Raw genomic sequence first — 144179 nt, 5'->3', positions numbered from 1 at the left:
AGCACGATGAAACCCTCTCCCAGTCAAGATGCAATGAGTTTGCAAAATTCTTTGAAGATAAAGTATCCTCCATCCGGCTGGAATCCCCACAGTGCCATCAAAGAAGTGCCAAACTACCAAGCCTGCCAAGGTAAGCCACCTGTCTCCCTGGAACAGCTTTGACATAATGGATGCAAAAGACATTGCTAAAATTATCAGAATGTTGCAACCCACCACCTGTGATCTGGACCCTGCCTCAACCAAGCTTCTCATAGGGTGTATAGACATTATTGGCCCTGTAATTGCAAAAATAGTTCAATGCTCTTTGCAAACAGCCATTTTTCCAGAACCACTAAAGGAAGCAATTGTTAGACCACTTCTTAAAAAACCTAATTTAGACCCCGACTGCATAACCAACTATAGACCAGTATCAAACCTTCCTTTTCTAGGAAAGGTCATTGAGAAAGTGGTGGCAATGCACCTGGAAATCCACCTGTCTACCCATGATATTTATGATCCATTCCAGTCAGGATTCAGGAGAAGACATAGCGCTGAAACAGCTCTGGTACAGTATGTGTGCTTAATGATCTTCTGATGGCAAGAGACAGAGTTGATTGTTCAATCTTAATCCTTCTGGATCTCTCAGCAGCATTTGATACTGTGGACCATGGAATTCTAATTGATACTGTGGACCATGGAATTCTAAATGGCACAGTCCTTAGATGGTTCAAATCATTTCTCACTGGCAGGTCAGAGAGAGTTTCTTCTGGAGTAAACTCTTCATCACCAGTGTCACTTCCATGCGGTGTCCCACAGGGTTCTATACTATCTCCCATGCTTTTTGCAGTATACATGCTGCCACTGGGTGAAATAATCAGAAGTCATGGCCTGGTTTACCACTGCTATGCAGATGATACACAACTGTACCTGTCCTTTGCTCCAGGTACAAATGACCCAATAACAACCCTAAATGGCTGCCTAGCTGAGCTTCAGGAGTGGATGAGTGCCAGTTGGCTGCGACTGAACCCTGATAAAACAGAGGTTCTTATGATAGGTCACAGGACAGGGCTACAGCATAGCCAACCAACAGAACTTACGCTTGGGGGTTCAGAATTACAAAACACTAAACATGTGCGGAATCTTGGTGTTGTCCTGGATAGTGGCCTCTGACACTTAAACATCAGGTATCAGCCACAATCAAATCCTCATTCAATCATCTGAGGAACATAGCCAGAATCAAGCACTTAATAACCCCCCAGAAGATCTGCCTAAAGTCATACATGCATTTATATCATCACGCCTAGACTACTGCAACGCCCTATACCTCGGTCTCCCAGCAAAAGAATTACACCACTTGCAGATGGTACAAAACGCAGCTGCCAGGCTATTAACCAAACAGCCCCGTTCCAGCCACATAACACCCATTCTCTACTCCCTTCACTGGCTGCCTGTCAGATGGCGAATTGCTTTCAAGATTGGATTAATAACTTACAAAGCCCTTCATGACCATGGCCCAGGGTACCTGAAGCAGCTTCTGATTCCCTACTGTCCCACTCGATTACTGCGATCCGTTGACGGAGGACTATTAACAGTACCTAGAATCTCACGGAATTCGTCTGGGGGTCGAGCTTTCAGTTTTGTGGCTCCAACCTTATGGAACTCACTTCCCCGCACAGTTCGAGAGGCCTCCACTCTAGAATCCTTCAAAAATAGACTCAAGACTCACTTATTCACCCAAGCATTTCACTAATGTCCCTTGTTTAAGCATGTTTTGTATTTTGTACTGTAAATGTAAAGCACTTTGAGTCCTTTAGGAGAAAAGCGCTATATAAATAAAATTATTATTATTATTATTATTAACCCAATGTGCCACAACTGCCTGGTGCCTGTAGGACAGTGTAGTCGCTGTGTAAAAGGAGAAGGATGCATAGAACCTATGTATTAATGCATGGCTCATTTATTAGCATTGTAAGAACTACATAAACATTTGTGTGATAAGACTGAGCAGACTATAATAATCTGTTACACAGTCTGTGTGTGAGGAAATGTTTGGCCACAGGACTCTCACCAGAGAATATTATCAGGGGCGGAGCTACCATTAGGCAGCTGCGCAGGGCATCGGGACCAGGGGGCGCTGCTGAGGCCGCCTAACACTACAATGAAGGATCTGCATGTAGACTGCAGATAAATCACTTGGATTAATGATAATAAAAATATATTTGGAACATAGGGATCATCACAACTTTGATTCCATCCTCTGAGCAGCTGCCAAGTACAGACTGAGGGGCATTAATTTATATTTCCTTGTCGGCTGCTCCTCTCTGCTATCCTCCGATTAGCAGTGATCGGCAGCACGGCAGACACCGGGGGAGGGTGCAGGAATGGCCGGGGGGTCCCTCTGCTATTGGCGGCTGCTGAAACATTACAGGTTGTTTGCGACCATGTCAGTTAATGCACAGCCTGGCGTGGTCGCAAAAGATGCGACCATGCCAGGCAATGGCTAATTATAATAATAGAAGTAAGCATTAATGTATTTAAAATAAATTATACTTTATTCTCTAAACAAACTTATATATATTATTTTTTTCAATATTATGTTTTCATTGTATCTGCACCTGGAAGCCCAAGACCGGGTCACACCTGCACCAAAGGGTCCACAACTGTCCGGCAATGCAGTAAGTTGCTGGTTACGGCTCCTAGCCAGTATCACCGGGAAACGGAGCATTGCTCACCTGCCCTGGTGACCTGATAAAGAAACTTTGCACCAGCCCTGCCTGTTTGTGACAATGAGGCCCCTTTATCAAGCAAAATTCTCTTAATGTAGTAGAAATAGTATGTAAATAAATAATACGATTTGTGTGATACATTTTTTATAACTTGGGCAACTTTTCTTGCAGTTTCTACTAAGTATTTTTGTCCATTGTATATAAGTATCATGTGCCATTATTACACTTTCACCTAGGGGCATTTTTACGCAGCCATTAAGAGGTATCACTTTTATGTATAATTCATTTCAGTATTAAGCACTGAGAATCTTGTCGTTTGCAATTTGGCAGAATCTCCTTTAGTGACATGATATAATCAGCGTGTAACAGAAAAATATGTTTCCATGTCACATGATGCTACTACACGAGCGTTTTACAGCTTCAGAACACAGAGAGGTTTATTCACAAAGAGGAGTCATTGTGTAAGAAAAACCAAAAAACAAAAACAAGCTGCCATCAGGGCACTCCCTAAGTTACCCTCCTTACATGCTCTATCGACAATTGAACACAAAGGTAATGCCATTACCTTACTGTTGCAGATTATATTTGTGCATACCCTTGTAGTGATCTTGAACACAAAACCACTTCAATCATAGCGTCCTTTTAATCTTCTCCACAATTTTTTTTTGCCAATTCTCTAATATTATTTTTGGCTCTCCATCTGCAGCAGATCTATATGCCCCACCATGCTTTGTCAGCTATGTGCAGAATTACTTATTTGGATACATCCTCCTGGAAATCTACGGTACAAGTGCAATGGGGGTGGGGGGTGATGACACAATACACCACTAGAGAAATCGCACACCTGGGCCTGCCCGCCACTGCACAATTACTTTAATTGCTGGAGGGTGGGGCCTGATGATCCAATTTGCATCCTCATTAGCCCTGTTTCCGCCCACTTCACAAGACAAACAAGCAGGATCCTGGAGGGTGGTACTAATTCTGGTGTCTACCGGACATTCTGGGAGAGTAGGCATGTTTGGCTACAGGAGGAGGCAAGTTTTAAAAGGGGGCAGTCAGTGCCATAACATTACGCCAGGCTCCGCCCTCTAAGCATATGATGTCATGCTGAGGGGGCGTGGCCACAAGCAGCTGGAAGTAAAGCACTGTATGGAGTGTCTCTAGGAAGCTCTGTGCAGCTGTACAGGCTGCAAGAAGTATGTCTGGAGGGTCCAAAGGTCACTCCGGGAGCAGTACAGTAGCAATACTGCCTTTAGGTTGCCATTCCAGGCACCCTGCTAGCTAGATGCAAACAACCTAAGGCCACACCCCTAAAGCAATTGGCCACACCCCTTTGTGGGAAACGGAAGTCTTGCATGATGCAATTCTGTTTTCCCTATCATTTATATGTGTTGTTTAAATTCAAATGTGTTTTTCTTATTACATAAGTTACATAACTTTAAGGATATCTCAGAAAGTGGATCTCCTATGCATTACGCTGGTGCTTCTTCCAGACCTCATTCATACAATCTAAGCTTGGAGAAATAACAACTGAATGACAGACGCCACTTTGTGTGTTAGTCCAGAAGAACAGAATCCTGTCACTTAGTGACACAGACAGTTGTGTCCACAGCTGGGAATAAGGGAAATTGCAGAACGATTGCAAGTTTAAAGAACGGTGATGAATATAAGCTGATTATATGCCATGTGCCTGCTCTGTGCACAAATATAACCAGTAGCCAGTAATCAGATATTTGTTTTATATTGTAAATTAACTAGATAATGTCAGAAGACCTGACTGGGGACTGTCTTTGTTGCATGCAGTGATTTATGTGTTCAAAGTTTTCTTTTAAATGGCTTGGTTATAAATGCTCCTCCCAACTCCCACCGGCGTATATATGCTTCTCCGCCAAAGCTGCCCTCTTGCTCGGGTTCCATTCAAAAAGTCGACAATGAAAAGGTTGGCAATTATTTGGCCGACACCAGAAGGTCGACATGCCAAAAAGGTAGACAGTGCAGAAGGTGGACAGGTTGAACAGATCAACATGAAAATGGTCGACACAGAAATGGTACTTACCAATGGGTTAATGTTAATCTGACGAGGGCGGTTAGGTTTAGGCACCAAGGGGATGGTTTGGTTTAGGCACCAAGGGTAGGGTTAGATTTAGGCACCAAGGGGAGGGTTAGGGTGAAGATTAGGGTTAGAAATTTAAACACATCGACTATTTCCATGTCGACCTTTTGTACTTGTCGATCTGTTGTACTCTATAACTTTTGTCATGTCAACCTTTTTCCATGTTTTGTATCACACCCCTCTGCAAACCAATGCACTTAGGGTCTTATTCTAAGTCGGATGCAACCGCATCGGTGTCTGCGACTATTGCTGCAGTCATGCCTGCAACTTATTGTTAACGCGGCTTCAAAGCCCTTCCCCGGGTCCGGTTGCTGGAGGGGCACGGCGGGGACCCGGGCCTGATGCCGCAACCCCCCCACACCCCCCGCCTGTCTCTCCTCTGGCTGTGGGGGGAGCGACCACATTGATTGCACCCTGTTCCCGGTGGAACGAGATAAGGTTCTTGGATACAGAAGGTTAATTAAGCCACACAAACCAGTATCTTGAAAAAAGATATAATTTATTACAACAGATAACAAGATATGGAAGAATAATAGTTACTTAGCTTCGGAATATAAGATGGTTACACGATCCAGGAGCCTCCTCTCAGAAAAGAGCTGGAACGAACAATATCCTGGCCACCAGCTGCAGTCTCTGGTCCAGGCATAGGGCAGGCCACTGGCAGCTTCTTTGTTCTTTGCTTATATAGTATCCTACTTGTCATACCCATCTAACTCTACTAATATGGGCATAACCCTACTTCAAACTACTTTATTGGTTAACTACTGATAAGGACTTTCTTAAACTTAACGCAAGCGTACATCGCAGTAGACAACGCCTTGTGGATTTATGGCTTGTCTGCTTTCCACATTCCTGTACCATTTCATGCCTGATACACCACCTCATGTCTGATACACACATAAAAACCATGAATAGAAATGGCTGTCAGTAGCCATTTTGCTATCCCAATACACCCCCCCGCCCCCTGGATTTGTATAGGGCTGAGGGGCTCACAGTGCTGCGGCGCTGCAGAAAGGCTGTTATATTTTCTCTAAGGGGGTGTGGCCACGCCTCCCACTATTTGGTCATGCCCCCTTCCCCTAAGCCCGGGCTGGCTCTCTACGGCCCTGCAAATGGGGACGTATGTGCGATGCGATTCAGACGCATGCACAGATGAAAAACATTACTCTACACCGCTGCACCTGACCCAGGATCAGGCCTTGAAGATCAAGCTAGGCTGCAATTCTATATTATATAATATATACAATATAGTCCCTTTTGGACTGCATTGTTTTTTAATATTTACCTTTATATTTGTATGTGTTTTTTATGTATAATGGGCCCTTATTTATATCTTGCGTTTGTATCCCAGCTATGTTGGGGACTACATAGGTTCGCGCTTGTGATTAATAGATTTGGAATCTGAAGAATATAATACTGTATCTATTATATGTATTTCTACTTCAGGGTCCATAGGGTATCCACAGGATACCTTGGGGTATAGGTGTGACGTCAGTCGCAGGGCACCAAAGAGTTAAGCTTTCAGCCTCCCAGGATGCACTAGGTCCCCCTCCTATACCCCGCCCCCGAGCCAAGGCACCCCAGTTTAGTTTGGTGCCCGGCCGGAGTCGGGTGCACCTGTTGGAGTGGGGGCTAGAAGAGCCCCTGAAGCTTATTCTTCATGCAGCTGTGGCTGCACAACTGGATGAACAGCATGGACAGTCAGTCCTGACGTCCATGCTGTCTTCCCTACACCCCGCCGGTACCAGAACGCCGGTACTGATCCGGGGATGCTGGTGGGCGTCTGGGGTCACAGCTAGCGGTGACCCCAGATGCTCCGGACCATGGCCGGATTCAAGGGGGACAGAGGTAAGCAGCGGGGTCCCGCGGTGGGTCCCCGCTGATCACATGGTCCTAAGTCCCCAGGCAGGGGGCTCCCTGGGGACTGGCTGCAGCGTGGAGCCAGGCGACCAACCTGCGCTTCCACTACCCCCTGGGACAGCGGACCGCAGCAGAGCGGTAGCGCTGCGGCGTCCCAGGGGTTAAATGCATGCCAGGGGAGCGCGCCTTCCCTGTCTCACAGCCGGCGCCTCCCCCGCTGCACACAGCCCTCTCTGCATGCTGCCGACTGGTCCTGTGGCAGCGCTCCTCCCCCAGGCCAGCCTCCTCTCTGCTCCTCGGCGGCCATCTTCTCCAGAACGCATGGTGAACGCTGCTGGAAGCGCTGGAAGGAAGCATCATGGTCTGGGTCCCCCCGCATACCTCTCCTCCGCTGTGGTCAGGTCTGTGTATGCAGCGCTGTGTCCTACCAGGCCCTGTGTCTGTGTAGTTGAGTGATCAGCGCTGTTAGTGCAGGAATTGTTATTTTTCTGCATTGTATGTGACTGTGCTAGCGCTGCTGCCTGTAATCTTTTCTCTCTAAACTGTCAGCTTTATTACTGTCCCTGTTCTTTCTGCTAAAGCCCTTGCGGTGCGGTGCTGCAGGGTGGTCTCTCGCCTATTTAATACTTAATTGGTGAGAGAGGTCACATACGTGGTGCCATCATGTCTGAAAGTGATTTTCCCCTCCGGCTACAGTGTACCACGTGCAAAGTACCGTTAGCGGAGGGGGAGGGTAGCGCGGAGGGCCTTTGCCGGCAGTGTTTGTCCATGGCGCGGCCTATTACGGTTACAGCACCGGTACAGGAGCCGCCCTGGGCTTGTTTCGCTCAGGCGTTAACAGCTTTAGTGGGCCAGTTAGCTCCGCAGCCCGCGTTTACTCCGATGGGTTTGTCCCAGCAGTCTGTGGTGTCGTCACCCATGCAGGGGTTCCCACGACAATTGGTGGTACCCCACAGTCTCCCTATTTCCCCGCTCCCGGGTTCTCAGGAGCCAGCGTGGGTTAACTCCCTGACGAGTTCTGTACAGCACTTGTCGGATGTGTTGCAAGGGGAGTCTGTGATGCGGTCTCATAAAAGGCCGGTGGCGTCTCTGTCCGCTCCTTATGAGGATGACGAAGGGACGTCTGATGATGGGGAGATTCTAGATCCTTACGATCAGGAACCTCTCCATACTAAGGACGCTGATGCTAAGTCCAAAGTATATATTCCTGGACTTATTCGGGCGGTCCGCACAGCCTTGGTGATTGAGGACGAAGTTCCCCCAGCGGCTAAATCTAAGTATGCCTTTTTCAAAGATGTGAAGGGCGATGCCACAGTCTTTCCTCTTTCGGGTCAGTTGGTGGACCATTTAGAGGAGGCGTGGAAACAACCTGGCAAAAGATACCAGCCGCAGAGACGCCTGGCGGTGGCTTATCCGTTCGCGGATAATTATTTTGCGAAGTGGGAATCCCCTCCACAGGTGGATTCTCACGTGACCCGTCTTGTCCGTAGTGCCACATTGCCGATGCCATCCATGTCCTCCCTTAAGGATGCTACGGACCGCAAGGTAGAAATCTGCCTGAAGTCCGCTTATTCCCTTTCAGGGGGGGCAGCACGGCCGGCTATGGCCATTTGCTGGGTTGCCAGAGCGATGGAGCGCTGGGCGGATTCATTAGAGGCTTCTTTTGAATCCGACTGTCCGGCCGATCAGGCGGAGTTGATTGGCAATCTCCGTGATTCGGCCACCTACATCAACGAGGCGGCTCTAGACATTAGTACTCTGGTGTCTAGAATTTCTTCAGCAGCGGTAGCTGCTCGTCGCACCTTGTGGCTGCGATCCTGGAAGGCGGACGCAGATTCCAAGAAAGGTCTGGAAGCGTTGCCGTTTACCGGAGAAGTTCTCTTCGGTCCGGATCTGGATAAGATTGTGGCCACGCTGGCGGCAGCCAAATCTGCCTGTCTCCCGTCGGCCGCTGCTCCTTCTGGTTCGGGACCATCGTCCTTTCGGTCATCTAGGGCCCAGGGCAGGCCCAAACCACAGTCGTTTCCTCGACAGGCTGGCCCTAAGAAATCGGTCAAGCCCCGGAAGCAGGCATGGAGTACCAGACGTCCGGCCCCCAAGCCAGATGGCAAGCCTGCGGCCTGACGGTCCGGGCCTCCCTTTGGGGGATCCCAGGGTGGGAGGCCGCCTGCTACAGTTCGCCCAGTGTTGGTCGACTACTACGACAGACACTTGGGTTCTGGAGGTGGTTTCCCACGGATACGCCCTCTCCTTCCGGCACAGACCCCCGGCTCGCTTCTTCACCACGGGTCTCCCATCAGACCGGAACAAGGCTACGGAGCTGCGGAAGGTATTGCACACTATGCTCCAGGCTGGAGTTATAGTGGCGGTTCCATTCTCCCAGAGGGGCCAGGGTTTCTATTCAAATCTATTTTTGGTACAGAAACCCAATGGGTCATATCGTCCGATTCTCAACCTCAAAGCACTTAACAAGTCTTTGCGGGTCCCGAAGTTTCGGATGGAGACCCTACGGTCCATCATTCTGGCGCTGGAACCTGGGGACTACTTGGTGTCATTGGACATACAGGACGCTTACCTGCATGTCCCTATTCTTTGGCGCCATCAACAGTTCCTCAGGTTTGCAATCAGCAGCGACCACTTCCAGTTTCGGGCGTTACCTTTTGGCCTGGCAACAGCACCACGTGTTTTCACCAAGGTGATGGCGGTCATGGCGGCTTCTCTGCGGCTGCAGGGAGTCCGCATGTTGCCGTATTTGGACGACCTGTTATTGGTGGCAGGATCTCCAGAGCTCCTGTTACGCCACTTGGACCTGACCATTGCACTGCTGCAACGGCACGGCTGGCTAATCAACTGGCAGAAGTCCACTCTAATCCCGTCTCGGAGGATTCTGCATCTTGGAGCCTTATTGGACTCGGGACAGCAAAGGATCTTCGTGACGGAGGACAAGATCTCTGCTTTACAGTCAAGGGTGCGCAGTTGTCTGCACAGCCGCCGGGTGTCCTTACACTCGGCGATGAGGTTACTGGGCTCCATGGTGTCGGTGTTCGACATGGTGGAATACGCCCAGTTTCACTCCAGACCTCTGCAGCACCTGATCCTGTCCAAGTGGAACGGGCTGACTCAGTCTCTGAAGTCCCAGACGATTGTGCTCACCCAGGAGGTTCGCCTGTCCCTTACGTGGTGGTTACAGACGACCCACCTCAACAAGGGACGTCCGTTCTGGGTTCCAAATTGGGTCCTGTTGACAACGGACGCCAGTCTTCGGGGCTGGGGAGCAGTTTCGGGTCCACACTTGTTCCAGGGCAGGTGGACGCCGACAGAAGCGGAGCTTCCAATAAATATCTTGGAACTCCGTGCGGTCTTCAATGCTCTCCAGCAGGCACAGCGGTTTCTCCAGGGTCGCCCGGTGCAGGTCCAGTCGGACAACGCTACCACCGTGGCCTACATAAACAGGCAAGGAGGAACTCGCAGTCGGGCGGCTCTCGTAGAGGTCTCTCGGATCCTGGTTTGGGCGGAGCGCAATCTTCCGGCCATATCAGCGGTTTTCATCCCGGGAGTGCTCAATTGGGAGGCGGACTTTCTAAGTCGCCAGGACGTTCATCCGGGGGAATGGTCCCTGCACCCGGACGTTTTTCAACTACTGGTGGACAGGTGGGGTCTTCCAGAAATCGACCTCATGGCGTCCCGGCACAACAACAAGTTGCCGGTGTACGGGTCTCGCACAAGAGACGAAGGGGCGTCTCTGGTGGATGCTCTGTCCGTCCGGTGGACGTTCCGGTTCGCATACCTGTTCCCTCCGGTCTCCCTTCTTCCACGGGTAATCCGGAAATTCAAACAGGAAGGAGGGACGCTCCTGTTGATAGCTCCCGCGTGGCCCAGACGGCACTGGTTCTCAGACCTTCAGGGTCTGTCCGTGGACATTCCTCTGCGGTTGCCGCTACGACCGGACCTTCTGTCTCAGGGTCCTTGCCTTCACCCGGACCTAACTCGGCTGTCTTTGACGGCGTGGCTGTTGAGACGGCCATGCTGAGGTCCCGGGGGTTTTCCAGCTCTGTGGTGCGTACCATGTTACGAGCTCGGAAACCGTCTTCCGCGAGGATATACCATCGCGTGTGGCATACGTTCTTCCAGTGGTGTCGACCGAGAGGTTATGCACCGCGGGAGTTTCGTCTGTCTCGGATTCTCGCCTTCCTGCAAGCGGGACTAGATCATGGGCTTCGCCTTGCTTCTTTGAAGGTACAGGTTTCGGCCCTATCTGTCTGGTTTCACCGTAGGATTGCTACAATCCCGGATGTGCGCACCTTTATGCAGGGTGTTCTCCGCATTCAGCCGCCCTTTGTTCCACCTGTGGCGCCTTGGGATTTGGCTGTGGTCCTGAGGGCTCTCCAAGGACCGCCGTTTGAACCACTGGGCTCAGTGGATCTTAAATGGCTAACAGCTAAGACTGTTTTCCTTCTGGCCATTGCTTCGGCCAGACGTGTTTCTGAGTTAGGGGCTCTTTCTTGTAGACCCCCTTTCTTGGTTTTTTATGGGAACAGGGCAGTGCTCCGCACTCGGCCCGAGTTTCTTCCCAAAGTTGTTTCCCAGTTTCATATTAACGAGGAAATAGTTGTTCCGGCCTTTAACTCACCGGGTCTTTCCGTGGGTGAGGCCTCTTTGGATGTTGTGCGGGCCTTAAGGACTTATGTTGACCGCACTTCTTCGTTTAGGAAGTCGGACGCTTTGTTTGTCCTCTTTGGCTTCCGTAAAAAGGGTTGGCCTGCTTCAAAGCAAACTTTGGCAGCCTGGATCCGTATGGCTATTTCTGAAGCTTATCTTCATGAAGGCCTACCGGTCCCTCCTTCTCTGAAGGCTCATTCCACTAGGTCTGTGGGTCCTTCGTGGGCAGCTCGACGTGGTGCCTCGGCAGTTCAGATCTGCAAGGCTGCTACGTGGTCTTCTGTCCATACCTTCGTGAGGTATTACAGGTTTGACACCTTCGCCTCTCAGGATGCTTCCTTCGGGCGGCGGATTCTCCTTTCTGCACAGGAGCGTCCCCACCCTTAAAGGATACTGCTTTGGGACATCCCCAAGGTATCCTGTGGATACCCTATGGACCCTGAAGTAGAAAATATGAGATATGGTAAGAACTTACCCTTGTTATCTCTATTTCTACGAAGTCCATAGGGTTCCACAGGACTCCCGCCCTGTCGCACCTGTGCTGCAGATGGGCTTTGCTCTGGTCACCGGTTTTCCGTCTCCCTCTGGTGAGAATGTGATTCTTGTATGTGTCCAGATCTTTGTTCTCTCTCTTCCTTCTCCTCCTCCGGCCTATGGCTTGGTAACTAACTGAGGTGCCTTGGCTCGGGGGCGGGGTATAGGAGGGGGACCTAGTGCATCCTGGGAGGCTGAAAGCTTAACTCTTTGGTGCCCTGCGACTGACGTCACACCTATACCCCAAGGTATCCTGTGGAACCCTATGGACTTCGTAGAAATAGAGATAACAAGGGTAAGTTCTTACCATATCTCATATTTTTAATGGCGCTTGTTTAAAATTGGTGTTTTTTATTTGAGTCATTACCCTGTTAATTGGCGATACTAGCGTCATATAAACTTTGATTGTTAGATGTTATGCCCTTTTTGTGCTTAGCATCGTGCCGGGACTCAATCGTCCTGATGTGCAGATCCTATGTATAAGTGTACGTTTTTTGATATCTGTGGGTTGCTTAGCAACGTGATGTAACACTGGACATGTGATCGATCAGTGGTTTCTTTGGTGCTTAGCATCGCACCGGCAGCAAGTATATTATGGTCACGTGTCTATTAGGGTGTTAGTCGTTGCATAGCAACCGAGTGACGTTTACGTAACGTCTGAGCCATGTGACAGCAAGTGTTTGTCACTTCCGGGATGTGTTACACGTGGGATCCGACGAGCTGCGTTCACTGGTAGGGTATAAATTGGGGCCTGTGTGTACTATACATGTCATGATGTCATGGGTGATACACGTGTGTTGGTGACACTACTGGCGATTAAATGCAGGTGATGACTATCTTGACAAAGGTCCTCCGGGATCGAAACGTCGATTAAGGCTATACACCCATGTGAGTTATTGAATAAAAGACATTACTGTCTATTGGTGAGTGCCCTCTGCTCTTATACATATAGGACTTCCTTGGATATATTGAGACTTTATTGCTAAGTCTTGGGAGGTTGCACCCCGCTGTTGGCTTCATTGGACGTGAGTGCAGGACCATTGGATTTTTTATATATATATATATATATATATATATATATACATATATATACATATATATATATATCAGAAATTCGAGGCAGCACTGAAGGTCTTATTCTGCTTTTATTCAACACATGATACAACGTTTCAGGGCATCAGCCCTTTTGTCAAGGTTATACAAAAGTTAAAAACAATTTCTTACCTTAAGTAGTCACCCAGGTGTGATTAGTGAAGTCCGGGCAGCGCTTTTTTCCTGCACGTTGCAGGCGGCGTCCCATACCGATGATGCGGTTGCTATGCGCTACTCCTGGTTACCTAAGCAACCACACGTCATCAGTGTCAACAAAACCTCTGAACTGTGCTATTATGTGTCCATACACCTCCACCATAGACTAATACAATTACTACACAAAACATCTGAGTTTCATAAGGAACTATGCAAACTAGGGGTGTGCACCGGCCACTTTTCGTGGTTTGGTTTTGGATCTGGATCTTTCTTCGTGTTTTGGATCTGGATTGGTTTTGCCAAAACCACCCTTCCGTGTTTTGGGTTCTGGGTTTTGTGTTTTGGATCTGTATTTTTTTTAAAAAAAGCATAAAAACAGCTAAAATCACAGAATGTGTGGGTTTTCTGCTCCTATGCTATTATTAACCTCAATAACCTTCATTTCCACTCATTTCCAGTCTATTCTGAACACCTCACACCTCACAATAGTGTTTTCATGTCCAAAAGGTTGCACCGAGGTAGCTGGATGACTATGCTAAGCGACACGAGTAGGCAGCACAAACACGTGGCCCATCTAGGAGTGACACTGCAGTGGCAGGCAGGATGGCAGTTTGAAAAACTAGGCCCCAAACAGTACATAATGCAAAGAAAAAAAAGAGGTTCAAGATGGAATTGTCCTTGGATTATGTTGTATAAACATGACATGCACACTTTAACAAACCAATCATTTCAGCGCCAGGGTGTGCCACACGATTGTGGCTGAAATGATTGGTTCGTTTGGGCCCCCACAAAACAAGCTGGCAACTAACCTGCACAAACTGGCTCTACGGAGGCAAGATGACGTCCTCATCCTCCTCATCCACCGATTCCTCACTCTCTTCAGTGTTGTGTATATCCTCATCCTCACAGAGTATTAATTTGTCCCCGCTGGAATCCACCACCACAGGTCTCTCTGTGCGTTCTGGAGGCTGGTCTCCCTGGAAGAGTTGATAATTAATTTTTATGAACATCATCTCCACATTTTGTGGAAGCAACCTCCTACGCCTTTAGCTGACAAGGTTCCCGGCTGCACTAAACACTCTTTTGGAGTACACACTCGAGGGGGGGGGGGGGGCAACTCAGGTAAAATAGAGCCAGTTTGTACAGGGGCCTCCAAATTGCCTCTTTTTCCTGCCAGCACAGGTACGGACTGTCTGACATGTCTACTTGGATGCTGTCACTGATGTAATCCTCCACCGTTCTGTCAATGGAGACAGTATCATATGCAGTGACAGTAGACATGTCAGAAATTGTTGGCATATCCTTCAGTCCAGACCAGATGTTCAAACCGGCCCTTGACTTATGACACAGGCGCAAGCTTGGCGCTGCTGCTGTGTTGATGCACGTGCGGCTACTGCGCATACATTTCACACACAAACACAGAAAAAAAAGAATTGTTTATTTTTTGTGGAGTGCACTGTGGGGGTTACACCACCCTTTAACAGACTTATGGGACACAGGCGCACGCTTGGCGCTGCTCCTTTGTTGATGCACGTGCAGCCACAGTGCACACAATTCACAAACACAAAAAATATTTTTTTATTTTGTTTGGAGTGCACTTTGGGGGTTACACCACCCTTTAACAGACGAGCCAGCCTGCCCTTTACTTATGACACAGGCGCACGCTTGGCGTTACTTTGTTGATGCACGTGCGGCTACTGCGCACACAATTCACAAACACAGAAAAAAAAAATATTTTTATTTGGAGTGCACTTTGGGGGAGCACCCCTGATGCACAGATCACCCCCTGGACAACACTACAGCAGCCCTCTAGGACTACAGCCTTTATGGGACACTGCACAACACAGTCCAGCCAGCCCCTATAGACTTTGGAGTGGACACAGCCCCTATGGACAACTGACTGCACAACACAGCCCAGCCAGCCCCTATGACAGCAGCACAACACAGCCCAGCCAGCCCCTATGACAGCAGCACAACACAGCTCAGCTAGCCCCTATGGACAACAGCAGCACAACACAGCCCAGTCAGCCCCTATGGACTGAGTGGTCACAGCCCCTATGGACAACAGCAGCACAACACAGCCCTGCCTGCCCTAGCTCCCACCCTCCCTCTTCACTGTCCACAGCAGGAGTGAGAAATGGCGCCGATGTGGGGACCTTTTCTAGAATCCAAACCCCGCGAGATCCGGAAGGCGGAATGATGACGTTTTGCCTCGATTTCAGTTCCGAGTCAGGCAGGAAAAGTCGAGCCTGACTCGGATACGACTCGGATCGGGGGGGTTCGGATTTCAGAAATCCGAACCCGCTCATCCCTAATGCAAACAGATGCTAGTTTCACCAAATACGCTATGCATATATATAGTAGAAACCCTTATCATCCTATTAATCTGCGTGTGACAACTCGGATGTTTACATATAAGAACACAATACAGGTTGAGTCTCCCATATCCGAAATGCTCGGGACCAGGAGCATTTCGGATTTTGGATAATTTCGGTTTTCAGAATACCTTGCAGGGGGGTTCGGGAGATGTCACAGGAGGCCTGGCGTGTGCAGCAGAGGGGTCCGGCAGTTGTTACAGGAGGCCTGGTGTGTGCTGCGGGGGTGTCCGGTGGATGTGGTGAGTGATACGGCGGGTGTCGGGTGAAGTCCGGCAGGTGTCATGTGAGTCCCGGCATGTGCGGCGGGGGTGGGTCCTGCAATAGGGTCCATCAGGTGTTGCAGGGGAGTCGGGCGGGTGTCACGAAATGCCTGGCGTGCACTGCAGTGGGGGGAGCGCGGCATATAGACCACGCCCACGCTGCTAGTGATTGGTCATTAATCTGTGACATCATGACGCCAGGTCAAGTCATGATGTCACGGCTGCAAAATAAAACTTCGTTTTTTGGAATATTTCGGATAATAGAATTATGGATATGGGAGACTCAACCTGTACAATGTTAGTAATATTGAAATTACATCCCAAATACTAGCATAACCAAATAACCCATATTCAAGGGTTATCAGGGTGTCATCACACAAGCTGTACTCAGCATAATACATAGCTACATGGTCAACTACAAGAAAATCATCAACATAATTTATAGTAAATTCCAACAGATTTTATCATTAAGGCCAGTAGGTGCTATAGTATCAAGATCCAAAATCCATTTGGCTTCCATCCATAGTAATCGACTGCCTCTATCACCACCACATATAGAGAGGGCACATGGTCAATAATAATATGTTTCAATTGTGACAAACTGTGTCCTCTATCCGCAAAATGCCTCGCAACCGGCTGATCATTTGTTTTCCCAGTCAGGGTTGATCTAATAGCCCCACGATGTAAAGCATCCTATCACGTATTGTTCTGATGGTTTTACCCACATAGGCAAGTCCACACGGGCAGATTATCATGTATACCATGTGAGTGGTAGTACACGTTAATACATGATTGATCTTATATATGATATTCTTCTGTGGATGTTTAAATTCTTTAGCCACTATCATATTGTGACAGGTAGTACAGTGAAGACACTTATAGCACCCATTTTTCCTTCTCAAGAATGCAGGCTCTCCCACAGGGTGTTCATTATACCCAGTGATATCAGTATGTACAATACTGTCTTTGATGTTACGCCCTCTCAGAAAGCGTGTCATGGGTCTGTATTTTTTCAAGCCAGGTAGACTCATGTCTGTGGCTATAATCGGCAACAGGCCTTACTTGCATGCTGAATAACTGGGCTCACAGTAGAGAAATGGTGTTTCCATGGGATAATCATCTTGTCTTTTTTCACTGCAGGTATATATATATATATATATATTAGGGGTGAGCGGGTTCGGATTTCTGAAATCCGAACCCCCCCGAGCCCCCCCGATCCGAGTCCGATCCGAGTCAGGCTCGACTTTTCCCGCCTGACTCGGATCTGAAATCGAGGCAAAACGTCATCATCCCACCTTCCGAGTCTCGCGGGTTTTGGATCCTATATAAGGTACCCGCGTCGGCGCCATTTTCTCACTCGGCTGTGGACAGTGAAGAGGGAGGGTGGGAGTTAGGGCTGGCTGGGCTGTGTAGTGTAGTGTAGTGTAGTGCTGCTGTTGTCCACTACTTCAAAGTCCATAGGGGCTGGCTGTGTTGTGCTGTGCTGCTGTTGTTAATAGGGGCTGTGTCCACTACTTCAAAGTCCATAGGGGCTGGCTGGACTGTGTTGTGCAGTCAGTTCTCCATAGGGGCTGTGTCCACTCCAAAGTCCTGTGCAGTGTCCCAGTCCTAAAGGGGTGCTGTAGTGTTGTCCAGGGGGTGCTCTGTCCATCAGGGGTGCTCCCCCCAAGTGCTAAAAAAATAATATATTTTCTGTGTTTGTGAATTGTGTGCGCAGTAGCCGCACGTGCATCAACAAAGTAGTGCCAAGCGTGCGCCTGTGTCATAAGTAAAGGGCCGGCTGGCTTGACCGTTAAAGGGTGCTGTAACCCCCAAAGTACACTCCAGTCCAAACCAAAAAAAATATTATTTTCTGTGTTTGTGAATTGTGTGCGCAGTAGCCGCACATGCATCAACAAAATAGTGCCAAGCGTGCGCCTGTGTCATAAGTAAAGGGCCAGCTGGCTTGACCGTTAAAGGGTGCTGTAACCCCCAAAGTACACTCCAGTCCAAACCAAAAAAAAAATTATTTTCTGTGTTTGTGAATTGTGTGCGCAGTAGCCGCACGTGCATCAACAAAGTAGTGCCAAGCGTGCGCCTGTGTCATAAGTAAAGGGCCAGCTGGCTTGACCGTTAAAGGGTGCTGTAACCCCCAAAGTACACTCCAGTCCAAACCAAAAAAAAAATTATTTTCTGTGTTTGTGAATTGTGTGCGCAGTAGCCGCACGTGCATCAACAAAGTAGTGCCAAGCGTGCGCCTGTGTCATAAGTAAAGGGCCGGCTGGCTTGACCGTTAAAGGGTGCTGTAACCCCCAAAGTACACTCCAGTCCAAACCAAAAAAAAAATTATTTTCTGTGTTTGTGAATTGTGTGCGCAGTAGCCGCACGTGCATCAACAAAGTAGTGCCAAGCGTGTGCCTGTGTCATAAGTAAAGGGCCGGCTGGCTTGACCGTTAAAGGGTGCTGTAACCCCCAAAGTACACTCCAGTCCAAACCAAAAAAAAAAATATTTTCTGTGTTTGTGAATTGTGTGCGCAGTAGCCGCACGTGCATCAACAAAGTAGTGCCAAGCGTGCGCCTGTGTCATAAGTAAAGGGCCGGCTGGCTTGACCGTTAAAGGGTGCTGTAACCCCCAAAGTACACTCCAGTCCAAACCAAATAACAAAATATTTTTTCTGTGTTTGTGAATTGTGTGCGCAGTAGCCGCACGTGCATCAACAAAGTAGTGCCAAGCGTGCGCCTGTGTCATAAGTAAAGGGCCGGCTGGCTTGACCGTTAAAGGGTGCTGTAACCCCCAAAGTACACTCCAGTCCAAACCAAAAAAAAAAATATTTTCTGTGTTTGTGAATTGTGTGCGCAGTAGCCGCACGTGCATCAACAAAGGAGCAGCGCCAAGCGTGCGCCTGTGTCCCATAAGTAAAGAGCCGGCTGGCTCGTTTCTTAAAGGGTGGTGTAACCCACAAAGTGCACTACTCTCCAGCAAAAATAAAAAAATATTTTCTGTGTTTAGCCGCACGTATATATCAAATCGATATAACATAAATGGAGGACCAAACTTTCTCCGATAAAAATAAAATAGAGAAAGATCAAGAACCACTTCCTCCTAGTGCTGAAGCTGTTGCCACTAGTCATGACATAGACGATAACATGCCATCAACGTCGTCTGCCAAGGCCGATGCCCAATGTCATAGTAGAGGGCACATACAATCCCAAATGACAAAGTTCAGGAAAATGACCTTGAAAAAAACATTTAAATCATCTGAAGAGAAACGTTAACTTGCCAATATGCCATTTACGACACGGAGTGGCAAGGAACGGCTAAGGTCGATCCCTAGTATGTTCATGACTAGTGGTTCAGCTTCACATGACGATGGAAGCCCTCCTCCCACTAAAAAAATCAAAAGAGTTAAGCTGGCAAAAGCACAGCGAAGAACTGTGCTTTCTAAGAAGATATCACAAATCCCCAAGGAGAGTCCAAGTGTGGTGGTGGTTGCGATGCCTGACCTTCCCAGCACTGGACGGGAAGAGGTGGCTCTTTCCACCATTTGCACACCCCCTGCAAGTGCTGAAAGGAGCACCCACAGTCCACTTGTTGATATGCAAATTGAAAATGTCACTGTTGAAGTACAACAGGATGAGGATACTGGTGTAGCTGGCGCTGAGGAGGAAGTTGGCGAGGAGGATTCTGATGGTGATGTGGTTTGTTTAAATCAGGCTCCGGGGGAGACAGTTGTTGTCCGTGGGATGAAAAAGCCCATCACGGTCATGCCTGGGCAGAAGACCAAACATTCCACCTCTTTGGTCTGGCAATATTTCTATCCAAATCCGGACAACAACTGTCTTGCCATATGTAACATATGTAAAGGTGGAATAAGTAGGGGTAGGGACGTTAACCACCTAGGAACATCCTCCCTTATACGGCACCTGCAGCGTGTTCATAATAAGTTACTGTCAAGTTCAGAAACTTTGGCTAAGACCGTAAGCAGTCCAGGGACACCTAAATCCCATTGTCCTGTTGTATCCAAGCGCCTGCAAACCACACCGTCAACTCCCTCCTCGTCAATTTCCTCCTTAGTCAGGATCGGAAGTAGTCCTGCAGGCCATGTCACTGGCATGACTGACTCTCCTATCCGGGATTCCTCCGGAGGATCCTGCATTGCTACGCCTCCTGCTGCCGCTGCTGCTGTTGCTGCTGCTGGGAGTCGTTCATCATCCCAGAGAGGAAGTAGGAACACCACTACTTTTACTAAACAATTGACCCTCCAACAGTCCTTAGCGAGGAGGATGAAGTACAACAGCAGTCATCCTGAAGCAAAACGTATAACTGAGGCCTTGACTGCTATGTTGGTGTTAGACGTGCGTCCGGTATCCGCCATTAGTGCAGTGGGATTTACACAATTGATGGAGGTAGTGTGTCCCCGGTTCCAAATCCCGTCTAGATTCCACTTCACTAGGCAGGCGATACCGAGACTGTACAGAAACGTCAGAAAAAGTGTCCTCAGTGTCCTGAAAAATGCCGTTGTACCCAATGTCCACTTAACCACGGACATGTGGACAAGTGGAACAGGGCAGACTAAGGACTATATGACTATGACAGCCCACTGGGTAGATGTATGACCTTACGCAGCAACAGCAGCAGCGTCACCAGTAGCAGCATCTCAGAAACGCCAGCTCGTTCCAAGGCAGGCTACGCTGTGTATCACCGGTTTCAGTAAGAGGCACACCGCCGACAACCTCTTAGAGAAACTGAGGGAAATCATCGCCCAGTGGCTTACCCCACTTAGACTCTCCTGGGGATTTGTGATATCTGATAACGCCACCAATATTGTGCGGGCATTACATCTGGGCAAATTCCAGCACGTCCCATGTTTTGCTCACACAATAAACTTGGTGGTGCAGAATTTTCTGAAAAGCGACGGGCGTGCAGGAGACGCTTTGGGTGGCACGAAAAATTTCTGCCCACTTTCGCCATTCAGCGACTGCGTGCCGAAGACTGGAGCGCCAGCAAACACTCTTGAACCTGCCCCGCCATCACCTGAAGCAAGAGGTTGTGACGCGGTGGAACTCAACCCTCTATATGCTTCAGAGGATGGAGGAGCAGCAAAAGGCCATACAAGCCTATACATCCACCTATGACTTAGGCAAAGGAGGGGGTATGCACCTGACTCAAGCGCAGTGGAGAATGATTTCCGTGTTGTGCAAGGTTCTCCAGCCCTTCGAACTTGCCACACGTGAAGTCAGTTCAGACACTGCCAGCTTGAGTCAGGTCATTCCCCTCATCAGGCTTTTGCAGAAGCAGCTGGAGAAAGTGAAGGAGGAGCTAAGACGGAGCGATTCCGCTCGGCATGTGGGACTTGTGGATGAAGCCCTTCATTCGTTTTGCCAGGATTCCAGGGTGGTCAATCTGTTGAAATCAGACCACTACATTTTGGCCACCGTGCTCGATCCTAGGTTTAAAGCCTATTTGGTGTCTCTCTTTCCGGCCGACACAAGCCTGCAGAGGTGCAAAGACCTGCTGGTGAACACACTGTCAGCTGAAGCGGAACGTGACACGTCAACAGCTCCTTCTTCATTTTCTCCCGCAACTGGGGCTGCCAGGAAAAAACTTAGGTATCCTAAGCAACCCGCTGGCGGTGATGCAGGGCAGGCAGGACCAAGTTTGGACATCTGGTCCGGACTGAAGGACCTGGCAAACTGGCTCTATTTTACCTGAGTTGCCCCCCCTCCAGTGTGTACTCCGAAAGAGTGTTTAGTGCAGCCGGGAACCTTGTCAGCGAAAGGCGTAGGAGGTTGCTTCCACAGAATGTGGAGAAGATGATGTTCATCAAAATGAATTATCAGCTCTTCCAGGGAGACCAGCCTCCAGAACGTACAGAGGGACCTGTGGTGGTGGATTTCAGTGGGGACGAGTTAATACTCTGTGAGGATGAGGATGTACACACTGAAGAGGGTGAGGAATCGGTGGATGAGGAGGATGAGGATGACATCTTGCCTCCGTAGAGCCAGTTTGTGCAGGGACAGATTAATTGCCAGCTTGTTTTGTGGGGGCCCAAACGAACCAATCATTTCAGCCACAGTTGTGTGGCAGACCCTGGCGCTGAAATGATTGGTTTGTTAAAGTGTGCATGTCCTGTTTATACAACATAAGGGCCCAAGGACAATTCCATCTTGCACCTCTTTTTTTTCTTTGCATTATGTACATTTTGGGGCCTAGTTTTTCAAACTGCCATCCTGTCTGCCACTGCAGTATCACGCCTAGATGGGTCACGTGTTTGTGCCGCCCACTCGTGTCGCTTAGCATAGTCATCCAGCTACCTCGGTGCAACCTTTTGGACATAAAAACACTATTGTGAGGTGTGAGGTGCTCAGAATAGACTGGAAATGAGTGGAAATTAAGGTTATTGAGGTTAATAATAGCATAGGAGCAGAAAAACCTACAAATTCTATGATTTTAGCTGTTTTTATGCTTTTTTTCAAAAAAATACAGATCCAAAACACAAAACCCAGAACCCAAAACACGGAATTTGGCAAAACCAATCCAGATCCAAAACACGAAGAAAGATCCAGATCGAAAACACAAAACACGAAAAGTGGCCGGTGCACACCCCTAATCAGCTCCAGCCTTCCGGGAGGGAGCTGATTGTCGGCTAATAGCGGGGGGCGGGGCCGGCCATTGGGGGTGGGGGCGGGGCGGCCATTTTGGGTCACACTGGGGGCGGAGATGAACGATCGCGTCATCGTGACTCCGCCCCCTCTTCACAATGCCGTGATTTTCGGCATTGTGAAGCAGGGGGCGGGGCCACAATGACGCGATTCTGCGCAAATCGCGTCACTGGGCCCCCCGCTGCGGGGATTTCTGTTTTTTTCAGAGGGGAGGTGGGGAGGGTGTGAGACAACCGGGAGGCTTGCCTGCCTTTCCGGGGGGCCGGGAGCGGCTCCCGAAAATCGGGAGGCTACCGGCCAAATCGGGAGGGTAGGCAAGCCAGAGATATATATATATATATATATATATATATAAAATAAGAAATTGGTGCGCAAATCAGAACATGGAATAGAAATTCAGTGTCGGTTTTTCTCACAAATCATTCAATCGCTGGGCGCTCGTGTATTGGGCAGGCCTCCTCCCCTTTTTTCAAAACTCCACACAACGGGATGATATATTCTAAAAAACAAACAAACACAGGGTGCGCCACAGAGTGCCTTATCAAAAACATTAATTCAAAGTACTAACTGTATCGTACATCATAAATAATGTACCAACAGTGGCGGTCAGACCACCGCAAGTGTAGACGGCTTAAAACATTGAGTCTCCGGGTAAAGCAGCTTGTAGCTCCGGTAGACTTATTGCACAAATCTGGTCAAATCTTATTGCACGACCAGATTTGTGCAATAGGGGCCTCATTCAGAGGCGGTCGGAGGATGCAAGCGGTCGCTCAGAAACTGGGCGGCCACTTGCATCCTGACCGCCCGCCTCTGTTGTGGTCGTTAGGCTGTGGGTTAACACCCACAGCTCTAACGACCGCTCCGGTGATGGTTGCGATGGTCAGAGACCATCGTGACCATCGGGGCTTACGACGAGACCCTAGGGTAGGGTCTCCCTTGTCGTAAGCCCCGGAGAGCTTCTAGCTCTGTCTGAGCCGGAAGCTCTCCACTGACATTACTAGTGATGTCAGTGGGGCCTCCCCAAACGGTAGGCGTTTCCATGGGAACGTCTCCGTTTGGGCTGCCACCCCCCGGCCCGCCTTCCAAACAGGGCGAGCTGTCAATCAACATCGACAGCTCGCCCCCTTTGGATCGAGACCCGCTACGACCGGCACTGTCGGTCGTAGCGGGTCTCACACATGCGCACGACGGCGCCGGCGTGCGCATGCTCTGTGGGGGGCCATCGACCCGGTCCGAGCGCATCAGCGCTAACGGTCTGAATGACCCCCTAGGTCTTCCGGAGCTACAAGCTGCTTTACCCGAAGACTCGATGTTTTAAGCAATCAACACTTGCGGTGGTCTGACCACCACCGTTGGTACGTTATTTATGACGTTTGATACAGTTAGTACTTTAAACAAATGTTTTTGATAAGGCACTATGTGGCGCAACCTGTGTTTGTTTTTAGAATATATATATATATACACAGTATATAGGGCCTCATTCAGTCCCGCTCACGAGTGGGTCGACGGTGTAGCTGTGAGCGGGGTCACCAGGGTAGGGGCTGGTCCGGCCCGAAGTCCAGCGACCGCTGGACAAACAGGCGGCGGCGGTTCGGGCAGCACGGTGTGGCGGCGGGAGACGGGGCTGGACGAGCTTGCATCTGAAAAGATTCAAGCTCGTCCAACCACCAGCGCGGATTTTGAATTTGGCGCCGCTGGCGAGCCAGTAATGGCTCGCGGGCGGACAGCCAATCAGAGTCTGGCACGGCGAGCCAATCGTGGCTCGCCGCGTCATGGCTCCGCCCCCTCGCGGCTCCATATATTAGGCGCCGCTGAGCGGGGCGAGTCAGTCCGTCGGCGGAGAGCAAGCCAGGAAGATCGTCTGCGGAGGAGAAGAGTTCCAGAGGCACCGGAAAACGCCGGAAGACGCCGTGCTCAACCCCTGAAGACGGAGGCGCTGTTGCTGGAGCAGGAAGACGGCGACGGGCGGCGGTCAGCGGAGCTGAAGCTGAGGACCAGAGAGCTCTGCAGTGGAGGGAAGTCAAAGAGCTTATCGAAGTTCCCCACTGCAGGCTCTCCCAACGGACAGGGTAGGAGGCCGTGGGCCACCTTTACTTATATTTAAAGTCAAATCAATAATTTATTGTCGGGCATAAGGCCCGTGGGTATAAGCAGGCACTAGGCCTGTGGCCCTCAGAGGCAGCCCTGCATATAAGGTGGTCTGGGCATTGAACCCAGTCCACTAAAACATCACTAGATTTACCAGAGGGCCCAGCTTAAAAGTGATCTGGGCGACCCGGCAGAAAACCGAAGCGATCATTCACAGGTCGGCGGACCTGTGCAGCAGAGTGACCGGCGCTGGAGGTTGGTATCACTGAGTACAGAGTGCTGGTAGGTGGTTCGAGGAATAAAGTAATCCGAGTAATAGACCCGGATCACCCGATTTAGCCCCAGCTGGGTAAGGTTGAGTACTGGGCATAGGATTTTGGGTGAGCCCTCTTGGGAGTCAGTGCAAGGGGCTGTGCGGCTCTGGTGCTGAACCCCTGAGGGGGGAATCCTGAAGATTCAGCCTAGTAGATCAAGGCAGCGGTGTGTTCATAGAAGGGCACAGACAGGGCCGGCCGGGAAGAGAAAGGGAGGGACAGCTGAACTGAGAGTGTTTCCGCTGGAGGCGTATTGTTCCCAAGCCTAGTTAATATAATGTGTAAGTTGATGTTTATTTGTTGTTTGCCCTGAATCTTCTCGTTGTTATAGCAGAGAGTTTACGGAGGAAGTTTCTGGAAGTGAAGTTCAAGCTTCCAGGCATACCAAGAGGTAACCCAGTTGTTACAGCATTATTTGCGTGTTTGTCTAGGAGAGAAGGGGGATTGTTTTGTTTACTTCTCAGGGGCGGCGGACGACTCGTCAAGGTGACAAGGGGTCTAGTGTGAGTATCTCTCAGTGTCTGTGTCTTTCATTGGGGCGTTCGATAGGGGATCTCTCACAACGGTGAGAGATCCGAACAGTCTATACTTTCTCTCCCTCTGTCTGTTCTTCCCTTAAACACCGGTTAGGGGATCTCGCACAACGGTGTGAGATCCAAATTACACCTGAGTGTGTGAGCACTGTATAGGTGAAAACTGGGTAGCTGAGGCCCCGTGCCAATGATGACCATTCACCCAACCGGTGAAGGTCGCGTGCATCCCTAGCGGTTATTGTATCACCAAGCATAGGAGGATCGTTACTGAATACACCCTTCTTTTACAACCTCAGGCTGGTTTGAACCCGATACTAAAATGGTGAAAAGGATCCGGATCGTAGATCAGTTGGTAATTTGGGAACGAAGGCTCTAGGACTCTGCCGCGGAAGAAACTGGTGAGTGTTGGCTAACGAGTTATCGCTAGGGTTTTACATAGCACTGCGAAAGCGCTGCGCTTGCGTAAGCCCCTTAGTGAGTGAGAAATTCACTCGCTCTGGGGCTCGCTCCAAACGGGGCTGTCGATGTTGATCGACAGCTCGCCCCATTTTGTAGGTGAGGAGGGGGGGTGGCTGGACAAACAGAGGCGTTCTTGAAGGTAGGCCTGCCATTTGTGGTGTCAGTAGTGAGCTTCTTGCTCTATTAGAGCAGGAAGCTCACTGGGGCTTGCGGCAGACGAGACCCTACCACAAGGGTCTCGTCGCAAGCCCGACCATCACCTGGCCGCTAGCAAAAGCTGTGGGTGGGGTCACCCACAGCTTAGTGAGCGGCCAGGAGGCCGGCTGAAATAAAAATAGCGGCCGCCCTCATTTAGAGCGAGCTTGCTTTTTGCGAGCAGCTCTGAATGAGTTCCTTAGTACTAGCAGGAACTGTACTCACACAACCGGTGAAGGTCGCGTGCATCCCTAGCGGTTATTGTATCACCAAGCATAGGAGGATCGTTACTGAATACACCCTTCTTTTACAACCTCAGGCTGGTTTGAACCCGATACTAAAACGGTGAAGAGGATCCGGATCGTAGATCAGTTGGTAATTTGGGAACGAAGGCTCTAGGACTCTGCCGCGGAAGAAACTGGTGAGTGTTGGCTAACGAGTTATCGCTAGGGTTTTACACTTGGCGTAGTCGGCAGGATGTCAGACGATGAAGAGAATAGGGGGGCAACTGGACGGGTCAACATAGGCCCTGCCCTCGCTCATTTGCCTCGGTACGATGGCCGCAATTTACAGTTGGAGGATTGGAAATCGCGGCTCGAAGGAATTGCCCTCCTATATAAGGTGTCTCCGGAGTCAAAACTCCAATTAGCTCTGAACTCTCTCGAAGGGGAAGCCAGACGTACTATCCTTTTGAGACCGGAAGAGGATTGTGATTCCCTGAAAAAGGTGCTGAAGATTCTGGGGGATCTCTATGGGAATACATCATCGGCTGGTACCCTACGACAACGGTTGTTTGCCCGGTTCCAGAGAGAGGATGAGTCCATTCCTCAGTTTGCTAACGCACTTCAAGAATTGATGGGCGAAATTAGAAGGCGCGATTCGGATGGGATGGGTGCACTTCCAAATACCAGCCAGATGTTACGGGACCAATTTGCAATGGGGTTGAGGAATATCCCACTGCGACAGATTTTGTTGGATAAAATCACGCAAGACGACAAACTGACTTTTCACCAGATACAGATAGACGCCGTGTCCCGGGACCGAGATGCAAATTTTGGTCCATATGCTGTCACTCCACAGTGGGTACACCCGACGTCTGCTCCCGTGATGGGCCGGGAGGCCAACCCTTTGGAATCATGTGTTCAAGACCTTAAAGCAGCATTTTCTAGGGCAACCCAGGAAATGAAAGAAGAGGTTTCCCGGCTAAGAGAGGAAGTATACCGGCAACGAGGCCGCAGAGCTGAAGAAGAGTACCGACTCAGAGAGTCAGACGGATCCAGAGGAAGAGGTGTTGGAGTTAGACAGGGAGGAACTAGGGGCCCCCGATGCTACCGTTGCAATCGGCTTGGACACATTGCACGGAATTGTACCGAGGCAATTTCTGAGCCTCAGTTAAACTAGAATCCCTCGCGGTAAGGGGACCACCCGCGGGGGAGTTACGTGGAGAGATAGCCATTGTCAACTCGGCTGAATTGGTAGGGGAGTGTCCCATTGTTGTTGGATGCCTAGGGGGAAAAAATCAGCAATGTTTGTTGGATACAGGATCTCAGGTGACCACCATGTCCGAGGACTGTTTCTTGAAACATTATTCTCACCTGAAGGAATCTGTTTTGGAGAGTTGGGTCACTCTCACCGCAGCTAACAACCTCCCCATTCCGGTGGTAGGGGTTGTCTGGATGGAAATAGAAGTTTGTGGCCGAAAGTTGGGGAAGAAAGGTATCCTTGTGGTCAGTAGTGCAGGTTTGAGTCATGGACCGGTGATCCTTGGTATGAACGTATTGAAAGACCTGGATCAAATTTTGTTTCAAGGGAATGGTTCTCGGTACTGGAGACATTTGGGGGTCCAACGACCGGTTCAACAAGCCTTTCAACAGGTGGGACAGCGATGTGGGGCCCAGGGAAAAGGAAAGGAATCTTTGGGCCTCATTAAAACCAGCCATCGGCAACGAATAGATCTACCCCCTCGTCAGGAGATAGTACTCCCCCTGGAGGTGCGTACCCATCAGCGATTGGATGGGTTCGAGGTAATGATAGAACCCACAGGCTTCTTCGGAATAGAGTCCGGAATAGTTCTGGCTAGAACTTTGTCAGTAGTCAAGCAAGGGAAGGTGTTGGTCCGAATATGTAACTTAGGGGAGCAAGGTCAGCGTGTCCCAGCAGGAGCTATAATTGCCCGGGTGGTAGCTATTGATGGTGATGGTGTTCGCAGAGGCCAAAGTATTTTGCTTCAGTCAGAAGCCACGGAATCATGGACCATGTCGGTACAGGTCGACCAAGAGGAAGAACCAAGTATAGAGTGGAACGGAGGGATAATAAGGGAGCAGATGGATGTCTCGCTAGCTGACTGTGACTCCGATACTGTGCGGAAATTGGACCAGATGCTGTGGAGACGTCGGAAAGCTTTTTCGAGACATGAGGAAGATTTTGGCTACACGGACGATTTACAACATGAGATTCGTACTGGAGACACTTTACCCATTCGCGAAAGATACCGGCCTATTCCCCCAAAGCTTTATCAGGAGGTCAAGACAATGCTTCGACAGATGCTGGATAACGAAGTGATTCAGGAGAGTAAGAGTCCATGGGCCGCCCCCATAGTGTTGGTTAGGAAGAAGGATGGGAGCATCCGTTTTTGTGTGGACTACCGGAGGCTGAACAGTTGCACTGTACGGGATGCCTACCCTCTACCTCGGATTGAGGAGTCCCTGGCGGCGTTAGGCGAGGCCAAGTTTTTTTCCACCTTAGACTTGGCCAGCGGATACTGGCAAGTACCGGTTGCCACACAAGATCAAAAAAAGACTGCGTTCATTACGCCCATGGGACTTTTCGAGTTTTGCCGCATGCCATTCGGGCTCACCAACGCCCCGGCAACGTTTCAGAGGATGATGGAGCGGTGTCTGGGAGGTTTGAATTTCGAAACCCTCCTGATTTATCTAGACGACATTATTGTGTATTCCGCCACTGTGGATGAACATTTAGCTCGTTTGGAGGTGGTCCTGCAGCGCCTGGAGGGATATGGGTTGAAGGTCAAACCTCGGAAATGTCACCTACTAAAGACTAGTTTGGAGTATTTAGGGCATGTGGTGTCGCGTGATGGGGTGCATCCCACACCAAGTAAAATTGCAGCTGTGCAAGAATGGAAGACACCCCGTACAGTGACCGAGTTACGAGCATTCTTAGGGTTGGTTGGTTATTACCGCCGTTTTATCAAGGATTTTGCTAAGATTGCTGAGCCACTCCACGCCCTATTGAGAGGGGTGGCCACAACTCAGAAAACTCAAGCGGTGGCGTGGGGCGTATCCCAAGAAGCGGCTTTTGCGTGCTTAAAGCAGGCTCTCACAGAAGCCCCCATATTGGCCTATGCTAATTTTGAGACACCATTTGTTTTATATACTGATGGGAGCTTGCAAGGCCTAGGGGCCATACTTGCTCAGGTTCAGGATGGCCAGGAGCGAGTGATTGCCTACGGGAGTCGTAGTTTGAGAGAGACAGAGAGAAACCCAGACAACTACAGTTCCTTCAAGTTGGAATTATTGGCCGTAGTCTGGGCTGTGACCGAAAAATTTGCTGAATATCTGACAGCCAACCATGTAGATATCTTTACCGATAATAACCCCCTTGCCTATTTGGGGACTGCCAAGCTTGGGGCCCTGGAGCAACGCTGGGTAGCCCGGTTAGCAAAGTTTTCCTATACCATTCGCTACCGGCCAGGAAAAAATAACGGAAATGCTGATGCTTTATCTCGGTTTCCTGTAGAAGTCCCTGGGACCCAGGGGGATGAAGACTGGGAAGAGGTAGAAGTCCCCGATCTGACACGTGTGAGGAAATCAGGGACGAAGGGTGATCGGAATGTCAAGCAGAGTGCCACGATACTCCAGAATACCGAACAAAACTGGGCGCGCGAACAGCAGGAAGACCCCGGTTTCAGAGCTATTATGCAGTGGAAGGAAGATGGTCACTGGCCTAGCAAATGGGAAAGGAGTAGGCTTACTACTTTCTGTCAGAAGCTGCTGCATAAGTGGGACCGACTCAAGGTTTGTGCAGGTACTCTTCGGCATCGCACCTACCTTAGTTCGGAGCTTCGGTTTGTAGAGCAGATAGTGGTACCAGAAGCGTTGGTTCGACCACTGATTGAGAATGCACACCAAGAAGGAGCGCACTTGGGCAGTGATAAGACCTATCAATGGTTGCGACGTCAGTATTTTGCACCTCAAATGCAGAACATGGTCGTTCGGGTCTGTCGGGAGTGTAGGCGCTGTGGAGTGGTCAAACCTTCGGAACAACATGCGCCTATTCAGACCATCTGTACAGATCGACCATTAGAGTTATTAATGATAGATTATGTGCTGATTGGAGAGTCTGTTAGTGGTCACCAGTACGCTTTGGTAATGACGGACCACTTCACAAAGTTTACTGTGGTAGTGCCAACCCGTGACCAGACGGCTGAGTCGGCTACAAAAGCGATTGTGGAAAATTTTATACGGCAATATGGGTGTCCCGAAAGGATACATTCAGATCAGGGAGTCTGTTTCCAAGGGCGGCTAATGGAATGTCTGTGCCAACTGTACGGGCTGCAAAAGTCCCGTACAACTCCATACCACCCTCAGGGTAATGGGGCATGTGAAAGGTTCAACCGGACCTTGCTACAGATGCTCCGAACCCTGGAAGAAACAAAAAAACGGAGGTGGCCTGAACATGTGCAAGAATTGGTTTGGGCCTACAATAATAGGGTACATAGTACTACCGGGTTTTCTCCTTTCTTTTTGTTGTTCGGTCGGCCGGGCCGGGAAGTTCAGGATTTAGTACTAACCGAGTACGATGGTAGGGAGGGATCGCTTCCTACAGGTTGGGTGGAGGAACATCGGCGGCGTCTGAAAATTGCTCATGATTTGACGGAAAAGATGATAGCCGATCATAGACGTACCCCGGCTGGGGCGCGAGGGGTTGAACCGTTTTCCGTAGGGCAACGGGTCCTGGTCCGCAGGACTCGTCCGGGGGGTAAATTGTCTGAGCGTTGGGAAGTCTTACCTTATGTGATCAGATGTCGTTTGTCAGCGGAAGGACCGGTCTATCAGGTGGAATCCACTGATGGTCTGGGGCGATTGCGGACTCTTCATCGAGACCTGTTACGTCCCTGCCTTTTCCCAACTTCAGCAGAAAGGGACCCTATACCTGACGTCGTTCAGAATGACTCGCGTAATGAGGAAATCGCGTTGTCCACTCCGGCCGGAATGGGTAACCTTGAAGAAGAATGGTGGACACCCGCAGGAATTCCTACTGTGAATGAAGTCGACGATGTTCCAGAGGTGGCGGGTGTGACACCTTTACCTAGACGTTCCCAACGATTAAATCGTGGCGTGCCTGGGCCTCGATATGCTGACCCCGACTTTGTCTGGTCTCAGACATCCTTTGTAGGGACTACAAAGGACACAGGGGGTGGAAATGTGAGCGGGGTCACCAGGGTAGGGGCTGGTCTGGCCCGAAGTCCAGCGACCGCTGGACAAACAGGTGGCGGCGGTTCGGGCAGCACGGTGCGGCGGCGGGAGACGGGGCTGGACGAGCTTGCATCTGAAAAGATTCAAGCTCATCCAACCACCAGCGCGGATTTTGAATTTGGCGCCGCTGGCGAGCCAGTAATGGCTCGCGGGCGGACAGCCAATCAGAGTCTGGCACGGCGAGCCAATCGTGGCTCGCCGCGTCATGGCTCCGCCCCCTCGCGGCTCCATATATTAGGCGCCGCTGAGCGGGGCGAGTCAGTCCGTCGGCGGAGAGCAAGCCAGGAAGATCGTCTGCGGAGGAGAAGAGTTCCAGAGGCGCCGGAAAACGCCGGAAGACGCCGTGCTCAACCCCTGAAGACGGAGGCGCTGTTGCTGGAGCAGGAAGACGGCGACGGGCGGCGGTCAGCGGAGCTGAAGCTGAGGACCGGAGAGCTCTGCAGTGGAGGGAAGTCAAAGAGCTTATCGAAGTTCCCCACTGCAGGCTCTCCCAACGGACAGGGTAGGAGGCCGTGGGCCACCTTTACTTATATTTAAAGTCAAATCAATAATTTGTTGTCGGGCATAAGGCCCGTGGGTATAAGCAGGCACTAGGCCTGTGGCCACGTAGGAGGGGCACAAGGCCCCGGGGATCGCAGGGGGCATTAGGCCCTGAAGGGATATTTTTAGGTTCTACAGTCAGCAACCTGGGCATTAGGCCCAGGTTGTTCGGGCGCAAGTCAGAGGCAGCCCTGCATATAAGGTGGCCTGGGCGTTAGGCCCAGGTCACTAAAACGACCCTTAGAGGCAGCCCTGCATATAAGGTGGTCTGGGCATTAGGCCCAGTTCACTAAAACGACCCTTAGAGGCAGCCCTGCATAAAAGGTGGTCTGGGCATTAGGCCCAGGTCACTAAAACGACCCTCAGAGGCAGCTCTGCATATAAGGTGGTCTGGGCATTGAACCCAGTCCACTAAAACATCACTAGATTTACCAGAGGGCCCAGCTTAAAAGTGATCTGGGCGACCCGGCAGAAAACCGAAGCGATCATTCACAGGTCGGCGGACCTGTGCAGCAGAGTGACCGGCGCTGGAGGTTGGTATCACTGAGTACAGAGTGCTGGTAGGTGGTTCGAGGAATAAAGTAATCCGAGTAATAGACCCGGATCACCCGATTTAGCCCCAGCTGGGTAAGGTTGAGTACTGGGCATAGGATTTTGGGTGAGCCCTCTTGGGAGTCAGTGCAAGGGGCTGTGCGGCTCTGGTGCTGAACCCCTGAGGGGGCAATCCTGAAGATTCAGCCTAGTAGATCAAGGCAGCGGTGTGTTCATAGAAGGGCACAGACAGGGCCGGCCGGCCGGGAAGAGAAAGGGAGGGACAGCTGAACTGAGAGTGTTTCCGCTGGAGGCGTATTGTTCCCAAGCCTAGTTAATATAATGTGTAAGTTGATGTTTATTTGTTGTTTGCCCTGAATCTTCTCGTTGTTATAGCAGAGAGTTTACGGAGGAAGTTTCTGGAAGTGAAGTTCAAGCTTCCAGGCATACCAAGAGGTAACCCAGTTGTTACAGCATTATTTGCGTGTTTGTCTAGGAGAGAAGGGGGACGACTCGTCAAGGTGACAAGGGGTCTAGTGTGAGTATCTCTCAGTGTCTGTGTCTTTCATTGGGGCGTTCGATAGGGGATCTCTCACAACGGTGAGAGATCCGAACAGTCTATACTTTCTCTCCCTCTGTTCTTCCCTTAAACACCGGTTAGGGGATCTCGCACAACGGTGTGAGATCCAAATTACACCTGAGTGTGTGAGCACTGTATAGGTGAAAACTGGGTAGCTGAGGCCCCGTGCCAATGATGACCATTCACCCAACCGGTGAAGGTCGCGTGCATCCCTAGCGGTTATTGTATCACCAAGCATAGGAGGATCGTTACTGAATACACCCTTCTTTTACAACCTCAGGCTGGTTTGAACCCGATACTAAAACGGTGAAAAGGATCCGGATCGTAGATCAGTTGGTAATTTGGGAACGAAGGCTCTAGGACTCTGCCGCGGAAGAAACTGGTGAGTGTTGGCTAACGAGTTATCGCTAGGGTTTTACATAGCACTGCGAAAGCGCTGCGCTTGCGTAAGCCCCTTAGTGAGTGAGAAATTCACTCGCTCTGGGGCTCGCTCCAAACGGGGCTGTCGATGTTGATCGACAGCTCGCCCCATTTTGTAGGTGAGGAGGGGGGGTGGCTGGACAAACAGAGGCGTTCTTGAAGGTAGGCCTGCCATTTGTGGTGTCAGTAGTGAGCTTCTTGCTCTATTAGAGCAGGAAGCTCACTGGGGCTTGCGGCAGACGAGACCCTACCACAAGGGTCTCGTCGCAAGCCCGACCATCACCTGGCCGCTAGCAAAAGCTGTGGGTGGGGTCACCCACAGCTTAGTGAGCGGCCAGGAGGCCGGCTAAAATAAAAATAGCGGCCGCCCTCATTTAGAGCGAGCTTGCTTTTTGCGAGCAGCTCTGAATGAGTTCCTTAGTACTAGCAGGAACTGTACTCACACAACGTCAGCTCTGGGGTGCTCAAACTCCAGCAGTGGTTCCCAAACTCCGGCATTACAATCCAGGTTTTAAGGATATCCATGCTTGGGCCCATTAACCACTTAATTGATTATTTTGTCCCGGCAATAACGGTCAGAAATTGACAGGGTTTTGTTTCTTTTTTTTTTAGTTTAGTATAATTTAAAAAGTATTTTTTAAAAATATATTTAAATATTTAATTAAATAAAAAAACATATGCCTAAGTGGTGTCCCTAGGCCCCCATTATCAAATATTCCCCCATTGGCAATAGACTCCCCAGCAGTCATAAATCCTAATAAGCCAACCCCATCTTCCTCCTACCCCATGACCAGATTAATTTGTTTATTATTATTTAAACCCCCCACCAGGGAACTTAGGGGTCGATTCTCTCGCTGCCAAAAGGGGCCGGGTATGCAAATTCCGCGATCGCACTGTCTGGTGTAAGGACGCCCTCTATGTCTTAGAGAGCGACGGCAGAGCGTACGCCGGTATAAAGACGCCCACTTTACTTTCTTAGCACACGTCAACTCCAGGAAGTGTCTGATTAATCAGAACCATCGAGAGCCATCGGAGCTGCACGCAGCGCTTGAGGTAGACCCTACCCCGCCGCAAGCACTGCGATCACTGCAGGCTGAAATACAACCAAGTGACGTGTACAATGGCGCTTCCATGCTAATTATGCACACCCATAAAACGCTGTTTTGACGCCCAAACACGCCTACATTCGCACATCCACTCCCTTGTTCACAAGCACCTTCCACTGTTACCACCCACAAATGGCGCTATCTGTCACTCAAAATCGCGTTCAGTCTGTGTACAACGAGTGCACGATTCCCAATCGCAGTGACTGGTTTGTGCACTGCGATGCATATGCATGCACAGACAGGTGACAATTGCCCATAGCGTGCGTCCGTGGCTTAGCGTCCGGGTCTGAATTGGGCTCTAAGACCACCTCACATTTGGAATTTGGATACCCTGCTCATGCGCTCCAGAATGCCGTTCGCACAGCATGCTGATGAGCTATGGGCCTAATTCAGACCCGCTCGCTAAGATGCCTATTTTCGCACGATGTGTATGCAAATTGCGTAGGCAGTACTACCGCACAGCAATGCAATAGCACGCCCAGTATTTCTTACAGAGCGATCACATAGTGTATGCAGACACCCACCAGCCTGTCTTAAGACGCCCACTAGTGCACGTCATGTCCAGGAAGTGTATGTAACCATCGGTACATCGGGTAACATTGGATGCTATGACAGCGCTTGAGGTTGACCATACCCTGCCGCAGGCACTGCGAGCACTTCAGTGTAAAAACCAGCCAGGTGACGTGTACTATGATACTGTCCTATAATTATGCACACCTCTAACACGCTGCTGAGATGCTCAGGCATGCCTGCGTTTGCACCTCCACTCCCCCGTTTTTAATGGCCAGCCCGTTACCACCTACAAATGGCTTCTCCTGTCACTCACTCTGCTGGGCTGTCTATGCGCAGAGAGCGAGTGCATTGTGAACTTTCGCTAAGGTATGCACATGCGCACAATGCATACACACTGCATACCATCGGCAGCAGCGAGAGTATGCATCTTAGCGAGCGGATCTGAATCAGGCCCTATGTGCGATGCAACCTTGTCAGCTGAAGCACTTCTGCTTTGGTCTATGGGCCTGATTCAGCAAAGTACGCAAGTGTATGCAGGCACGCACTCGGCCACTGCGAATATATGCTAATTAATGCATACACACGGCAACCGCAGCATAGGATGCAGACACCCAGCACTACACAATGCCGCCCACTTCTCTTTGCTCAAAGCCTGAGTAGTCCGCAAGACAGCGGAAACATCGAGAACCATCGGAACCATACGCACAATAGAGGATGACCTGATCTCGTGCAGGATTTTGGCCACTTCCTGCGTACATCGAGTCATCTGGCTGCATATGCCGCCGCACTGCCTTAATTATGCATGCCCCTATTACGGCGTCCCAACGTCCCACCAGCTCCCGTCACCACCCATAAACGGCACTTCCTGTCAATCAATGTCGGAATGGTCTGCGTACACACTGCGTGTAGCCTGCGTACCCTCACCTGCTTGCACTGGCTAGTTCGCGCACGCGCAGTGCGATGCATACGCAGTGCGAAAACATAGGCCGGGTGCGTGCGAATTCCTCTGCGATCCTTGCTGAATCAGGCCCTATGTCACAGTTAATAACCTTTCTGTACATAGTAACAGAAGTTTTGGTGCAGAGCAAAATGTGAACTTCCCTGATCAATCCATTTTTTTTTTCTATTATTAAACTGTATTTGCTAATTTGGTATCATTTGTATCAGTAATGTTACTTTAGAATGAAGATTACTGTCCCCGAGCCTTTTCCTTCTAATCCTGCCAGTTGTGGACCATCTCCAGTCACTTTCCCCTAGTTCTCTTCAGCTTGTCTTTCTCCAGCTCTCATATGTCTCTCCAGCGAGTCCAGCCCTAGTCCCCTTCTCTCTATCCCCAGTCCCCTTCTGTTTCTCCAGCTCCCTTCTGTCTCTCCAGCCATAGCCCCCTTCTGTCTCTCCATCCACAAACCATTGCTGTCCCTGCAGCCCCCAGTTTATCTCCAGTCCCCAAAGTGTCCCTCCAGTCCCCAGTGTATCTTCAGTAGCCACACTTACTTTTCTTTATGTCTTTTGAAGTTATGGCTGCCCACTACAGCTCCTCTCTTTCAGAGGTGCAGCACGTCATGATGTCACACGCGCTGCAATAAACAAACAAAAAAAACTATTGCATTGGCCACCACTGATGCAATAAAGCATTGCTACAGCCGCAGTGACTCCCCGGGTGGATCCCGTTGCCTGCGCTCTGCTGATCACTGCAGCAGCGAAGGCAGTGGTTAGCTATAGATTAATCTGTGGTAGGGATGTGCAGGCTCAGATAGGTTTGAATTTTCCCGCCAAGTTCGGATTTTTCCCACCAAAAATCGGGTCTCAGAAAGAGGCAAAACGTCATCTTTCATGGACAAACATCATCATTCCTGGACAAAAGGCCATGGTAGATGATGTTTGTCCATGAAAGATGACGTTTTGCCTCTTTCTGAGAACCGATTTTTGTCGGGAAAAATCCGAAGTTGGCGGGAAAATTCGAACCTATCCGAGCCTGCACATCCCTAATCTGTGGGCCCCTCTAGAACCTCGGGGCCCGGTACAGCTGTGCCCCTAATCTCCTCCTGTCACCGGGCCAGATGGTGACCATTGCACATGTTCTGGACGGACACCGTACACAATTAGAAGATAGATGATTATATTCTGAGGGGCAGTGAGGAGATAGTATATAATTATAAACCAATGTATATATTATATCTACTGCTATCTATACAGTAATCTCTATGCAGATGGTGGTAAGCTCCAGTAACAAGTATGATAGAACACACAGTGTTGTTAAAATAAACACAAAATGATATACAAATCACACAGTACACAATTATGTTCATTATGCAACACCCTGGAACTAATGTGCCCACTACCACCGCATATATGACGTTTCCTTAGAGCAGGGGTTCTCAAACTCGGTCCTCAGGACCCCCACACAGTTCACATTTTCCAGGTTACCCAGCAGGTGCACAGGTGTATTCATTACTCACTGACACATTTTAGAAGATCCACAGGTGGAGCTAATTATTTGACTTGTGATTGTGAGGAGACCTGGAAAACATGCACTGTGTGGGGGTCCTGAGGACCCAGTTTGAGAACCTGTGCCTTAGATCATGCACTTTAGTAGAAAAAAAACATACCACCTGCGTGTTGCGGTCCAATGCTGACTGTCTGTGAGAACACGTGTTGCTACCTGTGAATGTATGACTGTTGCAGTGTGAGAGGTGTGTGATTCCTGTCAGTTTATAGACATTATACTGCACCTGCTGGGATACAGCTACACAAACAGACCTGGGTCTCTATGGACTTTGACTCATATAATCAAATAACACCCTCTACGTCCTGCTCTCACATTGTGCTTCATTATCCTGGTAATTATTTCTGTAGAAACGGGTATTACAAGAAGCAATTCATTTCAGCTGTTACTCTACCATCAAAATACCTCCAATGTTTGTGTAATATATTTTACTTTATACTATAATTTAGGGAGATATACAGGGGTATTCAATATGAAACTAAAACTTCACCGTCTATGCGTGTCGAAGTTTTCGCCGCACATCGGAGCTTTTGCTGGTGAAAAAGTATCGTGCGCGCCCCCGATTATACCCGTATTCAATATGAAAACGGCACCCTGCGAATGTGAAATCAGCGAAATTTTTTGGGGGAAATCACCCTAACACCCCCAAAAAAGATGCACTGACATGGGGGATCACTCTGGATACCCCCGATTAGCCCTGCTGAAGGTTTTTGGGGTCTTTAAACGGGCTCAATAGCTGCTATTTTGGGGATTTGGGAAGGTGTTGAAGAATAGTATTTATAAGTTTCTTCTGCTGAAAATAAGTAGTCCCAGCAAATTTGGGGTACTTGAAAATGGGGGTGAGCATATTTATAAGTTGCTAAAGTGACGTTTTAAAAAAACGTGAAAAATCCACCTGCAGCAAACACCTGCAATGAAAAAAACACTTGGGGCATACTTGGGGACCCCACCAAGATTGTAGTTCGCTAGTTTTTAACTTTGTACCCCCCTTTTTTTTCGCCCCCAAAATGAAAGTGCTTTTTTGGGGGTCCTCTGAGGTATTTTTCAAAATTTTTTTGACACAGTATACCTTTGGGGGACTCTCTGAAGGTTGCAGGGTGGTTTCCAAAATGTTGCACCCGAAAACCCCAATTCTGCACTTTTTTTCACCACCCATTCATTGGTGATACTTTTTCGCAGCGTCGAATGCAATATACTTTTCGCACTGACGAAAAGTTTTGAAATTGAATACGGTGTAAAAGTAAAAGCGGCGAAAATGACGTCATCCGAGCAAAAACCTCGCAGAAACTACGTTTTTGCTCCATATTGAATACCCCTGAAAGGATGTATTGTATTAATATGCTTTATATCTTCTGTTCTAGTAATTAGATCAAAATGGAGCTTTGACCGGAGCAGCCATCTTGTAGCTACTGCCTACTGTATGATCTACTCCATGGCCCCACCTATAACTAGGACTAGCGTTTGCCTGCAGCTTCGCTTGCCCAGATGTCTGTTATTGCTCAGCTAAACTAATTTTACAAATTCAGTAGTGGCATCTAATATTGTGATGTATATTTGATATGTAGTATTTGTCTTGGTGCACCATCTACTGGATTGACATACTGCAACTTCATGAGTCGAAATAAGCTGTCTGATTAGTGCTTAACATATAGTTGGAGTTTCCTGTGAAATAGATCTTGAGATATATATATATATATATATATATATATCTATGTATTCTGTATGCATACATATATAATTGTTTGCATTCAAGATGTGCAATATATATATATGTGTATATATATATATATATATATATATATGTATATACATATAGTTATTTTGGACATGAGGAGCCTGTTCAAATTCCGATAAACTAGCTTTCTTGTCTCCATAGTTCATAAACAGTACCTAAAAGAATATTTGTCCCCAAAAACTTATATTTATATACATCTAGTAATTTTTGGCTTGAGGAGCCTGCACACTGCACGCGCCGAGTGTCAAGCGTCTGATTTTTCCTTTATTGCTCCTTTCCCTGATGTCACATGACATAATACATGAGATAATACATACCTCATTTTATTTCTAGGTGACTAAGTTATACAATGTTGAAAACACAATCCAAATTCATCCCGTAGTTTTTGCGTGATGCCGGAACGAACAGACAAACAAACAAAACTTCTGAAAACATTTTTTTGTCTCCATAGTTCATACACAGTCCCAAGGAGTACATTGCTCCAAAACCAGTTCCATGTACAGACACAACTATTACAAATTTAATATAAGTATAGATTTTAAAAGCCTCAAGGTCAGCCACTTTGTACAGACTAACATAAAGTCTACTTTATACACTCACCCATACTGTATAAACTCTGTGAGCGACTTTGCACAGACTTTAGTACGTGCTCTATTGCACAGAAGCCTAGGACAGAAACTTCCCCCATTATACTCACACTTACAGGTATGTCACCAAACAGGCCCCTTACAATTAATTACTAGAGATGTGCGGGTTCGGTTTTACTCGCAAGTTTGGATCAGTTCGGATTTATCTTATTGGCTATCCGGTTCTCACATGTTTTGTATAGCCAATAAGATAATTCCAAACTAATCTGAATTTGCCCTATTGTGGCGAAAAGAACCAAGTAAACCCGAACCCGCACATCTCTATTAATTACGCTGCAGCTGAGTAGCTTCAGAGACAAACCACATACAGTTAATTATACTGCAGCTGCGTAGCTGTACAAACAGAGGCGGGCCACTTACAATTAATTACTCTGCAGCTGGGTAGCTGCACGAACAGGCCACTTACAATTAATTACACAACTTTAGTAGCTGCAGGTACAAAGAAAGTATCCCACTGTAGTGACAGCTGAGCCAGGACCAACTGGCAGTGTGGCCACAGGGTATACGTTTAAGAAGCCGGCGGACGGAATGCCGACCGCCGGCTTCCACACAATTTAATCCCGACGAGGGACGAATGAGAGGCGCCTAAATTTAGACGCCTGTCATTTTACCGACGTCATCCCGATCGTGCGGATGCCGGGCGCCGCAGTGGACAGCCACGGGGAGGGGGAGGGTTGGGTTTAGGGCTCCCGGGGGGGACTTGGGGTTAGGAACCCCCCGGGAGGTTAGATTTAGGCTAGGAGGAGGGAGGGTTAGGGTTTGGCTCCCTTGGGGGGAGGTTAGGGTTAGGCACCCCCCGGGGGCTTAGGTTTAGGCGGCGGGGAAGGGGGGGTTAGGTTTAGGCACTTAGAGGGGGGATTAGGGTTAGGCACTGGGGGGAGGGGAGGTTGGGGGGAAAATAGGTTAGTTTATATTTACCTAGGGATGATCAGGATTTCCTCCTCTGTCGGCCAGCCTCTGTCGGGATTTGAACTGCCGGCCAGGGGTCCAGCGGTAATTCATACCGATTCCTGCCACAGAGAGTCCCGGTTACCTAGCAAACGTCAGGATCATTGACTATTGCAGCTGGCATGACACAGTGGGCCTAATTCAGACCCGCTCGCGAGCGCTGAGTGCTCGCAAGCGGGTCGATGTTGGCCCAGTGCGCATGCGCACGACGGACCCGTCGCTATGGGTCTTGTACCAAAGGGGGCATGTTGTCGATGGTGAGTGACAGCACGCCCCCTTTGGTGGGCGTGCCGGGGGTATGGCTGCCCAGACGGAGGCGTTCCTATGGGAACGTCTACCGTCTGGTGCCGGCCCCACTGTCATCACAAGTGATGTCAGTGGGCGTGCCTTCGGCTCTGATAGAGCCGAAAGCACTCCAGGGCTTGCGGCAATGAAACCCTACTACAAGGGTCTCGTCGCAAGCCCGATGGTCGCGATGGTTTTGACCATCGCGACCATCTTTTTGACCGCTCGCTATATAGCTGTGGGTGGTCGCCCACAGCTATGCGAGTGGCCAGGAGGCCGCTCTAAAAAAGAGAAGGATGGCCCTGATTCAGAACTAGCGCTCTGTCAGAGCGTCCGGCTCTGAATCAGGGCCAGTGTCCCGGACGCTTAGCAATGACCAGGACCCGCCAGATCTGTGAGCCACTGGGCAGCTCCTGTCTGGTTCCTGTTTCGAAGTGTTTTTTATAACTAGAATTTATAACTGGGATTTTGATTTATGCCTCTGGACAGGAATATAGAACCCTGTAAAGAAAGGACCAGCTAAACCAAAGGCTTCTAAAAGAATGAACATGAAGGAGCATGAAGTGTGATCAAAGGCCTTTTCCACGTCCAAGGATAATATTACCATAGGAGTTTGCTTTTTTCATAGCTGTGTAAATTAAAAAAATTGTTGTCTTTCGGGCATGAAGCCCACTTGGTCTGGGTGAACCATGAAGTGTAAATATGTGTTTAATCCATTAGCTAAGAACTTGCTATAAATCTTAAACTCTGTACTGACGAGTGATATGGGCTTATAATAACTAGCACATGAGTTACAATCGCTGCCTTTTATGAATGAGAGTCATTTGCAACTCTAATGTTGAGTGGGAGATAGGAAGGGTTTCAAGGAAGATCATGTGAGTGAGGAATTAAAAAGTATTACCAAAATTATTATAATATTGAGTCCAACTGGAGCAGGAATTTCCTAGGTTTTAGTGATTTTGAGATGAAAGATTGTCCAATGGCTGAAAATCCCATGGGAGACGAATGCGTTAATGCCATCAATCAGAAGATTAAAAGAATATTTTTGTTTTCTCATATGTCTTATGAGGCTTAGGGTGTGGGAGCTTGTATAAGGATCTGTAATAAATGTGCAAAGGTTTCCTTGAGGGTGTCACTGTCCTGTGTCAAGGAATCTTGGTTATTGTTTATGGGAGAGATTCTGTTTCTGGTGACTAATAACTGGAAGTGTGACAACCTTATTCTTTTCAGAATATTGATCCTTACTCCACTTCAGTGACTCCTCTCTTTGTTAGCTTGGTTCAGGTGGAGTTCACATCTTAATTTAGTAAATTCAAATGTTCAAGCCTGACAGTGGCCAGTTTTCTGAAGGGATGGTCAGTCTTCTTACGGGATGGTCAGTCGTCTGATGGGATGGACAGTCTTCTGAAGGGATGGACAGTCTTCTGAAGGGATGGACTGTCTTCTGAAGGGATGGGTAGTCTTCTGATGGGATGGGTAGTCTTCTGAAGGGATGGGTAGTCTTTCGATGGAATGGACAGTCTCCAGACAGGATGGGCCCTCTTCCGAAGGGATGGACAGTCTTCTGTTGGGATGGGCAGTCTTCTGAAGGTATGGACAGTCATTTAAAGGGATGGTTAGTCTTCTGAAGGAATGAACAGTGTTTTTAAAGGATGGTTAGCCCTCTGATGGGATGGGCAGTCTTCTGACAGGATGGGAAGTCTTCTGAAGGAATACGTAGTCTGCTCATGGGATGGACAGTCTACTGACAGGATGGGCACTCTTCTGAAGCAATGGGCTGTCTTCTGATGGGATGGACTGTCTTCTGAAGGGATGGACTGTCTTCTGAAGGGATGGGTAGTCTTCTGAAGGGATGGGTAGTCTTTCGATGGAATGGACAGTCTCCAGACAGGATGGGCCCTCTTCTGAAGGGATGGACAGTCTTCTGTTGGGATGGGCAGTCTTCTGAAGGTATGGACAGTCATTTAAGGGGATGGTTAGTCTTCTGAAGGAATGAACAGTGTTTTTAAAGGATGGTTAGTCCTCTGATGGGATGGGCAGTCTTCTGACAGGATGGGAAGGCTTCTGAGGAATATGTAGTCAGCTCATGGGATGGACAGTCTCCTGACAGGATGGGCACTCTTCTGAAGCAATGGGCTGTCTTCTGATGGGATGGGCAGTCTTCTGATCGGATGACCAGTTTTCTGAAGGGATGGACTGTCTTCTGAAGGGATGGGCAGGTTTTTGAAGGATTGGGCAGTCTTCTGAAGGGATGGACAGTTTTCTGATGGGATGGGCAGTCTTCTGAAGGGATGGGTAGTCTTCCATTGGGATGGACAGTCTCCAGACAGGATGGGCCCTCTTCCGAAGGAATGGACACTCCTCTGTTGGGATGGGCAGTCTTCTGAAGGTATGAACATTGTTTTTAAAGGATGGTTAGTCTTCTGATATGATGGGCAGTCTTCTGACAGGATGGGAAGTCTTCCGAAGGAATATGTAGTCTTCTCATGGGATGGACAGTCTCCTGACAGGATGGGCACTCTTCTGAAGTGATGGGCTGTCTTCTGATGGGATGGGCAGTCTTCTGATGGGATGGACAGTTTTCTGAAGGGATGGCCAGTCTTCTGAACGGATGGGCAGGTTTTTGAAGGATTGGGCAGTCTTCTGAAGGGATGGACAGTTTTCTGATGGGATGGGCTATCTTCTGATGGGATGGGCAGTCTACAGATGGGATGGACAGTCTCTTGACATCATGGGCCCTCTTCCAAAGGGATGGATAGTCTTCTGATGGGATGGACAGTCTTCTGAAGGAATGGACAGTCTTTTTAAGAAATGGTTAGTCTTCTGAAGGAATGAACAGTGTTTTTAAAGGATGTTTAGTCTTCTGATAGGATGGGCACTCTTCTGAAGGAATGTGTAGAGTTGTCATGGGATGGACAGTATCCTGACAGGATGGGCACTCTTCCGAAGGGATGGGCAGTCTTCTTTGATGGGATGGGCAGTCTTCTGATGGGATGACCAGTCTTCTGAAGGAATGGACAGTCTTCTGAAGGACTGGACAGTCTTTTTAAGGGTTGGGTAGTCTTCTGAAGGGATGGGCAGCCCTCTGAAGTTATTCTAGATAGATGGTGTCCTTAATGAGCTTCTCACTCTTCTGTATTTTTTTCTTTCCGATTGAACTATGGATATTAGTTTACCATAATTAAATCTTTAGGCACTTTTAAAATGATGGTTATGGGACATTCAATCAGCAGTATATTAGTGTTTGGGGTGAAATAAGTGTCGGTTCTATATCTATAATAATCTTGGGGATTTGTAAATGGGAGTTGTTAGGTCTCCAGGAGTAGAGAGTGTTGTCAGCAGTCAGACGTTTTATGGACATATCTCAGCATTCTCTGAAGTCTCCATTTAGGAATCCAGCATAACAGTGCAGTCAGATGCCTGTAAGTCAGGGATTTTTTATAATTTTATTTTAGCAGAAATTTAAATTGAATGTACAGTGTCTCTCAGGTCTGCTTTAGTTTCCTCCATCTCGGTCTGTCTTTAAGATGGGAGACAGGTGTGTTCCTGTGAGAGGATGGATCCTGGTCAGAACGCAAGTATTGTTGTAGCTCGTTATACTGGATTTTTCGGACTTTGCACTGTACTGTGTATACTTATTCCTTTTCTCCATAAAAGCACTGATCCTGCGTTGAACGCTTCTGTAAAAACAGACGCATCTCCCATTTTCAAGTCGACTGTGCATGTGTCTAAATTGCAAAACGCGATGTGCCCATGTACCGCACAATGTGTCCAAACTCGCAAGTGGGTGCATGAAGTAGGCGTTTCTGGGCGGCGACTATCGAGATGCACGGAGCGACTATTTCTCTCGGTAGTGTCATGGGAGGGTCAGTTGCAACTGCGAACGTTAGAACAGTGGGCGGGGTAGGCTTGCACTTTCAGACGCACAGATTTGTGACTTTGGGGTAGATGTTCTAAGCTTTGAAGTGAGATAAAGTGGGGAGAGATAAAGTACAAACCAATCAGCCCCTAACACGCACAGCCTGTAAAATTACAGTTAGGAGCCGATTGGTTAGTACTTTATCGCTCTCCAAGACTTTTGTCGCGTATCCACTAGACAATATAATGAACAATTGAACGATAGCGATATCGTTATCATTCAATCGTTCATTATATCATGCAGTGGACATTGAGCCCACACTGAACGATGTATATCGTTCAGTGCCCGCACCCTCCTTCATCCCCGAACCTGCACAACGTGACGATATCGTATAACCTGGAACATCACGGCTAATGGATTCTACCAACTTTTAAACTCTCTGGGCAACAGTGATTATAGTAAATATCTTCTTCAATAAAAGTTTAACAATTCTGGATTTTACAGCTTTTTCATAAATATAGATTATAATTGTAATATAAAATATAACTTGCTTTCCAAATACTGAGTGCTGCTGCTCTACGTTCTGATCACAACTGCCGGTTTTTAGACAGAAGAACTCGCTGTTGTTGGTCGGCCACAATTACTGTAGGTGTTGGTTAACCCTTTCTACGCCCCAGGTGCTCACACAGAGAATAGAAGCATGTTTGTTATAAGCACCCACCCACTCATCACGACAACCTGCCAAGAAGCTACAATTTGAGCTGTCAGAGCGAGCGGGGAGGGACTCATCCAGCCCGTCTCTGTTTGCTCTGCAGTATGTCTGGATCTGTATATGATGATCCGCTGCTCATCTGCTGGGAGGCTGTAGCGTTTCACTAGGAACTGCACAATATTGTGTGGGATAATTGTTTCTTCCAAAGATCCGTCACGATTTAGAACAAAAAAAAAAAACAACAACAGCAACAACAAAAAAAAAGGAAAAAAGCAAATCTACAAGCTCCCGATCATGCTATAGACTGGAGATAACTCAGTGTGGATGGCTCCGGACATTACTTCAGTCGATCTAGATTCTGTGAAGTACAGATTTTCCAAAGCACTTATATCCTTTTCCAGTGGTGACGGTCGGCACAAGAGATTGCGGGACCTGGTTTGAGGGGGCGTAACCAAACATTTTGGGGCGTGGCCACATCAGGAATTTCAGCCCCAGCTTTGAAGATGTTTTGCCGTAGCACTGTCGAAGGGGGCATAGCTTCACTATTTTGGGGGAGCGGCTTCACCTCTTTGGCCCGTGCTTAAGATGTCGTTAACAAATTGCTATTCGCTGTGATCTATGAATATTTTATTGCCGTGGTACCTGAGTGTTACTGAGTTGCCATGGCAGGGTGATTAGATTTATGTTTTGCTCTGGAGTTATCCTGTCGGATCTGCTGGACATACCCCGGGGCACAGGACTAGGGCTACCAGTTGGCCAGGATGGCACTTGCCAGGGGTGCAGTCTCAGGCTCCCACAAAGTTTAACACCTGACCGCCCATCTCCGGGGAAGGCTGTCTGCAATTAGGGTCCAACGAGGCAACACAACTGAGGCGTGTGTAAGAGCACACGGACCCCTACATACGCTACTGCCCAGCATATGTGTAGAACTGTAAATCTAGTTCGAGCTTCCAGTTACACTGATAATAAACAAAAAAATATATAAACAAAAAGCCACTGATCATTCTATATAGTGGTAGATATTACAAATATATTATATCTACTTTCCTCCCCCTCCCAAAATGTACTTGCAGAAACTGGCCCAGTGAACGATAAGCCAACTCGGCAATGTTTTTCTTCATTAACACCGGTGATAATCGGCAAAAAAAACAAAAAACAAAGTGCTTATCACTGCTATCAGGGCACCGATGAGGCTGTGATCTGCGTTTCCCGCTGACACGACTTTGTGCCGCAGAGATCAGGTGAATAAATCAGGTGCCGGACATGACGTGAGCTAGTAACCAAATCCTCTAACGGCAAACATGAGCCAGCTGCTCTCCGCTATAAGGAAGCAAAGCTCAGTGATTTAAATACATCCTGGCATAAGTGAGATTACAAAGGCACATAATCAGATAGACGCTTGTGGCAGCTTCCCAGGTGTTTGTTCTCCTGCACCAGATACATAATGAATGTTGGAGTATAGGGAAAAGCTGAAAGGAACGAACCTCAGTTCAGACTCATCTGTTTATGCAATGAAAAATCAAACAGTATGATAGATGATCACATTATTCACATACACATATGTGACCTGGGGAGCTAATTCAGCAGAGGATGGAATTGCAAAGCTGCACGCAGGCTATAGATATGATGTATGCACACAGGCTATAGATATGATGTATGCACACAGGCTATAGCTATGATGTATGCACACAGGCTATAGATATGATGTATGCACAAAGGCTATAGATATGATGTATGCACACAGGCTATAGATATGATGTATGCACACAGGCTATAGCTATGATGTATGCACACAGGCTATAGATATGATGTATGCACACAGGCTATAGATATGATGTATGCACACAGGCTATAGATTAGGGATGTGCAGGCTCGGATAGGTTCGAGTTTGCACGTTGAGTTCGGATTTTTCCCTCCAAAAATACGGAACTCAGAAAGAGGCAAAACGTCATCTTGCATGGACGAACATCATCATTCCTGGACAAAAGTCCAGGAATGATGATGTTCGTCTATGCAAGATGACGTTTTGCCTAACGTCATCTTGCATGGACGAACATCATCATTCCTGGACAAAAGTCCAGGAATGATGATGTTCGTCTATGCAAGATGATGTTTTGCCTCTTTCTGAGTTCCGTTTTTTTGGAGGGAAAAATCCGAACTCAACGTGCAAACTCGAACCTATCCGAGCCTGCACATCCCTACTATAGATATGATGTATGCACACAGGCTATAGCTATGATGTATGCACACAGGCTATAGATATGATGTATGCACGCAGGCTATAGATAGTGTATGATGTATGCACGCAGGCTATAGATACTGTATGATGTATGCACGCAGGCTATAGATACTGTATGATGTATGCACACAGGCAGCTTCGCAATTCCGTCCTTGCAATTGTGCAAATGCAGCAGAAGGTGTCTGACACCCTCTGCTGCATTTGCGATCCCAGCACTGCAAACCGAGGTTGCAGGCTGGGATTACCATCAACGGTGCCGGCCAGCTGAGTAAGCCTCAGCTTACGCAGGCTGGCCAGCTTGCGAGGCCAGGAAACTGTGTCCGGGGACGCAGCCCTTGGCCTTGCCACTCCAGGAAAATTGGGAATCTGCTTCAATATTGCACTTACGTGCAATGCTGAATCAGCCCTTGGGTGCGATATTAGCTCTCATGATCGCATTGCAGTATTTGATCATATTAGCCAAATGTATTACAGAGCACCCGCAGGGACAGGGGCCGTCCCTGCGATCTATCTGGAATGAAGTGACCATGTCAGGGTCCTCGTCACTCCTGTGCTAGGACTTCTGGAGCTTGGTAAATCCGACACCATTGCGGCTGCTGTCGGATATGGAGGAACAGCAACATATATCGGAGACATCTGCTGCTGCCCCCCCATAATACATCTTAGGGATACTAATTATTTGCAGTTATCCCCCGAAAACTGGTGTTTTCTGGAAGTATTCCGCAAATAGTTAATGATAAATGGGCCCCTATATATCAAGAAACACGACTAAGCAGCTCAAGTCATTCACTGCGATTTGTGACAGCAAAAGCTAAACTATTGGAGCAGTTTACTATTGCTTCTGTGCTAGGACAGCTACTCCAATATTATACAGCTGTCCAACAAAGCCTGACACAGGGGCGTATCTACCCATTGGCCAGGATGGCACTCGCCAGGGGCGCCAGCCAAAGGGCCATCAGCAGCCAATGGGTGGACTACCCCAGGGGCTTGAACTAGTCCCCCAGACCCCACAAGTGGAGGGCAAACCGCAGTGATAGCGGTCTGCCCTACACAGTAACAAACAGACAGCCGCCAGTGGCGGCTGTGTGTTTGTTATAGCAGCCAGCCAATGAGATTCAGACAGACTCTCATTGGCTGCTGCGTCCACGGATGGAGCCGGCTGGAGCTCACTCATGAGCTCCAGCTTTCGTCTCCCCCCGCAGCGGGTGATGGGAGAGATGTCCCATCCCATAGTGCAGAGCGAGAGCGGGTCCGGAGGAGGGGACAGCGGTCGTCGGCAGAAGCGGGGGTGGGGGTCAGGTAAGTTGCTTTTTTTTTTTTTTTCTGTGAGTGTTTTTTTTTTCTGGCACAGCACGGGGGGGGGTGTCTACTAGGGGGCACTGAATAGGGGGTGGCCACTACTAGAGGCACTGTATAGGGGGGCCGCTACTGGGGGTATGTTATGGGGGGGAATGTCCGCTACTGGGGGCACTGTATAGGGGGGGCCACTACTGGGGGTAACATTATTGGGGGGATGGCCACTGCTGGGGGCACTGTATAGGTGGGGCCACTACAGGGGGCACATTATGGGGGGGTGGCCGCTACTGGGGGTACTGTATAGGAGTCTACTACTGGGGCACTGTATAGGGGGGACTACTACTGAGGGCACTGCATAGGGTGGAATACTACTGGGGCACTGCATTGAGGGGACTACTACTGGGGGCACTGCATAGGGGGACTACTACTGGGGGGACTTCCTGAAATTATGGGGGGAGGGGGGTGCCAGTCCATTACCTTGGGGGCGCTCGGATCCCTAGATACACCCCTGCCTGACATCTCTACATGGTCGCTGCAAATGGTAGCGTCAGGAGCTTCCACTGCCGGCTTCCATCCTGCGTGCGCACTGTGAGAGCCTGGCTAAGCTGAGGGATACAAATGAATCCCTCTGTGCACTTAGTAAAGTTCCAGGATTTTTTCATTATCCGAGGTTGATAACTAGCACAACCGCATCATCACCATATACTGCACGATGACTTGGTTGTGCTCTTTTACTTCTACTTATGCAGGAAACAGCGGAGGTATACTTGCCAACATTCTAGCTGCCCCCACCGGGGAGGTGAGCCGGCTCTGCAGAGCGGGGTGGTGTGATGTAGCATATGGGGTTGTGGCCAGAGACTTTACCGGGCATTAGGGACAGCGGGGGGCGTGACCTGCACAATAGGAGATTAGCGGCATTGTGAAGCAGGGGGCGGGACCATGATGACACGTTTCGCCATGTATTGCATCCTCGCCTCCCCACTGCGGGGTTGTGTGTGCGGGGGGGGGGGGGCTTGATATGAAGACAGGTGACAGACGGCCGGGAGACCCCCTGCCATTCCGGGAGAATAGACAAGTATGGCGTTAGCATTCATGAATAGGATCGGAAATTAAAATGGTGTTAATTGTGTATACATTAACAATAGCATCTTCATGATTATCGGGGCAAGGATGTTGATAATTAGTCCCTTTTAGTGACTTATACAACAGCAGGAGCAAACTTCGCTTTTATCAGACAACAGTATATTATGATTTAACTACCCGCCATCTCTCCCGCCATGCAGGAGTCGGGAGAGTGGTACCGGGATGTGTATAGTACATCGGGAGCCAGAGATGGGAAATGGGGGAGTCCTCAACCGAAATGTATAGTAGTGAATATAAAATAAGTGTGTGTGTGGTGGGGGTGAAATTAAATATATATTTTTTCAATTATAAAGCAGAAGAAGAGCTAGACCTAAAGGATGATGGCTTTTGCGATTAATATTAGTGCCGCTATAAATTTCGAGGTCAAACACGCAGCTAATCGAACTATCGCTTAGTAAATCTAGCCCGAAGACTTAATAACAACAAATTGCAATTGCATCTTATCATCGTTTGTGAGATATGAATGATAAAATAGAAATAGCTTTAAGGGAAATTGTCCTATAAATGTTTTCCGTATGCTGCATATGTACAGGGAAATGTGGCGAGCCTATAAATATTCGAATGCTTGAATACGCTTGAGAAGATATAAGCACACTGTTTTTTATTTTGGTACAGTACTAGTTAGAGCTGATTTTGTTGTTGGTTTATAATTGGTAGAGATCAGTTGCCAATTATTATCGGTTAGCCTATTAGCTGCCCCGTCGAGGCGGGGTTTAGCAGTGGTATATTAGGGCTGGAGGAGGAGTCAACTGCCTCTTTCCAGTTTGTGATCCCACCCAGCATATTGAGAATTTGGTTTGTACCAATATTTATTGATATTGGTTTTGTACCAATATTTATTGAAATTGGTTTTGTACCAATATTTATTCATTGTGAGAAATTGGTTTGTACCAATATTTATTGGTTGGTTTGTACCAATATGTGTTCGTTGGAGTATATTATGTTCTTTTCTTGAACAGGTGAGGCGCAGCAGGCGGAAGCAATTTAGCGCAGCAGAGCTTGGCTAGCATTCCCCCTTTGAGAGAGGCGAGTCGGTTACTACTTTAGGGGGGAACCAGGTCTTCATCCTAGGGAGGGACCAGCACTGTGCTAATTAAGGGGAGGTGGTACTACCCAGGATGGCTTGCGCACGGGGCGGAAAACTCCACCCCATTTTTTGGTAAAGCGAATAATTATTATGAGCTGTAGACCGAGGTAGCACTGCTTTTTCACCACCAGGACTATTAATTCAACTCTAATCTGATCTAAATAAATTTGGCTGTGACCTTTATTTTCCAATTCTATAAAGTTGACAGTGTCTTATTTATTAGTTAAGTTAAGCTTAAGAGTGGTGTTTAAAATAATAATACTATGGGTGACTTATGTTACCGTAGTAGCTCTTTGTTGCTGTTATCAGTACTTTGGAAGTTTCTCTTTTGCTGTATCCTGTACATTGTCCTGATCTCTCCATCCAGCCAGGAGTCAGAAGTCACATTCCTGCTGTAAACGTTCTATAAGCTCCCCAGAATTCCCCACAGCCTGGCCGCAGAGAGAACCTGATCGCCCAGCCGCACATTTTACCTATTAGCTTGGAAGCTGTGGAATTTGGTTAAAGGAAACAGTCCGATTTCCTTCCACACCCAAAAAAGGGTGTTCTTATATATATTTATATGCACTCAGTATACACCGCCGCCTACGTCTGCACTGCGAGCATTCTACTGACTGTATACTGAATATAATGGCTGTCATTACTTTTCAGCAATACATCGTGGGTGGGAGGGTGACATATAGTTCATTCCATCTTTCATATTGCTAACACGTGAATTATTATACATTGCATACAGTATAAGCCATATACAGGGACACACGTTATAAATGCAAAGTTGTTCTATCAAACTGTGGGTTAGCGCAACATTCTGTAGAACACTTTTTTTCTTATTTCTTATATATATACTGTAGTGTTACTGAACATTAAAGAATCACATATACATTTAGATCATTGGAGTCTATTTACTAAGCCTTGGATGGAATTAAAGTGAATGGAGATAAAGTACCAACCAATCAGTTCCTAACTGCCATGTCACAGGCTGTGTTTGAAAAATGACAGTTAGGAGCTGGTTGGTAGGTACCTTATCTCTGTCCACTTTATCGCCACCCAAGGCTTAGTAAATAGACCCCATTATGTGGTAAAAATGGTATAGCACAATATACGAGCAGGGCCCTCTAACCTGATTGTTAACACCCAGTGTGGTTTTATCACTATGGGGCCTATATATAATCGGGATGTGTTTTTTCTGCTGGTGATATGTAAAAAAAAAAGTGAACAAAATAATAGTAATAAAAGTACAGTATACATACCTCCCAACTGTCTTGACTTAGATGGATCAGTCTCCACTCTAGTTGCCTGCCTCACCATCCTACCAGGACATTAGGCTAATAGTGCCCTGAGCAATGTAGGGTGCATTTACGGAAAGGGTGTGCAGTTGACACAATACAATAACTCCACCAGCTGTACTATTGTTCCTGCTGATTAAGTACAATCGTTGTAGCTGTCCCAATACCCCTAGTGGCTGTTCTGTTGTCGCTCCAAATTAAGTACAATCATTGTGTTAGGAAGGAACCTGTGTTTGTGGGCACAGGAACTGGGACCACTGTACGGATGAGACTGATATGAGTGATGACTGTGTAAGTGGTGTTTAACTGGGGTTGGGTACTGGATTGCGACACACGGGATCCCGGCGGTCAGAACCCCGATGCCGGCATCCCGACACTTGTTGGTCAATATGCTAACCCTCCCCTCTCCCTACCCTAACCCTCCCTCCCTGGTGCCTGACCATAACCTCCCCCCTATTGCCTAAACCTAAGTTCCCCATACCCTAAACCTAACCAGGGGCATTTCTAGAAAGGAGGGGGCCCGTGTGCAGTCTCCGCCATGGGCCCCCTACTCTCCGCCCGGCAGCGCACTGAGCTGTGCGCGGCCAGCGACGGTTATAGACTCTGGGCACTAGAGTCTATAGTGTATGCACAGGTCACCGGTAAAATGGCCGCGGCGGCCATTTTCCCTGTACTGCGCATGCGCAAACGACGGTAAAATAGCCGTCGCTGCCATTTTCCAGTCGTTTTACAGCGCCGAACCCCCGCGCCGACATGGGACTCCGGAAAGGTAAGTATTATTATGGGTGCAGGGTGTGCGGTGTGGGCCCCCCTGGACCCAGGGGCCCGTGTTCCCCGCACACCCTGCACCCATCATAGATACTCCCCTGAACCTAACCCCCTTAGTGCCTAACCCTAACACTCCCCCTTGTGTCTAACCCTAACCCCTAAACCTAACCAGCTGTTGGGATGCCAGCACCGCGTATCCCGTTTAACTGCATATAGTATTGAAGTTATTTATTAGCATGACTGGGCTGCAACCAGAAGATGACCGGACTGGAACTGGGAGATGACTGGACTGGAACTGGTATACTGGATGCCGGGCTGGGACCGGCTAACACACACTGGGCTGGACTGTGACCGGCAGACACAATAGATGCTGGGCTGGGACCGGCCAACACACACTGGACTGGGGGCCTGATTCAGAGCCGGACGCTCTTTGAGAGCGCTCGCTCTGAATCAGGGCGTCCCTTTATTTTTAAAGACGGCCTCCTGGCCGCTCGCATAGCTGTGGGTGACCACCCACAGCTTATGCGAGCGGCCAGGTGATGGTCGCGATGGTCAGGACCATCGGGCTTGCGACGAGACCCTTGTGGTAGGGTCTCGTGGCCGCAAGCCCCAGTGGACTTCCTGCTCTAATAGAGCAGGAAGTCCACCTGCTGACATCACTTGTGATGTCAGTAGGGCTGCCCACAAACGGCAGGCGTTCCTGCAGGAGCGCCTCCATTTGCCCAGCCACCCCCCCGCCCGCGTCCAAAACGGGGAGAGCTGTCAATCACCATCGACAGCTGCCCCGCTTTGGTACGAGACCCGTAGCGACGGAGCGCCCGTCGCTGGCCGAGTATCGCGCATGCGCACGCCGGAATCGGCACCAGTGTGCGCATGCGCAGTGGGGGACCATCGACCCTATTGCGAGTGCTGTGCGCTCGCGAGCGGGTCTGAATCAGGCTCTGGGTCCGGTAGACACAATGGATACTGGGCTGGGACCAGCTAATGCACTCTGGACCGGTCTGGGACCAGAATGCTGAGAATTGGAATGGCACAGGAATGCTGGAGAACCGGAATGGGACCAGAAAGGTGAGAACCGGAAAAGGACCGGAATACTGGAAGTAGGAGTAACCAGACTGGGACTGGTGTTGCTGAAAACAGTAGTGCTGCAGAGCTGATAAATGCTGGAAGCAGGGTAACCAGACTGGGACTGGTAAATGCTGGAAGCAGTAGTCCTGCGGAGCTGGTGAACGCTGGAAGCAGGATAAATCAGGCTGGGAGTCTCTTGCAGATTTAGAAGGCAGCAGGCTGATTGATGAGCTAGCTCCTCAGGTGGATAGCATGATTAGTAATGACTCACTGAAGCACTATAATGCACACACCAGAGTAGATCTGCGGACAGAATCCTAGCAAAGTAGGAACACAGTAGTAACAAGGAATAACTGTAACTTGCAGAGAGAATCCAGCAGTACTAGGTAACAAAGATTACAGGAAGTCAGGAAAGTGACTTGTTGATCTGGCAATGTGCAGGTTAACTGGAAGGGTTTAAAATAAATAGGCTGCCATGGGAGCGGATAGGGTGGATAGATCATGTGGAAAATTACATGAACCAGATTGGTGTAGGAATGATCACATGACCAGAGTCAAGATGGCTGTGCCCATACTGTTGGGCCTAGTCACACAGTATAACTGGAACCAGAGGCAATGCACAGGGATATCCAGGAGACATGGCATGCACAGAGGACCTTAGGACTCTCCAGGATGCCACATGAGCAAGGTAATCTGATCCAAAGAAGTGGAACGTGCCACTTTGCATTGCCAGTCGCTGTTCTACTGTTGCTGCAGATTGAGGCCCGTGTTCAATTTGAAGCGTTAAGTCCGGATCCGCGTTAAGTTTCCGCCGATGACGTCATTCTCGCCTGTTTTGGTTTTCCTCCGTATTCAATTTGAAAGACTTTCCCACAATGCAATGTAATAGGCGGTAAAGTTTTGCCTATGAATGGCAGGCACAGAAAAGTGCAGAATTGGGGTTTTGGGGTGCAACGTTTCGGGAACCCCCCCTGCAGCCTTAAAAACTTAAGGACACCCCAAAAATTTACTTTGAAAAAGGGGGTGAAAAAAAAATATGTTGGTGTACAAAGTTAAAAACTAGCGAACTTGACTCTGGGGGGTTCCCCAAGTATGCCCCAAGTGTTTTTTGATTGCAGGTGTTTGCGGCAGGTGGATTTTTCACGATTTTTTCAAGTTCACTTTTTCAACTTTAAAATATGCTGACCCCCATTTTCAAGTACCCCAAATTTGCTGGGATAACCTTTTTTCTGGAAAAAATACTCCTAAATACTATTCTGCATCAGGTATAGAAAAACGCTATTTAGCAGCTATTGAGCCCATTTAACAACACCAAATACCTTCAGCAAGCCAAATCAAATAGTGAACCCCCATGTCAGAGCACCATTTGGGGGGTGACAGGCTGATTTCTCCAAAAATGACAGTACTTTCCGCTAGTTAGAGTATCGCCAGGTGCCGTTTACGCATACTTTGAAATTGAATACGGGGATACTTTAACGCCTACAAAACAGGTGAAGTCGGCGTTAAGTCCGGGCCGCGTTAACTTAACGCGGCTCGACTCAAATTGTAAGTATGAACGTTGTCGTTGTCACAATACCACCTGCACTGGTCTATTATTGCTCCAAATTAACTACGATCGATGTAATTTTCACAATAACCTCAACGGCTGTTTTATTGTTGCTCCAGATTAAGTACGATCATTGTAGTTGTCAGAATACCCCCAGTGGCTGTTCTATTGTTGCTCCAGATTTTGTATGATTATTGAAGTTGTGAGAATATACCACTGTGTCTTCCTATTAAGTACAACCATTATAGTTGTCACAATATCCCCAGAGGCTGTTCTATTGTTGTTCCTGATTATGTACAGTACGACCATTATAGGTGTCACAATTTTCTCAGCTGCTGTTTGATTGTTGCTTCAGATTGTAGTTTATTGGAAAAACACATTTATGTGAGCTCAGATTAAATATATTGTATGGCCCTTTGGAGTTTTCAGATCCTGCATGCAATGTCCTCATAATCTAGGAGGTTGACCACCACTGGTCTAGTTGGGTGACCCTCAAAAATTTGACTATGGGGGTCAATTACTTTCTAGTTACACCCTTGAAGGGGAGGGGGCCTTCCCCTAGAATTGTTAATTGTCCTGAGCTGGGATGAGGATGGAGTAGGAAGTGCAAGCGGAAAGGAAGAAAAATGAATGCATGTGGCAGGTCAGAGCATAGCAGGAAAAAAGTAAAACGGAGGTAAAACTTAATTCTTCCACTAGATGGAGCCACTGCTGACTACCACTTAAAACTAGTTTTAATTTAAAACGGAAGCTCTCTATGGGGCCCATTTATCAATGATTGCTTTTGCAATGTGATCAGGGCATGCCAGTAACGCCCCTGATCACATTGCAAAAAGTGATCCTACCAGCCGGTTGTTTGATCTGTGACATGCAGGGACACAGGCTCCGAAAGCAGTCTGTCCCTGCGATGTCTCCGGAGAGCTGCCGGCCACTGCACATGCACCTCTGCCAGCTAATAGTGTGCGGTGTAGCCTATAGGCTACAACGGCTAACGTCATCTTCAGGTGGCGTTAGCTGCGGGGGTCAATATCTGGAATGCATCGCATTCTGGATATTGGTAAATTTGGCAGCATCGCATCCCCCGTAGAAACCTATGGTGGGGATGCGGCTGCCAGTGGTAATGGAGGGATCACAGCAGCTATCGGAGATACCTGCTGCGATCCCTCCTTCATACATACGGGGGATACTTAGTATTTGAGGTAAACCCCCGAAAACGGGCCCCTATGTATCCTGGGATCCTCACAGAATGACCACTAAGGCTACTGCCACTATGGCAGGGGTGGCCAACCAGTCAGAGGCAAAGAGCCAAAAAATATCTGTAGGTATGTCAAAGAGTCAAGATCAAGGCATGTAAAAGCGTATGCACACAATCGCTGTGGAGGTAACTATTGAAAGGGAAAGAAAAAACCAGAACAATATAAAAAAACATTGAAAAAACAGATCCATATAAAATTCACTGAAAAAGCCACATCCACAAAAAAATAAATTGAAAAAAAAACAAACCAGATTTGCATAATACAATCCAGCCCCCTTCTGGCGTCTGTGACCGCATTGTCCTCGTGGCTGCAGGTTCAGTCACAAGTTGAGCTCCGCCTCCTGTTTGCGGCATGACATCACCACCATTCATGCCTCCAGTACGGAGCAGACTGCTGCAACATATGACGAGCCTCCTCTGATCAGCTACATGCCTATCAGAGGAGTCAGTCAGGGGAGCCGCATCAGAGCAATGGAAGAGCCGCATCAGAGCAATGGAAGAGCCGCAGGTTGGCCACCACTGCACTATGGTATCAACTGTATGATTATTTCCAAATAATCTTTTGCATAGGAGATTATACTTTAAATTATAATGTGAGGTCCCATTTCAGCCCTTTTGTCTTGAAAGGGTTCATTCCAAACCGGAAATAGCGGCTCTTGTTTCTTGAATAGAAATAAACCAATGTTGTGCTGGTTTATTAAATTCCACTACGTTATAGTAGGTAGAAAAGAAAAATCCCTTTTTTATTGGTTCAGAAATTCCACGCCAGGCACCTGCGGACACTTTGTTCCCAAATCTCCTTGGCTACTTAGATTATTTACATTCAAGCTGGAATTAAATTTTCATTTCGTTTTCATATAGGGTGGTACTGATTGGGCATCTGCTTGGCCCCACTCAGCGTTTGTGTACAGCACAAGGTGGCGGGCGGCTTGCTGAGCACTGCAGACCTTTTATTAAAGCTTTCCCCCCGAGTAATTACAGGTGCTCTGAGGGTTTAGTGGTCCTTTAATTAAATATAACCATTGTTCTCTCTTCCTGCAAGAGAGAGAAAACAGCGATTCCGTCAAACCGACTTCAGAGACATCAAAGGGAGATGCTGTAACCTGCTTTGTGCACTCAGTTATGGTACAGTTATATGTGCTCACCAATAGCCAAGAGTCTCCAGGTCACTGGAAAATTGGCAGTATGGTAAAAATTAGTCTTTTCATGACAACACTGCTAGTTACATCTAAACTTACATATTGCAAATTATTAAACTTACACTAAACATAGCATACCATATTATTCAATATATACCCCTCAATATATACCATACTGGCCACACATTAATGGCGTTGTGGGGCGTGGCCCGGATAGGCCGGGGGCGTGACCACGAGATCGCGTCATCGCGGTCCCGCCCCCTCTTCACAAAGCCGGAATAAACGCCGTTGTAAAGTGGGGGCGGGGCTACGATGACGCAAATCAGCGCAAATCGCGCCACCAAGCCCCCCGCTGCGGGGGTTTTAATATTAACTCTGCGGGAGGGTAGGGAGGGATGACGGCTGCCAGGAGGTTTGCCTGCCTTTCCAGGGGGGCTGGGAGCGGCACCCGATATTCGGGAGGCTCCCGGCCAGATTGGGAGGGTAGGCAAGTATGCAACAAAGTAAGCCCGAAGGATGACATTTAAGCATGAGGGACATTAAACCACAACTGTTTTGAGTGTTGCCAGTTTAATAACGTGTTGGCTATTGCCCCTTTAAATTTAGCTGTTCTTATACAGCCAATGAATGTTCGTGGGGAGTGGTCTAGGGGTATTTAATGGAGTGATGTATGCAAATCTGTCTCTTTGTTCCAGTTTTTCCCACCCTCCCTCCCTCTTTTTTGTTTGTTGACTGTCTGATGGTTGGTGGTGGTTTGTGGAAAAGAACGACACTTGGAGTTAGTTTATGTTAATAGTTAGGCTTAGTGGGTGCGCTCTCATTGAAGTGGAGTAAGGTGACAGCCAGTTGTCCTGGACAGGAAATGGCTATACCACCTGGACCGGTGTTTGAAGGTAAAGGAGAGTTGATCGCCAATGCTTGGCTTGTGTGTGTTTGTATTGAGCTGTTTGGTTGTTATTGTCCTGTGCCTTCTTTTTGTGCCGTCACCATTATTAGCATTAACTTATAGTCTAAAAATGTAATGACTTGTCAAAAATAATTTTGACAAAATATTTAAATGCCAACACTGTTGTCTGTGTCTACACGTTAGTGAATTTATAGGGTGGCTTCCTGGAAGTTCACACTTGTGCTGGATTATCCCTTAGGTACATGAGGCAAGAGCCTAGGGGCAGCACTTGCTGGGGGTCGACACAGCAGGCCCCGCTGTATCAGAGCCCCGGTTGGTTGCTGGCCATATGGGGACAGCCTGTGGCCGGGTCATTTCTCTTTTTTTTTTTGTCATTAAGACTTATGTTTTTTTAGTATGCAATTAGCGGGTGGTGGATTGTGTTGCAGGAAGCCTGGGGAAGGGGGAGAGGTTGGGGCTGTCTTGGCTAAGTGGAGGCATCGGGACTGGCCCTGACATAAAGGGCACCCCTAATTAGCTGTACCTGGGAGTCATCGGAGTTTTGATGTCATAAGGTAGCCCTGAAGCTACCCAGAGCTGAATAATAGCTTCCTGCTCCGCGATGCTGGATGCATGCAGAACGCCTTTGTACGGGAGCTCCCATATTTATAACATGAGTGGCAGTTGGAGGTGAGCTGTGAAAGTCTCTAAATGTATAAACTACATAAGCAAGAAGTGAGTGAAGTCACTAATTAATAATGATATCTGTCAAAGGTCTTGTATCAAAAAGATGTCATAAGTGATCTTCATAATCAAGTAACTAGGAGAAGTATCAAACTTTGAGAGAGATTAAGTGGGAAAGTTCCACAAAACAACCAATCAGGTTCCAGCTATTATTTATCTAGCGCAGTCTATAAATTGATAGTTGATTGGTTCCTATGGGAAACTTCTCCACTTTATCTTTCTCCAAGATATGATACATCTCCCCCAAAGTGACAAATTTGTGATCATTTGCTGTCCTGCCCACAAACTGAACATTCATTATTTCCGCATATCACAGGGATTTGGTGCGTTGTTTTCGTGGCTGTTTATAAATAGCCAGTCACTGGGACACGGGTTCTGTAAAGAGATCGCTAAGGCTTTTTCTTAACTTTTGGATTCAGACCATGCTTGCCTACCCTCCCGATTCAGCCGGGAGCCTCCCAAAAATCTGGTGCCGCTCCCGGCCCCCGGAAAGGCAGGCAAGCCCCCCCTGGCGTCCGCTGCCCCCCCCCCCTACCTCACGGTTATAGTAGAAACCCCCACAGAAGGGTAAGGGGCCAGTTACGCAATTTCGGCATTGTGATGCTCCCAATGGAGCATCATCGCAGCGACAGGCCCCCCCACCCTGCCGTGGAAGCATGACAGCTGAATGTAGGCAAGTATGTACATCGGAAAGTGCCCCAGCCCACCAGGGAGGGATCGGAAGACCCCTCTCCAATGAAGGAAGTTGGACTAACACCACCTGAAAAGAGGATAAATAATAAGCTATCATTAATGCATCACATCTATACGGAATACAGACAGTATATATGCATATTGTTACTTTTCCTGTAATAATACTAATACGTGAGCTTGTCCATAATAATGTCAGCTCTGCATGTGTGAATGTGCGCTGGATAAACACTACAGGCCCAGCAGCGAGATGTTTGTGCCACAAGTCTATTGCTCCAGCCACAGGGAGAGGAATGAGGTCAGGCGAGCACATAAGGTGCGTACACACTGGGCGATTAAAGTGGACGACTGAACGATATCGTTATCGTTCAGTCGTCCACTTTATCGTCCATTTTTAACACAAAAAAGATGAACGATGACGACGACGCGCGTTCCCGCGGGTCGTTCGTCATCCTCGTTCATCGGGCTGACATGCAGGCCAACCTGACGACCTCGTCAGGTTGCTGCATGTCAGGGAATGGGTGAGAGAGCCCGGCGCTGAACGATATCGCTAATGATATCGTTCAGCGGCTGTGCTCAATGTCATGAACGACATTGAGCACAGCCTGCCGGGGACACACTAGACGATATCGCTCAGGGAGCATATCGTCTAGTGTGTATGCACCATAGAGTATATGTGAGATCAGCTCGGATGTGACCAACCCAAAGGCAGCATATGACCTACATCTCCCTGGCTGCCTGGCTGAGTGTGCGCTAGGCTTAGGGCCATGTGAATCTCGGCCATGTGAATCGCAGGGAACCCTGCTGCTCCCTGCAAATGCCGGCGCTGCCAGACCCAATCTATTTGTATGTAAAGATTGGGTTTTTTTTAAATCAATTATTGCCCCTATGATTGGTCTATAATGTAAAATATTGCCATTAATTATTTATGAGCATAATAATGGGCCTGGTTCATCACGAATCGCAAATTGCAACCGCGCACTCAGATCGGTTGATGGTGCGTACTGCACATGCGTAAGCACCACAGTGCGCCTGGACATGATAGAATTGTGATCGCACTGCGATCACGTACGTAGATACAAAGCCATCGCAGAGTGAGTGACTGGACATCAGCGTTTGGGGGTGGTGACGGGGGAGTGGCTGGAGAAACGCAGGCGTGCCTGTCCATTTGAATGGCGTTTCCTAGGCGTGCATAACTTAGCCACTGCAACAGCATACGCAGCTTGAGTACTCCATACTTGCCGACATTCCTGGGCAGCTTTCTGGGAGCAGCAGGAGGGGGCGGGGCCAGAAGATAAACAGCAATAGGCCCCACCCCCTTTACAGAACACCCCCCCTGCGATTAGTGGGTCTGTGAGGAGGCGGGGCTAAATTATGCGATTTGCACCATTTAGCTCCGCCCCTTCCTTACGGACCCGAAAATTCCACGTAAAATCTCCCCATCCTGCCCACTTCTCTTGGAAGAGGGCGGAATGTGGGAGATATGCCTACTCTTCCGGGGGTGTGGTAGGGTTACCCGAAAAATGGTGAGCCTCCCACGATTCCCGGGAGAGTAGGCATGTATGGAGTACGCACTGCGTGCGACAAGAGTTGCAATATCTGAGACAGGTCACACCTTCTGTAATTCTGCATGAGGGACGGATGTTACCCGATGTTACCGATGTAGATGCAGGATTGCGAGGACTTACGGATGTGAGATGTCGGTAGTGGCCGTCTCTATGCTGGCTGGGCGGTTGTAAACATTAGCATATTTTCACAGCAGAACTGTGTTCGATTACGGAGCTGCGATCGCAATAGCGACCTGAAATGAAACAGGTTTAAAGTGACCGTTCTGTGTAAAATCCTACTCTACTGGTATATTTTATGTAAATTGTGTTTTGGGGGTTTCGTTTTGCTGATGTAAAGGGGGAGGGGGCTTAGACTGCTCAGGGCTCCTATTTATCAATCTTTTTTTACTATAATAATGTGAAAATGGATGTTTTGTTTTCACACCCTTTTTACATTATTTTAGTTTCACTGAAATGTATTAAACAGATTTTTGAGACGTTTGCTTGAAAAACTACTCCAAGCCCTTTAATTCGCATTTCTTTAGCAAGCAGATCACATTTCCCATACTTGTAATGGGAAATGTGATCTGCTTGAAATTCACTAGGGGATATTGTAAAAAAAATACTGTGCTATACTTGTGGAGATGGCGTTAAGCAGGGTTCGCCCCCAGGGGCGTATCTATAATGGGTGCAGGGTGTGCGGTGCACAAGGGCCCGCTCCACACACCCTGCACCCATATTATCTAATACTTACCTCTCCAAGGTCCAACATCGGGTGTCTCAGCCCTGCACAAAACGCCGGAAAATGGGCGCCGCAGCCATTTTTCTGGCGTTTTGCGCAAGCGCAGTGAGGAAATTGCCGGGAAAATGGTGGCTGCGCCGTTTCCCCGGCGACCGGTTGGCGGTCAGACGCGTCAGTCTGCTACTGCCCGCCGGGGAGAGAGGCGGGGGCCCCGGATGGGGAATGAACACGGGCCCCTCCTCTCTTAAAACGCCTCTGTTCCACCCAGTTCCCCGAATCCTGCTCTGCTCTGATCTGACAGGCAGAGCCGGGAGCCAGCCCCCTGTGATCATCTCTGTGGTCTAAATAGACCACAAGCGGATCACTGTAAAACAAAGAATAGTTTAAAAAAATTAAATAAAACTGTTACCTGCAGCCGGGAGTCAGCTGATCAGTGAGCTCTGAGCAGGAGTCCGGTAACCGGGGGAGACCCTGGATAACGCCATCTCCAGGTGGCGTTATTATCACAGGGCCTCCGCCGGTATTTTTTTACAATTTATTTTTAGTAAATCCTAGGCAGATCGCATTTCCCTTTACAATTATGGGAAATGCGATCTGATTACTAAAAAATATGTGATAATTAGGGCTTGGAGTAGAATTTTAGGAATTCTACTCCAATTGCCCTTTAGTAAATTTAGGTGAAACTAAAACACCCCTTTTCACTTTATTTTAGTAAAAATAATTTTAATAAATAGAGCCCTTAGGGCCTTATTTATCAATATTATTTTTACAAAAAAAATTTGAAAAAGGGTGTTCCCGACTCCTGCACTGTAACCCCGACCAGCAGCTCTATGTCGGCATCTCAGCTTGCAGCATAGAGCAGGTGACTGGGCAACAGTCCAGGAGCCTGGAGACCATCTGACTGGAGCCCCACAGGACCTCACCAAAGCACCGATCACCAGGCAGGGAAGTTTAAGCTGAAGGGAGGAAGGGTCGTGGGGTGTGTGTGCGTGTCGCTCCACAGGGGATGGGGATGCATCGCGAGGGGGGCAATCGAAGTCGCGGGGTGGGTATAGTGAGCTACGGCACATGCGTGGACACCTCACTGTATTTTTTGCAAAAGTGTGCAGAGGGGATTCGCAGGGACAGAGCTTTATCGCAAGCTCTGTCCCTGCATGCAGATGTTAGTACATCCAAGTGATATTTCTTGAAATCGCATTTAAAATGTGGATTGTAGTAAATAGGGGCCTTATACTCCATTGTAGAGTTTATCAGGATTATTTTGAATATCATTGTTCTTAGTACTGAGTCTGCACCTGCATTCTTTGTTCCCCAATCTTTTAAAATGTGTCACTGAGTAATGACTACACCTGTGCACCTGAAGGTGGAACCTGGAAAACAGGAACTGTTTGGGCTCCTGAGGACAGTGGGCGTGATGCTCGCTCTGAATCAGGGCGGGGTGTTTTTTTTTTAAATTCCGGCCTCCAGGCCGCTCATTAAGCTGTGGCTTTAGCGGGCGGGCGGCCTGGCGATGGTCGCGATTATTGCGACCATCGGGCTTGCGACTAGACCCTGTAGTAGGGTCTCAGGTCTCGCAAGCCAGAGTGGACTTCCTGCTCTAATAGAGCAGGAAGTCCACTACTGACATCACGAGTGATGTCAGTAGGGACGCCCACAAACGGCAGGCGTTCCTTCGGGAACGCCTCCGTTTGTGCAGCCACCCCCCCTACCCACCTACAAAACGGGGCGAGCTGTTGATCAACATCGACAGCCACCCCGTCTTGTAGCGAGCCCCGGAGCGAGTGAAGTTCTCACTCGCTATGTGGCTTGCGCACGAGTGTGCGCACTGGGCCACCATCGACTCGCTTGCGAGCGCTATGCGCTCGCGAGCGGGTCTGTATCAGGCCCAGAGTTTGATAACCACTGATCTATCCAAATAAGGGGATTAAAATACATTTAATGCTATAATAAACATTTGTGTACTCTTCATTCTTTGATACATCTGTTTTATGTTACCTTACCAGAAATAAGCACATTTGGACACATTGAATATTTGTGACTTGTTATTTTTCTAAACTCTCCAGTAGTGTTTCCCTGAGGAGTAACAATAATATCTTCCAATTGGTTCACATTCAATGTCTCTGTGTTCCCATTAATAGAGGGAGCAAGAGCCGGAGCCGAGTGCTGGTAATTGCTCGCAAAGGTGTGTTTTTATTTATTGTTATTACAGAATAACCCTCTCCGGGCCTCAATCTCTCACACAAAAAAACACATCAGTGCTTCTTCTTGTCTGCCAGAATCAATAAGAGCTTCTCTTCCCACGGTATCTCTGCGCCTCCTTAAATCAAAACACAGACGTGTGTAGTAATAGTACATCACACTGACTACGCGGCCAGTTCACAGCTGCAAAACCTCTGTACTCTCTGGCAGATAATTCATGGTAATTTGGAGGCATGCAGGATTATTCTCGGAAATGTGTTTTGCAGGGGAATTATTTGCAGTGAGTCACTGTACACCTGTAATTTTTCGATTACCATGAACGGTCACTGTGATATTTATATTTCAAGACATCTTCTGTATACTAATAATGGGCTCTTATCAGTGTCCCGTGTAACCAGTAGTTCCTTCATATTAGTACTATACAGTAGGATGATAAACTACAGCTAAATGTAATTTATAAGATCTTATGATGAAAGTGAGCTTGTTATGGGACGTGTATGTAAAAAATGATTTACCCTTAGTAATCCTGCCCCCATCCATATCATGGTAAATTATTCACACCTGCGCTTGCTGACCTTGGGGTTGAAGTAATTTTCCAAACACAGTCCCAGCAATACTTGGCTCACTGGAAAATAGTGACATCACTGACAATGCAGCCGATCATTTCACAAGAAACCAGTGACATCACTAATGCTGAGCATACACTATGCAATTATTTGTTAGATATTTGTCCAATCTGGCTGGTTGGAATGAAAATCTGGTAAATCTGGTAATGTATGGGAGCAAATAACAATAGAAATTTGCTCCCAAACACTAGAAAACGGACCAGATTTTCCTTCCCACCAAACAGATTTGACAGATATCTGACAGATAATTGTAGAGTGTATGCCCAGCATAAGAAGGGTTCCAATTATTTGACATGGATCCTGTGACATCACTGAGAAGATTGGCAACCAACTCACTGACAACACAGTCAAGAAATGGTGTCACTGGTTACTAGTAAGCTCATAGGCTGAATTCTCATGAGAATTTGTTTAACCCACTGAATAGCTACCTCCATTTTGTGTTGGTGATAGTTGCAACTTAAGGCCCCCATATATCAGCAACCGATTGTGGCAATTCTGCAATTTGCAATCGATTGTGTATAAAAATCTGCAATGTATGGGCTTCACAGATTGCAGATTGCAACCAAAAAGTGATTTAATTGTTAAAATAGATTGTCCAACATGTTGGATTTCACAGATCGATTGGGGCTGTAAACTGCTAGTGTATGGACATGATCAGCAGATTTGCAGACCATTACCAGTAAAATGATGGGCCTTTCAAGATTGGCAGATCTGTGTTTGCTGCAATCGATCTGCAAATCACTGAAAAAGATCTGTAATGTATGGGCACAGATTGCCAGATTGGGAAATCGTAAGATCGGCCAATAAATCTTCAAATTGTTCAATTGTGGATTTCAGATTGCTGATGTATGGGGGCTTTCAATCTATTTTCAAAACACCTCCCTTACAAGCACCTGTGATGGGCCAATACATTGATTATGAGCAAGTTCCATTTTGTGTATCACTGTTCTGAGATGCAGGTATGCGATCTGTTAGCGGCGTAGCAATAGTCCCCACAGACCCCGCAGTGGCTTGGGGTTTCTAAAGCTCCCTTCCACCTATAGCTAGCGGCAGCCGACATGAATGTTATGTATAAGCATAGCAGAGCCACATTTTGCTTGCTGGCGTTGCCAGGCTCCAGCAGGCTGTCAGTGCACATTGATTGGACAGCAGCCTGGCGGGAGCCGGCACCAGCGCACCACTATAGAGTCTCCTCCTCTCCTGCACTGTGTGCACGTCACATGACACGCACGGAGAGTGGGAGAGAGGAGCCAGCCAAGCACACAGGAAGAAGACACTGACAGTGAGATGCGTGCTGCTAAATAAATGGTGAGGTGCGGCGATGGTGTCTGAGGGCCTCATATTAGGGGCTGTAGTTATGGGGATGTCTGCAGGGCTCCGTAACTGCTGGGGGTGCGATGGGAGGCCATGGGGGGGGGGAGCGCCAGACTTTTTTGGCAGGGGGGCGCAAAATTTATAGTTACGCCACTGGGATCAGTAGCTGGAGGGTATGCTGATCCTTGTAGTGCCATATGGGAGGATCTTGGGGTGCCTCCAGTTGAGTTGGCTCTCATTTTAACAACACATAAATATATCACCTAAAGTGGGGCTATTATTATGTAGCGTAGGACCACCAGAGCAGAGACGCCTTGACGCGGCTGGAGACTTACCATGTATTTACAAATGTGTGTAACTGAGTTCTCTGCATTGTATTATTATGTAAGATGAATGTCTCTTTAGCTGGCCCATTGCAGTGTGCTGGGGGAATGTGTGTCTTGTTTTTTTTTCTGCTCTTAATTAGCCATGTTGTTGCCTCTGACACTATTATTAGCTGTTGTCCTAGTACTATTGCTAAATTCATATTTACTTCCGCAAATATGTGTGTGGTTAAAGCCTAAAGAACATAGTAATGAGCCTGTGATTTCCCTCACACATGGCATCTATCACGACAAGCACCCTCACCAGATTCCCCAGACGCCTCCATTCACTTGACGCTCATGAAACCGCTTTTAGACTCTGTAGGGAAAGACGAGACAGGCCGGTGTCTATGAGCAACCTGGTACACAAAGAGCAGACATTCGATCCCACGGAAAGTGCACTGAAGTGCCAAGTGTATTTGTACTCCAGAAAAGTCCTCCTCAACAATGGGATGGAAGACGGAGGAGGACATGAGATCCAGCTCATCTGTAGTCACGGGTATTACTCAGCAATATTCTCATAGAAGAATGAGAGAGTTTCTATAAATAATGACAAATAACAGGATTGGCCATGTACTATGCTGCCAGCTACCTCTACAGTTCCGTAAAGGCCCCCCTGGTGTAACGCCTGAGAGCACCGACCGTCACATAACATTTCCTTATTTGCACAATACAGCAATCCAATCCAATTCCCAGGATGAACGGCACTCGGAGACAACGGAATGAGTAATCAAGTGTATTCAGTTTAACGTTTTCAGGGTCTCAGCCCCGTCTTCAGGACAATACACACAAACCTTAGTGTATATATATATATATATATATACACTATCTGTGTATGTATGTGTGTGTGTGTGTGTGTGTGTGTGTGTATATACAGTCGGGTGCATAAATATTGGGACATTTACATAATTTTCATATTTTGGCCTCTATTCACCACCACAATGGCTTTGAAATGAAACAAACAAGATGTGCTTTAACTGCAGACTTTCAGATTTAATTTGAGGGTAATTACATCCAAATCAGGTGAACGGTGAAGGAATTACAGTGAACGGTGAAGGAATTACAACGGTTTCTATATGTGCCTCCCACTTTTTAAGGGGCCAAAAGTAATGGGACAAACTAAACAATCCTAAATCTAACTTTCACTTTTTAATACTTTGTTGCAAATCCTTTGCAGGCAATTACAGCCTGAAGTCTGGAACGCATAGACATCACCAGACACTGGGTTTCATCCCTGGTGATGCCTAGGCAGGCCTCTACTGCAAATGTCTTCAGTTCCTGCTTGTTCTTGGGGCATTTTCCCCTTCAGTTTTGTCTTCATCAAGTGAAATGCATGCTCAATCGGATTCAGGTCAGGGGATTGATTTGGCCATTTCATAACTTTCCACTTTTTAGCCTTAAAAAACTCTTTGGTTGCTATTGCAGTATACTTCGGATCATTGTCCATCTGCACTGTGAAGCGCCGTCCAATGAGTTCTGAAGCATTTGACTGAATATGAGCATATAATATTGCCCGAAACACTTCAGAATTCATTCTGCTGCTTTTGTCAGCAGTCACATCAGCAATAAATACAAGGGAACCAGTTCCATTGGCAGCCATACATGCCCACGCCATGACACTACCACCACCATGCTTCACTGATGAGGTGGTATATTTTGGATCATGAGCAGTTCCTTTCCTTCTCCATACTCTTCTCTTCCCATCACTCTGGTACAAGTTGATCTTTGTCTCATCTGTCAATAGGATGTTGTTCCAGAACTGTAATGGCTTTTTTAGATGTTGTTTGGCAAACTCTAATCTGGTCTTCCTGTTTTTGAGGCTCACCAATGGTTTACATCTTGTGGTGAACCCTCTATATTCACTCTTGTGAAGTCTTCTCTTGATTGTTGACTTTGACACATATACACCTACCTCCTGGAGAGTGTTCTTGATTTGGCCAACTGTTGTGAAGGGGTTTTTCTTCACCAGGGAAATAATTCTTCTGTCATCCACCACAGTTGTTTTCCGTGGTCTTCCGGGTCTTTTGGTGTTGCTGAGCTCTCCGGTGCGTTCTTTCTTTTTAAGAATGTTCCAAACAGTTGATTTGGCCACACCTAATGTTTTTGCTATCTCTCTGATGGGTTTGTTTTGATTTTTCAGCCTAATGATGGCTTGCTTCACTGATAGTGACAGCTCTTTGGATCTCATATTGAGAGTCGACAGCAACTGATTCCAAATGCAAATGTCACACCTAGAATCAACTCCAGATCTTTTACCTGCTTAATTGATAATGAAATAACGAGGGAATAGCCCACACCTGTCCATGAAATAGCTTTTGAGTTGATAGTCCCATTACTTTTGGCCCCTTAAAAAGTGGGAGGCACATATAGAAACCGTTGTAATTCCTACACCGTTCACCTGATTTGGATGTAACAACCCTCAAATTAAATCTGAAAGTCTGCAGGTAAAGCACATCTTGTTTGTTTCATCTCAAAGCCAGTGTGGTGGTGAATAGAGGCCAAAATCTGAAAATTATGTCAATGTCCCAATATTTATGCACCTGACTGTATATACATATATATATTAGGGGTGAGCGGGTTCGGTTTTACTCGGTTCTTATCGCCACTTTACCGCAAATTTGGCTCGATTTTATTTGCTATCCAAAACACATGTTCGGCGACAGCCAATAAAAAGATCCGGGTAAAACCGAACCCGCTCACCCCTAATATATATATATATATATATATATATATATATATATATATATATAAATATATATATATATAAATTTTCTTTTTTTTGTTAATATATATATTATATATACATACTGTATGTATATATAATATATATTAATATTTATAAGCCATTGAATCAGAGAACATTAATCCATTGTGACAGCTGCACTGTGTTACATTTGTCACAGGATTGCATTGTGTTATTTTACAATCACTCCTCCTGTGAATACACTTCTACTAACAATAACAGCCTGTGTTATCTGTGCTATTTGCCTGTTTATAAGATGTCACATAAATAATACATTGTCACACTGATAAGATCCTAGCACTCTCCCCGCTCTCCTAATGACTGTAATCACCTACCGGCTAATTAGGAGCCATCACTGCTCCACTTCTGATATCACTGTAAAGGGACACTCCGATCTTCTATGTTCTATGTAGGCACATGTTGTACATTTATTCAATATGCATCTGAGTTCCTTATGTGTCTATATTGTTATTCTTACAGGAATATAAGGTACATTTGCTGACACGATGGCGCACCTTCACAGAATTTACAGACTCCATAAGGGGTCTATTCAGCAACAGTGACGATGTTGCCCACAATAATATCGGGTAACATCGTCACGAATAATTATCAATGGTCAAATTTTTAGTAAGCTGTTGAGCAAGATTTTCAGCAGGATCCCTGCGATGTCACAGAAGGGATTGTTTTAGTTTTCCGAAAACAATCCCTTCTGTTTGTTCCCCTGCGCATGCTCAGTCATGCGCTCGGGAACAGTTTCCGTCCTGGCTTCCCGGTGACCGCGGAGGGGTAAGTACAGCTCCAGTCTGTCCAAATAGATTGACATGTGTATACAGGCTTTATACTAGCCTGTGTATACATGCATATTTATGTGATTTTATATTTAAACTGTATATACACATTTTAAATACAATAGCACATAAATATACATGTATACAGGCTAGTATAAAGCCTGTATACACATGTCAATCACTTTCGGCAGGTTTAACAGGCTCTAATTGGCTTTAGCTGCCCCAATCACCGGGAAGCAGACACGAAGACTGGGCGGGCTTACAAGATGCTGCAGGGACTTATGGGAAATATTCCCTCTGTCCCTGCAGTTTTCTGTAAATTTAAGGCATTTTCTTCATATAACGCCATTCTGAGATGGTGTTATATAATTAATGATTTATCAAGTAATTTAACACTTTTTGGTATGCTGAATAGCAAAAAGCATTAAAGCACTGTAGAGATCCATGGCCTTATCCCTACTGTGCGGTATTCAGCGAGATGGGAATCAGTGGAGAAGATAATTGCGTTATCTTCCCCGTTATCCCATTGTTGAATAGGAGAGTTACATAAAAAATCCGTAAATCATAGTTTCCATATTTTTTTTGTAAAAAAATCATTGCTGAATAGACCCCTAAGTCTCTTACGTATTTTATTGCTAGATACTGAGAAGTATTTGTCTCTTTCACTGTTTGCACTGCGGTTTATTATCGGTGTTATGTATTGGCAAAGAGTATGGCTTTATGGAATGCATCATCACCGTGTCTGCGCCACCCAAGACCTTGATGGAAGTAGTAGGGAGACAAGAAGCCAAATTAATTGGCGGAACTACCATGGGTGCAACTGCTACAGGGCCCGAAGGTGAGGAAAGCACGGGAATGCTGATTACCCCACTTCAAAACCAAGATCCCCCCCCAAAGCAGATGTTCATAAAAGGCTTTTCCGAGGAGAGCCGGTGACCCAATGGTCGCAATGCCACCGCTGGGGCCCTAAAACAAGCAAATAAAATCAATACCAATATGAGCACAATAAACCCACAGTAGGCTGCCAGTGATACAAAAGGGGAAGTTCACCCGGTTCCCTAAAAGCATATATAAAAGTCACTAATTTGTTCACTTAAGCTGGGTACACTCGGTACGATATCTATAAACGATAACGATATCGATATATCGTTCATATTTTTCATTTTTATGCAGTGAACGACCAACTGTGCATTCCTGCATGAACAATAACGATATCTACGATCGTCCGTACATGCAGGCCAACTTGCACGATATTGTCCTTTTGCCTGTTCGGAGATGTGGAGGGATGACTTCACTGAAAGGTATCTTTCAAGTCGTTGGTGGTACAGATCATACCGTGTGTATACAGCTTAAGGTGCTAAAGCTGGAGAACAAGTTCTAGTATCACTACACTGTGAACACTTTGTGATGAACCAGATATTTACTCCCTGGGAAATGAAAAGGATTTTAAACCTGTTCTGTTATTGAAGGAATCTTGATCCAGGTGGAATTCATGGGATGAATTATTCTTCTACAGTAAGGAATCAACTTTTCACCTGGAGGGAGTGGGACGTTATTCCACTTATTATAGAGACTCACAATATGTGCACCTTACATGTTCTCCAGCTTTAGCGCCTTACTGAACAAATATTACCGCTGGGGCCCTACCTAACATTGGCTACGGTGCCCGGCGAAGCACATCTCCACCTCCTGCCACAAGGTTTGTGTATTACCGTCTCCAGCCATCTTCTTGCAGACCACCTTCTCCGTATTAAAGTGTCACTTCATGATTAAAGTCATGAGCCTCAGGGACCCCAAACTCATGGGACCAGGCTAGTCTGCTTTGCTGGCAGCAGGGGCGTATTTATAACGGGTGCAGGGTGTGCGGTGCACACTGGCCCCTGAGTCCAGGGAGGGCCCGCACCACACACCATGCATACATAGAACGTACCTTTCCAGAGTCCCTCGTCGGCTTCAATGTCTGCGCTACTAAAAAAACGTCTGGAAAATGGCCGCCGTGGCCATTTCCCCATTATATTGCACATGTGTATTACAGGGAAAATGGCCGCTGCCGCAATTTTCCCGGTGACATGCGCATGCACTATACACTCTGGGCACACTCTAGTGCCCAGAGTCTATAAGTGCGGCGCTGGCTGTGCACCGCTCAGTGAGCTTGCGGACGGAGAGGAGGGGGACCATGACGGAGACTGCACATGGGCCCCCTCCTTTCTATAAACGCCCCTGGCTGGCAGATCTCCCGATGTTTAGTAACTATGCGCATGTCAGTCGCGTCTCCACTTGCAGCAGAGTGGGTGTAATTGGACGGCAACAGGGCGTTCGAATGTATGAAAAGTGGGCATGTTGCGGGCGTGCAGACAGATATGTGGGCTAATCAGAAGTGAACGTACGCAAAGACCCATAAAGTTTTAGGAGTATCTCCTGCAACAGTGACGGCCACTGAGGGGAGATGTCTCAAGCCTTGGAGAGAGATAAAGTGGGGGAGTTGCCCAAAACAACCAATCAGCTTCTAACTGTCATTATCTAGCTCAGTCTATGAAATGAGAGAAGCTGGTTGGTTGCTTTGGGCAAATACTTCACTTTATCTCTCTCTAAGGTTTGACACATATTCTCCTAATAGTGAAAAGTGAATGGATAGGGGCAGTGCGGCCACATAGATGCGGGCAACTTTAAATATGGGCAAAAATCAGCATTTACGTACGGCCCCATATATAGGATGATGGAGCCGTACATGCATGCCTCAGCAGATGTCATCTACGTACTTTTTGCATAAATGATGAGACGGGGCATGGCCTATTTGGCCTCCAACATATTGGGGTACACCGGAACTCTTGGAGGTCCTGGTCACAACATTAGTCCCTATTTATCCTGCTACTATACCCTTGATACCTTTCCTTTACTGCTGTGGATTTACAGAGATGGAAATCTAATTCTACCAGCAATAAAACAGTTAGGGCTCTATTCATCATTTAAATTCTACAAAAACAGGTGAAAATGAACATTTTCACCTGCTTTTGTAGAAATTAAGTTTTCGGGCCATTCATCATAAAGGTAACGCAGGAGATAACACAGATATCTCCTGCTTACCTTTCTCTCCCGTAATAGCCGGCTGTCCCCATACACTAGTATCACAGATATCTCCTACTTACCTTTCTCTCCCGTAATGGCCCGCTGTCCCCATACACTAGTATCACAGATATCTCCTGCTTACCTTTCTCTCCCGGAAAGGCTGGCTGTCCCCATACACTAGTATAACAGATATCTTCTCCTTACCTTCCTCTTGCGGAATGGCCCGCTGTCCCCATAAACTAGTATCACAGATATCTCCTGCTTACCTTTCCCGGAATGGCCCGCTGTCCCCATAAACTAGTATCACAGATATCTCCTGCTTACCTTTCTCTCCTGGAATGGCCCGCTGTCCCCATACACTAGTATCACAGATATCATCTACTTACCTTTCTCTCCCGGAATGGCCCGCTGTCCCCATACACTAGTATCACAGATATCTCCTTACCTTTCTCTCCCGGAATGGCCGGCTGTCTCCATACACTAGTATCACAGATATCTCCTGCTTACCTTTCTCTCACGGAAAGGCTGGCTGTCCCCATACACTAGTACAACAGATATCTTCTCCTTACCTTCCTCTTGCGGAATGGCCCGCTGTCCCCATAAACTAGTATCACAGATATCTCCTGCTTACCTTTCTCTCCCGGAATGGCCCGCTGTCCCCAAACACTAGTATTACAGATATCTTCTCCTTACCTTCCTCTTGCGGAATGGCCCACTGTCCCGATAAACTAGTATCACAGATATCTCCTGCTTAACTTCCTATTGCGTAATGGCCCGCTATCCCCATACACTAGTATTACAGATTTCCCCTGCTTACCTTCATCTCCCAAAATGGCCCGCTGTCCCCATACACTAGTATCACAGATATCTCCTGATTACCTTTCTCTCCCGGAATGGCCCGCTGTCCCCATACACTAGTATAACAGATATCTTCTCCTTACCTTCCTCTTGCGGAATGGCCCACTGTCCCGATAAACTAGTATCACAGATATCTCCTGCTTACCTTTCTCTCCCGGAATGGCCCGCTGTCCCCATAAACTAGTATCACAGATATCTCCTGCTTACCTTTCTCTCCCGGAATGGCCCGCTTTCCCCATAAACTAGTATCACAGATATCTCCTGCTTACCTTCCTCTTGCGGAATGGCCCGCTGTCCTCATACACTAGTATTACAGATTTCCCCTGCTTACCTTCATCTCCCAAAATGGCCCGCTGGCCCCATACACTAGTATCACAGATATCTCCTGATTACCTTTCTTTTGCGGAATAGCCGCTGCCCCCATACACTAGTATCACAGATATCTCCTACTTACCTTCCTCTCCCGGAATGGCCCGCTGTCCCAATGAACTAGTATCACAGATATCTTCTGCTTACCTTCCTCTCCCGGAATGGCCCGCTGTCCCCATACACTAGTATGGGGACAGAATTCATGAAGCTTCGAAAATACGAAATTTTTGGCGCTTGACTACGGGGGCATTCGCCATCTTCAGATGGTGTTTGATCCCGCACTCGACGCTCACCCTGCTCCTTCCCTATGGGAAGGAGGTCCAGGTTGTGAAGAGGGATCCTTTCAAATCCCTCTGCCCCTGTCCGGCTCCTTCCGCCGGATGCCGGGACATTTGTGCCCATGCGTGCACTAGTGTCACTGCTCAGAAAGGAACAGTGAAAAGATTCAGTAAAAATACTCATGGAGGCAGCTAATATTCGGGTCAGCTGTCTCCGGCGCTCGCATTGAGATGGTATGTTAATTGTCAGACCCCGATAATTAACACAATGAATAAAGCCCTAACCGGGAGAAAAATGAGGAAAACATTGTCTGGTTCTGGAGCAGAACGTCCCGCACCGATTACTGTAACTGCTAGAATGTAGACATTGCTGGGGGAAATAAATAGCATTTTGGTTTGTCTCATTGGTGCTGTATTATGAAAAGGAAAAAGAGGTTGGATGGGATTTCTTACAAAAAGAATCCTCCCTTTACGAGTGTTTGATCTTCAGAGAGTGGCTGCTAATCTGACTGCAAACCGCAGAGCGCTGCGCTATTCCTGCGGCCAGGCCCAACGCACCCAGTAATATGATCTCCAGCAGTTTGTGAATAATTCCCAGTTACAAAGACTCATTATTCTTTTTAAATAATTCCATATGGACCCAGGCTGGAGAGTAATAAATTATTATTTTCCTTCATTATTATTTCACCACTAATAGGAAAGAAAAACTGAAATGTATTACTGCCGCGTCCAGGAAATGATACACAGATGAAGTTAGTCTGGAGAGTAGTTTCGTCGGTGTATTATTTTTTGGTGGGATGATGTTGCCCAGAAATGAAGCACATGGGGCCTGATGAAGCTACAGGTAATTCGGGCTTACATTCCCCATGAGAATCGCGCACAGCACAATTTCAGGCCCCCTCTTCTGTGCGGCACAGTAGACTCTCACATTGTGCCAGGATCTACTTCACATGCTCAGGTCTCCAGGAAAATGGCGTCTGTGCCATGTTCCCGGTGACTTATCTGCTGCGCATGTGCAAGTCTCTGGGAAAATGGCAGCTGCGTCACTTTCCCGGAGATTTCAGCTGCTCATGCAGCGCCGACGTGGGACTCCGGAAAGGTGAGTATAATCTTATGGGTGCAGGGTGTGCGGTATGGGCCCCCCCTGGACCGCACACTCTGCACCCATTATAGATACGGCAATGCCCTTCTCTATATGTAGCTGATGCTCCCGGTTTGCTCCTATTTATCATCACAATATAATTACACCTGTCCTATGCTAGGTGCAGATGATATGTCTCCTAACTAGCATATATTTCGTATATTCTCTTACGTGCTTCCTGATCATGGGTGTTTTGGGGCGGCAGCAATGACCGCTCGGTCTTCTGGCAATGTCTTGGTCATATATCTAACACCCCGTATAATTCTGAGTGGTCAAAATGGAAGAATGTCTGACGGATCTCTTGCACATAGGGGGGTATTCAATTAGCAGCAGGGTTTACCCCATCACTAATTGCTGGGCAAAATCCTCGCGGCGCGGGGAAAAGCTATTCAATAATATAGCCTTTTACCTGCAGCGAAAAATCGGGACTCACTCGCAGAAACACACCGATTCTGCGGAAACTGCTTAATCAATGGGTTGTTTCCACGCGCGCGAGACCGATTTGGTGGTATTTACGTGGATATTACCTCACACCTCCATGAGCTGCGAGGTAAAGTCCGACTGCGGGGACTTGCGTGCAGGGTCTCAGGGGAATCGCACGTGAGGAATCCCCGCTAATTGAATAGGTCCAGCGCAGCAATTAGCTGCGTGGTTTATTGAATATGCCCCATAGTGTGGAGGTGGTGCAAGTGGCAATACTAAAATCATAAAATCCACTTCTAGAGCACAAACCCCCACATTAGTCCTATGGTTTCTAGCATTAGCATCTGGTAGCCAATATTTTGTACTCAAGCGGCGGATCAAAAATGCAGCTGATGGGCGTCCCTGTACGAATCCCGGTGGCTGCGATAATCTCTATGGGATTTGTGTGAACTTCTGAATCAGGTCTACAGTAACTCATTACTCGGCACTGCAAGGGGGGGGGCTCGGTGGAGATGGGTAGGTCTGGGGGCTTCAAACTACCCCTGCCCCAGGGTTCAATGCAAATTGCGTCATCGGCCACCTGTGCCCCAGGCCCCAGCCCCCAGGAGACTTGGGGCCTGATTCAGACCCGGTCGCAAGCGCTGAGCGTTCGCAACCGGCTCGATGGTGGCCCACCGTGCATGCGCAATGACGGAGCCGGCTCCGTCGTGCGCATGCGCGAGACCTGGCTAGCGACGGGCAATCCGTCACTCCAGGTCTCGCACCAAAGGGGGATGTTGAGTGACAGCTCGCCCCGTTTGGCGGGCGGGTCAGGGGGGTGGCTGCCCAAACGGAGGCGTTCCCAAGGGAACGCTTGCCGTTTGGGGGCGGCCCCACTGACATCACGAGTGATGTCAGTGGGAGTGCTTTCGGCTCTGTTAGAGCCGAAAGCTCTCTGGGGCTTGCGATGAACGAGACCCTACCACAAGGGTCTCCTTGCAAGCCCAATGGTCGCGATTGTCTTGACCATCGCGACCATCATCATGGCCACTCCTAAAAAAAACAGCGCCCGCCCTGATTCAGAGCGAGCGCTCGCTTTTTGCGAGCGCCTCTGAATCAGGCCCTTGGTCCACTTTTCCGGTTGGTTGGGTATGCTGCCCAATTTTCGGGAGCTTCCCGGCGGTTTCGGAAGGGTAGGCAAGTATACTGTAACTACGGATTAAACATACTTTCATGATTCCGGCGAGATAGCACGAATGGAGGACTCTGAAATCAGCATGATTTATGTGAAAATGGGCGGAGTTTATCAAAAGTGGTTGTTTAGGAGAGGATCTGGGTGGGGATTGTGCAGATCGGGGGCAGATCTTGTTTTGCCCCAATTCTGCATATCACAATATTGGGAGGTATTAGTTTATGAGTTAACATATCGGGCTTTCCTAATTTCGGAAGTAAATTCAGAGACACCCAATACCACCTAAAATAATTATCCACCCCCCACTCTGCATTTGGAATCTTACACGGGGTGTCCTATTTGTTTGGATTCAGCCAAAATTTTAAAATATAAATATTTTAACAGGTATAAGGTTGTTTAATCACATGGTACAAAATCAGTGTTGTGCTGTAACCCCTAGCAACCAATAATCTCTGATATCCGATTGGATGACTATTTCTCAGCAATTTATCTTGTTTTGCATTTGAAAAACTTTTACAAGACTGATGTCCGGTAACAGAGCACTTTGTACATCGCACAATGACATACTGTATGTAAACATTCCCATTCTGTCACAGCAGTCACTTCTGAACGTCTGCTATCTTTTCAGGACTATTCCATTAACCTCACAACCTTTCCTGGAAACCGCTTGAATGTATTATGAATGTTCCTGAGCCTGCCATCCCGCGTTACGGGGAGCAGGACCTGGCGTTTCCTCCGTGTGCCCTGGTGTTATACGTTCTCACTCTGCACAGTATTGTTTCCTCTCTCAGACTTCCCTGAAATACATTTTGGCACCAAACTTCTGCACAGGTCACCCACGGCCTGGGCGTGACAGCAATTAGGATACACTTAGATCATCCAGACTGACATCATCGTTCTGGGCTCTAAACTGTGAATGAAAATCATAAACTGTAAATGGAAACTGTCTCTCTACATCAAGCGAATGGAATTGATGAATTGTCCTTCCACACTACTTCTAATCTAACTACTAGAGATGTGCGCTGACCCCCGGGTTTCAGTTTTGTTTCTAATTCATCATTGTGTTTTGGTTTTGGCAAAACCAACCTCAAGTGTTCGGATTTGGTTCGGTTTTGGGCTCCTTAAAAATGTATGAAAAGTCGATAAAAACAAAATCAATAAAAATCAATAAAAAAAAAATCAATAAAACAGCTAAAATCATGTAATTTGGGCCTAAATCCAAGTTCCAGACTGACTCCAGAACTGAACCTGCATTTGGTTCGGCTCGGAACCACTAAGTTCGGGTGTGTTTGTATTTCAGGAAAACCGAACCGCACATCTCTAATTTGCAGTAGGGGTGTGCACCGGCCACTTTTCGTGTTTTGCGTTTTGGTTTTGGATCTGGATCTTTCTTCGTGTTTTGGATCTGGATTGGTTTTGGCAAAACCACCCTTCCGTGTTTTGGGTTCTGGGTTTTGTGTTTTGGATCTGTATTTTTTTGAAAAAAAGCATAAAAACAGAATTTGTAGGTTTTTCTGCTCCTATGCTATTATTAACCTCAATAACCTTAATTTCCACTCATTTCCAGTCTATTCTGAACACCTCACACCTCACAATAGTGTTTTTATGTCCAAAAGGTTGCACCGAGGTAGCTGGATGACTATGCTAAGCGACACGAGTGGGCGGCACAAACACGTGACCCATCTAGGCGTGATACTGCAGTGGCAGACAGGATGGCAGTTTGAAAAACTAGACCCCAAACTGTACATAATGCAAAGAAAAAAAAGAGGTGCAAGATGGAATTGTCCTTGGGCCCTCCCACCCACCCTTACGTTGTATAACAGGACATGCACACTTTAACAAACCAATCATTTCAGCGCCAGGGTCTGCCACACAACTGTGGCTGAAATGATTGGTTCGTTTGGGCCCCCACAAAACAAGCTGGCAATTAATCTGTCCCTGCACAAACTGGCTCTACGGAGGCAAGATGTCATCCTCATCCTCCTCATCCACCGATTCCTCACCCTCTTCAGTGTGTACATCCTCATCCTCACAAAGTATTAACTCGTCCCCACTTGAATCCACCACCACAGGTCCCTCTGTACGTTCTGGAGGCTGGTCTCCGTGGAAGAGCTGATAATTCATTTTGATGAACATCATCTTCTCCACATTCTGTGGAAGCAACCTCCTACGCCTTTCGCTGACAAGGTTCCCGGCTGCACTAAACACTCTTTTGGAGTACACACTGGAGGGGGGGCAACTCAGGTAAAATAGAGCCAGTTTGTACAGGGGCCTCCAAATTGCCTCTTTTTCCTGCCAGTACAGGTATGGACTGTCTGACATGCCTACTTGGATGCTGTCACCGATGTAATCCTCCACCATTCTGTCAATGGTGACAGTATCATATGCAGTGACAGTAGACATGTCAGAAATTGTTGCCAGGTCCTTCAGTCCGGACCAGATGTCCAAACTTGGTCCTGCCTGCCCTGCATCATTGCCAGCGGGTTGCTTAGGATACCTAAGTTTTTTCCTGACAGCCCCAGTTGCGGGAGAAAATGAAGAAGGAGCTGTTGACGTGTCACGTTCCGCTTCAGCTGACAGTGTGTTCACCAGCAGGTCTTTGCACCTCTGCAGGCTTGTGTCAGCCGGAAAGAGAGACACCACATAGGCTTTAAACCTAGGATCGAGCACGGTGGCCAAAATGTAGTGGTCTGATTTCAACAGATTGACCACCCTGGAATCCTGGCAAAGCGAATGAAGGGCTTCATCCACAAGTCCCACATGCCGAGCGGAATTGCTCCGTCTTAGCTCCTCCTTCACTTTCTCCAGCTGCTTCTGCAAAAGCCTGATGAGGGGAATGACCTGACTCAAGCTGGCAGTGTCTGAACTGACTTCACGTGTGGCAAGTTCGAAGGGCTGGAGAACCTTGCACAACACGGAAATCATTCTCCACTGCGCTTGAGTCAGGTGCATACCCCCTCCTTTGCCTATGTCATAGGTGGATGTATAGGCTTGAATGGCCTTTTGCTGCTCCTCCATCCTCTGAAGCATATAGAGGGTTGAGTTCCACCGCGTCACAACCTCTTGCTTCAGGTGATGGCGGGGCAGGTTCAAGAGTGTTTGCTGGCGCTCCAGTCTTCTGCACGCAGTCGCTGAATGGCGAAAGTGGCCAGAAATTTTTCGGGCCACCCAAAGCGTCTCCTGCACGCCCCTGTCGCTTTTCAGAAAATTCTGCACCACCAAGTTTATTGTGTGAGCAAAACATGGGACGTGCTGGAATTTGCCCAGATGTAATGCCCGCACAATATTGGTGGCGTTGTCAGATATCACAAATCCCCAGGAGAGTCTAAGTGGGGTAAGCCACTGGGCGATGATTTCCCTCAGTTTCTCTAAGAGGTTGTCGGCGGTGTGCCTCTTACTGAAACCGGTGATACACAGCGTAGCCTGCCTTGGAACGAGCTGGCGTTTCTGAGATGCTGCGACTGGTGACGCTGCTGCTGTTGCTGCGTAAGGTGATACATCTACCCAGTGGGCTGTCACAGTCATATAGTCCTTAGTCTGCCCTGTTCCACTTGTCCACATGTCCGTGGTTAAGTGGACATTGGGTACAACGGCATTTTTCAGGACACTGAGGACACTTTTTCTGACGTTTCTGTACAGTCTCGGTATCGCCTGCCTAGTGAAGTGGAATCTAGACGGGATTTGGAACCGGGGACACACTACCTCCATCAATTGTCTAAATCCCACTGCACTAATGGCGGATACCAGACGCACGTCTAACACCAACATAGCAGTCAAGGCCTCAGTTATACGTTTTGCTTCAGGATGACTGCTGTCGTACTTCATCCTCCTCGCTAAGGACTGTTGGAGGGTCAATTGTTTAGTAAAAGTAGTGGTGTTCCTACTTCCTCTCTGGGATGATGAACGACTCCCAGCAGCAGCAGCAGCGGCAGCAGGAGGCGTAGCAATGCAGGATCCTCCAGAGGAATCCGGGATAGGAGAGTCAGTCATGCCAGTGACATGGCCTGCAGGACTACTTCCGATCCTGACTAAGGAGGAAATTGACGAGGAGGGAGTTGACGGTGTGGTTTGCAGGCGCTTGGATACAACAGGACAACGGGATTTAGGTGTCCCTGGACTGCTTACGGTCTTAGCCAAAGTTTCTGAACTTGACAGTAACTTATTATGAACGCGCTGCAGGTGCCGTATAAGGGAGGATGTTCCTAGGTGGTTAACGTCCCTACCCCTACTTATTCCACCTTTACATAAGGTACATATGGCAAGACAGTTGTTGTCTGGATTTGGATAGAAATATTGCCAGACCAAAGAGGTGGAATGTTTGGTCTTCTGCCCAGGCATGACCGTGATGGGCTTTTTCATCCCACGGACAACAACTGTCTCCCCCGGAGCCTGATTTAAACAAACCACATCACCATCAGAATCCTCCTCGCCAACTTCCTCCTCAGCGCCAGCTACACCAGTATCCTCATCCTGTTGTACTTCAACAGTGACATCTTCAATTTGCATATCAGCAAGTGGACTGTGGGTGCTCCTTTCAGCACTTGCAGGGGGCGTGCAAATGGTGGAAAGAGCCACCTCTTCCAGTCCAGTGCTGGGAAGGTCAGGCATCGCAACCACCACCACACTTGGACTCTCCTTGGGGATTTGTGATATCTTCTTAGAAAGCACAGTTCTTCGCTGTGCTTTTGCCAGCTTAACTCTTTTGATTTTTTTAGTGGGAGGAGGGCTTCCATCGTCATGTGAAGCTGAACCACTAGTCATGAACATACTAGGGATCGACCTTAGCCGTTCCTTGCCACTCCGTGTTGTAAATGGCATATTGGCAAGTTTACGTTTCTCTTCAGCTGATTTAAATGTTTTTTTCAAGGTCATTTTCCTGAACTTTGTCATTTGGGATTCTATGTGCCCTCTATTATGACATTGGGCATCGGCCTTGGCAGACGACGTTGATGGCATGTTATCGTCTATGTCATGACTAGTGGCAGCAGCTTCAGCACTAGGAGGAAGTGGTTCTTGATCTTTCTCTATTTTATTTTTATCGGAGAAAGTTTGGTCCTCCATTTATGTTATATCGATTTGATATATACGTGCGGCTAAACACAGAAAATATTTTTTTATGTTTGCTGGAGAGTAGTGCACTTTGTGGGTTACACCAGCCTTTAAGAAATGAGCCAGCCGGCCCTTTACTTATGGGACACAGGCGCACGCTTGGCGCTGCTCCTTTGTTGATGCACGTGCAGCTATTGCGCACACAATTCACAAACACAGAAACTAATTTTTTTTTGGTTTGGACTGGAGTGTACTTTGGGGGTTACAGCACCCTTTAACGGTCAAGCCAGCCGACCCTTTACTTATGACCCTGGCGCACGCTTGGCACTACTTTGTTGATGCACGTGCGGCTACTGCGCACACAATTCACAAACACAGAAAATATATATTTTTTTGGTTTGGAGTGTACTTTGGCGGTTACAGCACCCTTTAACGGTCAAGCCAGCCGGCCCTTTACTTATGACACAGGCGCACGCTTGGCACTACTTTGTTGATGCACGTGCGGCTACTGCGCACACAATTCACAAACACACAAAAAATATAATTTTTTTTAGCACTTGGGGGGAGCACCCCTGATGGACAGAGCACCCCCTGGACAACACTACAGCACCCCTTTAGGACTGGGACACTGCACAGGACTTTGGAGTGGACACGGCCCCTATGGAGAACTGACTGCACAACACAGTCCAGCCAGCCCCTATGGACTTTGAAGTAGTGGACACAGCCCCTATTAACAACAGCAGCACAGCACAACACAGCCAGCCCCTATGGACTTTGAAGTAGTGGACAACAGCAGCACAGCGCAGCACAGCACAGGACAACACTACTCTGCACTACACTACACTACACAGCCCAGCCAGCCCTAACTCCCACCCTCCCTCTTCACTGTCCACAGCCGAGTGAGAAAATGGCGCCACGCGGGTACCTTATATTGGATCCAAAACCCGCGAGACTCGGAAGGCGGGATGATGACGTTTTGACTCGATTTCAGATCCGAGTCAGGTGGGAAAAGTCGAGCCTGACTCGGATCTGCCTCGGATCGGGGGGGCTCGGGGGGGTTCGGGTTTCAGAAATCCGAACCCGCTCACCCCTAATTTGCAGTATAGTAAATCTGCATAATATTTCCAAAGCTTTTCGGAGTGGGTGTCTGAGTGCAGGAAGCAGACCTGGGAATGAGGCCACGGCCCCGATGTCCGGGGATTTGTGCTTGGCGCCTGTCAGGGAAAAGAAAGGTATTGATTGGACGTGTAAGACTGGACATTACTGTTAGAGCCAGGGGAAGAGGTGAGACAATGTTGTTACGTAGGCGTTTATGGGGACAGCGGAGGGGGGGATTTGCAATCAATGCTGTAAGCGTTATAAGGAATGCAGAATAGTTATTATATAGAACTTAAACAAAGTGGCTTCTCTATCAAACATACATATTTTAAGATATTGACCGATGCCAAGAATCAGCGCAATAACCAGGGGTGTAACTAGGAGGTGTGGCACCCAGGGTAAAGGAATAAATGGCACCCCCCTATCAGTGCCACATGCTTAATTACCCCACGGGCATAGTGCCCGACAACCTGGTGGTCTAGGGAAGGATTAATGTAGCCTACCTGTCCGGTTCCCAGCTGCATTCTTCTGCTGATAGCCCGTCCTGGCCAGCGGCACCTCTGCAGGAGCTCTTCTGTCTTGAGCCCTGCATCTTCTGGCCTCTTCCACGCCCACTGGAGCTCTTCCCGCGACGTCTGCATCCTCCACCCACCGCCGATCTGACTTTTCTGCCCGGTGACGTCAGACACCGCGAGCGGATCAGCCATGATGCAGCTCGCTGTGATTGGCTCGCTGCGGCCGCTCTTTATTGCCTGTCGGTCCGCAAGCCGTAATTGGCTCGCGCACGGTGCTAAATTCAAATGGTCGCCGGTCCGCGAGCTGCACCCAGCTCACAGCCGGCGCCAAATGTCACCCGCCGCTGGGAACAGTCCAGTGGGATACACTTGATCCCAGCGCTGGGCATTGCCCAGGCCGGTGGCACCCCCCTATGCCGGGCCTGTCAGATGGTGCCCAGGGTATTGGCTCTAGACTGCACACCCTAATACTGAAAGGTTCTATCAGCTGAGATTATGAAATACTATAAAAAGAAAAGGAAATTGCTGATGCACTATGCCAGTGTTGGCTAACCTTGACACTCCAGCTGTTATGGAACTACATAACCCAGCATGCACTGCTACAGTTTTGCTATTAGGGCATGCTAAAACTGTGGCAGGGCATGCTGGGATATATAGTTCCACAACAGCTGGAGTGTCAAGGTTAGCCAACACTGCACTATGCGATCATTACTAATCCAATTTAAATATATTGTGTAATTAAATTTAATTTCTGAGTTAGTTGGCATATCAGTGGCCAATGATACGGGCCTGCCCAGCAGCATCCAGGTCACCTCATCGAGCAAGTGCCTAACACTCTGGGGTTCACATCTGGGGTGGAGGGCACCCCAAAACCAGCCCAGCCAAGGACCCCCCCAGGGCATCACACGAAAGAAAGGTGACAGTGAAGTGTTATAAAGTATTAAGTGTGTGAAGGTAGCCAATGAGTGTTAAAATAGTAACAAAGTTAAAGAATATGTGAAATAATACATGAATAATAAACAAACATAAAAAGTGACTATGGCCCTCATTCAGAGCCGCTCGTTAGCGGCAGTACGCTCGTTCCGAGCGATGTTTGCACATCTGCGCATGCGTACGCTTTTTAGTACGCATGCGCGAACCAGTCAGTGCGGCCGAAAATCGTTTGTACGCTATATTGCGAGTGTCTGCTATTTTGAGTGACAGAATGAGGCGTATGTGGGTGGTAACAGGGGAAGGTGCTTGAAAATGGGGAGTGGAGATCCGAACGCAGGCGTGCTTAAAGGTCAAAACGGGCGTTTTATGGGTGTGTATATTTAAAACAGCAGCGTCATTGTCCACGTCACTGGGTTATTTTATAGCCAGAACTGCTCGCAAATTTGTGGTAGCAAACACCAACCACAAGAATAGCGAGCAGTTCATACGCTGGTCGATGTACTCGATTAATCTAATAAATAGCGGACATGACGTAGGATGCGAGCGGCCAGGGGGCGTTTTTAACAAATAAACGAGCGTATGTTTTGCTCGCTCGTTCAGACTTAGAGGTGTGAACAGACTGCAATGTGCGTACGGATCATTTGAATAGCCACCCCTTGTTTTTAAACGAGCGACCACAAATAGCGAACGGCTCTGAATCAGGCCCTATGGGCTCTATTTATTAACATTATTTTTACTAAAATAAAGTGAAAAAGGGTGTTTTCACACCCTTTTCACATTATTTTAGTAACACCTATAGTTATTACAGGGCAATTGGAGTAGAATTCGTAAAATTCTATTCCAACCCCTAAGTATCACTTATTTTTAGTAAAGCAGATCGCATTTCCCATAACTGTAATGGGAAATGTGATCCGACCAACGTTACTGAAAATAAAATGTGAAAAAATATCGGGGAGAGCCCTGTGATAATAACGCCACTTGGAGGTGGTGTTATCCAGGGTCTCCCCCGGTTATCGGACTCCGATCCGCTCTAATGGGCAGAGCAGAGTCCGGAACCGGCCCTAGCAATCAGCTGTGTGGTCTAAACAGACCGCAAGCTGATTACTGTAAAAAAATGAATTTTTTTTTTTACTTACCTGACTCCAGGGACCGGTGATCGGGTTCCGGTGATGACTCCCCTCCGGTCAGCTGGTCTCCCATAGTGTACTGCTGCCCGGTCATCAGGTGATCGGGTCCCAGTGTACTATGGGAGATCACCTGACCGGAGGAATGAAGAACATCACCGGAGATCTGAAGCATGCAGGTAAGTGTAATTAAGGGAGAGGGGGGTCGTGGGGGGTCTGCAATAGCGGGGGGCGGGGCTTAGCGCCGGGGGGTAGCAACGGCGACCAGTCGGCGCATGCGCGGGCACTTAATCACGGTATTTTTTGGGAAAATACCGTGATGAGGCTCAGAAGGGGATTCACAGGGACAGAGCTTTATCGCAAGCTCTGTCTCTGCAAGAGATTTGTAGTAAATCCCTGTGATATTGCCTGAATTCACAATGCGAATTCAGTCGTTAATATCACACTACAATCTGCATTCAATATGCGTATTGTAGTAAATAGAGCCCTACGGGCTCTATTTACTACAATCCGCATTTGTAATGCGAATCCCCTCCGCACACTAGTCAAGGTATTTTCACAAAAAATACCGTGACAAAGTGCCGACGCATGCGCCGATCTACCATCGCTGCTACCCCCCGGTGCTATGCCCCGCCCCCCGCGATCACTTTCCCCCTGCGACCCCCCCCCCTCCCTCAATAGCACTTACCTGCAGTCATCGGTGCTTCGGTGATGTCTTCCATGCCTCCGGTTAGCAGAGATCAGCTTGCGGTCTGTTTAGACCACACGGCTGATTACTGGGACCAATTCCGGGCTCTGCTCTGCTCGTTACAGCAGAGTAGGAGCCCGGTAACTGGGGGAGACCCTGGATAACGCCACTTCCAGGTGGCGTTATTATCACAGGCCTCCCTAGGTATTTTTTTCACTATTTATTTTTAGTAACTACCAGGCAGATCTGATTACTAAAAATAAGTGATTCTTAGGGGTTGGAGTAGAATTTTACGAATTCTACTCCAATTGCCCTGTAATAACTATAGGTGATACTAAAATAATGTGAAAAGGGTGTGAAAACACCCTTTTTCACTTTATTTTAGTAAAAATAATGATAATAAATAGAGCCCTATGTGTATTAAGGGGTGATGCCCTGAAGAGGCCCAGCCAGAGCAGCTCAAGAGACCCCACTCCCAAACGCTCACCCCAAATAAACTGACTCTACATACATATAGATAGGACTTACTTTGAATTATGCCTGTTACAAAATGCAGTCAGATGCTAGTTTCCCTGCTTACAACCATATAGAGGGAGGTGGGGGAGCAGTGCCAATTTAGACTGAAGTAATGTCAGACTTCAGATGTGTATATAGATACACATGACAGTGAGCAGTGGCTCTAGAAGTGCACACCATAATAATGAAAGGTGCTATCAGCTGAGATTATGAAATACTATACACTGAAAAGGAAATTGCTGATGCACTATGCGATCATTACTTATCCAATTTAAATATTTATTTTGTGTGATGCCCTGAGGGGGTCTTTGGCTGGGCTGGTTTTGGAGTGCCATGCGCCCCAGATGTGAACCCCAGAGTATTAGGGACCTGCTCAATGAGGTGGCCTGGACACTGGTGGGCAGACCCGTATCATTGGTCACTGATATGCCAACTACCTCCGAAGTTATATTTAATTACAAAATATATTTAAATTGGATAAGCATAGTGCATCAGCAATTTCCTTTTCTTTGTATAGATGGTGCCCAATGCAAGGTGCCCCACATGCACCCCTCATGTTACTCCACTGGTAATAACACAATAGGGAATAAATAGTGTGAAAGTTAAAATTTTGTATAGGAACAGGCAGTTATGTAGAGATTGAATTAACCGACTGCACAATCTGCATTTGCTGCACCATTTCCTGCAATGGCCATTTGGCACTGTGGGGCTCATGTGCAGTTGGACACATCTGCACCCCGAACATTGGCCCTCATTCAGAGCCGTACGCTCTGAGCAGAGCGCACGCTCTGAATGAGGGCTGGCCTCCATGAGAATGGAGCGTCCTCCTGGACGCTCGTATAGCTGTGGGTCACCACCCACAGGCTATACGAGCGTGCAGTTTGATGGCCGCGATGGTTGTGACCATCGCGACCATCGAAACTGCGAGCCGGAGCCTGCGGTTGAGGTTTTCAACCGCAAGCTCCGGAGTGATTTTGGCTCTATCAGAGCCAAAATCACTCCCACTGACATCACTAGTGATGTCAGTGGGCCGGCTTCTGACGGGAGGCGTTCCCATGGGAACGCCCCCGTCAGGGAGGCACGCCCCTGGCACGCCTACCAAAGGGGGCGTGCTGTCAATCAACATCGACAGCACGCCCCCTTTGATCAGACACAACGAGCGAAGGACTTTCCTTCGCTCGTCGCGTCTGGCGCATGCGCACGACGGAGCTCCCTCCGTCGTGCGCATGCTCAGTTCAGAACATTGACCCACTTGCGAGCGGACAGCCGCTCGCGAGTGGGTCTGAATCAGGCCCATAATCAGGAACATTTAGCTGCAGTAGGACACAGGTTGCATCCAGCTGTACATCACTGGTATATGTGCCAGATGCACACCAGGAAAAACAAGGGCTGGCCCAACCTAAAGTAGAGCTCCAGCCAGCAGAGGGCGCTGTGACATAGGGTACAGGCTGCACAGGTTGTACACATATATGCTTCACTATATATGTAGTAGTGTACAGGCTGCATAAGTTTTTATTTCAAAGTGGTATTACATGCACAGCACAATTTAAAGAGTTAGACAGGAGTTATACAGGAGGACAACAGTTAAAAAAGAGTTCACTCCTGGTCACTCCCACCAACTCTTACCTTCTAAATTCTCCATGTTATTCTTTCCATTCAATGCTCATGATATTTGCCTCTTCCAACGTCCTCGAGTAGCTGCCTCAAGTAGTCCATCTGGCCTTAGCTCAAAATTCCTTGAAAACTTTGTTCCCTGGCTCCTAATCTTCAAATGGGCTCTCAAGACCCCTCTCTTCCTCAAAGCTTTCCAGTGCTCATCCTAACTAGGGATGTGCGCCGGACCATTTTTGCCGGATTTGGATTTGGTTCTAATTCGTCATCCGGCTTTGGATTTGGATTTGCCAAACTGCGGTGACTGGCTTTGGATTTGGATTTGGATTTTTTTACCAAAATTTACAAAAAAAGCTAAAATCACATAAATTGGTCTTTTTTTTCTTCCTAGAGTATTATTAACCTCAATAACATTAATTTCCAGTCAATTTAGACCATATCACAGCTTATAATACTGTTTTCAACATTATTGGCCAAAGGTTGCAGTGAGCTGACTGGTTAGTAAGCGAAAAAGCAGCGGCACAACGACACAGACACCACAGTATAAAGCACATCTATGACACATTGCCACACAGCAGTGGCAGAAATGAAAAGTAGTGCACCCACCCAGTGGGTACGGCCAGCAGAGTCACAGTACTTGTTTATATAGTGGGCTACGGCCCAAGGAGTCACAGTGCACAATCTTATTCACATTACAAAGCACATAGGGCCTGATTCACATTACACCATAAAGTAGTGTCTCTTATTTATGTTACGACACACAGTAGTGCCCCTTTTACACAATGCCCACAGTAGTGCCCCTTTTACACAATGCCCACAGTAGCGGTGTCCCTTACACACTGCCCCCAGCAGTGGTGCCCCCTATGCAGTCCCCTTAGTAGTAGGGTCCCCTATGCAGTGCCCCCAGTAGTATGCCCCCCATTAGCATGCCACCCAGTAGTATGCCCCCCATTAGCAGGCCCCCCCAGTAGTATGCCCCCCAGTAGTATGGCCCCCCCCAGTAGCAGGCCCCCCCCAGTAGTAGGCTGCCCCAGTAGCAGCCCCCCCCCAGTAGTAGGCTGCCCCAGTATTAGCCCCCCCTGTAGTATGGCCCCCCTGTAGTAGTAAGCCCCTCCCAGTAGTATGCCCCCCCCAGTAGTAGTAAGCCCCCCCAGTAGTATGCCCCCCCAGTATGCCCCCCCCAGTAGCAGACCCCCCCAGTCAGGGCCGCCATCAGGGGTTGACTGCCGGTACTATAGTCCCGGGCCCCGGCAGAGAGGGGGCCCGGCCAGCAGCAGAGTGCATAAGGACTAGCGGTATTTTGAAGTTGGTGCCAGCAGCGAGTTAGCTGGTGAACCGGAAGCCAATCAGGAGCGCCCGCAGCGGCGGCTCCTGATTGGCTGCCAGTTTGCGAGTTTTATTGGCTCGCGTCTGGCACCAAATCGAAATGCCGCTAGTCCTTATGCACTCTGCTGCCGGCCGGGCCCCCTCTCTGTCTGGGACTTGGGGTGAGTGTAAGCAGCAACGAGGAGCAGCAGCAGCATCATGGCAACCACCTGCCTGTGAGGAGAGGCTGGCCGGAAGAGAGCAGCTGAGGGAAGGGGGAGCAGCAGCGGCGGGGAAGAGGCTATCTACAGCCGACGCCCATGCCATATGAAGTTAAGAGAAAGTGCCCTCTCGGGCAGGAGAGGCGGCGGGGGATCCCACTTCCCATCCAGTTATTCCTGCTACAGATACCAGGTACCGAGACTCCCATTGTCACACCTTCACTTTGCTCTCAATCTCTCAGCCTGCACCCTCACCCTTCACAATGTACCCTCAGCCTTCACTCTCACCCTGCACCCTTCACCCTGTACTCTCACCCTTCACCCTCAGCCTGCACTCTCACCCTGTACCCTCAGCCCGCACTCTCACCCTGCACCCTGTACCCTCAGCCTGCACTCTCACCCTTCACCCTCAGCCTGCACTCTCACCCTGCACCCTTCACCCTCAGCCTGCACTCTCACCCTGTACCCTTCACCCTGCACCCTCAGTCTGCACTCTCACCCTGTACCCTTCACCCTCACCCTGCACCCTCAGCCTGCACTCTCACCCTTCACCCTCAGCCTGCACTCTCACCCTGTACCCTTCACCCTCAGCCTGCACCTTCACCCTCAGCCTGCACTCTCACCCTGCACCTTCACCCTCAGCCTGCACCCTCACCCTTCACCCTCAGCCTGCACTCTCACCCTTCACCCTCACCCTGCACTCGCACCCTCACCCTTCACCCTCACCCTGCACTCTCACCCTGTACCCTCAGCCTGGACTCTCACTCTGCACCCTCACCCTTCTCCCTCACCCTGTACCCTCAGCCTGCATTCTCACCCTTCACCCTGTACTCTCACCCTTCACCCTCAGCCTGCACTCTCACCCTGTACCCTCAGCCTGCACTCTCACCCTGCACTCTCACCCTGCACCCTCACCCTTCACCCTCAGCCTGCACTCTCACCCTGCACCCTTCACCCTCAGCCTGCACTCTCACCCTGCACTCTCACCCTGCACCCTTCACCCTGCACCCTTCACCCTGCACCCTCAGCCTGCACTCTCACCCTGCACCCTCACCCTGCACCCTCAGCCTGCACTCTCACCCTTTACCCTTCACCCTCAGCCTGCACCCTGCACCCTTCACTCTCACCCTGCACCCTCACCCTGTACCCTCACCCTGCACCCTCACCCTCAGCCTGCACTCTCACCCTTCACCCTCACCCTGCACCCTCACCCTGCTCCCTCACCCTGCACTCTCACCCTGCACCCTTCACCCTCAGCCTGCACCCTCAGCCTGCACTCTCACCCTGCACTCTCACCCTGCACCCTTCACCCTGCACCCTTCACCCTCAGCCTGCACTCTCACCCTGCACCCTCAGCCTGCACTCTCACCCTTTACCCTTCACCCTCAGCCTGCACCCTTCACCCTGCACCCTTCACTCTCACCCTGTACCCTCACCCTGTACCCTCACCCTGCACCCTCACCCTCAGCCTGCACTCTCACCCTTCACCCTCACCCTGCACTCTCACCCTGTACCTTCACCCTCACCCTGTACCCTCAGCCTGCACTCTCACCCTGTACCCTCACCCTTCACCTTCAGCCTGCACCCTCAGCCTGCACCCTCAGCCTGCACCCTCAGCCTGCACCCTTCACCCTGCACTCTCACCCTGCACTCTCACCCTGCACCCTTCACCCTGCACTCTCACCCTCACCTTACTCCCACACCTTTCTCTAAACTGGTTTACCCACCATTGATGCCATACCTCCACTGTAGCTCCACCCACATTCACAGAAACACCCACCTCTGACAAACTGTCCCCCCACCCGCCCAAAGTAAGGGGCCCTATCTGTTTTGACAGTCTGGGGCCCCACAATTTCTGATGGCAGCCCTGCCCCCAGTAGCAGACCACCCCCCAGTAGTAAGCCCCCCCCCAGTAGTATAGCCACTCAGTAGTATGGACCCCCAGTAGCAGACTCCCCCTAGTAGCAGACCCCCCCAGTAGTATAGCCCCCTCCAGTAGTATAGCCACCCCCAGTAGCAGACCCCCCCAGTAGTATAGCCCCCCCCAGTAGTATGGACCCCCAGTAGCAAACCCCCCCCAGTAGCGCCCCCGGCCCTTGCACAAGTAAAAAAAAAAAAAAACTTACCTGTATCCCCGCTCCCGCGCTGTCCGCTCTGCTGTCACACGCTGAGGAGGGAGCCGGAAGACGGAGCTCATGTGTGAGCTCCAGCCGGCTCCCTCCGTGTAGCAGCCAATGAGAGTCTGTGTGACTCTCATTGGCTGCTGTAACAAACACACAGCTGCCGCTGGCGGCTGTGTGTTTGTATCTGTGTAGGGCAGAGCGCTATCACAGCGCTCTGCCCTACACAATAGGAGCCCTGATGTCGGATTCTCTAGTGAGAATCCGACATCAGGCGGGGAACACCCGAACAGGGTTCGGGTGGACTCGGATCCCCAATGTTCGGAGCGGTTCGGATTCCACAGAATCCGAACCCACTTCTCCATGTTCCTTCCTCAAAATCCAGCCCATCTGTGCCACCCGTTTGTCTGCCCCCTCCCCTTTAGAATGTAATGTCTCACGAGCAGGGCCCTCTTCCCTCACGTGCTTCTCCTTCCCTTACTTTTACTTTAATTTACAACAGCACCTAACACTTGGTTGCGGACACCATGCTGCTTATTTAAGTGTTATGCAGCAATGTTTATAAATCATGTATTTGTTCCGCAATGTTTGTACTGTTAATAACTATTTCTTGTGTACTCATTTGTTTATGTACTTTGTAAGGCGCTGCGGAACCCTTGTGGCACCATATAAATAAAGGATAATAATACTAATAATAATAATGTATGTTCATATTTGTATATCTTTGTTTTTTTTTGTACTTCAATAAAAATTTTTGGAAAACAAAATAAAATTTTCTCTAGCCTTTGTTCTACAGTATAGATATTAATTTTATTCTATTCCTTCTGTTTCCATGAGATGAATGTCAACGACAGTGTAGCTCCATCAGAAAACAGACACAATCGACTTTGATATCAACAAATGACCTAAGCGCTAGTTTGACTCCTTAGAGTCACTCTGTTCACTTCTATAGTACGTGTCAAACAGGAATACATTTCCTTAATAATTACCATCAATTAGTCAGCTGCATGTCCACTTTGGAGGCGTGTGAATACCCCTAAGCAAACATAATATTTAGACAAAAAATCGGCTCTGGGCATGCCGTCCAGCTTGATTACCTGGAGAACCGTAGGAGCCAAGTGATACTGCCGGTGCAGTGAACAGGCTGCCTTGGAATTATACAAGCGACCAGGTATACCTTACGAGGCCATCTATTTTGGCACCTAACAACTAATATTTATCATCCTGTGGTGCAGAGATGGACATTTGGGAAATTCATCCCTGCACACATCATTTATCACGGACTTGTGATTGTTGTTATTTATATTTTTATTATTTTTTATTTATTAATTTTTACTTGCCATTACATTTTTTCCTTTCTTATTCTGGAGTTATCGGAACTTTAAATATAATACAAGGAAATTTCTTACGTTAAGGAGATCACTACTTATATTTTCGGCCAATTGAGTCTGTGGAACGTTACTCTTTGATCATTATATATATATAAGAAGTTTTACATCAGTCTGGTCAGATGGTCAGACTTTTTCTGATAGTAATAGTTTATTAATGCTGCAGCATATTGTGTATAGTATTGTAACTTTATTGATATTGTATGATTTTTTTATATATGATTAAACACAAGTTTAATGGAAATCCTGACTGCTATAGGATTTTCTTCTGCCATTTCACAAGTTGAATGTTTTAGAGCGCAGTCCCGTTTTTTTGTCACAATCGACTTTGAAGTAACCCAGTGGGCAGAGTTTAGGGACCCATACATCTGTACTGTATTGCCTCAATTCCCTGTTCTGCTGATAGCAGGGGTGCTGAGAAAGTGGGGAAGCAGGTACCGATTACCTGGGCTTACTGGAGGGGCCCAGGTCTGCTGCTTCCCACCTCCTGTCAGTGGCTAAGGGGTAATAAGGCACCCCATGTAGAGTGCGGCGCCGCAGATAATAGTTGTATTTATTTTCTTTTTTGACAGGTTGAGTGGCCACGCCTCTTTGCATTAGGCCACGCCTCTTGCCATTACCCAGGCCTGGCCAGGCACTTTATAGCACTGGGCGACGGCGGGGGTGGGGAATGGGGGGAATTCAACATGTTGGAAATCCTCGATTTACCAATCCTGACCAAACAAGGATCGGGATCGGCGAGTTGGGGATTTTTTAACATGCTGTTTTTCCCCGATCTGCCATTGGATCAACGATCATTAATAGCTGCCGATCAACGTTTTTGATCGCGGATCGGATGGGCTGAACGGGGAATCGGGATGTATGGCCTGCATTACAGAAGCAACAGGTTGTGAGATAGCAGCTGAGGAACTGCAGGAGCAATTAACTAATTCATTGCTGTGTCATATGTGAGGAAATGGTAGTGAGTGCATCCTCTGTCCTCTTCCGCATTCATGTCCAGTGTTTGCCTTTAGTGTTCTTTTAAAGGCCCTAAAGTATTGAAGATAAAGTGTCTGCTATCAGTGGAATGTTAATCTGGAGTCTCTGGCCCCTCATGAGATCAGGAAAACACTGTGTGGAACAACCAGATATGTTGTAACAGGCAGCGTAGAGATGACAGCACCTCACATACCAGGCTGACATACACCAGGCAGGGTGGGATGGGGATAGATAGGTATTAGTGAATAGGATGAGTTCCAAGTGAGATATTCAGCAAGAAGACCCTATGTACTGAGACAGAAAAATACAGTATATATATATATATATATATATATATATATATATATACTGTTATACATATGTCAATACCAGGGGCGTAACTAGAGGGTTTGGCACCCAGGGCTAGGGAATAAACTGCCCCCCCATCTAATTACCCCACGGGCCTAGTGCTCGACAAGCTGGTGGTCTAGGGAGGAATAAATGGTAGCCTACTTGTCCTCAGCCGCAGTCTTCTGCCACTGATCCGACCTGGCCAGCAGCACCACTGCCGAAGCTATTCTGTCTTCAGCCTGGCAACTTCTGGCCTCTTCCAGGGCCGTCGGAGCTCTTCCCATGAAGTCTTCATCCTCCGCCCGCCACCGCCAAACTGACTTTTCAGCCCAGTGGTATCTGACATCAGACACTGTGGGCGGAGCCAGCCATGATGCACCGGCCGTGATTGGCTTGCAGCAGGCGCTTTCTATTGGCTGCCAGTCGGCAAGCCGTAATTGGCTCATGGCCGGCACCAAATTCAAATGGCCACTGGTCCACGAACTGCATCCAGCTCGCAGCCAGCGCAAGAAGTCACCCGTCGATGAGAACAGTCTGATGAGATGTGTCCCGGACTGCAGGACTTCCAGTGCTGGGATCAACACTTCATTCCAGCAGTGGATATTGCCCAAGCCAGCGGCACCCCCCTGTGCCAGGGCGCCCAGGGCAAGGTGCCCTACACTCACCCACTGGTCTATACATAGTATAAAATAAAGTCCCTGGTAGGCGTCTGTCTGTGTGTTCGGGCTAATCTCGAGAACCACTGGACAGATTTTGATGCAGTTTTCACTATTCTATAGAGCATTTGTAGGGGGAGGTTTAGGTGTAAGACACAGTAATGTATGACAAAATTGACGATTTTAGTGGAACAAGTCAATAAATAAAGGGATGTTCAAGCACTTTCTTGGCTTATGCTGCCTAAACCGTTATACTTCACGATGGACTTTATTATATACCATTTAGAGACTGATACCTATTATCAGAGGCGTCACTAGGGTTGGTGTCACCCGGTGTGGTAGCTCATGGTGTCCCCCCCCCCCCACATGGGCCTTGTATCACACCACACGGAATCCTTAGTGCTGTTTTTGTACTATCACAAAATATATGTTAAATCAATGGACAGCAAGAGTTTCCATTTGCAGATGGACAAGCACTCGCATTACCTCTATGGAATTCCCCTTATTCAATGCCCCCAGTAGTAATGCCCCTTATGCAATGCCCCTATAGTTGTGCCCATTATGCAGTTCCCCCTGTAGTAGTGCCCCTTTATGCAATGCCCTCTGCAGATGTGCCCAATATGCAATGCCCCCTGTATTAGAGCCCCATATGCTGTACCCCCAGTAGTGCCCCTTACACAGTTCCCCCAGTAGCGCCCATTATACTTTACCACCAGTAGCACTCCTTATGCAGTGCCCCAGTAGTGCCCCTTATTCAGTGGGCCCAGTAATGCCCCTGATGCCGTGCCCCAGTAATGCCCCTTATGTTGGGCCCCCAGTAGTGCCCCTTATACAGTATCCCTAGTAGTGCGTCTTATACATTGCCCCTTATACAGTGCCCCCAGAAGTACACCTTATACTGTGCCCCCAGTAGCACCTCTAATGCAGGGCCCCCAGCAATGCCCCTTATGCTGTGCCCCCAGTAGTGCCCTTATACAGTGCCCCCAGTATTGCCTCTCTTATGCAGTGCCCCCAGAAATGCCCCTTCAGCTGTGCCCCCAGTAGAACCTCTTATGCAGTGCCTGGTGTGCCCCCAGTAGTGCCCTTATACAGTGCCCCCAGCAATGCCCCTTAAGCTGTGCCCCCAGTAGTGCCCTTATACAGTGCCCCCAGTATTGCATCTCTTATGCAGTGCCCTCAGCAATGCCCCTTATGCTGTGCCCCCAGTAGTGCCCTTATACAGTGCCCCCAGGATTGCCTCTCTTATGCAGTGCCCCCAGAAATGCCCCTTCAGCTGTGCCCCCAGTAGCGCCTCTTATGCAGTGCCTGGTGTGCTCCCAGTAGTGCCCTTATACAGTGCCCCCAGCAATGTCCCTTAAGCTGTGCTTCCAGCGCCCCTTATGCAGTGGCCACGGTCCCCAGTAATCCCCCTTATGCTGTGCCCCCCCGTGCAGTGAGTCAGTACTTACCTCTGGGTGTGTCTGGGTGGGGTACTCACTTGTCTTGAGTCCTTCTTCTGTTCTTGACCCGTAGCGCACTCACAGGCACCTAGTCCCTCCTCCTTCTCCATCAGGCTGAGCATGAGCGGCTCCCAGAAAAACAAGTGGAGTCGGCGTGCGCGATGACGTAATCGCGGCCGGCGTCCAGAACAACACACAGGCACAGAGAGATTCTCTGTGCCTGTGTGTGGCTCTGGACGCCGGCCGCGGTGAGAGAATGTGCAGCTCACCCTGGCGGCGGCGGGCAGAGCAGAGAGGACCAGCGTGCGGCAGGACAGACCTGCATACACATTAAAAAGTGTCTCCTCCGGCTCCAGCAGCATGGTCGGCGGTGGTGCTGTGGGTGTGCAGCCCGCGGGTGTGACATGCTGCTCTTCTTGGTGTCACCCCCTTGAAGGGTGACACCCAGTGCGGGCCGCACCCCCCGCGCCCCCCTAGTGGCGCCACTGCCTATTATCCAGTTTCCCCAGAAAGTGATGTAAGCCCTGCTGTGTGTACTGATACAAAATTTAAGTTTTTCCCTTTTGTTACCGTTCCTATTTCATTTATGTGAAAAATGAATTCTTTAATTTCAAACGAGTCCAATTCCCGGTAAGACCCTGCTGTGGCGCGGCAATAACTAAAACACAGGGACAGACACGTAACGTGGCTGGAGTTGACCTGAGTGGCCGTTTTGCTCATGGACAACGTTACATGGCCGTTTTGCGTGTCACGTCAAAAGTAAATCTTTTTGTATCGACGTCAGGAAGAAAAATTATGTCTACAATGTACTCTTATAAGACCTCGATTAAAAAAGACTATCTCTGTAAATTCAACATTGCTCCCATACGAAGCCGGGCTGGGTCGCCAGTATATAATAAATATAAAATAGATAAGTAGTTTCTGAAACGTTAAGGGGCACATTTATTATAATTATCAGGTGGTAGATGTGATAATTATTCTTTCTTATCACTGCAATTCGAGCCAGGAATGCGATCACTTCCTGTCTGGGGCTGGGCGCACTACTGCGCATGCACGACCTACTGATGAGCTGAGGGGATGCGGTGAGTCCCGGGGAGGGAATCAGTATGATTTACCGCCGGACCACTGGCCGGCGGTTCAAATCCCGACAGCAGCAGCCCAACAAGGATGAGAATCCGGATCGTCCCCAGGTAAGTATTCACTAACCTATTCTACCCCCTAACCCTAACCCTCCCTTAGGGGTGCCTAACCCTAACCTTCCCCCCCAGTGCCTAAGCCTAATCCCCCCTTCCCCGCCGCCTAAACCTAAGTCCCCCGGGGGGGGTGCCTAACCCTCCCTCCCCCTAGCCTAACCGTAACCCTCCCTCCCCCTAGCCTAACCCTAACCTCCCAGGGGGGTGCCTAACCCTAAGTCCCCCCCGGGAGCCCTAAACCTAACCCTCCCCCTCCCGCGGCTGCCCGCACTCGGCGCCCGGCATCACTTTGATCGGGATGCTGGGCGCCGGTCTCCCAGCGTCGGTAAAATTACAGGTGTCTAGATTTAGACGCCTGTCATTTAACCTTCACCAGGATTAAGCAGTCGGGAAGCTGGCTGTTGGGCTTAGGTTCGCCGGCTTCCCAACTGCATACCCCGGGGAGGGATGCTACGGATTCCCATCCCGGTGACTCTTACGATCTGTAGCTCATAGACTACAATGGTATTAGCATAAAGGTGCAGTCGTGCTGCATTACCATACGTCCATCTCTGAATCAGGCCAAGGGTGTATACTTTTTACTGTCAGCGTAAATAATAGCACATAAAAGACCTGTGTCATATCACTCACCCGTAACATCATTTTGTGTATCAAAACATTTATATATTTTGTACAGTTTATTTTATTTTATTTATGTTTTGAAGTGGACCTGGCTGTTGTATCTCAGCATATAAGTGGGTCAGACTGCGTACCGTGCATTGGTAATATGGGTTTCATCAGTGACGTACACGTCCCTGGGTTTCATATAAGCCATTCTTGCTGACATCCAGCTACATAATTCCAGGAGGGGTCAGCCAGGCTTCTTCGGCGGGGGGGCGAGGCGCGAGATAAGGGGGGGCGTGGTGGGGAGATGACGTAGCATCGGGGGTGACCATACGATCGCATCATTGTGGCCCCGCCCCCTCTTCACAATGCCAAGATTAACAACATTGTGAAGCAGAGGGTGGGGCCATGATTACACAATTCAGCGCAAAACGGGGTCAACTGTCCCTCTCCGCTGTTTGGGAATGCGGGGGGTGGGAGCCGGGGAGATGCAGTGGGACGCAAGAGGGTGGCGGCCGGCTGGGAGATTTACCTACTTCTCTGGGCGGCCGGAAGAGCACCCCAATTTTTGGGAGCACCTGTCCATCCAGGCATGTATGATATAACCAGAAGTTATAGCCCCATCATGATCAGTGTATTGTTATTACCAGTTATTTATATAGCGCACATACTGTATTCTGCAGCGCTTTACAGAGAATATTTGGCCATTAACATCAGTATCTGGGGTGGGGGATAAACTCTAATGGTGCGAACAGACGGGACGATCGTCAACAATAACGATATCGTTGTTCAATCTCCCGTGTGCTGGACGATCGATATTGATCATCCAGCACACCACCAACTCACCAACGACTATAGCGTTTCGCGATCAACGATCACAGGTCCCTATAGTAACCTGCTCGATATCGACCAGGTAGGCCTGCATGCATGGGCGATGGTCGATATCGACCATACGTGCCCGCACATCACAGTGCATTGGGCACCGAAAAATGCACGATATGAACGATAACGATATGATCATTATCGTTCATATCGTCCATTTAAATTGTACCGTGTGTACGCAACATTACACTGCTTTAGCTGCCTCAGGCCCACCAGACCAGTAATACTTAACAAATTAATAGGTTTGCACCAGTGAAATCCATGATTGGTTTCTTGACAAAACTACTATTTAGTGACTACATAGGTACAGCTTGTGGTACCTAAAATCAAGCAAGGAAGATTGTCTGTCCTCTACCGCCCTCTAGTGGAAGAAAGTGAGAATTGTATTGTCAATTTCATATTTATTAAACTTATATTGCAGGGGTCGGATGTACAGTAACAAAAAGGCCCTGACAGGCGGATTCATAGTATGTGTGCTGGGTCCGAACCCAGGAACAAAGTGATAGTAGGGTTAGACAGGCTGAGTGTGCATGTCTGGAGCTTCCAGAGAATGCTCCGAACGGCACTACAGCAGAGATTCTGGCTGTACGGTGCTGTTCCAGGCACTCTGCTAGCCAGATGCAGAGACAGTGGGGGCAGCAGTAGTGCCGCCCACAGGGATCTGCGTCCTGAGCTGCGGCACCGCTCGCAAATCCCCATACTTGCCTACCCTCCCAATTCGGCCAGGAGCCTCCTGAAAATCGGGTGCCGCTCCCGGCCCCCCCGGAAAGGCAGGCAAGCCACCCGGCCCCTGGTGACCCGCCCGGCCCCCCTCCCGCGGTTACACTATAAACTCCGGTAGCACCGCCCCCTCTGTGTGATTTCATGCAGAGAGGGCGTGGCCTGTCCCAGGACCCCCAGGTACGGCGCTGGTTTTAGGCTTCTTGCAGCAGTTTTTCTTTAAGGTATTTGTAAATCAAGAATTCATAAAATGTCCCTGTAGTGCAAACATCCTGCATTTATTCCTGATAGGGGCAAGCACTGTAGCATAGGAAGTCTATATGGGAGGGATTAGAGCCAGGGAGTGGGAGAATAGGTCTAGAGATAAAATCAATTAATTATGTTTTAGAGGTCATACAGATCAAGATTCAGTAATACTTTATAGAGAGTTGTTGTGGTCGGCTTACACCATGATTCGGTAAAGGGGTTGGCCCGGCTGCATCTAAGATCTGATTTAATAGATACCAATCTCGTGGTGTTATCAGATTATGAGGAGAGCTAGGTCAGGGTTGAATTGTATAGGAACCGTGATAGTTATATCCCAGGTTTTACGCTCCCCCTGAGAATTTATCTAGGCTCTGCCATTTAGGAGAATATGGTGGCCCACAGGACAACCATCATGGGTGATCACAGGAGATACTGGGCCTGATTCAGACCCGGTCGCGAGCGCTGAACGCTCGCAACCGGGTCGATGTTGGTCCAGAGCGCATGCACACGACGGAGCCGGCTCCGTCGTGCGCATGCGCGAGACCCGGATAGCGACGGGCAAGCCGTCGCTCCGGGTCTCGCAACAAAGGGGGCGTGCTGTCGATGTTGAGTGACAGCACGCCCCCTTTGGTGGGCGGGCCGGGGGCGCGGCTGCCCAGATGGAGGCGTTCCCATGGGAATGCCTACCGTCTAGGGCCGACCCCACTGACCTCACAAGTGATGTCAGTGGGAGTGCTTTCGGCTCTGTTAGAGCCGAAAGCACTCTGGGGCTTGCGGCAACGAGACCCTACCACAAGGGTCTCGTCGCAAGCCCAATGGTCGCGATGGTCTTGACCATCGCGACCATCTTCCTGCCCGCTTGCTAAAGCTGTGGGTGGTGACCCACAGATATATACGAGCTGCCAGGAGGCCGCTCTCAAAAACAAGAAGCTCGGCCCTGATTCAGAGCGAGTGCTCTGTCAGAGCGTCCGGTTTTGAATCAGGGCCACAGTCCATAGTTAGGGAGATCCAGTCAGCGTCACCATCCTCCACGTTCTCTGTATAGAGCAGGGGTGGGGAACATCTGGCTCGCGGGCCGCCGTACAAGGGCAGCAAAATCATTTGGTCTGGCCCTGCTAAGGCAACTGCAAATGACACTCGAAATTCAATAAATCTAGGAGCTTTTTTTTATAGCTTCTATAAGTATGGTGGCCGGGCTGTGGCTCTTTCATCATACTACAGTAACACTACGCTAGCGGTGGGATTCTCCCCCTCAGCAGGCTGTGGCTGTTACTATGGCAACGGCGCACAGGGCTGTCATCAGCGGAGCCGGGCTGATCAGTGCTGGGGAGAGGTCCCCAGGGCTGCCCCTCCACCTTGCCTGTCACATGACCAGGAACCATCAGGACTGCCCCTCCAGACCGTCTGCCCCTCTACTCTGCCCGGCAACATGCAGACACACAGCCTCCCCCTCCGCTTGACTGTCGGAGCCCACCAAAGGAGTAAGTGAGATGGTGGGGGGTGGTAGCAATTACGATGTGCTGCTTACCTTCTGTAATGGGGTCGGCCCACCCCTGCATACGAGTACATGATGGGACAGACACGTATGCCGCTCGTCGGCTGGCCGTGGCCCGTCTGCATTGAAATATACATCTGTGTTTGGAACAACTTACTGCTGCGAGCAGTTCTTTTCAAAACTTTCCATCGCAAAGAGTCGACTGCGCTCCAGACTGACCGATGAAAACCTGGAAAAGCAGTTGCAAGTCAACATCATCACAACCAGCTAACATCACACGCCTCACCAAGGAGAAGCAGTTCCAGCCATCGCATTAGGGGTGAGTTCATTACATTTTTGATCAATATAGCAGGCTAAGTTTTACATTGATATGGTCCACGAATTAGGTTATAAATATCCAAATGGCCCTTGGCAGAAAAAAGGTTCCCCATCCCTGGTATAAAGATATAAGTATTGGGCTGTACCCATCTGGGTCAAACTCAACTGCATCAAAATATCCATTTTGATCAATTAAAGCTGAAGCAGAGAGTTTGGGTTTTACCCAGCGGATCTTGCAGGATACGATAGATGTAACAGTCGCCTATAATGTTACTTTGTGGCAATTAGCTGGATTTATAACTCATGGCAAAATAAGCGTTTTTCTATTTTATTTGGCAAATCAGGTAACACTGCTGTGATGATCAGGCAGCTCAGTGGCAAATGCAGGATTTCCAGAGGGGGGTTTCCAAATGCTTAAGTTTAGAGCGAGTGTGGCCAGTCCATGAAGAGGGTATAATTAGTACTTAACCAGGTTTAATAAACGTCATACAACGTGTATTGTGTGTAATAATCCCAGCATATAGAACCTAGCACTGCCCTGGACATATACAGTCAGGTGCATAAATATTGGGACATTGACAGAATGTTCATATTTTGGCCTCTATTCACCACCACAATGGCTTTGAAATGAAACAAACAAGATGTGCTTTAACTGCAGACTTTCAGATTTAATTTGAGGGTAATTACATCCAAATCAGGTGAACAGTGTAGGAATTACAACGGTTTCTATATGTGCCTCCCACTTTTTAAGGGGCCAAAAGTAATGGGACAAACTAAACAATCCTATAGCAGTGCATCTCTAACAGTGCATGTTTTCCAGATCTTCTAGTTGGTGCACAGGTTATTTATTACTGGTTGATACATGTTAAAAGATCCACAGGTGGTGCTAATTATTTAATTTGTGACACTGAGAATAAAGGCCCCCATACATCAGAGATTGATTGCAGCAATCGTGCAATTTGCAATCGATTGTGTATAAAAATCTTTCCCTTTTTCAATCGATTGCTGATTGCAGAGATGCCACAATCGATTGAAAAAGGTAAAGATTTTTATACACAATCGATTGCAAATTGCACGATTGCTGCAATCGATCTCTGATGTATGGGGCCTTAACATGCAACACTAGTAACAATCTATTATATTACTATTTCTATTGTGGTCATAGGGCCTGATTCAGAGCTGGACACTATTTGCGCTCGCTCGTTCAGAAAAAGGGGCTGGCTATTTAAATTGAGCACTTGCTCTTTGCGGTCTGTTGACGCCTCTATGTCTGAGCGAGCGTCTGAAACATGCGCTCGCTATTTTGTAAAGACGCCCCTTGGCCGCTCGCATCATATGTCATCTCCGCTATTTATTAGATTAATCGAGTACATCGAGAGGTGTATGAACTGCTCGCTATTCTTTTGGTAGCATTTTCCTACCGCAATCATGCGAGCAGTTCAGGCTAAAAGACAACCAAGTGATGTGGTCGATGACGCTGCTTTGTTAATTATGCACACCCTTAAAACGCCCGTTTTGACAGTTTGGCACGCCTGCGTTCGGATCTCCACTCCCTGTTTTCAAGCATCTTCCCCTGTTACCACCCACAAACGCCTCATCCTGTCACTCAAATTAGCAGGCATTCGCTATTTTGCGAGCACACGATTTCCGACCGCACTGACTGGTTGACGCATGTGCATTACAACCCATACGCATGCGCAGATGTGCGAACATCGCTCAGAGCGAACGAGCGGCCGCTTACGAGCGGCTCTGAATCAGGCCCATAGTGTGGGCTGGGGAGGGGTGTTTCCAGGCAGACGGAAACCCCCCCTACGTTTGCCTATGAGGCAGCCATTTACCGAATGCAAAGTGTGGAGAAGTGTAGAACAGCCACCTCTCACGTCACGCGGCACAGAGAGAACCCTCAAACATCAAATCGTCATACTGCCCTGTTCTAGCAATGCCTTTCCTCCAATGAGCAATTCAGATTTGCGAATTATTTATCAAACCACTAAAAACTATAAACAAAACAAAATAAAAAAAACAAAAAGTTTTTCTAAATATCTATGGCAGATGCTCCTTGAAATAGTAAATGGTGATGTCTGTGTACTGGCCAAATTATACACACTCACTGCTGCCCACAGCCCAGGTTGGCTTGTGTTGTACACTGTATATATGCCCAAATAGAGCCTGCACCTCGCCTTGATGCTATGTTGTAGTTAGCCAGTAGAGGGTATCACGAGCCCTGGGCATGGGACCTGGCTATGCCTAGGCTTTAGATAAGATTGTCTGGCTATCAATAAAAAACTTTCGGATAAGTTAACAAACTTTTGATAAAACTGGATCTGCGTGTGTTGTGTGGTAGGGAAAAGTAGTTTAACTATCCTCATAATATTGAGAGTCAACCAATTATGTAATACAGCTTGGGTAAATAGTTGTTTTTTCCCTAAACTCCTTGTAATTTATCTACCCCGTTATAGTATCATCTGCTGCCTTACTATCTATTAGACTGTAGCCCCAGCACCTAGGACTGGGCTTTCAGATCTGGAACTAAAGGTGCGTACAAATGGAACTATATATTTCAACGATATGAACGATATATCATTCATATCGTTCCGTGTGCATGCAATGAATGATATCGACCATTGTCCATGCATGCAGGCCAACCTGGACGATAACGTTATCTTTCCATAGGGATCCGCAATCGTTAATCGTGGGTCGTTGGTGGTTTTTGGGTGTGTGGATGAACAATATCGTTCATCCAGCACACCAGGATTTTTAAAGGGTGATCGTTCAGTGATATCGTTATCGCTGATGATCGTTCCGTGTGTACCCAGCATAAGAAGTGGTCAGGTCGTATTGTGGGTCTGATTCAGAGCCGGATGCTATTTGCGGACGGTCGTTCTGATAAAGGGGGTGGCTATTCAAATGAACTGTTCGCTCTTTGCGGTCTGTTCACGCCTCCATGTCTGAACGAGCGAACAAAACATGCGGTCATTTTTCTGAAAAATACGCCCCCTGGCCGCTCGCATCATACGTCATGTCCGCTATTTATTAGATTAATCGAGTACATCGAATGGCGTCTGAACTGCTCGCTATTCTTGTGGTTGGTTTTTCCTACCGCAAAGTTGCGAGCAGTTCTGACTATAAAATAACCAAGTGACGTGGGCAATGACGCTGCTGTATTAATTATGCACACCCATAAAACGCCCGTTTTGACCTTTAGACACGCCTGCGTTCTGATCTCCACTCCCCGTTTTCAAGCACCTTCCCCTGTTACCACCCACATACGCCTCATCCTGTCACTCAAATTAGCAGGCATTCGCTATTTAGCGAGCACACGATTTTCGGCCGCACTGACTGGTTCGCGCATGTGTATTACAATCCGTACGCATGCGCAGTTGTGCGAACATCGCTCGGAACGAACGAGCGGCCGCTTACGAGCGGCTCTGAATGAGACCCTGTGTCCCCCCACCTCCGAGGTGGCAGAGATTGGCACAAGCCCTATTGTAATGGGAAGCATGTTGCCCCTATCACTTGCACTTTCCATGGAAAGGAGCGTTTCTAGACAAAACACGACCAATGTAATAAAGCCATTTAAACACCTTCAAGTGACGGATGTAATAATGACATTGATGTTCCCTCGCTCTCTCTGGTGATTATTGTAAGACATAAATAAGATTAAACCAAGCTGTGGTACTTTGTAAAAATTGAAGCGGCTACATGAATAAAGTGGAATTAGTGACGTTTCCCATTGTACTCTGGGCCTGATTCAGACCCGCTCGCGAGCGCATAGCGCTCGCAAGCGGGTCGATGATGGGGTTCTGCGCACACGCGGCGCACGCATGCACAAGCCCCGGAGCGAGACAGAAATTCTCTCGCTCCGGGGCTCACAACAAAAGGGGCGGCTGTCGATGTTGATCGACAGCTCGCCCCGTTTTGTAGGCGGGGAGGGGGGGTGGCTACACAAACGGAGGCGTTCCCGAAGGAATGCCTGCCGTTTGTGGGAGGCACCACTGACATCACCAGTGATGTCAGTGGAGAGCTTCCTGCTCTGTTAGAGCAGGAAGCTCTCTGGGGCTTGCGACGGACGAGACCCTACCACAAGGGTCTCGTCGCAAGCCCCGATGGTCGCGACCATCTCGACCATCACCTGGCCGCTTGCAAAAGCTGTGGGTGGTCACCCACAGCTTAGTGAGTGGCCAGGAGGCCGCAACAAAAAAACCCCTAAAACGCCCTGATTCAGAGCGAGCGCTCTTCAAGAACGTCCTTCTCTGAATCAGGCCCTCTGTTCTCAGGATTTACAAAGCCGCAGATTGGGGCAGTTACGGGGAGCTGGCGGTGGACAATGAGCAGGGCGGAGGAGACACTTGCCATTACGTTAATGTCTTACTGATATTTTTTATGTTCCTGCAATAGGTAATTCACTATGTTTTTTTTTTGTATTAATAATGGGATGAAATTATTTTTTTTAATTAAAACACGCGACACAGCAACAGAGAGGTAAAAGAAAATATATACAGGTTTGGGGACCTGCGGTATTGAATGGGTTCAGATCCCCTGAATTAGATCTTATTCTAAGCTGAGGCTTCTGACACAGCAGCAGATATCGGTAAATTGGGGAAATCATTTTTATTGTATCTCAGGAAACTGGAGAAAAAGCAACAACTTGGAAATGGAATTTTTTCTTTTTTTTATTACAAATAAGATGGTTCCTATCTCCACCTGTGAGCTCACATGTCACCTGTTATCGGTGAATTACGCTCATTTCCTTGCATTAATCTTAAAAAGTTAATATGTAAGTGAAAATGAGGCCTCGGCCAACTGGGCATAGTACAGAGGAACAACATGAGATGGACTCATTAGTGAGCGACGCAAACATTGCACAATGAGAATATCATATGTTTCTGCATCTCCTGAGAATGGCGGAGGGGGCTGATGCGAAGTTGCCTATTCTCCTTGAAGATACGGGATGCTCACGATTTTTTGGCCTGTCCCCCGCACCCCCGGGAAAATGGTGTCAGGATCTCCTACATCCCACCCACTTTCTAGTAAAATGGGTAGGACGGAGAGATGATGCCAACGGGAATTGCTTTACGTAAGCAGGAGGCGGGGCTAAAATGACGCAAAAACCCAGCTCCACCCCACAAAGTAGCCAGCTGTATCCAGGGTTGGACTGGGGTTCAGGGGAAATCCCCGGTGGGCCCCACTGCCTGAGGGCCCACACCCTCTTCAAATTGTCAGATTTCAGACCTCAAATTATACAATGTCACTCTATTAGGTGGTAGGTTACCTGGTGGAGCAGGACCACTGATAGGTGCTTGGTTCTCTTCTACAGACACTACTCCAATATTTGCTTATTGGTCAGCCAAGCATCTGGGGTGACTGGCCACACCCCCTCTTGTGGATAACCACACCCCTTAAGCATGGGCTTCTATTACTACATTCCCCCCGGTGGGCCCTTCATACCCCAGTCCGACACTGGCTGTATCTGGAACTAACCATACTGCAACACAAGGAGAGCAAATACAATTATTATATTGCATGCAGGGAAAATACTGGCTGCTTTCGCTTGCAGCCCACAAATTCGGGACAGCTTAATTTTTACACTGCAATTTAGAACTCAGTTTGAAGACGCCCCTCCCAAATCTTTATCTCTCTGCACATTTTACATCCGCCCCTCCCCCACTCCCGGCAGTGCAGCATGGTTTCTCCAGGTGCAAAGTTCCGTGCACTTTTTTTGATTTGTTCCCAACTCAGAATCTGCTATTGCTGGGTTTCCAACATCGCTAAGATGGTTTACCTATGCGCACGTGCAGATGGCGTCCGTGCCGAGTTTGGTCTAAAGTGGAATGCAGATAAATGGGTCGGTCACCAGAAGGGAAAGTCAAAACAGGCCGTTTAACAGCCAAATGGGCAGACAAAGCAGTAGACAGGATAAACGTCAGGAACCAAACCAGATCAGATGCACAAGTGCAGAAATTAGGGTTCAGATAACCTGGACACTGATACCCAGGAGCATAGGAGCACAGGTTTGAGAGCCTGATACTCTGGCACAGATTTCTACACAGAACGGCTTTAAGTACCCTAACCAGTTCAAAGGAGGCGGGGTTTGTGGTGCCAGCAGTCATGTGACTGTCTCTTTAAATCTTCAGCAGAACTCTGCTCCCACCCAAGAGCGTGCTGCCTGCTACAGGAGATGAGAGGTGGTAACCAGAGTAGAAGGATGGAGGCCCCAGCAGCGGTGGATGTTGAACAAGTCATCCCTGCCAGAGCCGTACTAGACTTTTTAGTGCCCTGTGCCAAAAAGATCATTGCCCCCCCCCCACACACACACTATTTTTCAAATAGGGGCATAAGACACACATCTGAAAAAGGGCCATGGCCTCATAGGGAAGAGCCATGGAAGAGATAGGGGAGGCCAGATGATGCTGGGGATAAAAGTGTCAGGGTTCAGCCTAGGATCCTCCGTTACTCACCCCAGCACTGGCTTCCCCTGACTTCTCGTGCGGTCAGACGTCAGGTGCGGCAGCGGGTGATGCGCTGAGGATTTTGCCTTGGGTGCCCTTGGACTTCCATGTGCAGCTGTGACTTGGTTACTGAGGTTGCCGTCATGGGCGCAGCCATGATAGTCTGTATCACCTGACTGTTCCTTCACCCAATGGTAGCTTGGTCTCGGTCAGCTACACCGAACACCTATGAACTGCTACCTTAGGGTATATAAGTAGGCTCTGGACACCAGGAAGTTGCCTGTGCAACGTCGTCACTCCCAGTGTATGCTTGTTGTCATTCCGTTCTAGGTTCCTGTTCCTTGCTCTCAAGTGATTTCTATTACCATCTCGGTACCACTCTCCAGTGTGTTGTGATTCACACGCCGTGTACTCAGCACACATCAACGAGTACAACCACTGTAACATTCTCCGGTGCATCTGGATTCACACGTTGTGTACACAGGGCCTGATTCAGAGCTGGACGCTCTGACAAGAGCGCTCGCTCTGAATCAGGGCCGTCCTAGCTGAAATTGGAGCGGCCTCCTGGCCGCTCGCATAGCTGTGGGTGACCACCCACAGCTTATGCGAGTGTCCAAAAAGATGGTCGCGATGGTCAAGACCATCGCGACCATCGGGCTTGTGACAAGACCCTTGTGGTAGGGTCTCGTCTGCCGCAAGCCCGGAGTGCTTTTGGCTCTATCAGAGGGAACGCCTCCGTCTGACCAGCCACGCCCCCCACCCCCAACCAAAGGGGGCGTGCTGTCACTCACCATCGACAGCACGCCCCCTTTGGTGCGAGACCTGGAGCGACGGCTTCCCTGTCGCTATCCGGGTCTCACGCATGCGCACGACGGAGCCGCCTCCGTCGTGCACATGCGCACTTGGGCAACATTGACCCGCTTGCGAGCGCTCAGCACTCGCGAGCGGGTTTGAATTAGGCTCACGGTACACATTATGGAGTACAATTACTGAACCGCTCTCCGGTGAGTCTGGATTTGCACACCGTGTACTCAGTACATCTCCATTCTAGTCATATCTCTGAGCCCACCTCCTGTACCAACGGTGCTCCAGTATCTGCACTCCATGCAGCCAGTGCTCTCCCAGTCAGCTCAATCACCACCTTCCTCCAGTGCCGGCAGAGCGTCCTACTCCTCTGTGGATCTTTCCTCTGGTTTCCCATTGTACCGCTTCAAGGAACAATTCCCTTTGTGCCTACTCTGTACCTGTGGGTATAGAAACCTTACTCCCAGTGGGCCATAGCAGTTTACCTTTCTTCATTTCCCATTGGCATCGGATACCTGACCAAAGGACCGCGACCTGCTTGTCGGGAGCAGCTGAAACCCATGTCCTGCTTGGAGGGGTCACTGGTGAACACATCCTGGCAGGTTAGACTCCACACCCTTGGTCAGGTCTTGTCAACGTCTGATACATGTGGATGAGGAGAACGTACATCCAGGCCCCTCACCTCTGATATCTCCCTCAACCCAGGACCACAGCTTTCAGCCCCTCAGTAGGGGATTCCACGGAGTCAGGCGTGACAAAAAGAACAGGAAGCTACAAGTGAATATGATAATAAACAGAAAATTGACAGGCCAGAACAGAGCCCCCTTACTGCGGTGCCCTGTGCCATGCACAGGCCGCACCACCCTAGTTACGGCCCTGATCCCTGCAAGCTAGGTCTGATGACACCTGACAATGGGCCATCCCTAACCCCCTCCCTTAAAAACTTATTTTCAATGCCCTGTGCACCTGCTGTTGGTACGCACAGTATAGGAATTGGATGGAAGATAGAAGCAGGTAGATAGAGCCTCCAGCATGATGGCTTAAAGCTGCTTGGGGACAGTAACTAACACAAGCATTGGGGGCTGCTGAAAGAATGTTTTGGACTAAAGAAAATTTTTCTAAGACCTTCTCCTCAATCACTGTTGTGATATATTAGATACCCAACCGTACATGGCGGCATGAAGTAGACCACCCTAATAACGTTCTCAGAACTCTTTAATTGTTGCCAGTGTCCCCACAATAACAAGTATGAGGCAATGTATTATTTGCTTTTGGACATGAGACATAACAAGTCCGGAAAACAGATGGCGCCAGGAAAATATCTACAGTTGGTCAAGGTTGAAAAAGCTTTGTTTTGGCAACCGTAAGACGCAGTCAATAAACCTAATTTGTCAGCGAATATAGAGCCTGCGGTAATCAGAAAGTCCAATGAAATTCAGTATAAAAGCGATAAGGAGCTGTATAAAGTTTCACCTACTTCTAGGGCATCAAGAATTTGTAACCAGAAAGACGACCATGGAAGATCACAAGGCGTCCACCCTACGAAGATATTGCATCCTGCTGCTTCTTATGGGAATGTTTGTAGCTGGTAACTATTCTTGAGTAATTGTGTTTTATGTTAATGGCATAGACAGGACATTCTAGAAGAGTTTGCAGATAATAGTAGGCCTGAATAAGTGGTGCATGCAGTTCATGCGCGGCGGCGGTTTCTCACGGATGCGCAAGTACGAAAATATGCAAATCTCAGCTTGAGCATTCCTTTTGTGTACTCCCCGGCAACAGACTGAGCTAACCCTGCAACACCCAATTTGCAATGCTCAACTGCGCTGGTGGATCCGATCCCTCCACCATTGACGCGCCATCTGTCGCAACATCAACTCCATGAGCAACCCCTGCTCGGCGCACAGCCTACCTTGTAACTTTCTCAAAGTATGGCCCCTGTGGTTGTGGTGCTGCGAAAGAGAACGCAGCCGCATGCCAAATCACGGCCATGAGACGCCCGTAACCCGCCCATGCCGCTTCATCTTTTTGCAATCACTTTAGGTCACCTCACAATCTCAGGGATCGCAGATTCCGTCTCAAATCATAATGATGTTGTACGCAAATATGTTCACCATCGCACACAATAGTTTCTGAATGAGCAGAAAGGATTTCATGGACCTAACACGCATACGCAGTAGCAAATCATCGCTCAACTGCGCAAACATTGGTACCCAGTATCAGTTCATAGGTATGCGACAGAGGGGTATGTGTGCCTTCGACAGCTAATGGCCAGGAATGTTGTATTAGATCCTGTCCATGGCAAGAAAAGTGTCCTTCTTAGCACCCAACGCTGGCACTTGACCGATAGTCTATAATGAACATTATATTTAGTAGCTTATCATGTACAGTAGATGTTTCTGACACCTCTTTTTTGGATCATTTTCTTGTCATAGTTAAAGGGAAGATGTGGCTTTAATTACCCTTATGTTTGACACAATATACAGTGTAATATCTATATTTTTGATGTAATTATGTTATTGTATTTACAGACTTGCTAACACTTATAAACCGTGCAACCCATCGAGGCTGGTTATTATTCCTCACATACAGTAACACTTGTTTTGTAACTTTGTTTCTCCAGGACAGGCTCAGACAAAATATATCACAGCCTTCATGGAAAACTACAATGTATCCCCAGACGTAACGTTGCAGCTGTATCTCGTGACGTATTATAAGGCAGCCTCGGTCACGGTGACGGTGTCCAACCCGCATTTCAACCAGACGGTGTTCATCGAGAGGGAGAGCAGTGCGCTGGTGACCTTGAACTACACGTACATGATCACCGAAACCGAAGAGACTTCCAAGGCTGTGCTGGTGACGTCCGACGTCCAGGTGTCTGTCTTTGCTTTCTACACTTCCGTCCATTCTGCTGACGCCATGGCCTGCCTTCCTCTTGAGGAGCTGGGAACAGAGTATTACATATCAACTACTAGGACGGGATATAACAAGCAATTTGCCGTGGCCAACGGCCTGGAAGAAGTTGTGTCAGTGACTGTGACCGTCTCTGGGTCCATCACCTTTAAAGGCGTGTACTACACCACTGGAGATTCCTTCTCGTTCCCACTTAATTATCAAGAGGTCGTTCAGTTTCAAAGTCCAGGTGAACTCACAGGCACCAGAGTCTCCTCCACAGCCCCGGTGGCTGTTTTCAGTGGCCAAAAATGTGTTTCCGGCAACAGCAATTCATGTGATACCATAGTCCAGCAGCTACATCCGGTAAAGAACTGGGGGAGTTTTTTTGCTGTCTTTCCATTGCTGAACCACACTAGGGATATCATTAAAATAACATCAGCAAGTCCAAATACAATAGTGGACATCGACAGTCCTCTGGGAGACAAACACTACAGCCTACAGAACGGTTCCAATATACAAATCTCCGTAGAGAACGTCATGACTATTAATTCCACCAGACCCGTTATGGTTACATACATCCTCCAAGATTCTTTTCCAGGAGTATTTGTGACCTATGACCCCTTTATCACGAATGTCCCACCGTCATTACTCACAATTACATATTTCAGATTTGTAACACAGGAAACATACTACAACTTCCTCCTCATCGTGTCCCAGGCATCTTCGGCTGATGAGTTTTACCTGGACCACCAACGGCTCAGTTCGTACAGTGTTTCGTCAAAATATTTCAGTGGATTCCATGCTTGGGAGGTCTCTTTGGGTAAAACCGAGGGACAACATGAGATATATAATGACTTCTTTCCGTTTACAATCTACGTTTTTGGAACTGGGAACTCTGTTTCCTATGGCTACTCCATGGGGCAGGAAGCGATATATCCAGGTAACAAAAACGTATTTTCTCTTCTGAACTCGTGTACTGGCACATCCAGGGCAAGGTGTATAGTGTGGGCATATGCACATATTTCAACTCTTTACATACATTCTTATATATATCAATCATTATTGCTGATTTTTAACATGGTTATGTTTATAATGTGAACATTAAAAGTTACGTTTGAAATACTTCTTACTGTGCACCACAAAAGTCTCTCTCTCTCTCTCTCTCTCTCTCTGGGGCCTATTCATCATAACTTAAAATTTGATGGAGGTAATTAGGTTTAGAACTCGCATGGAGTTCTACCTAATTACCGGAGGAATTCATCATTCCTCCTCTCCATAACTATCTATTCCGAAAAGCTGTCAATTTTGCGGTGACAGATTTTCGGGAAATAGTTTTTCCTGCCTGCTCTAACTTACCGCAGCTGTAATCAGTGCTGCGCATGCGCTGTTACATCCGTAAAACCAGCGCATGCGTAGCACTACCTACAGCTGCTGTAATTTTGTTTCCCCCCAACTCCCCCCACCTCCCCCTGTCCCGCACTTACCTGCCTGCTGCAGCGCCTCCGGCTCCGGTGGCTGCTTGGACACTGTGGCCCTCATTCAGAGGCGGTCGCAAAAAGTGATCGCTCTCTCTGAATGAGGGCGGCCGCTTCTTTTTTTTAGTGCGGTCTCCTGGTCGCTAGCTAAGCTGTGGGTTACCACCCACAGCTTAGCGACCGACCAGGGTGATGGTCGCGATGGTCAAGACCATCACGACCAATGGGGCTTGCGACGAGACCCTAAGGTTGGGTCTCGGCAGCCGCAAGCCCCAGGGAGCTTCCTGCTCTGATCGAGCAGGAAGCTCCCCACTGACATCACTGCTGATGTCAGTACGGCAGGCGTTCCTTAAGGAACGCCTCCGTTTGTGAAACCACCCCCCCGCCCCACCTACAAAACGGGCCGAGCTGTCGTCGATCAAATCGACAGCCGGCCCTTTTGTAGTGAGCTCCAGAGCGAGAGAGTTTCTCTCTCGCTTCAGGGCTTGCGCACACGCAGTGCGGCCGCTGCGTGTGTGCAGGGCCTTAACATCAACCCGGTTGCGAGCGCTCAGCGCTTGCGACCGTCTCTGAATGAGGTCCTGTGTTCTCCCAGCATACCACAGTATAGTTTAGGAAAAAAAAATATTTTTTTTTTCTAAACTTTATTGTGTTCTGCTGGGAGAACACAGTGTCCAAGCAGCCACCGGAGCCAGAGGAGGGACCAGAGCGCCGGAGGGAGACGCCAGGGACCTGCCCAGCTGAAAGCAGGTAAGTCTCACCTGCTATTCGCCACCTCACAGTGGCGGATAGTAACTCCATCAAATTCCAAAAATACATTATTTTCGGAATTTGATGAATATCATAATTTCCATATCCCCATACTAATGTAGTAATGTACTAATGTATGGGGAGTGTGGAAATTTACGCAGGGGGACTTAGCAAGGAGATATCAGTGTGTTAAGTCTCTTTGTGAATGCTAAAATAACGGTAATAAGGAAAATTACCTTAAAAACTTTATTTTAGTGTTGATGAATAGGTCTCTATCTCCTTCTCCTTGTTATTCACCTGTCAGTGGTAGCACCCCCTATATCAGGGGTGGCCAACCAGTCAGAGGCAAAGAGGCAAAAAATATATGTACTCAAGCAAAAGAGCCGATAGCATGCACGCACGTAAAAATGGGGCGTGGCCTAGCTGTCACAAGGCACAACACAGATCTCTTCTGCTGCACCGGATTCAATTGTATGAAGATGGCAGCTTTCTGGTGTCTCCTAATCATAGATAATACTCTCAGCTCATGACTGCAAAGTATAAAATGAAGTCAGAAAGAGAAATCAATACATGTAGCAAAAGTTCCAGGAACTGCATTTAGATTAAATGTGCACCTAGATATTAATGTGGCAAATACCTTGTTTTTCTTGTCAGAGGAACCGTTGCCAACACCAACACCAACACCAACAAATGAACCGTTACCAAAACCAACAGGAGACCCTGCACCCGAGGGCACACTGAGCTGTCTCTCTCATGGTGCCGAATACCATATACCCCTCAGCTTGGTGTATGAGGCCAACCTAAATGTGTATGATCTCCACCTGGAAGATCCTCTGTGCCAGGCGGAGCTGGAGGGAGATGTCGCTCTCATTAAAATACCGTTCAGTGGATGTGGATCTGGTGTCCTGGTGAGACTTACTGTACTTACTGTACTACCAGCAATTGCCTTTATTCTATTATTATTATAGCACTAATCTTTAGCAAATAGGGGGAGATTTAATAAAGATTGGAGAGAGATAAAATTGGAGGTAAATAGCACCAACCAATCAGCTCCTGACTGTCATTTTTCAAACACAGCCTGTAAAGTGACAGTTAGGAGCTGATTGGTTGGTGCTACTTATGTCCAATTTGATCTCTCTCCAAGCTTTATTTAATCTCCCCCTAATCGGCTATTCTCTGTAGCAAAGAGATACTGTTATTTTCCTTCCCTCACTTATACCATCATCTCCTACCCTTGTGTGCTGCCGGCCTGCTGGTTATTTGGGTATTATGACTGCTGATGCAGCAATGTGTATAAACCTTGTCCATGTCCTGCAATGTTCTGTACTGTAAGTCACTTTTTTCTTTTTTTATGTTCATACTACTTCTGCTTATGTACTTTGTAAGGGGCTGCGGACCATATAAATAAAGGATAATTAATAATAATAATACAAATTCAATATTGGAGGCTACAGGCACAGTTTCACAAGCTTTAGGGGCATATTTACCAATATTCCACAAGTGGTACAGATATTTATAATTCCTTATCGCCACATATTGAGGCGATAAGAAATTAAGTATTGCCGGAATTTACCAGTAATCTCATACAGGGACAGAGGCTCCGTTACTGTGATGTGTAAAATGCAAAGTGATTGTTACTTCCGGGTTTAAGGCAGTAGTGTATATAGTATATATGTGGCCACCAGACTGCGAATGTGCATGTGGAGATCACCGGGGAGGGATTCTTTGGGATCCCTCTCCCCAAAAACTTTGCGTAATGTAGCCTATAGGTTATAATGGCTAAAGATGGAATTAGCTATCGGGGCCAAGTTCTTGATACATTTCATCATTTTGCAGCCCCGTAGAAACCTAAAGTGCTACTTTTAAAAACAAAAATGGAGAGGCCACAGTAGATATCAAAAATATCTGCTGCGATCCCCCCTTCTTAACTCCTGGAGATACTACATTTTGCACGTATCCCCCCCCTAAACAGCTTTTTACAGGTATTTTCCACAAAGTTGATTTGATAAATTTGCCCCATTGAAAGCAAAGCTAAAATTAAAATGTTAGAAAATAGAAATCAAATGATATAAAACTCACTGTGTTAGATGTACTCCCACATTCTATAATAAATTAATTTCATCCTCTGCACACAACGATAGTGATAACCTCGTACTATCTGGATGTCTCCGCAGAGTGAAGATGGGAAGACATACTATGTAAATACCATCTACGGAACGGTCCCAGAGACCAGCGTACACCGCATTGAAATCCCAGTGAGGTGCGAAATGGAAACCAATGAGACCCTTGGGTTTCGCTTTCATCCTAAAGTAACTGATGTGGTCTCTCAAGGTCACTATAACGTCTCCCTGAAACTCTATCAGAACAGCGACTTTGCTGATCTGATCTCGACGTACCCTTATGAGGTTGACATCCATGGTCATCTACACGTGGAGTTCAAAGTGGAATCGGATGAAACGGAGCTACAGATAATTGCAGAAAACTGCAGGGCTTCCCCGTCACTGGAGGACACAGAGCAGATATATAATCTCATACAGCATGGGTAATGATTACGTACATGTAGACTATATACAACATGTTGGGCAGTGGGCGTATTATTATTACAATGCTGTGGTGGGTTCTCAAAACTAATCACAAAAAAATAGCAGTAATAACCTGATCCCTTTGTGGCCACTGATCTATAAAGTGACCCCACCACCACCCCTAATGTAACATGAAGAGTCTGAAGTGAGATGGGGCCGTTTAAAGGGTTTAGGACAGGGGCGTCTTAAGAGAGGAGGGGGGCCTTGTGCATTCCACGACAGGGGCTCCCTCCTCTCACCTCGGTGGCCGGAAGCTGACTGACGCGGCTGGTCGGCCCCCGCAACATCAGTAGACTCCGGGCACTAGACAGCGCATGTGCAAAAAGCTGGAAAAATGGTTCCGGTTGCCATTTTCTGGCGTTTTGAGCAGCGCTGAGAGACCCGTGACCCTGTACAAAAAAATCTGTAGCTGGGTATCTGTAGAGTTTGCAACATACAGTAGGTTTACAAGTTATATCATAGCTCTTTCTCATAGGTTTTCTTAAAAATAAAACACAGGCTCTTAATACAAACAGTTGAGCTGAATTGTCAAGTAGAAGTTTCCTTTATGTCTGGTAGATGACATAGAATGGCCATTTAATGAAGAAAGTAGTAGACGAATGTAAAGGAAATATTCCTTACCCCTATAATTGCATTATTTTATAGCAGAGGTAGGCAGTGTCACTGTGGTGGAACTACAAGTACCAGCATGCCCTACCTCTTCTTCTTTTCAGGTGTTCCCGTGACTCTACCTTGCAAACTCACCCAGTCTCAGACCAGAGGCTGCAACGCTTCAGTTTCCATGTATTTAGGTTCAACAACTTCCAGGAGGTTTATCTGTCCTGCAACGTCATCATCTGTCACAAGGAAACTTCTCCAAACCGCTGCACACAAGGCTGCCTCATGCAAAGACACCGGCGCGATGCCCGCAGCTCTGACAAGCGGCTAAACTCAGCCAGGCTGTCTCAAGGACCGATTCTGTTTAAGTCTGGTGAGAAAGTTCTAGTAGATTTCTTCAATTTGTATTTCGCCCATATTGTGGTATATGTCTACATAATTTGTACATTTACAATTCCAAGGCAGCAAAACAAAGTAATTCAGTGCCCAAATAATCATAAAACAAAAAGACATAGAGCAAACAAACATAAAAGAAACAGACATGCAACATACAGACAAGCAACATACAGACAAGCAACATACAGACAAGCAACATACAGACATGCAACAAACAGACATGTAACATAGAGACATGCAACAAACAGACATACTGTACAATAAATAGACATAAAAGAAAAATATGCAACATACAGACATGGATCATACAGACCAGACATGCAACACACAGACAAAAACACACAGACATGCAACACACAGACATACTGTACAATAAATAGACATAAAAGAAAAATATACAACAGACAAGCAACATACAGCATACAGACATGCAACAAACATACATGTAACATATAGACATGCAACAAACAGACAAGCAACAAACAGATATACTGTACAATAAATAGACATAAAAGAAATACATACAACAGACATGCAACATACCGACATACAGACAAACAACATACAGGCATACAACAAATAGATGTAAAAGAAAGACATATAACAGACATGCAACATACAGCATACAGACATACAACAAACAGACGTAAAAGAAAAATACATTACAGACATGCAACAAACCGACATGCAACAAACTGACATGCAATATACAGACATGTAACCTATAGACATGCAACAAAAACACATGCAACATAGAGACATACAACAAATGGATGTAAAAGAAAAAGACACACAAACACAACAGATAAAAAACAATTAGACATGCAACATACACACATGCAACAGACATAAAAGAAACAGACATAACAATCAGACAAAAGAAACAGACATGTAACAAACCGACATGCAACAGACATGAAATATACAGACATGTACTGTAATAGATAGACATACAATACATAGACATACAACAAATAGACATGCAACATACAGTCATGCAGCATAAATACTTGCAACAAACAGACATGCAACATACAGGCATGCAGTAGACAGATGGGGCATGACCACACAATAGTACCCACAGTAGTGCCCCTTATACACAATGCCCACAGTATAACACCATGCCCACAGTAGTAATTCCCCTTACACGTAATGCCCACTGTACTAGTGTCCCTTACACGCAATGCTCGCAGTAGTAGTGCCTCTTATAGACATAATTCCCTCAGTAGTAGTTTCCCTTACACACAATACTCACAGTAACAGTGCTCCTTACACAATGCCCACAGTAACAGTGCTCCTTACACAATGCCCACAGTAACAGTGCCCCTTACACAATGCCCACAGTAACAGTGCCCCTTACACAATGCCCACAGTAACAGTGCTCCTTACACAATGCCCACAGTAACAGTGCCCCTTACACAATGCCCACAGTAACAGTGCTCCTTATACAATGCCCACAGTAACAGTGCTCCTTACACAATGCCCACAGTAACAGTGCTCCTTACACAATGCCCACAGTAACAGTGCTCCTTACACAATGCCCACAGTAACAGTGCTCCTTACACAATCCCCACAGTAACAGTGCCCCTTACACAATGCCCACAGTTACAGTGCCCCTTACACAATGCCCACAGTAACAGTGTCCCTTACACAATGCCCACAGTAACAGTGCTCCTTACACAATGCCCACAGTAACAGTGTCCCTTATACAATTCCCACAGTAACAGTGCCCCTTACACAATGCCCACAGTTACAGTGCCCCTTACACAATGCCCACAGTAACAGTGTCCCTTATACAATTCCCACAGTAACAGTGCTCCTTACGCAATGCCCACAGTAACAGTGCTCCTTAAGCAATGCCCACAGTAACAGTGCCCCTTATACAATGCCCACAGTAACAGTGCCCCTTATACAATGCCCACAGTAACAGTGCTCCTTACACAATGCCCACAGTAACAGTGCCCCTTACACAATGCCCACAGTAACAGTGCTCCTTAGACAATGCCCACAGTAACAGTGCTCCTTACACAATGCCCACAGTAACAGTGCCCCTTACACAATGCCCACAGTAACAGTGCTCCTTACACAATGCCCACAGTAACAGTGCTCATTACACAATGCCCACAGTAACAGTGCCCCTTACACAATGCCCACAGTAACAGTGCTCCTTACACAATGCCCACAGTAACAGTGCTCCTTACACAATGCCGACAGTAACAGTGATCCTTACACAATGCCCACAGTAACAGTGCTCCTTACACAATGCCCACAGTAACAGTGCTCCTTATACAATGTCCACAGTAACAGTGATCCTTACTCAATGCCCACAGTAGTAGTGCCTCTTATACACATAATTCCCACAGTAGTAGTGTCCCTTGCACAATGCCCACAGTAGTAGTGCCCCTTACACATAATGGCACACAGACACACTTACCTGAAGCCCCGCTCCTGCGCCCGCCGCCGTTAGAGTGAGCACCAGCCTCCGGGTGCGAGGAGAGAGCTACTGGGCACCCGCTGGTAACAAAATCTCAGTGGGTGCCCAGCAAATGGAGAAGGCCGTGGCGCCTCTCCAGCCTGGCACCTCACTGCTTACCATATCACATCCGGCCCTGTGAACAGGAGCAAAGTACTGTGTTACTGACAGCCGAGTATTTGCACAGCATGAGTACTATGGCCCTGATTCAGAGCTCCTCGCAAGCGTCCCCATGTTTATGGACTGCGCATGTGCCGCGTCCGGTGTGCGCGAGCCCCGCCAAGTGACTGAAGTTCAGTTTCTACGGGGCTCGCATCAAGACAGGGCGGCTGTCGATGGTGAGTGACAGCTTGCCCCGTTTTGTGGGCGGGTGGGGGGGGGTTGCTGGACAAACTCAGGCGTTCCCTTAGGAACGCCTGGCGTTTGTACAGAGGTCTTACTGACATCACTAGTGATATCAGTAGTGGACTTCCTGCTCTATTAGAGCAGGAAGTCCACTTGGCCATGCGGAAACCTAGACCCTGCCGTAGGGTCTCGTCGCAACGCCGATGGTCACGATTATTGTGATGGTCTCCTGGCTGCTCGCACTTTGTGAGCGGCCGGAGAACAAAAAAAAACCGCCCACAATCCCAGCGAGCGGCCAGCGGCTGCGAGCGGGTCTGAGTCAGGGCCTATATCTTATAGTTAAGGTTACACAGATCCGGTGATGTGTCATACATAGGACGTGGTCATAATCCCGACCGCGTGGATTCCGGCTTTCAGAATGCCGAAGCTGGAAACCCAACACTTGTCAGAATAACAGCGCCGGCATCCCGAACCCCCGGGATCCCAAAGGTAAAAAGTGGGGTGGGGTGGAGGGTTAGGGATAGGGGTTAGGGTTAGGCACAAGGGGGAGGGTTAGGGTATGGGGAGTGGGAATTATTTTTAGGCACTAGGGGAGGGGTTAGGTTTATACACCGGGTAGGGCGGGTTAGGGGTAGGGAGAGAGGAAGGGTTATGATACCTACCGACAGGCATCAGGATCCTAACCCTGGAGATGCCGGAGTCGGGATTCTGACCACCAAAGCGCCAGCATTCTGTATCCAACCCATCGTACATACCTACAATACAGATATGAAAGGCAAGTGTTTACTTCCAACTCTAAGCCACTCTTTATGCGTGATGGGACATAACATTATTCCATAGTATGGAGAGGATGGTTCTGGCGCTTTCTTTTGCATCTAGGTCATCTCTTATATGAAAATTTCTTCATGTGAATATCTCAGAATATGTCCTACAGTTGTGTAAATCGGAATGGCATTTAAATGACCAAAAAATAAAAATATAACAACACGCTATTGATTCGTGATATACAGGCATTGGTCAAACTAAAGTGCTGGATTTCTCACTAAGCACAAGAGCAGGCACGCCAACAGCTGCGCCGGGCCCGGGTGAAGGGGGCATGCCCTAATTGAGGGAGGCATGGCCATGCCCCCTTAAGGGGGAAAATTGTATTTTTAATTTGCAGCGGTGATCGCTCCCCCCACAGGCATAGGAGCTGGGCGCCAGACCCAGGCCCCCAGACCCAGGCGCTGGACCCAGGCCCCCTGCTTCAGCAAGCCTGGACCCGGGTAATTAGTAGTACCCACCCCCCCTCTCTGCATCCCTGCACATGACACATACGCCTAGGGGCGCCACTGGCTGGGCATGGCACAGCAGTCCCCCTGCATCAGAGCTTTCCAGTGTGCCCCAATTCAGCCGTGGCCATTTGAACACAGAACAAAAACTACATTCCCCATAATGCATCAGGCTAGAGGGTATATTTACTAAAGTGCTGTTTTTTAGAAGTGGATTTGTTGCCCATAACAACCAATCAGATCTATGGGGCATATCCAATTAGCCGCAGGGTTTCACCCGCGGCTAATTGTCAGGCAAAAGTCGGGGTGGGGATTAGCTATTCAATTAAATAGCTATTTCCCCGCGTCATTAGAACGGTACTCCTGCGCAAGTACACACACTGATTCCGCGAGCGCGAGGCCGAATATGGCAGCCTCACGCAGATTTTACCTCGCACCTACATGAGGTGCGAGGTAAAGTCCGTCAACGGGGGCTCACACGCGGGGTCTCGGGGACACCTGCGCGTGAAATCACCGCTAATTGAATCCCAACCTGCGCGATAATTAGACATGCCCCAATGTATTATCTTCTAGAAGGGGCTAGATAAATGTTACCCCTAAAGGTGCGTACACACTAGGCGATTGGGAAAGACAATACTATTATGACATCGTAATCGTAGAGTCGTTCCTGATCCCCTGTAGTGCCTACACTGAACGATCAGTCGTTCAATGTAGGGACCAGGGGCGTATCTGTAATAGGTGCAGGGTGTGCGGGGAAGACGGGCCCCTGGGTCCAGAGGGGCCCCGCACCGCACACCGTGAACACATAATATTACTTACCTCTCCGGAGTCCCATGTCGGCGCGGGGGTCCAGCGCTGTAAAACGACTGGAAAATGGCCGCGGCGGGCATTTTCCCATTGTTTGCGTATACGCAGTACAGGGAAAATGGCCGCCGTGGCCATTTTCCCGGTGACCTGTGCATTCATTATAGACTCTGAGCACACTCTAGTACCCAGAGTCTATAACTCTGGCACTGGCCGCGCACAGCTCAGTGCGCTGCCGGGCGCCGGGCGGAGAGGAGGGGATCCGTGTCGGAGACTGCACACGGGCCCCCTCCTCTCTAGAAACGCCCCTGGTAGGCTCCCTCCATCATTCCTGAACATGCACAATCTGTCATTATCGGCAGATTGGCCAGCATGTTCAGTCGATGATAGATGATGGAAACGACCAGCGGCAGCGCGCAGCGCTGGTTTTCCGTCATTATAGTGCATGATTTGTGCACGATTACTGAGCGATTGAACGATTACGATGTCGTAATCGTGCAATCGCTCAGTAATATCGCCTAGTGTGTACACACCTTAAGTCTCAGGACCAGGCGCATGTGCAGTCCAGGAGTACGGAAATTAGGTTGGTATCGGGGACAGTCTTGGGCGCGTTCACATGTGCAATCGGAAATCAAAGAAGAGGAGGTTTTTAAGTCCACGATAAACACCAGCAAAGGGCCCAAAACCAGATAGAGTCTCGTTAGAATCCTGGAGTGGGGGGGATCGGTACACAATAATACTGTGCCTAGTGGCAGCCTAACCCTTAAATCCTCCCCAGCAAATTTGCACAATTGTCCTACGGTGGTTGCTGGGGCAATGGTGCTCTCTGTATTTCTCTGTGGTCTTCATATTCCATGAAGATGTTTAGAGGAAGACAAGAATTGGCGCAGATCAATTTCAAACCAACAAGCGGTGTGTCATAAACAGTATATCATAGACGCACCCTTAAGAGGATGTAAATGCACCTTATTTATTTAATAAAGCGATGTCCGTCGATGTTAGTCTACTAAAAAAAAAAAGTGATTAGGATGTATAAGATTAGTTAGAATAAGTCATTTTTTTTATATTATATATGTATTTAATTTGTATTTATTTTTTTAACTTACTATAGTAACACAATAGATGGATCATTATTTATAAGTTATAGCATCATTTTTGATGCATATTTATTGGGTGTCTAATACCCCTTTTACACTGACATAAAAATCCCAGGTTGATGCACGTGAACGCGCATCAACCCGGGATTTTTGTCAGTGTAAATGGATCCATCTCTGGTAACTTGCAGGGTTGAGCACAAGTCGTTCCCGTCTCATCCTGCAGTGTAAACGGCGCGATCCAGGTCTCGATGACCTGGATCATGCCGTATGCCGTCCAATTGGCTGGCTTCAGTGGCGCTTGGAGATGACATCATCTCCAAGCGTCCACTGCAACTAGAGCTGGCCCCACCAGAACGGAGCAGCTCACCCCATTTGCCCTCCCTGCCTCTGGAATGCTGCGGAGTGAGGTAAGAGGGTCACGAAGGGGGAGGGGAACAAGTGTTGCTCATCTGCCCCGGAGAGCCGGGTCAGTGCTGACCCAGCTCCGGTGCGCCATGGTGTAAAACCCGAGACTTTGGTGTAAGGGGTATAATACATCCTAATCACTTTTTTTGAAGTATTATAACATCGACGGACATTGGGTTATTACATTCTTTTAAGGGTGAGTATATTGTATAACGTTTGATAGTTTCAAATTGATCTGCACCATGGGGGCACCAGTTCTTGTCTTCCTCTGAACAACTCCATGGAATAGGAAGACCAGAGAGTTACAGAGAGAGCAGCATCGCCCCAGCAACCACCTTAGACGACGGTGCAGGTTTGTACAACACCTGTTTATCACCAATCAGGGGTGAGTTGTTATAGTTTTAGGTCATTTGAATACGATATGCACAATTGATGCAAATTTTGTCCCACATATTTGAAATCCACTTGAAAATCTTCATATAAGAGAATACCTAGAGACAAAAGAATGAGATGAAACCATCCTCTCCATACAATAGACCGTTCCAAGAAGCCCAGTTGAAAGGTCCCTATTGTTCCTGGCTGCACATCCTTTCGCTCACCTGTTCCCCAGGAAGCATTTGGCGCCAGCCACCACACTTTCATTATTCCGGAGAATATTGAAGATTGTAGACTTTGGATTCCATACTTTAGTGACACTCAACAGCACCAAGGCCAGACTTGAATACAGTCCTATGAATTACCCCAACAGTATCACAGTATGATGAATATCTGTAACTTTATCACCCACTTTTTCTGCAGGTCAGCTCCAGGCGACGCGTACTGTCCCCTCCCCTGTGCTTGTGGCTGTGGTTGGTGTTATGGGCTTATTGTCAGTGCTGGGGCTGGTGATCCAAAAACATCAGCATAGGAGACACGAATATACCCTGCTGCGATCCGGGAGCTACTGACAGTAAAACAGGACTAAAAAAAATGAGCCAACGTGGCCGATAAAATCAGGTTTTCAAAGTAGTTATTGTGCTGAAACACATAATGTATTAAACGTGTTTATATTGCTACACTTGTAATTACTTGAATATACCAGTTTTGCTATGTACAATACCACCTTGTTTGTTTTATTGATTAAAGTGTTACCAGTGTTAGCGCAAAACAATAGTTTAAAATAACTCTTTGATCCTTGCCACAAGAATAGCATATTGACACTAGGCCACCCAATACAATGACACGCTACCTCTTGGGCAATCGGAACAATGACACACTACCTTAGGCAATCAAACCAATGGCACACTACCCCTTGAGCACCCAGACCAATATCCCTTACCACTTTGGGCACCCAGACCATTGGCATACTACCTCTTGGGGACCCAGAACAATAGCATACTACCAATTGCGGACCCAGACCAATGGCACACTACCTCTTGGGGACTCAGACCAATGGCACAGTACCTATTGGGGACCCAGACCAATGGAACACTACCTTTTGGGGACTCAGACCAATGGTAAACTACCTCTTGGGGACCCAGACCAATGGCACGCTACCACTTGGGGACCCAGACCAATGGCACACTACCGCTTGGGGACTCAGACCAATAGCACACTAACTCTTGGGGACCCAGACCAATGGCACACTACCTCTTGGGGACTCAGACCAATGGCACACTACCTCTTGGGGACCCACTTCCCAGCACGCCAGCGAATTAGGACTGAGGGACAGTTCTCAGAAACCAGGACTGTTGAGGGATATACATAAGAGTATAATCATATGTACTTACTTTCCATACATACTTTCTGGAGGAAGGTATGAAAAGGCGACAGGGCCTGATTACGTGAGTTGCAGGTGGGCAGACCAGACTTATTAAGGGTTTGACGCATATGTGCTCGGAACATATATAGGGAATATTGGTATGTAAAAAAAAAGTGCTTTAGGTGCATCCAGCTCAAAACTGTTGCATTGTACCCAGCTTATGGTAGGTGTAGTACTGTGTAACACATGGGAAGAACATACACAGCACAGATCCGGCCTTGTTCAGGAATCAGTCTCATGACCACAGTGCTTCCAGGCATTAATGCCATAAACCTCGAAAGAGATCTCAGGTCAGTCCCTCAGTATACTGTAGTAGTGGTTTGAGCGGTAATATTTGTCTTTCTTGGGCTGGGCTTCAATTAAACGCCCCAATCCCACCAGGATTTCAAACCCACTGCTTAGTAAATATCTCTCTATGAACGCATACTGCAATGCAATCATGGGCGCTAATATCACGCCCAGATCGCAATGCAAATGTGATTATTAATAAATGGGCCCCTTATACATCTCCCGTAATTTCAGTTGTTTAACATTATATTTATTTGTACTTATTTGCTATATAATAAATATATACATATATTCCCTCTGACCATTCCTCATGGGGGTCTGAGTGCGCCCCATATACCCAAATCATTACTCAATGTTATAGCCAAGCGATTAGGATCTGACACCCATGCCACCCACGCCCGTAGAGATCTCACAATGCCCGCGTCCAGAGAGACCCGACAACGTGTCCTCTGCGCCTCGTCTCAGCATTTACTCCACTATGCGGCTGTGCGACGTCACGTCTTGGCAGCTGCGCCTTACAGTAACCCCGTCCACCGAGCAGAGCGCCTAGAGGCGAAGCTCCTCGGCCCGGCCTCCAGGTTGCTTTTGCCAAAACTGCCAGATGACCAGTTCGCCCCTGGGAACTAGACATCCCAGCATGTCCTGCCACAGTTTTAGCATGCCCTGAGATCAAAACTCTGACAGGGCATTTGCAGCTGGAGTGCCATAGGCATACATGCCTACTCTCCCGGGAATCGCGGGAGGCTCCCGATTTTTCGGGTAACCCCCCGCGATCCCGGAAGGGCAGGCATATCTCCCGCATCCCGCCCACTTCCTAGTGAAGTGGGCAGGATGGGGAGATTTTATCTGAAATTATCGGGTCCGTCGGGAAGGGGCGGGGCTAAATTAGGCAAATCGCATCATTTAGCCCCGCCCCCTAATGCCGTCTATCGTCTGGCCCCGCCCCCCGAAGAGGAGAGCAGCAGATCCCCCTCCTGCTGCTCCCGGAAAGCTGCCCAGCAATGTAGGTAAGTATGGCCATAGGTTGCATACCCCTGTGATATATTGGGGCAGAACAATTAAAGCTGTTTTTGACAATAAAGAGTCATAAGACGGACAAGGCTGCTGTGTGCCTCTAATGACTGGTAGAGTTAGGAGGTCATATAAAAGAGATATGCAACAATTACATTTAAAATAGATCACTTATTGACCTGGGAGGAATGTTTCACCAATTAATATGCCACCTGGTTAGAGTGACAAGGAACCCATCGCTGCAGGCGTTTGTGCAGGGTAATTGTGTGGGCCTGACCCCCTGCGACCCGTGTAAATGACCCCCGGTGATTCAGGCACATTCCAGCACTGCCATTCACCTGCGCGTCAGACACTTGTTTCTTTTGTTGGCTGCTCCCTGCCCTGTTTTTCACACCATCGGAAACCTTGGGAAAGTCCTGTCCTCAGATCTCGAAAAACACACAAGGGCGATTTAGCCAGGAAAATGGAGCCCAGACTAGATGGTGTTTACAGACGTCAATGCCAGCTGTCTAAACGGCTGCCAGCGTTCAGGGGAAATGCAGACAGTCACTAATTGTGTTTTTGTTTTTTTGACCTAAACATACCCCCTGCAGTAATATTTGTGTTTTCTGCAGAACGCCCAGGGGCAGAGCACAAGAATTCAGCAGGAGATTCCTTCAGATGTTTTGTGAATTTCTTATCATCTCAACACAAATTCTTCTTGATAGCTGTCCCCAAATTGGAGCTTTAGGGCCTGATTCGGAGGCGTGCGCTAGCCGATATTCACGCAAATGGCTTATGCTTTTTTTCTTCTGCGCAGGCGTCGGAGTCGCACATCGCATGGATCCCAATTGTTGCCGCACAGAGACGCAGAACAGATTTGGACGCAGGGTCTGTGGAGTTCAGTGGGCATTACAGGGAGGTACCGGGGACCTGTCGCAAGCGCATCCAAATTCGCACAACTGCTCACACTGTATGCCATCAATGGTGTGGCATAAAGATGAGCCGAGATAGTAATTCACCGCCGCAAGACGCTTCAAGGGGGCGCCTCAGTATTACAAAAATTGCCCGCGGCATTAGCATAAGACGCAGATGCGGCAGCAGCAAAAGACACAGCCATGATCGCGTCTGTATGCTTCTCTGAATCAGGCCTTTAAGCTTTTAACTATATGGCAACGGGCAGTAAACAACCTACTGTTGCAGTTACAAAAAAAGAAAACAACAAGTCAACATTTTTCTCTCTGAATACTGTTTCGCTTGACATGTGCCTTCGTCTGCGGAGCATTGCCGTGCGCTGCGGTGTCGTCCTCTATGGTGAATGTGGGTGCAGCAGATGTATTAGTCACTATTAGTATTGTCTATACTTACCGGATGGTGCATCCACGTGAATGCAACTTTTTTTGTCTTCTAAGTGTTTTTGCATATTAATAACTAGATCACTATTTTGCAGCCCACTTAGGATGCATTCACCTCCCAGGGTATGCAATACAGTAAATAGAACACACATAAGGCGGATGTGTAACCAGCCGTGAGTCCAGGCGCTCAGTATGTGACAGCAACCAGCAGCGGTATACAGCAGTAACAGGTATACCAGGATATCGCAGGGTCTTTGGGAGCTAAGTGGAACAGGTCCATGTCCCACTGTGGCGCTCTAACACAGGGACAAGATGGCCCTGAGCATGTGGAGAAGACCAAACGGTGGCCATCTTGATAAAGGATTGATGCCTTCCTACAGGAGCATCATGGAGACTGCGCAGTAGCTCGCTCCATATCTCAACAAGAAGGATCCGTGGCTGATCGTGAATGCGTGGTCTAATGACCGTGCATGTGTATTAACGTGCCCGACCCTCGAAGCGGAAAGTAAATTGATTGCATTAGTGATCACTTTGCTTTTACACATTGTCCCTGGTGAGTTTTTTTAATACATTCCCGGCCGGCGTTACATGATTTCTTATTGCCACGATAGGCGACAATAAAAAAAAATTATGATTATTGGGTCTTAAACACGATAATTATAAATATGCCCCCAGGTGATAATTCTGTATAAAAATAAATGAGGGACTATTCTGCGACAGGAGAGAAAGCAGAGAGCGCTGCATGGAATGTTAATACAATCAGAAAGAATATGTTAATTGAAAAACAGTTTATAGTAGAGTCGCATTAATGCTCCCGCTTGTACTGGAAATAACGCCCTCCAGCTGTCCCGGGACACGAAATCTCAGAGGGCCTCCGAACGTGTCTCATTGTCTCAGCATTTTAGCTCAGTAAATGATTTAAATGATCAAAATGATACATTTAAAATTTTAATGAACACATCTGTTGTGGATGTTACATAATTAAACGGCAGGAATAATTTATGAGTAACACAGGTATAGATAATTCATCAGGTTTTATGGTGCATAATTCATCAGGTGTTATTGTGGACAATTCATTAGGGTTTAATGTATGAGATCCGTGATCGGAGAAAAATATACGTGGTATTTAGTGGCTGGCCGTCAGCTGTACAGGACACATATTACATTTGTGTAAGCTTGCGTGTGCTTTATATACAGAAAAATATGGCTATTGAGTTTACTAATGCTGGGCAGACACTCTACAATTATCGGGCCGGTCCGCCCGATATACGTGGATTGCCATGATAATTATAATGCATGTGTGGCTGACCGAGGGTTAAATATCGATCGGTCGGGCATGCCGGATCGTACAGCATGCCCGTCTGATGCGATATCTACAAGTTAAAATGTCGACCGCATCGGGCAGTGTATGCCCAGCCACGGCCGACAGACAGACATTTCCCCTGTTCCCTCCCAGGGAAGAAATGAGGAAATGTCTCCTTTCTGGTGGCAGAGGGCAGATATAGGGGCCAGTACACTGTGAGATATCTCATAGTGTATGCCTCCGATATCTGCAGGGTGTCAGCCAGATAAAATGTCTGTCGGTCTGACAGGCATTTTATCTGGCAATGTCTGCCCGGCATTAGTTATATAAATTATTATCATTTACTTATAAAGTGCCACAAAATGTTATGCAAAGTCTATAAATATTTTTCTTTTGTATTAGTGATCCTAATCATCTAGAAAGATGATCTAAGTTGCTTTAGTTTGGTCTGGTTTTTAAATGTCTCTAGTAAAGTACCACTGACGCAGCATATTAACATTTTTGTGAAACCTTTAGATAGAAATTCTAGAAAGAAAGACAATAAAAGTGTAATACAGTATTTCCTATTCCCTCCATTGTAGGTTACAAATTTCTCATCCTATGGGGTATATTTACGGGTTTTTAGAAGTGGAGTTGTTGCCCGTAGCAACCAGATTCTAGCTATAATCTTCTAGAAGGTTCTAGATAAATAAGTATAATCTGATTGGTTGCTATGAGCAATAACTCCACTTCTAAAAACCTGTACTTTAGTAAATATACCCCTATGCCTTTAGCAGACCGTTCAAACAAGATCGGACACAGGACAAGAATCTCCGATCCAGGGGCGTTTTAAGAGAGGAGGGGGTCCGTGTGCAGCCTTCGTTTGGGCCCCCTCCTCTCTGACAGTGGCTCAGCGGCACTGAGCGCTGTAGATTCTGGCTTCATGTCAGAATCTACAGCGCATGCGCGGGTCTCTGGGAAAATGGCGCCCGCGTCTGCTTTCCCGGGGACATCTTTTCTGCGCATGCGCTGATCACTGGGAAAATGTCCGCCGCCAATTTCCCAGTGAGTGTTTGCTGCTCTACAGTGCCCTCTGGACCCGGGGGCCTGTGTGCCCCGCACACCCTGCACCCATTATAGATACGCCCCTGTTCCAATCTGACACAATGCAAGGCTGCACGCCTGTCAGTCACACTTTGCCGACTCACAATGATGTCAGATAGGGAAGCCTATCACTACTAACATGGCAATGTGCTGTAAATAGGAAAAATGCAGCATAGTTAACATATTTAGTTATACATAAATACCATATATACGGTATGGCCTCAATCTGTGCTCGCAAACACTTCAGCGACACGCCTGGGACACTCCCATAACACGACCATAGGACGGACCATGTCCGTGCGCCTGAATAGCCACCGCCCAATACATATTCAATACACTTCTCTGTGCATATATCTGAAGTCGCAACTGCGACTCTGTACGGACACCATCGGGAAGCTTGCGCAATGCCACTTAGACGTATGCACAGTAAAAAAAAAAATGCTCAACCACGTCCGACATCGACATAGCGTGCCACTCAGGACCAGGGCCCATGCATTTGGCATTCTACATCCGTTATCCGCTCTCTCAAAAACCTGTGTACACTGAGTTTATATTTATTATGTTGCCGACAGTTGTCGGCAATTCTGGTCATGAGTTTTAAAAAGGCAATCATTTTAAATGCCAAAACGGGAGTACTTAGCATTTAATATTATTTCTCTTTTAAAACCCACAACCAGAACCTCCGACATGCAGCTGCCAGGAAAAGCCACCGTTTAGTGAATAAACCTCAGAGCATCTGTTTTGTGTAGGGATCAAATATTTGCTTAGTTCACAAATAGGCGAAGACGGCGGGTAAAAGATGACAAAATATCGCTGTTGTGGACAGCGAGTCGGTGACTACCGGCGCGTCAGAGAACACAAGAGTAACATAAGTATATCTGTGAACTACATTTTTTTTTTTGCTATTATTTATGGTCTGATCAGTTCACAACAAAACAGGAGTTTAGGAACGGTACTCATTGTCGCTTAAAAATATATATATTTATATACAGCATTTTATTTGTTTTACTGAAGCTTTTGGGTGGTTTGATAGAAATACAACTATAAAAATAATGTATGAGAGCAAGAAAGGAGGCGGAGGACTTGGCTTTGGAAGTAACAGTATAAATAAAAAAACCTGTTTATAGCATTTATTATACTGTGGGTCTTATTTTATGATTATCAGTAAATAATATAGTCCAGCAAGCTATGCTTCATCGCACTCATACATTATTACAGCAGGTGGTGCTAGTGCCTAACATTAATTCATTACTTTGATTAAAGTGCTGAGATCTCTCTGATGTTGCAGCTTCTCCTCTGAGATGGGCGCATAACATAAACATTACATTCTTTACATAGCTTCAGGATGGTCGAGACGAATGGCTTTTGGGCGATGCTCTATAGATACAGTATAATAATAACAAGGTTATTAAAATACAACGGTGCCAAAGCAGACATGAATGCAAATCGTCCATAATTGTTCCGCCATTGCATGCATGGCGCTACATCTGTATATGTACTGTATGCACTGTATATAGCGCACACATATTCCGCAGCACTTTTCAGAGAATATTTTGCCATTTACATCAGTCCCTGCCCCAGTGGAGCTTACAATCTATATTCCCTATGACATGCTCACACACATACACACTAGGGTTATTTTTTGTTGGGGGCCAATTAACCTACCAGTATATTTTTGGAGTGAGTGTGGGAGGAAACCGGAGTACCCGGAGGAAACCTACGCAAGCACAAGGAGAATATACAAACTCCATACAGTTAGGGCCAATGGGAATCGAACCCACAACCTCAGTGCTGCTAACCATATCATGGAGAGAAGAGCGCACCTGTCAGTACGCCTGTTTTGGTAACTGTCATCATCATCATCACAGCACACTTGAACTAGCCCTGTCCTTAATGCAAAAGATACATCTGTGCCGGGGTAGGGGGACGTTTGCGGCGGGCCAGATTTACTACCTTATGCCTATGCGAGTATCTGGTCGTTTACGCGAGTATCGGGCCGTCTTCATGCATATGCATTGCTCCGCCCACTGCCCCAGATGTTATCAGTAGTATCGGGTGCAAGAGATCTGTCTAAAATAGGCTTCTCATCTTCCTCCGCAGGCCCCAAACAAGCACAGTCAGCTCTGCAAGCTTAGCAAACTCCGTCTTATTTTAGACCACAATGTACGCTTGCATCTGAAAGACAATTAGAGCAAGCATTAGTTTGTAAAATAATAAACAACTTACACCCAAGCAGATCACCTGGGGCTCTACATTGCATCATCCAGCGGCCGGGATGCCGGTGCTCAGAGTACCGGCGCTGGAATCCCGAAAGCAGTCAGAATCCCGGCTACAGAATTCAGACCACCGGCATCCCGATAGTAAGTATAAGAATTAGGGGGAGGGTTAGATTTAGGAGTAAAGCTACATACACACACAATGATTTCTTGAACGATTGTCGTTAAACGATATCGTTTAACTATAATCGTTTGAAAAAATCGTTCACTTTCTGAGTCAAACGATGAACGATTATCGTTCATGCGCGTTCACGTTTGTAGTTCAGTCAGACTTGTCAACTCAACGATTTTCATTAAGCGAATATGCAAAAATCGTTTGTAGTTCAAAAAAATTGTTCATTAGTTCATTATACTTTAAAAAATCTGACAGATAATATGTCATAAAATCGTTCATAAAATCGTTCATAAAATCGTTGGTAACAAAATCGTTGTGTGTGTATGCAGCTTTATGGAGCATACACACGGTCAGATTTGTCAGACTTGTCAGATTTGTCAGATGAACGACTGAACGATTGGACGATTTGAACGATTTTGCCAAAGTTTTGAACGATTTTTGACTGCATTAAAATGAATGGAATCGTCCAAGTCTGACTGCAAACCCATCAGATGTCAGATATCGTTATCTGACAAACGGGAACGCGCATCGTTGATCGTCCATCGTTCAGGCATGTCAGATATGAACGATTTTCCTTCAGATATGAACGACTGAACGATTTTTAAATCGTTATCGTTCATATCTGAAGGAAAAATCTGATCGTGTGTATGCACCATTAGGGTTAGGCAGTACAGTAGACGGCACAAATGACCTTGTGGGGGCAACAGAAGGAAACATTCTTAAACCCATGTCACACACAACCACTATCCAGTGTCTGACGTTGCAGGTTTTACCTGTGTAACGCGCCAGCTGTATGGGAGAATTTTTTTTTTTAAAGTGATTGGAGAAATCAGTTTGGTTCTGGGAAATTAGGTTCTGAGCTCCGCAAGAGAATCAAGTTCCATGTGGATATACAATAAGCGAGATCAGGGGCGGAACTAGAACTTTGCGGACTCCATATCTACATTTTGAAGGGGCCTCTCCAAAACAAACTCACACACAGTAGGGAGTCCCCCGGTGAAACGCGTTAAAGGGCTATTACAGGATCTTACTTTAGTTTGGGAGCCCATTGACCACTTCTAAGTTTTGGAAGTATGTATGGTACAACTGCCCCCATGAGAACTACTCTATTCCAAGACTCACAATGAGCAAAGAGACGTTTGCTACCATGTTTACGTGGCGCAAATACAAGAAACGGCATATACTGAGACGGTAAATAAAAATAAATGACAATCTATTTGTCCAACAAAGATGACAGCGCCCACACTTGTCATTAGTGGTAAATGATGGGCCTGATTCAGCAGCGGACCCTATTGCGATCGCAGCTGCGATTTTGCACGTAATGCAGCTGCAAAAATGATAATGCCTGCCAAAGCACAGCCGCCATAAAGACGCCCGCTGCTGCCTTCTCATGCGTATCATCGACACACATTAAGCTGTCAGGCAGCATATACGGCAAGTCTGACCAGCCGCCAACACTGCAGCTCTACTCTCACAAAGAGAGCTCTCATGCTGCGAATGCAATCGCAATGGCTGATTTATGCACACCCACGGAACAGCGTTTAAACGGTCAGACGTCTGTGTTCACCTAGCCACCCCCTGTTATCACCACCAAACGCTGACCATATGACTAGCTCATACTTGTCAACTCTCCCTCATTGTCAGACTGCCTGAGTTAGTGGCAATCTACCTGACGAGTTCAGCAATCTCCCTGATTGTACCTTACCCCCATTATGTAGCTGTTATTAAAAAAACAAAAGATATACACATTCAAATGGTATCATTAGTATAATTTCCATGCATTGGCTATAAGGCACAATCAGGGATATGTATCAACAGTTTTTTGCCTTAAAACAAGTGATAAAAATGGTTTTCGAGTATCTTTCGCTAGAGATAAGATAAAGTTAAATGATAAGATAAATGTACCAAGGTTTTTCGCATATTTTTTCGATTTTTTTTTCTGTCAAAGTATGGTTTTCAGTTTTTTATTATATTGTTATTTTTGTTGCAATTGAAATCAATGAGAGCCTTATGTATCATCATTTTATCGTTTTGTTTTTTAAAGGAAAATTATCATGTATTTTTTCGACATACTTTGGCTGGCGTTAATTGTATTCTAGCACCACTGATGTTGAAATAAGCTATGTTAATTATTGCTATTTATTTAGATTAAACTAATGAAATTTAAATAATCAGTATTACTAGTAATATATATATATATATATATATATACTTTATAAATATATTTATATATTTATAACAAATTGTTATTATATATATGTTAATTGTATTCATTATAGAAAACAATAAGATATGTTGGGGCCTATATTTTTATATTGTCGGTTCGTCACCCACGCTCGAAATGGTCTTGCTAGCCTATGTGCACCGCGCATGCATCTAAGACCGAGCATGCGCAGTTGCTATTATTTTCCCAAAACGAAAAGACCTACTACGCATTTCTTTTTCACATCACCGAAAGAACTTCGGATTTCAGGTAGATTATCGATTCTGCTTTAACTGTCGAAAACTTTTCATACATATGGTGAAAAAACTAAAGAAGAAACACATCATGTCTGTCGAAAAAATTCTGGGAATTTTTCGCAAAAAATGATACATATCCCCCAATGATCCCTATGGCTGGAAAGTAACAGTCTGTTTTCATCAACAAATAGATCTTACTAACTGCTTTGGGGCTCATTTACATTTGGATGTAAGTCAGGTTTATGACACGCCCCTCAGATGTAGCAGTACACGCCCACTTTACCACCACGCTCATAGGTGTTACTTTCACAATCTCCCTGAAATGCTTTTTCAAAAGTAGGCAAGTATGGACTAGCTCTTATGGGGGGTATCCACTAGACGATAAAGTTGAACGATTGAACGATAATGATAAAATCGTTCGATAATCGTTCAAACATCGTTTGAACATCGTTTGCAAATCGTGCAGTAATTGTTTCTAACGATGTACGATGCGCGCTCCCGCTGGTCGTTTGATCGTCTCCATCGACTGAACATGCAGGTCAATTTCACTTGATTGCTTACAAATCGTTTACACATCGTTTACACATCGTTCATGCTGAACGATCAAACGATGAACCACTGTCTGCCCACTATAGCTGAAAGCTCTCAATCACAGATTAAAACAACATAGTTTATTGTTAGATCTTTTGCAAATCCTTTGCAAATTGTTCAGAGTGGAAGATCATATTTCAAGGGAAACTTCAAGGGAAAATCGTTAAGAGGTTGGACAGGGATAAAATCGTCTAGTGGATGCCCCCCATAAGTGATTGGATGCTCTGTGCGTACGTGATCGCAAAGCAATCTCCCAATCTGCATAAATAATAGATTTGCTGAATCCGGCCCTGTGTCACCTGCTGCATCTGCTCTACATCTGTTCTCCGGTTATTAAACCTGCATCTGCAGTGACTCCTGCTTGCCTACTTTGATCCCCAGGAACCTGAGGTGGGAGGGGTCTGAGCTACTGCCATGTACTGTAGTTGACCTAAGGCTAATAACAGGCATGAGCAATGCACTACCTCAATGTATCCAAGGAATGATGGGAACATGGGGTTACACCTACATCAAATAAATCAACCCTTGACTGGCAGAAACATAATTTTTATTTTAGCTTTACTATTAATGTTACACTACAATTGAACCAATTTGTAATTCACTGGTATTAATGTTAAAGAAAAGACTCCAGAACACAGAGGTGTTGGAGATTCGGTGACTGTGAGCTTTGTTTTTGCTAACAGCGATATATATGTGTGTGTTCCATGGGCGCCTTCCTCTGCGCCTACATGTCACTAAGAAGCGCAGTACACCCTCATACATTGGAGAATCTCCCTGCGCACACTGTGGTGTGACCAATAGGACAGAATATTCTCTGTAATATAATTTTATGTAACGAGTGGTTTTCTCTATTAGCGGTTGAAGTAAAATCCGGTCAGAGATCAAGTTATTGTTTTATTTTGCTGATTTTGCCAAATATAATAAGATAGCGCTACCTGTTTTATTATGTTATCTATCTTCTAGAACCATTTACGCTGAATTAGCAACTGCAATAATACAGACTATTCATGGTGCTATTTAACACACTTGAATTACAGAGGCAGCTCACCTAATATTCCAGTTATTATGAATATTACCATTACAACTTAAGTGGCCGGTCTGGGGGGTGCGATGACGCGATTCACGCTGAATCACGTCATCGTAGCACCACCCACTGCTTTATAATGCCGGTAATATCAGCGTCGGCACGCCCCCACACCGCCCACTTTAGCCGACCCCATACCACCCACTGCACCGACCTCCCGGAGGGGGCTGTCAGAATGTCAGCAAATATGTACTGGCTCCTAGGGGTAAATTGCCCATAGCATATTAGCAACCAATCAGATTCTACTTCTCATTTATCTGGCACCTTCTAGAAGATAATACCTGGAATCTGATTGGTTGCTATGGGCAACATCACTTCTTAATAGAAGTCCATTCTTAGTAAACTTACCCCCTAGTGAGGTAATACTATATATACACATTGTATAAAATAATATTGGTTGGGCCAAACAAAATGGCTGCCTTCATCATTTGAAAAGCAGAGGCACCTGCAGCAATATCATGTCCATGCTCAATAATTCAAATTTAAAATGGCATATATATTAAGTTATTCTCTGGAAAGTTCGGTGGCATATGTGTGTGCTATATAAAAATTGGTGATAAATAATTGTAAAGATACACATGGTATAATGGGCCCCCTACTGTAAATGATGCAGATATTGGAAGTCACGGAGTAGTACTGTGACCTTAAGAGAAGATTATGGGTTCAGTGGAATTAAGTTGACCTCCTTTTATATGACTACCTCGTGTGCTGCTTTGATAACATGTGTGTTGTTGCATGTGTCTGAGGCTGGCGTGCAGAAAAGTGCCTGACGTGCGGGGGGAGGGGGAGCTGGAGGTACGGAGGAATGTTACACCTACCGGGCAGCTGTCTCACAACGTGTGCATCTGTCAGCAAACAGATGTCCACAACAAGCAGGGAAATGGAGACAATTGGTGTTAAGTGATAGTTTTGTATGCACATAATTGTACAGTAATAGGGAACAGTGTGAGAGGTAACTCAACTCCTCATCTGAGCAGAGGTACAAAGGACGACACAAGTCTGACAGCCGATGAGTTCATCTGCTATACAAAATATACGCTCCATTTATAAACAAAGCTTAAAGGGGGTCTGCAACTTTTAGAAGCACTTACCGAGCCATTGATAATACGCACGCAATCGGCCGATTGTTGCGGAACTGCGCGTGCGCTGCGTATGCAGTATGCCCGAACCAGCCACTGCGATCGGGACTGAGATCGCAGTGACTACGCAGACCCTTTGCAGAGTGATTGACAGGAAGTGCCATTTGTGGGTGGTGACTGGGGGTCTCATAGCGTGCGTGGAAGTTAGCAATTTCTGAGTAAGGTCTGACATTGTGTAAGTGTGCGTGAGGTGCGATGGTACTCAATGTTACCGATGGTTTTGCAGTCTTGCTAAACATTACAGATGTGTGTAAGGTAAAGTGGGCGTCCCTGTGTGGTGCTGCGAGGGCATAGCGATTGCAATGGATTAGCATACTATCGCAGTTGAACTGCGTGTGTAATCGCTGTTGCATTCGCAGTTGCAATCCGTAGTGTATCAGCCCAATGTGCAAAAACAATGCTGTGTATCTATCTGCTGCCATCCCGCATGTTAACAGATATGACGGGTCAGTAGGCCCACGTTCCCTTGCAGAATCTGGGCCTACTGCAGAGTGCAGACCCATCACATCTGTTATTATGCAGCCTGGAAAGTTAGCAGTGTATAGTGTCAGGGGCGCTGAGAGGGGGGGGGGGGAGCGGGTACTAATTACCCGGGCCTGGGCTTGCTGGAGGGGCCGTCACCCCTCCCTCTTATATCATAGCAGCCCAGCACATAGCAGCTGCTATGGGAGACTGCTCGTCGCTGCTAAAGCAGCAGCCGGAGCAATCTACTATGCCTATGGGGTGAGCGGTCACGCTGATCACACCCCCCAATTGCTGTGAGCTGGGTTGAGGGGCACACAGCGCCCCCCTCTCCAGCGCGTCGGTGCTGCAAAAATGACCCCCCCTTTTTTTCAAAGGGGGTGTGGCCACACCTCCCACGATTAGGCCATGCCCCCTGTCACCTGGGTCCGACGCGGCTGTTGGCGGCCCTGTATAGTGTACATGGTTCAGTGTATAGTGTACATGGATGGTTCAGTCACCAATGTAATCACAGGGGTATTAATAATGAATAAGAAATAATCCACCATTATTGGAGGGCTTATAATTGGGAAAGGTGATGAGCGATATGTTTTAACAGCGAAATCACTTTGATTTCACGTGTTTGTTGTATAACTATTCAGTAACTATATTGGCATCAGCCATTCTGTCTATTTGCACTTTGGGGGAGAGGTATCAAACCTTCAAAAGAGGAAAGGTGGAAGAGTTTTCCATAGCAACCAATCAGCTTCTAGCGATCATTTCTAGTATGTATTAGAAAGCATAATCTGATTGGTTGCTATGAGTAACTTCTCCACAGACAGTTTGATACTGTACATCTCCCCCTTAGTAACGTGGGAGCGGCCATGCTGGTTACAAATGCAATGCCCAGGTTTAGGTTTGGGATTCTTTTTACTGTTTATCTTATGTATTCCGTTAGGTGAACTTGTTGCTAAGCAGCCATTGTGTATAGGACTACAGCCCATCAATTAACTAAGAACCAGTAACTTCACAGAGACACGTTGGAGGTCCGTTTGTGGAGAGCATTCTCCAGAACAGAGCATACGCACCTATGGGCAATGCAGAATGGTGCACAGGTCAGTCACATCTCTATGTGGGTAATGTGCACTGAGGGTGTGCTCATGGAAGTGCAGGGCTATGCAGAGATTTTCGGATTGTAAATACACCTGTTTTTTTTTCACAGGGTTGTAACTAGGGGTGTGCGACAGCTGCCAGTGCCACCGCACAGAGGACCTGATCCAGACCCGGTCGCTGGTTGGGGCCACTCGATCCTAGCATATGCAAATTCGGGTTAGTGACGGCATGGCAGGCGATCACACGCCAAGGCATAAGCACGTCCACTATGTCTTGGCGAGCGATCATTTTGTGTACGTAGACGCCCATTAGCGTGTCTTGACATGCCCACTAGCGCATGTTATCTCCATGAAGTGTCTAAAAACATTGGTACATCGAGGACCATCGGAAGCGATCGCAGCGCTTGTGGTTGACTCTACCCTCTTCAGTGTAAAAAACAACCAAGTGACGTGTAGTAGGACGCAGCTTTGCTAATTATGCACACCCACTAAACTCCGTTTTGAGACTCAGACACGCCTCCGTTCGCACATCCACTCCCCCGTTCACAAGCACCTTCCCTTGTTACCACCCTCAAACGGCACATTCTGTCACTCAAAGGAGCGGGCAGTCTGTGTACTACGAGCGCACGATTCCCCATCGCTGAGACTGGCTTGCGCACTGCGAATTATACGCATGCGCAGACGGGCGACTATCGGTCTGTGTGAGCGGCCGCAGCTTAGCGAGCAGGTCTGAATCAGGCCCAGAGTACAGAGCTCTGTGAATGGAGGGCAGGACCATGTATCGGGCAGCTAAACTGATGCTTTGCCATGTTAGCGCTCTGTGCACTAGCAGGAGTAGGTGGTCTGGACACTACTTCTCTCATAGCAGATGACTCACATTGGCCAGGGGCACAGATGCATGGAAGACAGCGCTTTCTCTATCTGGGCAGGGTACACTATCATCAGTTATGCAGTCAAACTCCCCAAAATGCCATTTTCGGGGGTTTCACCACGGTTCTCATATGCACCAAGCAGAGCCGTAACTAGACTTTTTGGTGCCCTGTGCCAGAAAGAGCATTGGCGCCCCCCTCATTTTTCAAAGGGACATATGCACCCAAAAAAAGGGGAATGTACTCATGGGGAAGGGCCAGGGAAGAGATAGGAGAGGCCAGGAGATGCTGGGGATGAAATAATAGGAAGCTACAAGCAAGAATGATAATAAACAGAAATTTTACAGGCCCAAACAGCACCCCCTGACCTGTGGTGCCCTGTGCGATGGCACCGGCCGCACTACCCTAGCTATGACCCTGGCACCAAGCTTCAGAAAGCAAATCTTTCCACAGCTTGGACCCAATGGGCAAAGCCATCTTTAGATGGTGCTGTCCAATAGAAGCCTATGGGTTTCTTTTCACATCATGATGTGAGCGGGATTCAATCGGATTCCTCCCAGCAACCCCGGCGGCGTGTGTGTCATTCTGGGGACTTCTGGGTCATAAACCCGAAAGTCCCTCTAATCTGAAGGGACAGCTCTTATCGGGAGACCTGTCCTTTGTAATGTTATGTGCAAATCTTCATGCATATCGGCGTCATTAAGATGGCGGGATGCATCACACGCAGAATGCGATGCTTGATGTACCCCGCCCTCTGTCTGATGGGGGACGATTTAAATGTGTTTTTGTTTATATAATAGAAAAATAATTCAACTCATTTATTGCACCTTGTATGGGAGGTAACGCTGCCATGTAAGAAAGT

General features: G+C 47.7%; 1 protein-coding gene across 1 annotated transcript; it reads left to right on the top strand.

The window, feature by feature from the left end:
• The first annotated feature begins 55334 nt into the window (after positions 1–55334).
• On the top strand, positions 55335–127410 carry LOC148523444 (uncharacterized). The gene is made up of 6 exons (XM_088473282.1): positions 55335–55440; positions 113944–115155; positions 117095–117348; positions 118615–118982; positions 119736–119992; positions 127209–127410. The coding sequence occupies exons 1-6, from the start codon at positions 55368–55370 to the stop codon at positions 127355–127357; spliced, it is 2313 nt and encodes a 770-aa protein (XP_088329408.1). The 5' UTR covers positions 55335–55367; the 3' UTR covers positions 127358–127410.
• The last annotated feature ends 16769 nt before the right edge of the window (positions 127411–144179 follow it).

The sequence above is a fragment of the Taudactylus pleione genome, unplaced genomic scaffold, assembly GCF_031769625.1.
Source record: "Taudactylus pleione unplaced genomic scaffold, aTauple2 ptg000133l, whole genome shotgun sequence".
NCBI classification, from domain to species: Eukaryota; Metazoa; Chordata; class Amphibia; order Anura; family Myobatrachidae; genus Taudactylus; species Taudactylus pleione.
This window is presented reverse-complemented; position numbering and strand designations above follow the sequence as displayed.

What these genes read in the sequence shown, in the direction of transcription:
- LOC148523444 (XM_088473282.1), top strand. Translation starts at nt 55,368, where the DNA reads ATGCACAGGGATATCCAGGAGACATGGCATGCACAGAGGACCTTAGGA. An exon ending in TATAATCTCATACAGCATGG is followed by an intron (nt 118,983 to 119,735) that starts GTAATGATTACG and finishes TCTTCTTTTCAG; the next exon opens with GTGTTCCCGTGACTCTACCT. An exon ending in ACCGATTCTGTTTAAGTCTG is followed by an intron (nt 119,993 to 127,208) that starts GTGAGAAAGTTC and finishes CTTTTTCTGCAG; the next exon opens with GTCAGCTCCAGGCGACGCGT.